The sequence below is a fragment of the Primulina eburnea genome, chromosome 12 (genome assembly GCF_022965805.1).
Source record: "Primulina eburnea isolate SZY01 chromosome 12, ASM2296580v1, whole genome shotgun sequence".
Taxonomy (NCBI): Eukaryota; Viridiplantae; Streptophyta; class Magnoliopsida; order Lamiales; family Gesneriaceae; genus Primulina; species Primulina eburnea.
In genome coordinates this window covers 33150485-33294663 of record NC_133112.1, presented here as the reverse complement: position 1 = coordinate 33294663, position 144179 = coordinate 33150485, and the positions used below count along the sequence as shown (strand labels likewise).

General features: G+C 33.3%; 12 protein-coding genes and 3 pseudogenes across 25 annotated transcripts; 9 read left to right on the top strand and 6 right to left on the bottom strand.

Annotated features, from left to right (window-relative positions):
- Positions 1–7836: 7836 nt before the first annotated feature.
- LOC140807982 (ultraviolet-B receptor UVR8-like) lies at positions 7837–11774 on the top strand. 12 transcript variants are annotated; one of them, XM_073164968.1, is made up of 8 exons: positions 7837–8117; positions 8195–8336; positions 8911–8949; positions 9109–9345; positions 9438–9787; positions 9873–10274; positions 10640–11027; positions 11280–11774. In XM_073164968.1, exons 4-8 carry the CDS (start codon positions 9124–9126, stop codon positions 11520–11522), a joined length of 1605 nt encoding a protein of 534 aa, XP_073021069.1. In that variant the 5' UTR covers positions 7837–8117; positions 8195–8336; positions 8911–8949; positions 9109–9123; the 3' UTR covers positions 11523–11774. The 12 variants fall into 12 exon arrangements, with proteins under 12 accessions (XP_073021069.1, XP_073021062.1, XP_073021067.1 ...); XM_073164961.1 differs by having other exon boundaries at positions 9053–9345; XM_073164966.1 differs by having other exon boundaries at positions 9032–9345.
- A 3895-nt stretch (positions 11775–15669) lies between these two features.
- LOC140807984 (probable pectate lyase 5) lies at positions 15670–17518 on the top strand. Its single transcript, XM_073164971.1, has 4 exons — positions 15670–15855; positions 15967–16704; positions 16805–16943; positions 17026–17518. The coding sequence occupies exons 1-4, from the start codon at positions 15674–15676 to the stop codon at positions 17245–17247; spliced, it is 1281 nt and encodes a 426-aa protein (XP_073021072.1). The 5' UTR covers positions 15670–15673; the 3' UTR covers positions 17248–17518.
- Positions 17519–24670: 7152 nt separating this feature from the next.
- On the bottom strand, positions 24671–28746 carry LOC140807334 (T-complex protein 1 subunit epsilon). Of its 2 annotated transcripts, XR_012112657.1 has the most exons (10): positions 28471–28746; positions 27395–27713; positions 26445–26793; positions 26058–26190; positions 25917–25969; positions 25694–25796; positions 25355–25521; positions 25155–25268; positions 24802–25040; positions 24671–24767 (listed from the first exon to the last, which is right to left on the bottom strand). XR_012112657.1 is itself a non-coding variant. In XM_073164144.1 (9 exons), exons 1-9 carry the CDS (start codon positions 28667–28669, stop codon positions 24870–24872), a joined length of 1608 nt encoding a protein of 535 aa, XP_073020245.1. In that variant the 5' UTR covers positions 28670–28746; the 3' UTR covers positions 24671–24869. The 2 variants fall into 2 exon arrangements, 1 of the variants encoding a protein (XP_073020245.1); XM_073164144.1 differs by having other exon boundaries at positions 24671–25040.
- Positions 28747–30767: 2021 nt separating this feature from the next.
- LOC140807102 (actin-related protein 3-like) lies at positions 30768–38974 on the bottom strand. Of its 2 annotated transcripts, XM_073163792.1 has the most exons (8): positions 35204–35715; positions 34566–35031; positions 33073–33219; positions 32443–32535; positions 32087–32206; positions 31782–31892; positions 31452–31676; positions 30768–31332 (listed from the first exon to the last, which is right to left on the bottom strand). In XM_073163792.1, exons 1-8 carry the CDS (start codon positions 35260–35262, stop codon positions 31252–31254), a joined length of 1302 nt encoding a protein of 433 aa, XP_073019893.1. In that variant the 5' UTR covers positions 35263–35715; the 3' UTR covers positions 30768–31251. The 2 variants fall into 2 exon arrangements, with proteins under 2 accessions (XP_073019893.1, XP_073019895.1); XM_073163794.1 differs by lacking the exons at positions 34566–35031; positions 35204–35715 and adding an exon at positions 38496–38974.
- Positions 38975–49706: 10732 nt separating this feature from the next.
- LOC140807633 (protein terminal ear1 homolog) lies at positions 49707–52798 on the top strand. Its single transcript, XM_073164577.1, has 5 exons — positions 49707–50613; positions 51001–51652; positions 51809–51928; positions 52048–52189; positions 52321–52798. Exons 1-5 carry the CDS (start codon positions 49938–49940, stop codon positions 52621–52623), a joined length of 1893 nt encoding a protein of 630 aa, XP_073020678.1. The 5' UTR covers positions 49707–49937; the 3' UTR covers positions 52624–52798.
- Positions 52799–59129: 6331 nt separating this feature from the next.
- On the bottom strand, positions 59130–62029 carry LOC140806833 (vignain-like; annotated as a pseudogene).
- A 4022-nt stretch (positions 62030–66051) lies between these two features.
- Positions 66052–70225, top strand: LOC140808045 (protein DETOXIFICATION 29-like). The gene is made up of 8 exons (XM_073165046.1): positions 66052–66526; positions 66715–67256; positions 68391–68477; positions 69049–69105; positions 69180–69418; positions 69504–69622; positions 69735–69821; positions 69934–70225. The coding sequence occupies exons 1-8, from the start codon at positions 66176–66178 to the stop codon at positions 70000–70002; spliced, it is 1551 nt and encodes a 516-aa protein (XP_073021147.1). The 5' UTR covers positions 66052–66175; the 3' UTR covers positions 70003–70225.
- A 415-nt stretch (positions 70226–70640) lies between these two features.
- On the bottom strand, positions 70641–81303 carry LOC140806832 (uncharacterized; annotated as a pseudogene).
- A 4045-nt stretch (positions 81304–85348) lies between these two features.
- LOC140807172 (beta-arabinofuranosyltransferase RAY1-like) lies at positions 85349–89309 on the top strand. The gene is given in 7 exon segments (XM_073163904.1): positions 85349–85554; positions 85645–85949; positions 86245–86272; positions 86274–86498; positions 86577–87320; positions 87478–87724; positions 87806–89309. Coding segments are annotated over 7 exon segments (2043 nt in total). The 5' UTR covers positions 85349–85506; the 3' UTR covers positions 88252–89309.
- On the bottom strand, positions 89283–90713 carry LOC140806831 (inorganic phosphate transporter 2-1, chloroplastic-like; annotated as a pseudogene).
- Positions 90714–94183: 3470 nt separating this feature from the next.
- LOC140808025 (histidine--tRNA ligase, cytoplasmic-like) lies at positions 94184–98994 on the top strand. The gene is made up of 7 exons (XM_073165023.1): positions 94184–95559; positions 95742–95921; positions 96553–96810; positions 96994–97128; positions 97334–97615; positions 98106–98246; positions 98524–98994. The coding sequence occupies exons 1-7, from the start codon at positions 94231–94233 to the stop codon at positions 98830–98832; spliced, it is 2634 nt and encodes an 877-aa protein (XP_073021124.1). The 5' UTR covers positions 94184–94230; the 3' UTR covers positions 98833–98994.
- Positions 98995–99539: 545 nt separating this feature from the next.
- On the top strand, positions 99540–102019 carry LOC140808026 (plant intracellular Ras-group-related LRR protein 1). The gene is made up of 3 exons (XM_073165024.1): positions 99540–99960; positions 100947–101113; positions 101201–102019. Exons 1-3 carry the CDS (start codon positions 99721–99723, stop codon positions 101841–101843), a joined length of 1050 nt encoding a protein of 349 aa, XP_073021125.1. The 5' UTR covers positions 99540–99720; the 3' UTR covers positions 101844–102019.
- A 2983-nt stretch (positions 102020–105002) lies between these two features.
- Positions 105003–106371, top strand: LOC140807830 (deoxymugineic acid synthase 1-A-like). Its single transcript, XM_073164794.1, has 3 exons — positions 105003–105545; positions 105639–105849; positions 105954–106371. Exons 1-3 carry the CDS (start codon positions 105202–105204, stop codon positions 106227–106229), a joined length of 831 nt encoding a protein of 276 aa, XP_073020895.1. The 5' UTR covers positions 105003–105201; the 3' UTR covers positions 106230–106371.
- Positions 106372–135682: 29311 nt separating this feature from the next.
- LOC140806830 (uncharacterized) lies at positions 135683–136539 on the bottom strand. Its single transcript, XM_073163357.1, has 2 exons — positions 136448–136539; positions 135683–136403 (listed from the first exon to the last, which is right to left on the bottom strand). The coding sequence occupies exons 1-2, from the start codon at positions 136537–136539 to the stop codon at positions 135683–135685; spliced, it is 813 nt and encodes a 270-aa protein (XP_073019458.1).
- Positions 136540–138213: 1674 nt separating this feature from the next.
- Positions 138214–139752, top strand: LOC140807801 (ethylene-responsive transcription factor ESR2-like). The gene has a single exon (XM_073164764.1). It carries the CDS (start codon positions 138327–138329, stop codon positions 139554–139556), a length of 1230 nt encoding a protein of 409 aa, XP_073020865.1. The 5' UTR covers positions 138214–138326; the 3' UTR covers positions 139557–139752.
- Positions 139753–144179: the final 4427 nt, after the last annotated feature.

The following is a 144179-nucleotide window of genomic DNA, read 5'->3' as shown; positions in this document are numbered from 1 at the left end:
AAAAATTTCGATAAATGTTGTTTGATACATTTGATTTTGTGGTGCACTGTTATGATTCGAGTGGGATATGGAACGACGATTGTAAATTATATATGGCCCCCATCAGTAGATATAAAACTGTGTTTCGGCCCCCATCAGTAGGTATAAAACTGTGTTTCGGCCCTCATCAGTGGGTATAAAACTGTGTTTCGGCCCCATCAGTGGGTATAAAACTGTGTTTTGGCCTCACCCCTTAGAGGACTAACATATTGGGGACAATTTGACCATGGATAACGAGATGAATAACAGTGTTTTCATTTGTTCTGATTCGTTCTGTTCTGAATTGTTTGATAATCTCTGTTTCACATTTCAATTCCGATTTTGATCTGATATGAGATACTACGTTTTGAAAAAAATCAGTTGCAATATGGGTTTTAAATTATATTTATATGTATTTGTGGTAATCGATCGGCCCCCACTTACTGAGTGTTTCCCAAACACTCACCCCTTACATTTCTCCCCAGATGAGAATGAAGATCAAGTAGACAAGGATGAATAAGACGTGTTTTGGAGTTGGAGATGAAGTTTCGAGATATGAAGATTTCTCACTTATGTTCTTCTAAGTTTCGATTCAAGTTGTATATCGCTTCCGCACATTTTATTTCGTTTTGGAATTTATCACTGTAAGACAAGATTATTTTGAGTTAATTATGAAATAGACTGGTTTTGGTTTATACTGAACTACGAGGCTTGTTGTTTGGCAATTATGTGATTGTTGAACAACGCCGGTGTCGACTAACCCCGGTCTCGGGCCGTGACATTTAAGTGGTATCAGAGCCGCCAGGTTCATAATCCGACTGGGGATCTCGATATATGAAATTTTGACGAAGTTAGATTTTAGTAAAAACTTAGTCATTCATATCCACCCCAATTTTGATTTGAAAATTGTGACTTCCCATAGGAAACTCAAGATTTCGATTCCATTAATTATTTCTCTCGACGTATAATCTTCAAACCATACGTCAATTATCGAATTTTCCATCTTTGAACCCTTTCTGAATTAAAACTCGAACGAGATGACTCTGAAAATTACTGTTTGATGACCTTATCATTTTGTAAGCCTTCCAGTGTTTTTTAGGAAATGGCTTCGTACGCCCATCGTAACCACGCTCAGTTTTTGCCATTTTGGGAAATTCTCGTAGAACTTATAATTCCGCATAGGAGAATCGAAATCCAATCGTTCCTTGATCCTCATGAATTATTTTAAATTCATATGAGAATATTCTGACTTTTCTTTTTGAATATTTCATTGATTCTGCACCGAAATTTGCTATCCATATGCATAAGTATGTTTAAAAAAAAAATTAAGATATGATTTTTGAGATTTATATGGAATCGATTTTTGGAGTAGTCTTTATATTAATTAATCAATAGAAAATTTGAGATTTTTATTTTCGGATTTAAGTTAGATTAATTTTGGGACTAGTATCTGTATTAAATCATCGATAGAAAGTCTTAAGTCCTGATTTTTCGGGTTTAAGTTATATCGAAAGTTAAGTGAGAAGATGATACTCATGATTAATTATATTTAGGATTTTAAGAAAATATATGTACACATATAAATATATGTTCTTGATTTGAAATATCATTCCCAATTCTATGTCAAATAATAAATTTTCATTTGGCTTAATATGGTCTTAAACTATTACTAATTTCTTGCTTAATCGAATTGATTGCAATCAAATCATTTAACGTGCATACTAATATATCAAGGTAGTTGATCGAACATATCACCTTTCGGCCTTCATCTCTAATTTAATTCTTCTTGAACAGAAGAACAATTCACATCTCAATTTTTATCCTCATTTGTAAGCTGCCAATTATCTACTAAGAACTAAATATATAATATATTTCTTGTATGGATTATATATTGTGCCTCTTTTCTAAAATTGTAATTGTTCATATACAATTCTACCCATATTTTAGGATTTTCATTCAATGATGCATCTTTTAATCAAGCCTCATCATTTACCTGCCTTCAATTTTTGTAACGTTATTATCAATCTCAAAATTTGGAAAGCTACCTTAAACACTAGAATTTGGCCATCACATTCACCTATATAAAATAATAATAATGATATATAAGAAATAAAAAAAATGAATCCACCGTAGCCTTATTTTCAAAAAAAATCGTGACCTACAATTAACTTGTGATTTAAGGCTTCTTATTGTTTAAATTTAGAAACATTGACCCAAAATTTAGCACTCAATTAGTACAAATTATAACAATTAAATGAATTAATGGCCAAAATTTTTGTTACCATGCATCTCACCGAAAGTAATTATATAAATGAAGGATGTCACTCAAACACACACAAAAATCACAATCCCCTCATACTTTCGTGCCCCCCTTCAAGCAAGATTCTCAATTTCGTGTTCGCAAATGACGACGCAAGCCAAGACCGTTAGGGAACTCGAGCTCGAAATCGAGCAACTTAGGAGTACCATTACGGGTTTACTTTATGACAAAGAGGAGTTGAAGAAAGCTAGGGATCACCTTCAAGTAGAAGTGAGACAACTCACTTTCGACAAGAAATTTGCGGACAAGCAACTCAAAGATTACAAAGAAGAGTTGCAAGAGTCGCAAAAATATGGTCAACAAATGTTTGCCACCTCCGAAGCTTGGTGCAACCACTATCACGCTAAGAAATGGTTTTGTGACCAACTTGAACAAGAGTTCAATGCCTATCGTCAGTAAATGGAAAACTATGTGCAACAACTTGAACTCAACAACCAAAACTTGAGTGCAGAAATCACCAACCAACAAATTGCACTCGAACATGAGCAACATCCACTAAATGCACAAGAAGAAGACGCTAACGAGGAGCTAGGAGACGGAAACGTTACTGATTAGATTAGGCTCTCATAAGTATTTTGGAATAAGGACACTCTTGTCTATATTATTTCTTTTTACATCTCACCATTTGTGTTTTGAAACCTATCATATTCGTATTATAGAATTCAAGTTTAAATTTTTTCTTGAATCAATTGAACTCGAACCATAGATTATTCAAAATGGATTTAAATTTTGAATTTATCAATCATTTCATATCTACATCGAGTTAACTCAAGTTTCGAGGACGAAACTTCTAATAAGGAGGGAGGGATGTGAAGACCCGAAATCTTGCAACGAGAAAATCTATATAAGTCATAGGAAATTTCAACTCATTTTTGGCACGACATTTTTAGTTCCATACAATCATAATCATGAAAATTTGAATAATCATTGTCTCTTCATTATTGACCATTTATCACCATATGGAAGTGCACCAATCTTGGAAGAGATTCATGCAACGGAAATCACTCTCCATTTGCACTTAAGGAAAACCAAAATCACTCATGAATCTCGGGTGTGTATCTTGAATCATGAAGAGGCCACGTTCATTCGGGAGAGAAAAGTGCAATCATCGCGTTGATTAAGCAATCGGCGACATTCTTGGAGTGATACGGGCTTACCTTTATAGTTGATTATTCAAGCCTATATAAGAAGCAAACTCTCTCCCCATAACTTCAAGAATTCGAAATTTAGCATTTGCAGCAGCCTAGTCGAAGCTCTACCGCAACCTTGTTCGAACGAAGTTCTTTTAGCATGTCCTTCTAGCGCCTTAATCCAAACGAAATCATGTAAGTGGGCTTTTGCTATGTATTTCTTTGTAACTTAAACTTGTATAAGTATTTCATGACATGCGTCTATGTGTGTCAAATTATTTTCGGAAAATGCTATTATATATTTTATAAAATCTCGATCGATGTACGATATGTTCTTCTATTTCCGGTGTTCTTTGATTCTGCTGAGTTCATTCAAAAATTCCGATAAATGTTGTTTGATACATCTGATTTTGTGGTGCACTGTTATGATTCGAGTGGGATATGGAACGACGATTGTAAATTATATATGGCCCCCATCAGTGGGTATAAAACTGTGTTTCGACCCCCATCAGTGGGTATAAATCTGTGTTTTGGCCTCACCCCTTAGAGGACTAACATATTGGGGACAATTTGACCATGGATAACGAGATGAATAACAGTGTTTTCATTTGTTCTGATTCGTTCTGTTCTGAATTGTTTGATAATCTCTGTTTCGCATTTCAATTCCGATTCTGATCTGATATGAGATACTACGTTTTGAAAAAAATCAGTTGCAATATGGGTTTTAAATTATATTTATATGTATTTGTGGTAATCGATCGGCCCCCACTTGCTGAGTGTTTCCCAAACACTCACCCCTTACATTTCTCCCCAGATGAGAATGAAGATCAAGTAGACAAGGATGAATAAGACGTGTTTTGGAGTTGGAGATGAAGTTTCGAGATATGAAGATTTCTCACTTATGTTCTTCGTAAGTTTCGATTCAAGTTGTATATCGCTTCCGCACATTTTATTTCGTTTTGGAATTTATCACTGTAAGACAAGATTATTTTGAGTTAATTATGAAATAGACTGGTTTTGGTTTATACTGAACTACGAGGCTTGTTGTTGGACAATTATGTGATTGTGGAACAACGCCGGTGTCGACTAACCCCGGTCTCGGGACGTGACATTTAAAATGTATCAAGCATACACATATCTATAATGTAGATTAACTAAAATTATAGAAAATAATTAAACATCAAATATTATATAATAATTAATAAAAATAAATTTTACTGATTAAAAATAAATATTATTTTCAATTTATGGTTCAATAAAATATTATAATTTTTTATTGTAGTGTAATAAATTTTTATTACACTTTTATTAATCTCTTTCATTTTATTTTTTGAGTTTCAGTAACAAAATCTCGTAAAATTTAAAATTATATTTATTAATTTGGATTTTAAACTATTTTTAGTAATAAAAAATATGTTCTAAAAAGTTCGAATAAAAGAGAAAACATACGGAGGAGAAAGAATGAAAATTTAATGTTTTTATTGATATTATTTTTAATAGAAATGAAAGCGAGTGTAGGACCGAAAATTTGACGCTTTACCAAAAGTTATAGTTAGTGGTAACTATGTAACTCAAATTTTTTAAATCGTACAATAATTCAAGCATCACGTTTCAATTGTTATACCAAACAAGAACAATTATTGCACCCAACAATCTCTCTTTCAATAATTGTTGCACTCATTACAAACATTATGAATCGAACTCATGACCTTGGCTCTGATACCAATTGTAGGACCGAGCGCTTGTCATTTTACCAAAAACTATAGTTATTGGTAAAGGGGCAATTTAAATCTTTTAAATCGTACATCAGCTCAAGTATCATGTTTCAATTGTTATACCCAACATTGACAATTATTGCACCGAACAATGAGTATGTGAGTTTAAGAGATTTCCCAATTAAATGTCAGAACAAAATATTTAAATTGAATCAAATACATTTTTGAAATTTTATAGTTGTACTTTAGGCTTTAATTTTTGTATTTAATATAATTTCATAGAGTCATTAATTATATATTCATATTTTGATTACCTATAGATTTTTATAGAATTTTTAAAAGTCAAATTTGAATATCACATACTTTTTAAAACTCTGTAAAAGGTTTATATTAAATACCACTAAATTTTTATATGATATATAAAAGTATATTATATACTTCTAGACTTTTAAATTACATAAAAATCATTAAGAATTTAGACCCAACACACCCCCTCTAAAGCCCTAAAGTTAATTATCCAGTAATTTGGTATAATTAGAAATAATTATTGAGTTGATTAATTAAAATAATAATTATTCAAATGAATCTAGAAGTGTTTTAAAAATATGTATTTCAAAATATCTTAGATTTAAACTATATATATAGAGTTTAAATAAAATAAATAAAACACAAGTACTAATTAAATATAAAACCGGTATAAATGGGAATGAGTTACTATCATATTAATTGTGTGATTATATTTTTGAATTATGGTTATTTAGTTGATTTTCTGAATTGTTGGAATTGATTTGAGCAATAATTATTTAATAAAATCGCATTGGTTGAAAGTTATAAATTTAAACGAGATGTTGGATATAATATGCAACTTGGTCCAAGATTTAGAATATTATAATGAAGTTTTGACAATTAAATGGATAAGTTGGATTTTAGTAAATAAATTCAATTTTAGTAATTTTTGGGAATTAAGTTTATTATTTTAGTTTTATTGATGAATTGTGAATTTATTACACATGTTATCTTATTTGTTAGACTGAAGTGATCAAAGTTAAGGCTTGTTGTGGTTAAAATCGATTTAGGTATCTTACAGTTCGATAACATACGAAGGTAACATATAAATTATGTTTTAGACATATTTATTGTTTTATAGTTGTTAATGTGTGAAGTTATATGAGTTGTTAAATGCTTTGTTGATTTTATGTTAAATTATTTGACATATTTTATGACATGACATTATGGCATTCATGCAATCATTCTTGTGACTCTTTCATCTTGTTACATTGTATTCTTGGCACATGTGGTTATTTCGAATCAGCTAGCGGGTTTCAAGTCGAGTTATATCTTGATACCGAAAATATTATTGTCTATTTTCTTGATATATTTTCTGTGTGATATGCACTTGAAATATTGACATTATACATTATTCTTTATTGTGCATTCCGGTTGTATCGTTATCAGCTATATGGAGACTGAGTCGTGGGTGTTTGATTAGACACAACACGATATACCTTGCATACTTGACAGTGCAGTTTAGCAGCATGACGTTGCAGCTCCTTATGTGTTGTTGTTCGAGCATTACTCATGTTATTGTCGTACCGTTTATTGGCCATATTCTCATGTTGTTATTGAGTCATGTTTCATATATTGCATTATTCATTTTATATATGTTTTGTACATTATTTATGTTTATTGTTGTTATTATTGCACTGTTTAATAACAAAATCTTAACATCAATATTTTATACAAAGGGGCTGTTGTGGTTGCTGTTGGACACCATGGTAGGTAACCAAAGAAGTTTTGTAGCAACAGGACATGGAGCTCGTGATTGAGATAGGATTTCTCGGTGGCCAGAGTAGAAGTATCCCAGTTAGTCAACTTTTATTATTTGGAGCTTGATCCGTTATATGTCAATTTATATTGAATGGAGAGATGCCCCGTGCTTTTGTATAGTGATTTGCAGTTGTTATGACGCATTTGGATTTATTTTATGTTGTTGTGAACCTTTTCAGCTATATTTGAATTGCTGCTTGTGAACTGTTGATTTGAGTCTGATAGCCATTTGTGTCCTATTGTTTATGAATATCACAGTGTTGACCTTGAGTCATTTTTCTTTTGCACGTATTTTAAAATTTTTGATATGTTTTATTTACGTAAAGGTCATTCCGAAATTTTTCTAGAATCTGAGGTATATTTTTATGTCTTTTAAATCATTTCCGTTGCAGATTTAAATTAACATGTAACAATATTTAGAAAAAAAAAGGAAAATTGGTAATTTTTTACTTAAAAAAGTAATTTTTACATATAAAAAACACACGGATATCCGAGAAAACTCACAAACAGTCTCGGAGGCAAAACGAATTTTTCCCGACGTCGTGTGATCGATTATCCATCAGTCAAATATTGTGGAGTATGTTTTGAGGATTGGTGTTTGATATCTTTTTCTCGTAGAAAGATTTACTTCTAGGCATCTCTCGATTTAACCTTGTGTTTGGATTAAAAAGAACCACCCTCGATAAACCTTTCAAGAAAAAACGAGAGAGAAGACGCAGAAACCACAAAGCAAAATAAGCTGACACCTCATTTTTTTGCGTTCCTTCTAAATTACATTCCATCCGAAGGAGAAAATAAAGGCTTATATAAATAACTTCACATATTCGCTCGCATACTATCTTTTCTCCGCAACTATTTTCTTTTATCTTTTATTTACATCTCTCAACAGAGATTTCTTCAAAGAAAACATCCCATCTATAGAACCATTTTTTTAACCTTTAATCATATCATATCTGAAAATCACCGGAAAATATCACCACAAAAATCCTTTGGCCAGATAGAGACCCAATTCAAGATTCTTCCTTTTGATCGGAATTGTGACTGTTTTTGGTGATTTTTTCAACTGATGTCACACGGGTTTTGAGGAATCATTGGCCGCTTTTGCATGTGAACTACGTTTCTGAGTTTTGTTTCTTGATCTGTTTATATATCCGATGTACAGCAATATGCTCTGTTTATTGCAGTTGTGTAAATTGTCACTTGATCTTTGGTGTTGAATGAAGAATCGGACTTGTTTTTATTGATCATCTGAAGATCCTTTGACACGTGGATTGTTAAAGATTGGGACTTTTGTGGTCAAATTGTGTGTGGAAGTGGTTGATTGTGGTGATCACTCTTGTCTAATTGTTATCCGATCATTATTAATCTTTTAAATTAATTCACCATCTGAATTTGGGTATTGCAAACCTTTGGGATTTTCTTGATGATCAGTGTTCTTTATTTTTACCTTTTCGGTTTGAAAATTCCTTTCTTTTGGTTGTGGAATATGCTATATGGAACTTTTGGTGTGCTTAAAGGCACAGTATTCTTTATTTACAGCAGACGTATAAGTTACAAGTCACCTTTCTTGTGAAGATGCAATTGCTAAGTGTTTGATTGCAAGATACTGTTTGCTTTGATTCTTCTTGTTTGATTGTAAGATACGATATCTTCGATTCCTCAGATGGGCTTGCGACTTTATGATTATTTCAGTTTAATTGTCCACGATGTATTGCTTGCTTGGTGAAAACCTGCATTAGTTCTTTAACAACTTTTTACACCACTGAATAACACCGAGTGACAATGTTGATGTGGGAATTTACATGCAATGATCTGGACTTGTATGAACAATGTAGTTTGGTATTGTATGGTATTGTTCAATCATGGTACGTTTTTTGATGACTTTGTTGTTTTACTGCAGGTTTTGATAAAAATTCTCTGGTCAACTCATAACTCAAAGGTATGTCTCACTCCATTATGATAAGGGCTGGCTTCTTTGGTGAATTGAGCTTGAATTTGAATAATGTGACATAATGGTGAAGGATATATGAAAATCTATGCAGGTGCGATTGGTTTTCCGGAGAATTCAATATTCATTTCCCCTAGTCGGGCACTGCAGGAGTAAGTGGTGCTCATGGATGCCTCTACCGGTGGAACCTCAAGTGTTCAATACCACAACATTGCAGAGCAACCAATTACTTCACTGTCTCCCCCTCCTGTAACATATCAGAGGCAACAACGTCATTGTTTTGGAAATGTGAGCCCTGGGGAGTTTCCATTGTCTGCCAACCCTTCCATTGTTCTTCATGTCCTTACCGGCTGTAATCTGGATGCCCAAGATCTGGCAAAACTTGAGGCAAGTGTGTTTTGACTATATATTCTTATAAGCCCCCTCGAGTTTGGCGTTCGAATTGATGATGCTGCTGATTATCACGATTCTTTTTGCAGGTAACATGTTTCTTCTTTAGGCAGCCAGCATACTTTTCCCCCGACCATGAGCTATCATTATCAGAGCTTGCAGCTCTTGACATGTGCCAGAAGAGAGCTATTTTTAAACCTATGACATTAGAGCAGCGTCAAGATTTGAAACAAAAATGCGGGGGATCTTGGAAACTTGTCTTGAGATACTTGCTGGCTGGAGAAGCATGTTATAGGCGGGAGAAGTCACAAGCAATAGCCGGTCCTGGCCATAGCATTGTCGTGACTTCTAAAGGAGCCGTCTATTCATTTGGTTCAAATAGCTCAGGACAACTTGGACATGGAACCATGAATGAGGATGCGAGACCTCAGCTAATCAGGTTACTAATTTACCGTTATTGAAGTTGACAACTGTAACACAAGGGTTGCTGATATAATAATGTATGTGTTCTTTTTGTGATGCAGATCCTTGCAAGGCATTCGTATTATTCATGCGGCAGCAGGGGCTGATCGTACAATGCTAATTAGTGATACGGGACGGGTATATGCCTCTGGAAAAGATTCATTTGGGGAAGCAGAATATGGGGCTCTAGGAAATACATTAGTAACTACTCCCAAACTTGTCGAATCTCTGAAAGACATCTTTGTCGTGCAAGCTGCTGTTGGAAATTTCTTCACCGCCATATTATCTAGAGAAGGCAGGGTCTACACATTTTCTTGGGGAAATGAAAACAAACTTGGCCATCAAACAGAGCCAAGTGACGTGGAGCCCCGTCTGTTGCTGGGGGCGCTTGAAAATATACCAGTTGTTCAAATTGCAGCTGGATACTGCTACCTTCTTGCTTTGGCTTGTCAACCCTCTGGCATGTTAGTCCCTCATTTTGTTTCTTTGAATTTTGGGGTGGAGGGAAATATAAATTTTAGAAAATTACATGTAAGCTTTCAAATTTCTTATATTTGGTGCAAATGCTTCCCCCTCGTCACGGCTGGATCTACCCCCGTCAATATTGTTTGTGTAAGTGCTTTAAGGAAAGAATATAGATAATCTTGGATAGATTTGGTCGTTGCTATTCGAAACTTTCTGCACGTGCTTTTAAAAAGTTTTGGTCTATTTCGGGTGAGAATCGACTACTATCACTTTGATTTTTTCATAATTTGCCCATTTCCTTTGGTTGGTTTCTATTGTTTTTTACTTCTCTGATACGGCTTGCGCTTCTTGGTTGACATATCAGGTCAGTGTACTCTGTGGGTTGTGGATTGGGTGGGAAACTTGGACACGGCTCTAGAACTGATGAGAAACAGCCGAGATTAATTGAACAGTTCCAAAATTTGAATCTTCAGCCAACAGTAGTTGCAGCCGGTGCCTGGCATGCTGCAGTGGTCGGAAAGGATGGAAGAGTTTGCACATGGGGTTGGGGACGTTATGGTTGCTTGGGCCATGGGAATGAAGATTGTGAATCGATGCCTAAAGTTGTCGTAGCACTAAGTAATGTCAAAGCAGTTCATATCGCGACTGGTGACTATACAACCTTTGTCGTCTCAGATACTGGTGACGTTTATTCCTTTGGATGTGGAGAGTCGTCCAGTCTCGGACATAACACTGCTGCTCCTGATGAACAGGTTCTTTTCCAAAATTCCAATTCATTTGTTGTGATAATATCTTTTAAGTTCATGCTCAAACTGCAGGATAAACGATAGACGAAGACACTCTCTCTATACATATGTATATATATGAATGTAATATTTAACAGTGCATTTTAAACTAGACTTCACAAACTCTATTACAATGATATTAATGCTTAGCCAAATCCAGTTGGAGGGAAACCTCAATATATCCGACTCTAACAAGTGAAGATTTTGTTCTGAACGCAGGGAAACCGGCATTCAAACATACTGAGCCCGGAGCTCGTATCCTCGCTAAAACGAATGGACGAAAGGGTTGTACAGATCAGCCTCACAAATTCCATATACTGGAATGCTCATACTTTTGCACTCACGGAATCTGACAAACTATACGCATTCGGCGCGGGTGACAAAGGACAACTGGGTGTGGAGCTCCTTGCAAACCAAACCGAGAGGTCGAACCCAGAGATGGTCGATATCGATCTCACGTAACAACTCGTCCCCCGTGTTTATTGCTGCACATCTGTGTTTTATTTATCATTATTAATCATGTGGATACCATCACACATTGCTGCATTTACTCTCTGTATTTCTATGTCTATTTCATGTAAATAGAAACAAATGATTGTCAAGAAGGTAGGAAGGATTTAGGAGCTGCGGAATTATTAAAAATGTTAGAAATTCTTTAGCTCTTTGCCTCAGCCAGTAAATATTTTTTTCTAAAAAAAAAGAGTCCTTTGTCAATGTTTTTATGATTCTGATCATGAATGAAAGAATTGCTATAGTTAGTTTTGTTTAAAAAATATTACGACAAAGAAACCGTAGTCGTTATCTTTCGATGCGTACAGACATACTAAATTACTAAAACCATGGTTATGACCTTCAATCTATGAAAGGGGTGCCCTACCGAATTCAAGCATTGATTTTATCTACCACACAAAGTGAATCATGTTGAAGCCTCCAACATTGTTTTTAAATAGCATATTCGAATGTTACATTTACTTCATAGAGTTGTAACATCTATTCTCTACAAGCATTCTGATACAACTTTCCTCCTCTAAACTCATTATCGACGGCCTTACCTCGCGCTGACCCCGATAACCGCGCGAGTTACGTGCAATGCATGTTCTTATTAGCAAAAGAAAGTTTTGAACAAATGATTAATTTCGAGAAATTTCAAGAAATTAGTATGGCATCTTTCTAATATGGATGTGCTTAGCTCTTTGCTATCATGGAGTAACACATGACCCTATCCTCCACATCTCCACATGTGCATTCCCCAACTCAACCAACACAAACAAATTATTGAACATGTGGCTAATGTATAATAATATCCAAAACCTTGGAAAGAGGATAATGAGAAAACAATTCAAATTATCTATAATTGGTCTTTCGTTATAATATTCTAATTCTACGAGGATATACGTTGTTTCTATTTCAAATATTTTAATTGTCGGGGAGTAAGGAGTGCCCATGAAAAAGAGATATAGAAACGTGACTCTTTGATTGTTGTACGGTTTAAAATATTTGAGTTTCACAGTTACCAACAACTATAATTTTTAATAATGTAATATCTAGTGTTTATTGTTGGACTTAGAAGCTTATTGGGCTTGTTCTTTTTGCATGAGAAATTGGACAAGCAAGCAAGGCCTAGTAGATGCTAAGTGGAAAATGTCCCACATTGGAAAATGAACATAACATTGGTGAGTTTATATTGTATTATACTTTATGAAAGTGTAATAATGATTGGTTAAGAGGCTCTCTCTCGCGCACACAGCGGAGGGAGGTGCAATGGAAAAAGAAAGGCTGGACTTGGGTGCAAGCGTACGAGCGCGACCTGGGTGCGTCGAGTGTCGAACCGATCAAAACAAAATTTCCCACCAAGGTTCACCTGGCTTTAGCTATTTTTATTTTCGAAAAATTATATTATGGACTGACCTTTGGTGCTCCAGCTGGATTGACCTTTGGCTTTTCGGATGGCCAGTCGTGACTGTCCATATGGAACCAGAGTGCCTATATTTGTTGTCATCTTTTTGCTATTTTTGTTGTCTCGGTTGCTGCTGCTTCTTCCACCGGCTGTTGTTCCTCTGCCGCTACTCTGTTCTCGTGATAAAGTTCATGTACTTTTCAGTTCGTCATAGTGGTGCCTCGTGCTAGGGTACTGCTGGTTGTTCCATTGTATCCTGAGAAATAGACGTCCAAGTTTATCCTCGAAGCACATACTCGGAAGGAGGGGACGAATCTGTTCCTCGATTTGATTTATTTATGCTTCGTGCTTCTGTTTTGTTCACAATACTGACTCGCTGTTTCGTATACCTTTTTATTTCTTCCATATATTTTGTTCATCAATTATTTTGGAGATTATAAGAATTGTATCTAGTCATATTATTACGCTATCAATTCGACTAAAAGAATATCATTTCTTTAAATTCGAATATAATAATGGTGGCTAAGATTTGTTTTGAAATGAGACATTTGGTGGGCCGCAAGAACAGAGAACTATCCACATGGGTGAACATTGCTCCCCGGCCCAATTAAAAAGTCCACGTCATCAAATTGACCAACATGGATATATGAATTAATTTTTTTTTAATTTATAAATATATACAGTGGCAGGGTTTATCAGTAGCCATACCCCTAAACCATGTGGAATTAATTTTTCCTACCTTGCCATTTAATAAGTGGGGGACCTACAATTCCTATTTAGAAGCCAAACTAAATAATTAAATTTCAAGGTTATATAAATAATTACAGAGTATCAGATATACAAATGAATCGAGGTGAGACGGTCTCACGGATCGTATTTGTGAGATGAATCTCTTATTTGAGTCATCCATAAAAAAATATTACTTTTTATGCTAAGAGTATTACTATTTATTGTGAATATTGGTAGGGTTAACCCGTCTCACAGATTAAGATTCGTGAGACGGTATCACATGATACTCACTCTCGACTGAAAGCCACATTTACTTAAAAATGTTACTGGTTATCTACAAAAATGTCGGCACATGGTATGTCTTAAATGAATCGGTTGAAATTTCCAAAATGTTCCCTAAATGCAGAAGCACAAAATTGATTTTTGTGCTACTTTTGAGCAGGGCGGGAAGTGAAATCATATGTTGAATTTAATTTAATAAAAAAAATACTCATTTATTGATATGGTAGAAATTTTATTTTTATTTTATTTTTTGACAGAAAATTAATCTATTCATAAAACAAATCATGAGAAGCTACATCCTTCAACTAATATGAATAAATATCTTCACTCCAAGTAAACGGTGAGGATAAGATAGAGCAAAATACGCTAAATAAAGAGCGACTTTGTTTGAACCTCCACTAACATTACGAGTTTTCATAAAACAATCAGAATGAATAAGCTCTCAAATGTTTAAGTGGTTAATAATGTCCGTAGGATCTGTCAACGCAATAACAACTTGAACCGAATCTGAAAACACCCATACATTGCGATAATTATCTTGCACGGCGAACTTCAAACCAAATGGAACATCATTGAGTTATGCAGCAACTACTGGACCCGGATGGCGGATACACCGAGCTGAAGCGACACAGATAATTCCAATGTGATCTCTAATTGCTGTTCTCACACTAAAAACACTATTCTGCTCATGGAAACTTGGATCAACATCAAGCCTAAAGTGTCCCAAAAGAGGTTTATTCTATTTCTTCACTCTATCATGATGTTTAGCCACTAGTTCGAAAATTTCTCAAGATAAGAAATAATCCAATTCACCTTAAGCAACTGGTTGATTCTCGTAAGATTATGTTTACAGGTGCAAATATCCTTCCAAACGGCCCAGGATTGCATAACAAATAACTCAAAATCATGTTTTGAGAAAAGTACAAGATATTCTTTCTTGAAGTTTTTGGACTATAAAATAATTATCAGAGGTTATTTTATTTTAAAGGGTACGTCATAATTCTTGCTCAAAATATATTCGCAAGGCAAAAAATTGTGTGATACGGTCTCACGGGTCGTATTTGTGAGACAGATCTCTTATTTGGATCATCCATGAAAAAATATTACTTTTTATGCTTAGAGTATTACTTTTTATTGTGAATATGGATAAAGTTGACCCGTCTCACATATTAAGATCCGTGAGACGGTCTCACATGAGACCCACTAAAAAAAACTTGTGTGAGACGATCTCACGGGTCGCATTTGTGAGACGGATCTCTTATTTGGGTCATTCATGAAAAAATATTATTTTTTTATGCTAAGAGTATTACTTTTTATTTTGAATATGGGTAAGATTGACCCGTCTCACAGATTATTATTCGTGAGATGATCTCACTTGAGACCCGCTCATCTTATATTTGGTATTTTAGTTAAGATTACGTGTTCCATTGTGATAAATTATAAATGGATGCAAGAGAAAGATCTAAACATATCATTTCGATTAGTTCAAAATTTAAAATATTTGAATTAAATCGTTATCTCATATTATATCTTTTCATAAAAGGGAATGTACTGGAGAATTTAATTGATAAACTCGATTCATTATATTTGTAAGTACTGCATCATATCCACATGGAAAGATGCATAATTTCAAATCATACAGAGAAAGTAGGGCCAAATTGCCCATCCATTAAATTCTTCCAACCTATATATAAATAAATAAATCATGGCAACCAACTCTAACCAAACTAGACACATGCTTCCTAATTTTCCAAATTTCCCCCCATTTTCACCAAACATGAAAATCCCACTTTTCTTTGTGGTATTACTTCCTTTATTATTGAATGCAGCTTCCATATTATCTTCACCAGTTCAAGATCCTGAACTAGTAGTCCAAGAAGTCAATGAGTATGGACTCAAAACACATTCTTGAATTCTCGAATTTAGTTAAACATGATGATTTAATATTATTTTATTTCAAAATTTCTGTGTAACAAAGTGCCTGTATGTATTTTGCAGGAAAATCAATGTATCAAGAAGGAACTTGGGATTTCTCTCATGCAGCACGGGTAACCCGATGGACGATTGCTGGCGTTGCGATCCTGACTGGGAAAAGAACCGCCAGAGACTCGCGGACTGCACCATTGGGTTCGGAAAACACGCGATCGGTGGCAGAGATGGCAAGATTTACGTAGTCACGGACTCGGGGGATGATGCAGTGAATCCAAAGCCAGGAACTTTACGTTATGGTGTCATCCAAAACGAGCCATTGTGGATCGTTTTCGCCCGTGACATGGTGATCAAACTCAAACAAGAACTCATGTTAAACTCATTCAAAACCATTGATGGGAGAGGCGCGAGTGTACACATAGCTGGAGGACCGTGCATCACCATACAATTTGTAACAAATATCATCATCCATGGAATAAATATACATGATTGCAAGCAAGGGGGGAATGCGTATGTGAGGGATTCGCCCGAGCATTATGGATATAGGACAGTGTCCGACGGAGACGGGGTGTCGATATTCGGGGGGAGCCATGTTTGGGTCGACCATTGTACGTTGTCTAATTGTCGCGATGGCCTGATCGATGCCATCCACGGCTCCACGGCTATCACGTTGTCGAATAATTACTTGACTCATCATGACAAGGTCATGCTTTTGGGGCATAGCGATAGTTATACACAAGATAAGAACATGCAAGTAACCATTGCCTTCAACCATTTCGGAGAAGGGCTCGTGCAGAGGATGCCAAGGTATTACAGGGCGATGAGACTTATATTTCTTAAAACTCTTAGGGTGTAAGAAATTTGATTTCGGGACTTAAGTTTAGGATTTTGTTGACATGTTTTGCAGATGCAGGCATGGGTATTTTCATGTGGTGAATAATGACTACACACATTGGGAAATGTATGCAATTGGTGGCAGTGCAGATCCTACAATAAACAGCCAAGGCAATAGATTTCTTGCACCAGACAGGGTGGAAAATAAAGAGGTGATGATTTAGAAAAGTCGGCCCTTCGCCTAAATTCCTAAATCGGCACTACTAAAAAACGGACTGAAATTTGCTTTTTCAGGTGACCAAGCACGAGGATGCACCCGAAAGCAAATGGAAGAACTGGAATTGGAGATCAGAAGGAGACCTTATGCTAAACGGGGCATTCTTCACTCCATCTGGTGCCGGTGCCTCGTCTAATTACGCCAAGGCATCTAGCTTGAGTGCGAGACCATCGTCCCTGGTGAGCTCCATGACCTATGGAGCCGGTGCACTCAGCTGCAAGAAAGGTAAACGGTGCTAGCCGCCTTCAGGCCGTGTCCTCAAGAAAGCCCATTAAAACAAATGGGGTTTCAGAATTCGGCCTATTGATTGAATTTTAGAGATGCATCAGTTTCGGTTACTTAACTAGCAATTGTAACAACCTCAGCCTGTCCCTTTCGAAATGACAAACATTTAAGAAAGTATATAATATCTTAAATAAATGTGAGTCAAAAAGTGTAAACAAGGACTGGTGGGTTGATCATGGAAATTTATCCATGAAATATTTTAATATGAGAAATCAAGTTCTTAGAGTTCGTCTTCCGATTCAATATTTTGCAATATGAACTTACTCTCCACCATATGTAGGACATTTTAACAAATCTCACGTCCAGGAATGAACAACCGGAAGTGGAGACATTAACGAGTGACCCAACTATGATAGTCAAACACATAACGATGGTCAGGACTCTGATATCATATTAAGATTTGAATTTGTACATAACTCAACCTCAAAATCTAGCTCAAAGGGAAGGATTGTCCAAGTCCATATATATAACTCCTACGAACTCTACCCAACCAATGTGTGACATCTTAACAATACGGAGGTTTAGTTTTAGCTACTACACCATGTTTATCAGACCTGAGACGACTACAATCACAAGTACAAGGAAATGTGAAATTTAATCGAGTTTAAAACGTTCATTGGGTCGAGCTAAGGGTCGTAACGGGACGCAGTTGTGACAAATCCCTTCCTACTCAAAAAGAGAAGGACGGGCTTCATTGGTCCGTTTATCAAGCATACGACACGTATAATTTCTAATTTCGACACTATGAGGCTATAGCAGAACAAAAATTTTAACAAGCAAAGAACTACATCGTTCTCTGTACTCTGTATGAACTATATCGTTCCAATCTCACATCATTCAAGAAATTAGTAGGTAAAGGGTGTCGTTATTGACCCACGAGGGGGGTTTTCCTCACATGGAGAATGATTGGCTGATAATCAATTTAACAAAAGACAAAAGCTAAAAAGCACTTAGGCCACTTCACTACTTCAGAAAGGACCATGTTTTAATCAGTGGATTGAATTCCCATCAATCAATAAGACAATAACAGCACATTTGATAAAATTTCAATGTACCTCTCAGATCTGGTTCTGAGAACTAGAGAAAGTTAGAAGCCCTTTTGTCTTTACTCCTCAACGATCACTAAATTTAACAGAGTGCCATGTAATTCTCTTTTCACGTGTAATTAGGGGCAGACTCAGGATTCTTACCGTCGAGATGGGTTCCGGCCCCAGGCGAAAACGGTGGTCTTAACATACATTTTCTAATACGGCAAATGGATGCATTAAATGGTGGTACACAGTGGAGATTTCAAACATGTTTTTGCTTTATTTTCATATTATTATCTCAAGTTACCACATATGTTACCCATAATGACATGATTATGGACATATGTTTTATCATAACACATGCGACAAATATCTTATTTCTATACCGGTGATTGGAAGGATGGCTACCATTTGAAAGGGATCCAAGGAGTCATAAATGTAAACCACCAACCCTTTATTTATGACAACATGGAGGTGGCAAAGGCACGGGGTTGCCCACTTAGCCATAGATAGGAAGGATATCAAGATTCAAGAATTCAAGCCTCCGTGGACATTTACTGCAAGTAAATTAATGATGCATACATATGACCCAAGTGTCAGCGTACGCAGACCGTAGTTGCATATGAGATGAATAGTGTGACCCATTATGTCATATAATTTAACAGTAGGGTCAAGAGCAATCCAGCTTCGTATGAATGGAATATCCCGTCCCGCTTTTTAGACTCTAACTAGTATTTAACCCGTGCGATGCACGGGATGATATTATTAAAAATTAGTGAAAATGAATAGATATTTAAATTAAAAAAATAATATAATTATAAAATATCAAAAACTATTTTTCGCTGATTTTAAAAAACTTTCTTAAATACAATGCATGTCGATTAATTTTTTTAGCTAATAATCATTATCATATCTCAAAATTTTGTGACATGTCACGTGTTTGACACATTTGAATGATAACAATAATTGTTTCATCAATATCTTTATCCAAATGGGTTGTGATTTAATTTACAAAATCTATTCATAATATACACAACAGCCTATTATTCTGAAATAAAATGAAACATGTGATCATAAGTAAATTATGTATAAATCAGAAAAGTTATTTAATTCATATTTATTACGTGTATTCCAAAACAATGTCAATAAATTTTATAAGGTGTCGTCTAATAAGATGCTTACTTTTTTTAGAATTGGTTTAATCACTTTTATTACAGAAAATTTTATACTATCATGTATCCGTGAACTTTGTAATATAGAAAAAAATTATCACATTAATAATTAAAATTTTGTATAAATAGATGAATAATATTTTTTACTTCTCGATCATGAAAGATAGACTTTAAAGTATCTTGTTGTTCTCGTTGTTTCCATATGTAGGTAGTTCATAACAACGAACAAATTTAAATTTGAACGAACATTATATCTTGGAAGGATTCAACTCATATATGGTGCTGAAAAGATGGGTCATTTCAGAATGCAATTTTGGAGTAGATAAATTTAGTAAGATAAATAAAATAAAATTTGTTTCTAATATAGTATGCAATACTGCATTATTTATAATTTCAGATTCAAATAAAACATCCCAATGTATAAAAATTATACATTGGATGCTTTTGACATAATTATATCATACATTAACTCTTTCAAATTATGGAAATCTCGAATTGCATGCATTGAGTGTCAAATATTTCTGATTATTGATGGTAATATACGCGTTTGTTGAGAGTAATTTAATGTCCATTTGAAACTTTTTTGAATCTATCTCTTTTAATTTTTTTGTGCTCTCTTATTTTATTTTTAAGAAGACAATTCAAGATATATACAATATACATATGGTTTTGGAAGAAAACTACAACACATTAATTCTTTCAAAATAAGGTAATTTCGAAATAATATGTATTTGAGATAAAAAAATTTATGATTAATAAATGGTAAATTAATGTTATTGGAAAATTTTAGTGATAACTTTTAATACTCAATCAATTTTATTTTTAGAAAAATTAAATAAACTAAATATTGTATTTCTTTTTTATTAAGTGATTTGGGTAGGAAATTACTTAAAATAGAAAAATTTATTTTTGAATGATTTACCTTATGAGTGATACTGAACATTGCAATCATTTGTATTTTAAATTTATTTATACATTTTAAATTGAACTGATTGATATAATCAATGCAAAAGTTTTAATATAGTTTACGTTTTCAATAGAGTTTAGTTTTAATTTGAGTAAAAAACAAAAAAAAAAAACATATAATACATAAATTACATTTGAAATAATATAAAAATTACTTAAATTCAAAATTGAATTAATTGAATTGATATAATCAATACAAACAATAATTGAAGTCATCATTTATTGCAGTCCACACACACACACACACACACACACACACACACACACACATATATATATATATATATATATATATATATATATATATATATAAGTGATGCTGAACATTGCAATCATTTGTATTTGAACTTTATTTATACAGTTTGTAATAAAAATAAAATATATCATAGTAACACAAAATCATATAACAAACTAAATTGATTGATATAATCAATGCAAAAATTTTAATGTAGTTTATGTTTTCAATAGAGATTAGTTTTAATTTAAATTAAAAATAAAAAACATATAATACATAAATTACACTTGAATTAATAAAAAATTATTTAAATTCGAATTTGAATTAAATGAATTGATATAATCAATGCAAACAATAATTGAAATGGTCATTTATTGCAGTACACATATTTCAATATTCATAATATATATTTCTTTTTTTAAAAATGACATTTTGACTGGAAATTACTATTTTTTGCAAAAACTCTGCTTTTATATATATATAGATATAGATATATATATATAGAAAATTTAAATAAACTAATTAAATATTGTATTTTTTTTTAGTAATTAATTTGGGCAGTAAATTACTTAAAATAGCAAAAATTATTTTTGGATGATTTATCTCATGAGTAATACTGAACATTGTAATCATTTTTATTTTAAATTTATTTATACAGTTTTTACTTAAACTGATTGATATAATTAATGCAATTTTTTTTAATATAGTTTACTTTTTCCATATAGTTTAGTTTTAATTTGAGTAAAAAAAATTAAAAAATATATAATACATATATTACATTTGAATTAATATAAAAATTAATGAAATTCGAAATTGAATTAAATGAATTGATATAATCAATGCAGACAATAATTGAAGCGGCCATTTATTGCAGTGCACGTATGTCAATATTGATGATAAATCTTTCCTTTTTTAGAAATGATATTTTGGCAGGAAATTACTATTTTTGGCAAAAACTCTGCTTTTATATATATATATATATATATATATATATATATATATATATATATATATATATATATAGATATATATATATATATATAAATTTTTAGAAAATTTAAATAAACTAATTAAATATTTTATTTCTTTTTAGTAATTAATTTGAGCAGTAAATTACTTAAAATAGCAAAAATTATTTTTAGATGATTTATCTAATGAGTGATACTGAACATTGTAATCATTTTTATTTTAAATTTATTTATACAGTTTATTTAAACTGATTGATATAATTAATGCAAATTTTTTAATATAGTTTACTTTTCCATAGAGTTTAGTTTTAATTTGAGTAAAAAAATAAAAAATATATAATACATATATTACATTTGAATTAATATAAAAATTAATTAAATTCGAAATTGAATTAAATAAATTGATATAATCAATGCAGACAATAATTGAAGCGGCCATTTATTGCAGTGCACGTATGTCAATATTGATGATAAATCTTTCCTTTTTTAAAAATGATATTTTGGCGGGAAATTACTATTTTGGGCAAAAACTCTGCTTATATATATATATATATATATATATATATATATATATATATATATATATATATATATATATATATATATATATATATATATATATATATATATAGATTTTTAAAACTCAACCAATTTTATTTTTAGAAAATTTAAATAAACTAATTAAATATTGTATAATTTTTTAGTAAGTAATTTGGGCAGTAATTACTTAAAATAGCAAAAATTATTTTTGGATGATTTACCTCATGAGTGATACTGAACATCACAATCATTTTTATTTTAAATTTATTTATACAGTTTTTACTTAAACTGATTGATATAATAAATGCAAAATTTTTTAATATATTTTACTTTTTCAATATAGTTTAATTTTAATTTGAGTAAAAAAATTAAAAACATATAATACATAAATTACATTTGAAATAATATAAAAATTTATTAAATTCGAAATTGAATTAAATGAATTGATATAATCAATGCGTACAATAATTGAAGCGGTCATTTATTGCAGTGCACGTATGTCAATATTGGTGATAAAACTTTCCTTTTTTAGAAATGATATTTTGGCGGGAAATTACTATTTTTGGCAAAAACTCTGCTTTTATATATATATATAGATATAGATATATATATATAGAAAATTTAAATAAACTAATTAAATATTGTATTTCTTTTTAGTAATTAATTTGGGCAGTAAATTACTTAAAATAGCAAAAATTATTTTTGGATGATTTATCTCATGAGTAATACTGAACATTGTAATCATTTTTATTTTAAATTTATTTATACAGTTTTTACTTAAACTGATTGATATAATTAATGCAATTTTTTTTAATATAGTTTACTTTTTCCATATAGTTTAGTTTTAATTTGAGTAAAAAAAAATAAAAAATATATAATACATATATTACATTTGAATTAATATAAAAATTAATGAAATTCGAAATTGAATTAAATGAATTGATATAATCAATGCAGACAATAATTGAAGCGGCCATTTATTGCAGTGCACGTATGTCAATATTGATGATAAATCTTTCCTTTTTTAGAAATGATATTTTGGCAGGAAATTACTATTTTTGGCAAAAACTCTGCTTTTATATATATATATATATATATATATATATATAGATATATATATATATATATTTTTAAATTTTTAGAAAATTTAAATAAACTAATTAAATATTTTATTTCTTTTTGAATTAATATAAAAATTAATTAAATTCGAAATTGAATTAAATAAATTGATATAATCAATGCAGACAATAATTGAAGCGGCCATTTATTGCAGTGCACATATGTCAATATTGATGATAAATCTTTCCTTTTTTAAAAATGATATTTTGGCGGGAAATTACTATTTTGGGCAAAAACTCTGCTTATATATATATATATAGATTTTTAAAACTCAACCAATTTTATTTTTAGAAAATTTAAATAAACTAATTAAATATTGTATAATTTTTTAGTAAGTAATTTGGGCAGTAATTACTTAAAATAGCAAAAATTATTTTGGATGATTTACCTCATGAGTGATACTGAACATCACAATCATTTTTATTTTAAATTTATTTATACAGTTTTTACTTAAACTGATTGATATAATAAATGCAAAATTTTTTAATATATTTTACTTTTTCAATATAGTTTAATTTTAATTTGAGTAAAAAAATTAAAAACATATAATACATAAATTACATTTGAAATAATATAAAAATTTATTAAATTCGAAATTGAATTAAATGAATTGATATAATCAATGCGTACAATAATTGAAGCGGTCATTTATTGCAGTGCACGTATGTCAATATTGGTGATAAAACTTTCCTTTTTTAGAAATGATATTTTGGCGGGAAATTACTATTTTTGGCAAAAACTCTGCTTTTATATATATATAGATTCGTTGTCCATTTCAGGAAAAGATCAGTATAATTTTATCTTCCACTGAGTTTTCATGCAAATGGCTGTCGTATTCTTTTAATGTTCTTGAAATGCATTTGCTGAAATTTTAACATACACAAGTTCTATAGTAAGGATCCAGCAACTTACGGGAACATTTCATATGATTTTGGTAAATTAAACCGAAAAGTTCGTCAGAGATATGTGATATAATTAAAAATGATGAAGTGCGGATTTTCAAATTTCAAATGATGTATAGTTTTACTTAATAATAGTTGACAGGAAAGAGTGGAGAATAGCTTCCTAAGCAAACACGGTAGACAGAAAATGACAGCCTCAAAGCATGTACTGGACAGATCCATCGAGTCTGAATTGGTACCACCAATACCTTGTATATAAGTTGACCCACAAAACACGAAGTAACATAAAGGTTGTCGCCCCAAGATAATGTGCTAAAAATGCATTAATGAGTTGCATATTTAGGAAAAAAAACTTGGCAATTTCATAACAATCTTAAGGCAGATTCTCCAAACAGGCAGGCTGAATTTTTAATGGGGGTTGGCCTTCAAATTGCTGACTCAAACAAAAAATTCAATTTAGTGACATAAAGCCTTCCATAGAAGAAACACAAACGATCCATCGAACCTCAGTAAAATTCAATACAAGAGTGATTGAATATTGAATCTAATGATAAATATTCAACCATTTCAGCAAACACCGATATGGCACAGGATGACCAACCATACAGACAGCAAAATTGTCGCATCAAGTACATGACCGATAAAATCAAAAATCAGACGGTGAGATGACATCATCAATTTTTAGGATCATCTTGACAACTTGAGTGGCTAGGAGAATCTGTTGTTGTTTTCCGATGAGAGTCTCAAATACGTTTTGTTCTAGCATATCGTTTGTGCCCACATCGTTGCAATCGATACCACAGCAGTGGTTGTTCTCCTGCAGGAAGTATTTCATAAATTACTTTGCATATAAATGACTATATCGACTAATTAGGGTGTGGGGGTGCTCAATCACCAAGGAAAAACCCCAACAGGCGATGGTCGAGATTACCTTGATTTGCTGAGATTTGACAGCTGATAATGTTTCTATAGGCTGTAGCCCACTGTTCTCCGCCAGTGCCATGGGGATAGCATCTAATGCATCAGCAAATGCTCTAATGGCATACTGGAGAACCCAACACGTAAAAATTCAGCTTAAGAGGTGCAAGTAACGAGAAGCAAATATATCACATGTTAGCTTCTACGCCTCACCTGCTCAACTCCAGGGTATTTGTCAGCAGCGGCTTCCACGGCAATTGAACATGAAATCTCAGCAGATCCGCCACCATACACTATGGAATTGTTGCGAATCAGATTCCGAGCAACACACAATGCATCATGAAGACTGCGTTTTGTTTCCTCTATCATCATCTTGTTACCTAATACAGCATACAGAATCAATACATCGTCTCAATTTCTGAACTAATGCTGATTAAAAGTATCCACACAAAATAAGGTGAAAAACTATAACCAACACAACAGTATTGGCATAACATATATAGAGCGGAAAGCAAAAAGTAAGAATGGATAAAAGAGGAATAAACAACCCACCACCACGGATAAATATGGTTACAGCCCTAGAATTTGCGCAATGCTCAATGTAGATCATCCGATCTTTAGTGGTGCCAAACGCTTTTTCACGAACCAAACCAGCCTGCCATGCATAATCAATTTGAAGACAAGGGTAGAGATGTGAGATGCAATAACTTGCAAACAGAAGAGCTTACAGGTATTTCAAAATATATGCAATAAAGAGACAGGTAGGAGAAATTACTTTGCCTAGTTTCTCTGGTGTCAATTCTTGAAATCTTGGCACAATTCTCCCACCTGCCAAAGTCAAGAAACATTGGCAATCATGAATCAAATAGTATGGCAAAAATCAACTGAGAACTAGAACAGGAAAACTTAAACAAACCTGTTGCTATGGCAATTAGTTCTAACTCTACACCACCAACCCATCTGACAGCAGGCAAATTTCTGTTCATTAATAAGTGGTTTGCCTCATCATCGAAACCCCATTGGCAAATGACCAAGGTAGCTCCAACATCCTGCAATCCAGTGAGTTCCATCAATGTAATACCTGCTTTATTTTAACTGACAAAGTTCAACAAATTAAGGATCGAAGGGAGAGGAAAATCAGGTAGTGTGTCCCCGTTCCTATAGAAGATGCAGGACAGAACCTCATTTAATTCTCTTTACAGACAAACATAGTGAAATCCCAAACTGCAGCTACTTCCCACAACCTCAACTCCAACATATGTCATCAAACAATCTCAAAATCAACTGAAAATGGTCGGGTTACCTTGCATTTTTGAACCATATCATCAAAATACTTTTGCTCTTGCTGACGTAATATTTGGAATTTTTCCACACTGTCAATATCAACCTTATGCTTAGTCTTCGGCTTAGGAGGCTCAAAGGGACAAGTCAAAATGGCAATTTTCGCATCCTCAATTTGTTTTGGCATCTGAGGGTGACTCATATCTTTGTCCACGATAATCCCGTAAATTAGTTCAGTGTCCTCTAACTTTCCACCGACTTTTCCCTCCACTTTAATCAAGTCTAGATTGACATCCTTCCTCTCTAAATCTGCAACAGCGACCACTGCTTTAACAGCAATCTCTGCCAAACTCCGCTTGCACCTATTCACTCTGCAAAGCAAAATAATACAATATACATAATGCAGAAGCATTAGATACTTGCATAGCTACATGAGATAACATAAGTAAATCAAGGGGAAATTTTCAAACATTCTAGACCAGGCCCACCACCCACTTCCAAAAACCCCACAAAATGTTAAGTAAAGACAATAAAGGCAAAAGAAACAAAAAGAAAACACATAAAAAAATGATAAAGTTAACCGTAACAGGTTGCAATGATGAAACGTTGTTGATACTGAAATTGAACGTAATGAAAGATAAACAATAGGGATCAAAGCGGAACACTTAGGTAAATTGTAAGATACATTACAGCTCATAGATAGTAATATTTAATTACTAGAATGAACGTGAACGGAAATAAATCTAGGAACTCAACAAACGATTTGCTTCGTGAATTCAATTGCGATAAGTAAAAGCTCTTGTCATACAAAACTGTAGCAAAGAGTTTGGAATACATGGACAAATAAACACCTGAAAAACAGGGATAGTGTAGGATTGGAGGTCGTGAAGCATGCGCAAAAGACCAAGAACACTACAAGATACACTCGTGAAGAGGTGTGATCTGAGATATGGTATAACAAATGGCACTTACATCTTGGAGGATAAAGTTGTCATACAAGTACGAACAAGAGATTCAACATCTGTTGCACTGAATTCATATTTATGGGCTATATGCTCCAAATGTTCAAAAGCAATCCTGGAAGCCGTTTCATATCCTTCTGCAATTCGTATAGGATGAATTCCGCGCTCCAATAGTTTCTCAGCTTCTTCTAGAAGGGAACCAGCCATGACTACAACTCCAGTTGTTCCATCACCAATCTCATAGTCTTGACTTCGTGACAATTCAACCATCAGCTTAGCAATTTGATTATCAACATCCATCAGCTCCAAGATTGTCGCACCGTCATTTGCTACATCATACAGTAAAAAAGCGAGCAACTTTTATGTGAAAATCGCATGTTGAAAAACTAAACCGTGCAACAATTTCGAAATTTAGCTTTTCCTAATAATAATAAGAGAGTGACATTCCTGTTTTCGTTGTATGTCTCCATTTCACATGGAAGTAGACACCCACACATTCAGTAATTCCAAAGTATCGAGTGAGTCATATAGATATAGGATATTTTCTATCTATAATCTATAACACGGCAAAATCACCAATCCAAGTGCCCAATTAAAATCTGAGATCGCTACTGTGGTATAAAATAAGATTAGTACTTAAATCAATATTCTTAGCACATGGAAAGTATAGAGTACTCCAAGGATCCCCCAAATGCACAGCACAAAATCACAATCGAAAAACCTACCCTTAAACCCTAATCACAGAATGCCGCTCTGACCTTTATTTTTTTATTTCCACCCAACAAATATCAATAAAGCAAGCTAATACATTGCACTTATATTCACATGTGCACATATGAAGCCTAGAAATTTCCCAGATCAAAATTTTCTCATTAAAAATACTCAAGCGACAGAACAGCTCATTATTGAGCTCCACTAATCAACACAACTGGAACACAGATATAAATGGAAAAAAATAAAGTACCGACTACAAACTCAACCTTTGCCAGCAACAAGAAGAAAACCAACTAAAGAAATCTAGCAAGTCCCCACCACCAAACATAGACACAATCAGACCAATTATCCACACGAGAACTGCACACTTACTGATAGTGACGTCACCATCGGGACTCTGAAGTATCTTATCCATGCCTTTGGGTCCGAGCGAGGTTCGTAGTATCCGAGCTACCGCTTTAGCGGAAGCAATGTTCGATTTCTGCGCATCAAGACCTCTCAACCTGGTCTTCTGCTCCTGATCCCTCAGTATGATAAACGGCCGTCCAAATTCGTCGAACGCCAACGCCATACTCGGGCTTGATCTTTGAACTTGGAAATGAAAGAGTGTTGGAGGGAGCAAGTGAACTCGCGAAAGAAATGTACCCTAGTTGGTGGCAGTATTGTAATTTCGTAACTAAGTATGGATTCTCTCAAGTTTCGAAAAATCGCTTCAATATGGGCCTCCAAAGTTTGTTGTTGGCCCGATAGTGAACTTGGGCTTGGTTTGAGTCTAAGGTGACTGGGTTTATCGAGCTTTTTGAGGATTGTTCCAACATCAAAATTTAATCCATATATAGTGGGTATTAGAACTATACATAAAGTAGGTCTGTGAGATGGTCTCATGAATCTTTATTTATGTGATGGGTCAATCTTACCGATATTCATAGTAAAAAGTAATACTCTTTATCATAAAAAGTTATACTTTTTCATGGATGACCCAAATAAGATATACGTCTCACAAAATGCGACCCGTGAGACCGTCTCACACAAGTTTTGTCCTATAAATAATGAAAAATATACTAACCAAACAAACTTGAAGTTTTTTGTCCCAAACCAAAGAATTAAGAATAAGCCACAAAAAGAGTGAAAATTACCTCTTTATTGTGTTGAAATTGTCTTCTACACACTCTTCACGTGTTATCATCAACTTTTTTACTATCTTCAAAATACGAAAACTTTTGACAATCATTCACCGGTCCTGTAAAAGGAGAAGATTCTCATCCGATCTTAGAAAATGTTAATCAAGTTAACACCTAAACCATATATTATAAAACTATTGACAAGTTTTATGCACAAAATCAGATTTCTAGTGGGACATGGAAGCTCACATGTGAAAATCTGCTTGGAGCTACAATTGAGATCAAGATGTTCTATTTTCTTTTCATTAGACACAAATTTAAGTTGTGCGCGGTTACAGAAAGACTAGCTCTTCAATGCTACCGTCTCCAATCTCGGTATTGAGAGAAAGCATGAATTCATCCTCTAAATCATCCATGTATACTTGAAAATTCAGTAGTAACTAATGGTAATTAAGTTAAAACACATACACTCTTATTCATAACTAACAAGCATACAACCTTAACTACTCCACATTTCAAAAATGAACTAAAGTTTTAGATTGTCACTTTCGTCAAAAGTTGCGAAAGAGTGTCGAGAAGTATTTGGAAACTCGAATGATGTCTCTAAATCTTAGCATCCGTGATTCTACTTTGAGGTATTTTTCAAAACATGGTTTTACAGATTTTGTAGCTTGATAACCACAAATCTACTTTGTTGTATTTGGCACTTGCGCAAGTATAAAAATTATAATATGCAAGAGAGGCATGTGTCAAATTCACTAAAAAGTGCATGCAAAAAACCCAAAAAAGTATGGGTGTTTAACTACAATTTAGTTCGGTTTTACATAAAAATTCGAATCAACTTATATTATATGGTTTTACAAAATTTCGAATGAAACCATTAAATTTAAATGACCAAATCAAATCATTAATTTCGGTTTGGTCGGATGGGACTCGGATGAGTAATTTTAAGCTACATCAGAATTGGAAAAAGCGGAATTACACTTGATTAAAGATGAGTAAACATTTTAGTTTATGGTGAATTAGAATAATTATAATTAAAAAATATAAATTAAAGTTAATTTGCATTTTATGAAATTGAGTGAGTCTCATGTGAAGATCCGTGAGACAGTTCAACCCTATCCATATTCACAAGAAAAAGTAGTACTCTTAACATAAAAAATAATACTTTTTCATGGATGATCCAAATAAGAGATCCGTCTCACAAATACGACCGTGAGACCGTCTCACACAAGTATTTGCCTATGAAATTTTACTAATTTACCCAAAAAAATATAAGTTTTAAAGATATAATTATGTTTATTTGAGCTGGAATTTGTAATACATTAATTTGCGATTCGCTAATAATATAATACAAAATAAAATCAAATAAAATATTCATATGTAAAAAAAAAACCATACTAATTTACATGATTTTTTTTATGTTAATGTAACAATTTTATCAAAATTTGAACCAAACAAATTTTTGGGTTTGATTTCCGTAGTTACTTAAAAATCAATCCAAACCATGCCGCTTGGTCTGGTTTTACATTTCTGAACACCCTACAAAAAAATACTTAGATCAGTTGGATTGGAACAGGTAAGGTGAATGGTAACAAGTGTGTAGCAACTAAATCATCGTCTAAAATTGTTTACAGTATCATGATTATTGTACTCCAAGAAGGAAAATTATATACCATTAGACCGCAACAGACTGACCAAAATCAGACAATACAGTGATAGAACTATTGAATTTCAAGGATTTAGAGTCGTTCTTCCCAAATAAAAAACAGAGGCAGGACCACTGGTTCTGGAAAAAAATTTGTTGCTTCCCTTTGAAAAGAATACAAGAAAAATGGAATAGACTGAAAACGTATAGTACATTGGTTCCCGGAACCCAACCTGTGAGAGAGATGAAAATTTAAGCACATTTGGCAGCAGGACTTTAAAGAATCAACTCCGGAACAAGATGGCGTGATACGACCTGTCACGTTCCAATTCCATCCATATTGAAAAATGCCTTTGATATCTTTTAGTTTGGTTTGTCTTGATGTCAATACATTCCTTTGAATACAGGATTTGTTCGGCATATGCTCGCTCCATGCTCTTCGTACTCTGCTTTAGTGTGGCATGCCTGAGTCCGGCAAAACAAGCAATTTTCCGATGTTCATATCAACCAAACACAGAAAATATGTATCAAGTCTTGCTCAACAGTCATTGAGCATTGCACGCCTTATGGAAAATAAATTTTACCGTGAAAAACTCAGAAGTGGAGGCAAGTACCGAGCCTCCAAACCAAACTGCATATCTCTGGATAGGATGGCTGGTGACATTTACTTCCACAGGTTTAGCCTTCAATTCTCCACCAAGCCGAGCATCTGATGCAAGAACTCGAGTGTCGACAATCTTTTTTAGGTCCCGTTGCAACCTTCTGTGGAAGTCTTTAAACATGGTTGATCCACCAGATAATACAACATTCTGCAATATTATGAAAGCAACTCTCAAGAGTCCCCAGAAGTAGTGAATTTGAGAAAGGAAGCACAAAAAAAAAACAATAGAATTTGATCAAATAGTTCTCGGCACCTTGTACAAGGCTCTTCTTGTATCTATTGGTGCTGATTGAATGCATTTGTCTATGACATCTGGTAAAGGGGTAGTGAAATCACTGCTATAAATTTCAGGATTGAAGAAGATCTGCAAACGAAAGCGAAAGGAACCATCGGATGATAGGGCAGCCAAACAATTTGTGGAATTCTAAAAAATGATGTATCGACATGCAAAGTGTGAGCCATCCTTTTCAGAAGCTTTTTGAGGAAATTGCTCCATTATATGACATATCATGGTTGTATCTATGGTAGCCAAGCTTAAAGTGAGTGAATAAAGTAAACCTCAGGGCCAAGGAACCGCTCATAGCCTATATCACAAGAATATGGAGCCCCTGTCTTTGGCTTTGTACCTCTCCACTGCTTAATATATTTTGCCGGCTCTTTGTCATGCTTATTAAACTCCTGAATTTGTCAAAATTAAATACCAGTTAACAACAATTTCGGCATGTCACTGAAAGAAATAAAATTATAGTCAAAACATGCCAGTGTAGGTTAGCTTTTTTCAGTATCATCCATCCATTAACATCCGAATCAGAAATGAATGCATGTGTTTAGTGTAATTTCTTGGCAATTGCAAATAAAGGTATATTACATGAAAATTTTGATCCATTCTGAATACTAACGTAGTACAGACGCACCTTGACAATGTCGGAAGATGTGTAGCAATACATTTCCTTCACCTTCCTGGCTACTTCGAAGGACTCCTCAGGTGGAACATGTTCTCCTCTTTCCTAGATGAAACTACATCAGGAGTAATGACACAAACAGTACCAGAATCGCAAAATGAAAATGGTCCACAACGCTTCACCTCGAGGGTAAGCAATTCATATCTCAAGACTCAACAAAACAGCAAAAAAAATAAAGTATCAAATTTTTGTTTCTTGAAAAATATTTTTCAAGATACAATTTTCAAAGACTCGGGAAAACCAGAATCCCAGATGTTCTTCGGAGACCATGAAAAAGAGCAAACAGAAAAGAGGACAGATTTTAAATCATGATGAGGATTGTTTCCTGCTTGCCATCTGAGATCACTCTTTATAAAGCTTACTAATTACAGGGAAATGAGGCAGTAAAGCAATTATCAGACGAGCATGATAAAAAACAGTTGCTCCAAGGAAAAGTAAAATAGCAAAGCTCAACAATAAAAAATAATGTCCTCTCCTCCAGCCTCCAGGAACTCCAAGGAATCTTATTCAGAAAATCAATGGATATATTATTATCAATAACAATACTACAAGACATAAAAATAATCAAGAAGCCGTACTCACTCGCATGAGCTGCTGCACAAAAAGAGTGACATCTTTCCCTGCAATTGGAATCGACTTGATGCTGCTCCCAACAACATAACCATCGGCAACTGGTACAACATGAGTTGCCCCATCTCCCACATCCACTACAACTCCTGTCATCTCACACTAAGAAAAAATGTTTAAGAAGATTAAGTAGGCGGCAACTATGCATGACATTATTAGGAAAAGCCACAGTTCAATTATATGATAAATAGTTTTTTCTATTGTTTGTTTGTTTCTTATGCTCATCATATTCTATGCAACTGACCATTAGGCGCTGCAACTGAGAGACAGAGGGAAATGTAAATGCACCATGCAGATTAGATATGCGAGCTCTGATTAATGTAAATTTTTTAAGTCCAAAGAAAGAATAAAACTTCAAAATCAGTTAACTGCAGAGCATTTTCAGATAACATTTCCACGCTAGAAATGCTACAGAAAAACACAAATCTCTGGGATATAACACTCTAACGTCCCCACTCAATGGAAAATACATGTTCAGGAGTTGAGGATGTACATAACAAGGAGGACAACCGTCCGATTTGGTTCAGCGCTACAGCCTCATCAATTATTAGAAAGATCATGGATTCAGATCTCATCCTTTCCCCCTTGCTAAAAAACATACGAGGAAGTTGGGCATGCCATTTAAAGATAAATCCCATCATAGAAATATTAAATATCTCCACACAGACTTCAAATTGGACCCTTGTTCCAAACGTGGCACTAGATTTAATTAGTTGAGCAACATGACATTAACAGTATTTTTTTCTAAAGATACGGATCATCCAGAAATTAACCTACAAGTCATGATTAGCTCTCAAATAAATTATGCGATCATCTAGAAATCAACTCACGATTCATAATTTACCCTCAAAAAATTATTTCCTTCAGACAAATGTCTGAAGTTGTGGCAATAGTATTCTTTGACGGTATACTTTCTTCTCTTAAACTTTTTTCCTTCTATGTTCGAGTGATATCTATTTTCTGTAATATCTAGCTTCAATCTTACCAAAATATTAACATGTTATAGGCTTTGTATCACTTCATCTATTCATCACCCAAATGTACAAAAAATAATCTTCCCTGAGTTGAGCTATCTTCAATTCCAATGTGACCATTGTTAATATTTACGTGAATGACAATTTACAGATTATTCATAGCATCCGTATATGATCAGACGTGTAAGTATCCTTTTAGAGAAGGGGCCAGCTCTCAGCCCAAAATGTTCAGTCAGATAGCAAGTACAAGACTCCATTCATATTTACAACTCTGTATATGCATGTTCACGCTATTCGATCCGACACAACTTTTATGACAACTCAGCGAACAAAAACTCCGCATCTCTTTCAACCATTTATAACAATTCCAACGCAAATTCTAGATCTGCGAGTTTTAACACTCAATTCTCCAAAAAATGTAGGGAAAGTAAAGATTGAGTTTATATCACCTAAGCAACTAAAATGAATCCTAACCTTCGATGTTGTGTAGCCAGCAGCCAAAGCAAGCACTGGCTGCACCGCGATATACAGCCCCGGAACATCAAATGTCTCAAACATGATCTCCGCAGTATGCTCTCGACTCTCTGGAGCTGTCAGCGGACTCTCTGTCAACAAGAAATAGTGATCTTCCGGATTGCAGCGCAAATAGTTGAATATACATTGCTGCCAGAATCTCTCCATTGCGTCCCAATTATCCACCTGGCCGTTCTTGATAGGATAGGTCAAGTTATAAATGCTATTAGATTTAGATCTAGAAAAGGCTTCCTCTCCAATATAAAAATCCAGATCCGCCATCACACCAGCACTATGCTGCGCCAACCAATTGCTGCCCTTGGAAGAACTAGCTCGAGGCTGGTTGAGAAATGACTCGTTTACTGCAACTACGGTAGGAAGTATAAAACTTGGCTCTACATTTCCAGCAAAACCCATTTTTGTATACCTGAAACAAAACAAGAAGTAAAAAAAAAGTTCAATCTTAGGTAAACCACCTGAAAATGAACCAAGTACGGCCAATTGCAGAAAAATCAGCTTAATCATCGGGGAATTTCAACGAATACTTCAACTGACATAGCACAAAGATTGAAAGGAACAATAAAACTTTGACTAATTACCCAGTTCCATTATCAATTACTATAGCCGGGCGACTGGTGGCAGGGTCCATGCGGTACATAAAAAAAAAAGATGTTTCCGAGTTCTCTGAAGGGATTTAAGAAAACAGGCGATGATCATGGTCGTTGAGACAACAACGACAGCTTATATCGTCCATTTCATCGGGAAACCATCAAATCACCGTCGCTGGCAAATCATGCAATCATCACCTTCTCCTCCAAATAATCAATCGGATTCGGCAGTATCTGATTATTTGACAGCTTGAAAAATCGATGGAGAAGGATCCCTACTGCGTGAAAACAACCGACGATTCCCGGGACCCTTTTTCTACGAAAAGTCGAGACAACGGAAGAATAATTATGCGAATTTAGGTGGAGGTTATCGAAATCTTTGTCTCTTTTGTAGGACAAGTAAACGGCGGTGGAGTGCAAGAGTGGGGTGTCGGCTCTACGGAAGTTGGAGTTGGGAAATGGAAATGACGTCAAATGGGGTGGACATCAAGTTAACTTAGGTGCAGAATTTTTCTCATTAATGGGTGCACGAGGTTGTATGAACTCCCAAAAATTAAAATATAGACAAATAAAAAAATCATGTGTTTATTTTAAAATATTTTAATAAAAAATATAAACATTCTCGGACGAATTTGCCATACATAGTTTGTCCGTTTTGATTTATTTTGATTAACGTGATTTGCAAACTATTACATTAATACAAGAGTTTATCTGATATCTATCGAAGAGAAGCGACCGTAGATTCTCACATCATAAAAAAAACAAACTCTACTTATTTAAAGTATATATAAAAGAATATGATGAAATTAAAATCCAAATTTTGGGTGTCTTGATTTTTGGAAGAGTGCATTTGGCAGGAATAATGAAGGGTGAAAATGATCTTTTGGGTAGGTAGTGATAGATAAGTAATGGATACCTTTTTTTCTGAAAAACAAATATAAAATGAATTTATAAATTGGTTGTGTAGAATAAATCCAGGAATCATAGTCCAGCTATTGGATGGGCTGGACATGGGCCCACGACTACCATCTATGGACCTGTATGCTAAAGCCAGTTTGGAACTAAATCCAAACATAAAAGGGCAAGTTCTTATCCTGGGCCAGCTTCCTGAGGGGTTAGGCCCAAAGGTAATAGGATATTTTCATTTAAAAGTAAAAAAAAAACAAATTCAAGCTCTGTACGGTGAGACTTACTTCTAAAATAAAATTTTATGCATAATTTTTATTAATTTTCAAGTGGATTCTTTTACACGCACAGATGGTTTGACTGTGGGATTGAATGGTATTTTTGTCAATGAAAACCCACCCGACCTCTGTAATTGATTCTCGTCGTTTATGTCCTAAATTTATGCCGCCATTGACCCATTTAGTCCGACAAAGCCCCGCCACTACTTCTCTTTCCACGTTCAAACGCCGCCGCCACCCAAGATTCCTCCGCCTCGCCTCCTCCTCCCTATCCCTTAACCTTCAGAAGATGGCTGATAAATCCACCACCGAAGATAATAATAATATCAAAGAGGAAAAGGAGGAGAATCCAACAATCCCGGTTCCCCCGCCGCCGGAGAAGCCGCTGCCCGGGGATTGCTGCGGCAGCGGATGTGTGAGGTGCGTGTGGGACATTTATTATGAGGAGCTTGATGAATATCAGAGACTTTATAACAAAACTCATCCTAAATCTTCTTGAAATTAAGAATGAGATTCTGTAAAATTGTTCGTAGCAGAACATATTTCTGTCTTTGTACGAGGATGCAATCGATTTTCGGGATAATTTGTTTACATATTGTACTCTTATCATTGGTTTGATAATATCAAAGGCTTGATTTCAATACTCATCGTAAAGCTGCTTGAAATTTAGAATAAGATTATGCAAGATCATTAGCAGAATGTATGACTGTGTTTGTCTGTTAGGCTGGTTCTTCTATTTTTATCCAGTGGGGGATGGAATGGATACGTTCTTGTTGGAGTGTAGGCTCCATTGGTTTGATGAATATCAAAGACTTCATAACCATACTCATCCTAAATCTTCTTGAATTATAAGATTATACAAAATCATCTGTGGCAGAACATAGTTATGTATTTCTATACATGTTGCGTTGTTTTTACTTCTATTGACTGGGTTGGTTTTCGAGATAGTTTATTTGTTTACTTTAGCATTACCAAATCTCTGTAGAAAGGTAGGATCCATGGTGGTAAGTGACCGGTTTTCGGCTAACTTTGCTTGAGTTTCAGTCATCTTTTGGAACTTTTAATCAACTTAATCAACTCAAGTATTCATTAATTGTTTATCACATCGGTTTTATTTTATAGATTTTGGATAAGATTATGATAACTATCTGTTGTCTGTGTGTTACATTGCTTCTCATTTTGTCCATTGGAGGATGCAATCGATTTTTAGTGTTACAACGTTCATGCAGAAGGTAGGATCTTTTGTTGGTAATCAGTTTTTGGCTTATTTTGCTTGAGCTTCAGTCATCTTTAGGCACTTTCAATCATCTTAAACAACTCGAATATCAATCATATAGTTTAACACATCAGTGTTGTTTTCTAGATTAAGGATAAGATTATTCAAAATTGTTTATGGTAAAAGATATTTCCGTGTTCGTACGTTACATAGCTTCTGCTTCTATCCAATGGAGGATGCAATCGATTTTCAAGATTGTTTATCAATGTATTTTAGTGTTACTACATTCGTGTTGAAGGGTAGGATACGTTGGTGGTAATTGGTTTTGGTTTATTTTGCTTTAGTTTGTCATCTTTAAGCATTTTCAGGCACATAAACAAGTCAAAGGTGTAACACTTTGTATTTAATAGTCACTACATCAAGATGTAGAGTTTTAATAAGATGACAACAGATCTGATCGAGCCCAAGACGAACTACTGTAGAGAGTTTATTAAAACCATTGAATCCGGAATAAGGTAAAGTAGCTCCGGATGGGGAACGACTCCTTTGATGGGTCTTCCCTGAGTTGAGCTATCTTCAATTCCAATGTGACCGTCGTTAATATTTACGTGAATGACAATTTACAGATTATTCATAGCATCCGTATATGATCAGACGTGTAAGTATCTTTTAGAGAAGGGGCCAGCTCTCAGCCCAAAATGTTCAGTGAGATAGCAAGTACAAGACTCCATTCATATTTACAACTCTGTATATGCGTGTTCACGCTATTCGATCCGACAACGGAAATTCTAGATCTGCAAGTTTTAACACTCAATTCTCCAAACAATGTAGGGAAAGTAAAGATTGAGTTTATGTCACCTAAGCAACTAAAATGAATCCTAACCTTCGATGTTGTGTAGCCAGCAGCCAAAGCAAGCACAGGCTGCACCGCGATATACAGCACCGGAACATCAAATGTCTCAAACATGATCTCCGCAGTATGCTCTCGACTCTCCGGAGCTGTCAGCGGACTCCCTGTCAACAAGAAATAGTGATCTTCCGGATTGCAGCGCAAATAGTTGAATATACATTGCTGCCAGAATCTCTCCATTGCGTCCCAATTATCCACCTGACCGTTCTTGATAGGATAGCTCAAGTTATAAATGCTATTAGATTTAGATCTAGAAAAGGCTTCCTCTCCAATATAAAAATCCAGATCCGCCATCACACCAGCACTATGCTGCGCCAACCAATTGCTGCCCTTGGAAGAACTAGCTCGAGGCTGGTTGAGAAATGACTCGTTTACTGCAACTACGGTAGGAAGTATAAAACTTGGCTCTACATTTCCAGCAAACCCCATTTTTGTATACCTGAAACAAAACAAGAAGGCGGAAAAAAAGTTCAATCTTTAGGCAAACCACCTGAAAATGAACCGAGTACGGCCAATTGCAGAAAATCAGCTTAATCATCGGGACAGTTCCACGAATACTTCAACTGACATAGCATAAAGATTGAGAGTGAGTCTTATGTGAGACCGTCTCACGGATCATAATCTGTGAGACGGGTCAACCCTACCCATAATCACAATAAAAAGTAATATTCTTAGCATAAAAAGTAATACTTTTTAATAAGTGACACAAATAAGAGATCTGTCTCACAAATACGACCCGTGAGACCGTCTCACACAAGTTTTTGCCAAAGATTGAAAGGTGAAAGGAATATTTTATTCTTTTATTATTTTGTCAAATTGATATCATCAATTTAATATTTTGTCTTTTTAAATTATGAAATATTGATTGATTTATTTCTAAATGATAAGATCTTGGTTGCTTTATATCTAGATATTATAGGATTTGTTTTTTAATATGATTTTTATCTTTGTTTGAAAGTGTTTTATAACTAATGAAAATATTGTTTACATATTTTCTAGGATTCTTTTTCTAGGTCAAGCAAGAGATATAAATAAGTGAGCTTCACAACCGTACAAGTGTGGTGCAGAGAGAGAAAATATTTTCGTACTTTCAGATACTTTTCAAAGAGTTGGTGGGAGAGGGCTTTTAGGTAGAGAGCTGTACAAGAGAGCTTTTCATAGAGAGAAAATCACAAGAGTCCAACATATATTTTGCTCTACAATTTTTATGTGATCGGTGATCACTTTTGTAGAAGCTTTTCGTCTGAGCCTTTTGGTGTGACTATTTCGTGAGGCCGGCAGAGGAGCGCATACATTGAAGAAAAATACAAGAGCCGAGCCTATTTTGATGAGACGTTTTGGTGTAATACAAAAGGGCAAGTTCTTATCCTGGGCCACCTTCCTGAGAGGTTAGGCCCAAAGGTAATAGGATATTTTTATTTAAAACTAAAAAAAATAAAAAAAATTCAAGCTCTGTATGGTGCAGACTTACTTCTAAGCTCTAATTAGAAAAAATAAAATTTTATGCATAATTTTTTTAAAAAAATTTAGTGTCATCTCCCGAATTTCTGTAAAATGATCGTCCCTTAGAAGTAATTTGGGTTCCATATCTAATTCTAACGATGGAGTCGTGTCATGGAACCAATTCATTCTTGAAAAATATTCTATTTATTTCATGACGATGGAATCTGCAGCCGCTATTCTTTATTTTGCTCTAGTACTTAAACTTTGATATCAACGTAATAGTTTACAAACTACGCTATATGACATGTTCGTAAAGTGTTGAAAGTGTAGTTTGAAAAGTTAAACTCTGATACTAATGCAATAGTTTGCAAACTACGCTACGTGACATACTCGTAAAGTGTTGAAAGTGTGATTTGAGATACAATAACTTTCTATTCTTGATTATTTTTAGATTATGCATAACATGAAAAGAAAAAAAAAAAAAGTAAATGTAATATATAAAGATTGGAATTTAAATATGTTATTAATGATGTTGAAATGTTCCATCAGATAATATTCTAGGTACAAACGTCTAGGAAGAAGTTTGAAAAGTTTCTAAGTTTTGTCCAAATGTGAAACTGTCAAAATAAAAAAGCAATGAGTTAAATAGTGAAATACAAACATAATTAAAGTTGCGGGGTTTGGCACTGAGGCTACATTCCCAGGCAAGATTCCACGAGCACTAGTTCTACGATAATATATTATTTGATTGTCTAACTTGTAAATAAATATTTTATTTATATATATATATATATATATATATATATATAATAATAATAATGCATTGAAAACTTGAAATGAGAGTGGGCTAAGAGTTACGTTGTCTCCATTTTATCTACGATTATCTATAAATATCACAAGTATGGAGACAATTTCAGGACAAGAGTCTCAAGATTCCCCATGCATGACCGGCTTGTCTAGTGGAGTACCACCGGCTCCGCCGTGGTGGCCGCTGCCGCTCGTTGCCGCAGCAATTAGTTATGAAACTGGCTGACTCGGCCGACGGTGAAAAGGGGTTGAAATATAAAAAATTTACCATGAAGAGGATAATAAAAAATTATATTTTTATTTTATTTATCTAAACATATATATGGATTTTTTTATTTTTATTTTTGGTTCTTAACCCTCCAATTAGAGGAAGAGATGGTGGAAGCATTCCTAATAACAAGGGAGGCAAACATGGAAGGTCTTTTGGAGCTTTTTTGTCTATGTTTTGTAATTTTTTAATGTTTTATTTATTTGTTTAAGGTAATTTCTTGACCATAGTACACGTGCGTTAGTGAGTTATGGAGCAAACTGAGACCATTTTATGTTAAAAGAAGAGTTCTTGGTTGCTTTTTAACTGTCCTTTTCGACTACTTTATCGATGGTAAATTAATAATGATAATTGTTTTTATTATATAAATAATAATGTAGGACGATAACAAAAAAAAAAGTGTTGACATGCTTAATTCCTACAAAAGAATTATAAATTTAAATAATAATTTTTCTCAATTTTATGACGTTGTTTGGAACACGAGGATATTGGGTTTTGTGGAATGTTTTTTAAAATTTAAATTTTCTCGCCAAACTATTTGATTTCCATATAAATAGTTGAGCCACATATAAATTTTTTTTTCCGTAGGAAACAATTAGTAGTGGGTTTTTGAAAGGTCGTTTTGCTATGTTTTCTTGTTGGAATATGAATTCGGCAATTGCTTCTTTTAAAAAATGTCAAGGAATATTAATTACTTCGACTCCATTTTGTGTCACGACTGTTAATTGTCCCACGTTAGTTGGATAAATAACCTTTGAGTGGTCTATATAGGATTGGACAATCCTCCCCCCTTGAGCTAGCTTTTGGGGTTGAGTTAGGTCCAAGTTCCAATTTTAATATGGTATCAGAGACCGGGTTATCTGTTGGACTGCCTATAATTAGGCCACCCGTTCTGCCCATAATTGGGTCATTTGTAAACTCCACGCTTCAGATGTTCATTCCTGGAGGGGTGTGTTAATTGTCCTACATTGGTTGGATAAATAACCTTTGAGTGGTATATATGGGATTGGACAATCCTCCTCCTTGAGCTAGCTTTTGGGGTTGAATTAGGTCCAAGTTCCAATCTTAGTAATGACCACACTTTGTTTTATACAAATGGAATTCTTAGTATGTTTTAATATAAAATAAAGTACAAATAACATCGATAAAACGAGTAATACTAGCACACAAATCAAAGTTGTGGGTACAACTTGTTTTTACTACTTGTATTTTAAACATTTTGCAGGAATGCCAGATAAAATTTGTGTTGAAGAATGTTGGGAGAGTGTTAGTTGACTTAAATTGGTTCGATAAAATCTCTTCGAGTTGTATGTATGGATTTGGACAATTCTCTCCTTTTGATATATTTTTTGGGGTTGAGTTAAGCTCAATTCTCAATATTAACATGGTATCACAGCTTAGTTTTCATCGTTAATTGTTGGATCGCCTATAGTTGGGTTATTTGTAAACTTCATCTCCAAATGTTCATTTAGGGCGTGATGGAGTGTATTAATTGTCCTACGTTGGTTTGATAAAAAAAATCCCTGAGAGTTGTATAATTAGATTTTGACAATTTTCCGTTCTGAACTAGTTTTTGGGATTGAATTAAGTTCAAATTTCCATTTTAAGAGTAAGAGTGTTGTCAAAAATATTTTTGGAGAAATATTTCTCACCATTTTAAGACTTATGTTTGATTATTATTATTTTGAAAAGGGAGAATAATTGTACGTTTAAATGAAGTGAAATAACATCCTATGTAATAATAATTAAAAGAACGCGTTTCACATAACATATATATACACATATTTTAAATTAAGAGAATGAAATTAAATAAATATAAAAATAAAAAAAATCAAAATGAGAAGAAACGTTGTTTTATCTTGTGATTAAACTCTAACATTGTTTTTTATTTTATTTTTAAAAAAAATAAAATTAAAAACTCTAACATGGGAACCACCTTAATGGAGAGAGAAGAAATGGAACTAGACATCCTCTTAAATAAATATTTCGAGACAAATGAGACAACCAATGGATTCACAATTAACTGATTCACAAAATGTACGTATAAATTATTAAACAATGTATATATACTTTTTTAAAAAAATTTTAACAAATGTACGTATATACAATAGGAAAAGAAAAATAAAAATGCATGTATACACCCATATTTGTGTATATAATATAAGGCCGTGATTGGTATGCATGAATATCGGTCGAGTTATAAAGTCGAGATTATTCAGATCGAAGTATCAGTCATCCATCTCAATCGATACTTAACGATTTAATTAAAATTTTGTGGAGGCTGTGGTGAGTGAATCTATATAGTATTTACCATCGCAAATGAATAAAATTTTAAATCGTTCGATAAGTTCTCGAATTATAATATTTTATAGGGGAAATTTTTTTTAATACATCGATCTGTATGGTTAACAGAAGCGTAATTTATCTGCTGAGATTTGAACAGTAAGGTAAAATACTACTGAAAAGAAATTCAAAGCAGCGAAAGAATTTGATTTTGAATATCATGTATTGTCCTGTCATTGCCAGCAAAACCCTGAACCCCATTTGTACGTGTATGCATGAGCTCCATACATACAGATATAAAAGAAAATTTAATTACTCTTTTAAAAAAATAATTAATAAATATATATAATGTTAAAGATTTTTGAGACGAGTCAATCATATCTATATTTACAATAAATTAATATTTTCGACATAAAAAATAGTTATAAACAAATTTTATATTTAGTTCTGAATTTAAATTTTAATGATTTTTTTAAAGTTAATACTCGAATTCAAGTTTGTTTGTGAAATTTGTCTGTTGGCCTTACCTCAAGAAATTACGAGTAAAAATAATATTATTAGTTTAATTATATTTATATATGTATATGATTAATTTCATAAAAACAAAACCACAAATCTATATTTGTAGAATAAATCAATTTGTTAAATATTTATAGTGAAATTTTTTTTTTGGCATAGAGAGTAATATTTTTAACTAAGATAATCATATATTTCACAATTTATTTTTAACATACAAATTCATATTTTTACTCAAATCAATATATATTACACAATATTTTTTTCATAACAGCAATAACAAAAAGTAATATTTTAATATGTCGGATATTTTTTACTCGGATCAACGTATATTACACAATGAGTAGGATTTTTTTAATAATAATATCACCTATCTATATCTATGAGCTAGATCGATCCGATCGATACATACAATGAAAAATTATTTTTTGACATTAAACTCAATAGCCCAACTTAGTACCGATATTAATTTATGATCGTATAAACTATAGCTATTAAATATTTTTCTTAAATAAATTAAAATTCATTAAGATGAAATAAATTTTTTTCTTTCAAAAAAAAATTGTTTAAAACAAATAAATCTAAATTGTCCAACAATTTTATTAAAAAAACGATAAAACTTTTCATAATCCATTATAGCTCCATGTGATACGTGTAATAGGATAAGTAAATGATTAATAATTAGACTGATTAAAAAATAAGATATATGGATTAATAGTATGGTGGGATAAATAACATGATGTTTGGTATGATTTTAAAATGATGGATTAATTTTGTAAAGACCAAATGCCCCAAATACTAATTAAATATATATTCTTAAAATAATTGGATAGATAATTAAATATTTATAATTATAATTTACATTTAATAAAATTAATTTAAATATATTTATTAGAAATAAATTTGTAAATATGTATTTACTTTAATAATTAAAATAACAATAATATTTTGAATGTTAATGTTAAATAAATTTTTAATAATACTTACAATATTATTGTTTTTTCTTAAAATAATTATAAATATTTTTAAAATAATTTGATAGATAAATAAATATTTATAATTAATAATTAAAATAATAGTAATATTTTGAATATAAATTTTAATGTTAAATAATGTTTAGTGATATTATAATATTATTGTTTTTTAAATAATTATAAATATTCTTAAAATAATTAAATAGATAATTAAATATTTATAATTATAATTTATGTTTATTAAAAATAAATATATTTATTAGAAATATATTTGAAAATATTATGGTAATTATTAAATAAAATAAATTATAATTTAATAAATATTTATTTTCATAAGAGATAAGAGGATAAAAATGTAATTTGTGATGTGTTGATAACTTATCTCACTTAATTTGTTAGATTAATAATCAAATAATTAATCATAAAATTAGGTCTTAAACCGGGTCAAAATGATTATTAATATATCTTAAAATTTTAACCAAACATTAGATAAATATGTGATTATTCATCTACCCTTATTTATTCATATCAACCAAACACACCCTATATGTATATATGTTAGTTATCCCACGTCGATTGAATAAAATCGATATGAGTTTATGGACTTGAAAAATCATCCCCCTTTGAACTAGCTTTTAGGTTGAGTTGGCATAAATCAATCTTAATCTGGTACAAGAGCTAAGGTTCTACTGTTACATGTGTTGGTCTGTCAATAGTTGAGTCATTTATAAACTTCACTCTCCAAATTTCATGCATGAGAGTGGAACGTGAAGTGGATGTGTTATTTGTCCTACATTCGTTGGATAACTTTTTAAGAGTTACATATATGGACTTGAACAATTATTCTTCTTGAGCTAGCATTTGGAATTAAGTTAGATAGAATATCAATCTTAACTATTTGTATATTTATTTATACATATCCAAGGAGGATGCTTAAGCGTAGGTGGAGAAATTTAATTACAAATTATGTTTTATCAGTTCACAACAAGAAAAAAGGCAACGGAGAAAAACCGTTGTTGTAGACATAAAAGACAACGGTGAAAAATTGTTGTCGTAGATCTTGTAAAACCGTTGTTAAAGACATTGTGGTTAAAAGGGTGCGCTCAAAGACAACGGTGAAAAACCGTGGTCGTAGACGTCTAAAGACGACGGTGAAAAACCGTTGTCGTAGCATTGAAAAATCGTTGCAAACAAATATTTTGCGACAGTTTTTCTAAACAATTCTGTCGCTAATAGCGACGGTTTTGGTTGTCCATCGCTCATGAACGACGGTTTGTATAATGATCACCATCGCTAATTAGCTACGGTTGTTTTATAATTTCCGTCGCTATTTTTTTCGTAAAATAAAAAAAAATACGGTTATAATTTGATAAACCTAACAAAATAAACTTACAATATTACTAAATTAATATATTTATAATCTTTAACTTAAAATTTAAGTTTAAGAAAAATCGTAGACAAAACGTGGAAGAAAAAAAATATTTGAGAAGTGAAACTAACTAAGGAAATGACTTAGGTGTGTGAAGAAAATTACTAAGGATGCAGATATTTATAGACACTTGTGCGACCGTATTTTAGTAAAGCGTCGCTAGTAGCGACGGTTTTTGCGTAAACGGTCGCTAAATTAAATCGGCGACGGTTTGCTTAAAACTGTAGCTAAATGCGACGAACATGTCGGAAATGTCGCTAAAGTTAGCGACGGGTTTTTAAAACCATCGCTAAAATAAATTTAGCGACGGTATTTTATAAAACTGTCGTTAAATATTAACAAATTTTTTTAAAAAATTCGAAACTACGACAACGTTTTTTCAAAAACCGTTGTCTTTAACCAAATAAAACACTGAGAAACGACAACGTTTTAAAAAACCGTTGTCGTAGTTAAAAAAACATCCGAAAAACAACGGTTTACACAAACCGTTGTCTTTGACTCTTTACAGAATTTTATATAGACAACAGTTTTTGAAAAAACGTTGTTGTAGCCTAAAAACCCATCCAAAAGACTATGGTTTTTAAAAACCGTTGTTGTAGTATAAAAAAAACCGCTCATAGACAACGGTTGTTAAAATCGTTGAAGGCAAAAAAAAAGCTCTTAAACAACAATTTTTAAAAACCGTTGTTGTAACAAAAAAAACGCTCATAGACAACGGTTTTTAAAAAACCGTTGTCGTAGACACGCAAAGACAACGGGTTTTAAAAACCGTTGACGTAGACACATAAAAGACAACGGTTTTTAAAAAACCGTTGTCTATAAGCGGGGTTTCTTAGGCTACGACAACGATTTTTGTTAAAACCGTTGTTAAAAGAAAAAAGACAACGATTTTAATAAAAACCGTTCTCATATGAGTGTTGTTGATTGAAACTTTTCGTTGTATTGGTTCAATTATGCGAAAACCGTGTCTGAACCAAATTGACAACATTTGATTTTGTAATTTTCCCAACCTTAATATTTGTAAGGACAATATAAAACAAAAACAAAAAACTAAATTCAATGCACAGAGAAAAAAGAGAAACCAGGCAAAAAATGTTAATTTGCACCAAATAAAGCATGAACATAGTACTATTCAAGTACGTATGTGATTATGATTTTCCATACTTTTGACAAAATATACGTATTTGGCGTACCTTATGCAGATTTGGACACGCGTACGGTCAGGGATCTCTGGGGTCCTCCAAGGAACAAGTCAATGGAAAAAGTATATTTTATTTTTATTTGGGTATTAATTATTATGCAAATAGCATTTACACGGTTACACCTCATAAAAATGGTAAAAATCATAAAATTAATTTATAAAATTCATAGGTTTTTTTTTTACACAATTACACTCATGTATTTTTTTTAAAAAAACAAAGAACATTTAATCATATGATTTTAAAAGGTAAACACATATACCACATTTGCAAGAGTTTTTATTTTCGATTTTTTCAAAATAGAATTTTAAATGCAATTGATTTTACACAGTTTTTTTCCCAATTTTTACATAGGTATAATTTATCCTTAATTATATTTGTATATAAAAAACCTTGTCGTGATTTGAAAAATCCAAATACTATCTAATTTTAGGGTAGGTCTCATGTGAGACCGTCTCACGGATCTTAATCCGTGAGACGGGTCAACCCTACCCATATTCACAATAAAGATCCGTGAGACGGGTCAACCCTACCCATATTCACAATAAAAAGTAATACTCTTAGCATAAAAAGTAATACTTATTCGTGGATGACCCAAATAAAAGATCCGTCTCACAAATATGACCCGTGAGACCGTCAAACACAAGTTTTTGCCCTAATTTTATTGATTTCGTGTTTGTGTTTATCTTGAAGTTTCATTGTTTATTTTGTGTTTTATTTGTAGATTTGAACAATAGAGAAAAATGTATAATTTTGGATATAAATAATTGTATAAGACTTTAAAGGAAATATTTTCTCTTTTTATTTATTTTGTATAGTTTATTTAAGTGATAAAATTATAATAATTGAATATCAGTATATGTGTGATCGATATTTGGACTCATCATACGTTTTCTATAGATCCATATTTGTGATATGTATCAATCTGATTTATATATACAATGAAAAATAATATTTTTAACATAAAAAAAATATTTTTTCACGATTAGATCAAATCAGATATTCGTCTCAAATTGATCTATAAAATAATCTCACCAAATTTTTTGTGACATTTTTTAAAAATCAAAGGTTTAGACAAACAAAGAGATTGAACAACCTCGTGTATTATCTAATTTGATTAATTCAAGTAATTTAATGAACCTTCTTCTATGTTTGGAACCAAAATTTACAAACATATTAGTTGACATTTAATTTTTGTAGGGACAATTAAAATATCATGTATGGGAACGTCTTGATATATGTTATCTATATTGATAGTTTTATCATTCACTCAATATATGTGTAAAAACTTGTGTGATACGGTCTCTTATTTGGGTCATCCATTAAATATTAGGCAAAAACTTGTGTGAGACGGTCTCACGGGTCGTATTTGTGAGACGTATCTCTTATTTGGGTCACCCATGAAAAAGTATTACTTTTTATGCTAAGAGTATTACTTTTTATTGTGAATATGGGTAGGGTTGACCCGTTTCACAGATTATAATCCGTGAGACGGTCTCACATGAGACTCACTCTAAATATTATTACTTTTTATGCTAAGAATATTACTTTTTATTTTGAATATGAGTAGGATTGACACGTCTCACAGATTAAGATCCGTGAGACGGTCTCACATGAGACTCACTCCAATACATGACACGTGTGATGAAAAATGAATTACGACAATTCATCCGTATATCATGATAGAATAAGTTATCATAATATATCTACTCAGCACTGTACTGAGTGACACGAACAAAACTCGTCGGAACTTATCTGTCATACATTTGTAACGAAATTTATCAATCATTTCAAATTTAAATTTATCGTTGTGCTAGTGACATGAACAAAACTCGCCAGAACTTATTTGTCATACATTTATAGTGAAATTTATCAATCATTTCAAATTTAAATTTAAATTTGTCGTCTTACTTATTGCTTTAACGAATCTCGTCGGAAATTATCTGTCGTTCATTTGTAATGAAATTTATCAATTATTTTTATTGTCTCACTAATTATTTTAACGAAACTCGTCGGAAATTATCTGTCATACATTAATAACGAAATTTATCAATCATTTCAAATTTAAATTTAAATCTATCGTTTTACTAATTACTTTATATTGCAATTGTGATTTCCATAAATACTATTATCAAGTTTAAAAATTTATTAGTGGAGTGTAGAGACCCTAATTACTCATGAAATAAACAAAAATATCAATTTTTTTTTAAAAAAAATTATTTACCATAGAGTCTAGAGAGAGAGAGACTGATAGACTGAGAAAAGAAGGATTATTCACTATAGAGTCTAGAGAGAAAGAGAGAAGCTGATAGATACACAGTTATATGTTTATATACATGAAAGATTGTTTACAGAGGGACAAGGAAAGAACCATAGGATATTTGCTGAATCTACACAACACAAGATTCTGAAGACAACTATATATCCAACGTTTCTTTTTGCAGTAAAAAAACTCATCGGAAAGTCTAATTTTTGGGTCAAACCGGTTTCCCGACGATGGACGAAGCCGGTTTCGGGGGTTTTACGGCGCACCACCTGGACCCCGGTGCTCAAGAGTTTTTCCCGGCCATCGGGGTACGTTCTTTTCCACCCCAAGTTTACTGCCCTTACCCGCCTCCGGTGTACGAAACCATGGGATACGTGCCGTTACCGTTTTCTGCGGCACCGGCGTATGTTAGCGTGCCTTCCTATCCACCACCGCCGGTTTCTTTGCCTCCTTCCTTAGCCACGCCGTCCAGAACTCTGCTCCTGAGCTTGGTGCCCCCTTGCGTGACTGAATCAACGGTACGGCGTGAACTAGAAGTCTTCGGCGACGTGAGGTCGGTGGAGATGGAGCGACGGCGTGAGGGCTTGGTGACCGTCCATTTCTACGATGTGAGAGATGCGCAGGCGGCTTTGGTGGCGATTCATGATCAGCACATGCAGCAACAATGTAGGCTGGGACGCCACTACGAGGCCGTGCTGAACAATCCTATGGGTTTTGTGGCGGTTCCGCCGCCGTTGCCACCTCCGGCTGCGCGTGGCCTAATTTCAGGACAAGTCGTGTGGGCCCAGTTTTCCACTCCAGTAACTTCGTCTCTTCCCGATGGAAACAATCAAGGCACACTTGTTATATTCAATGTCGATCCCGTCGTTTCGCCTACTTATCTCCGACATATTTTCGAAGCCTTTGGTATGATAATACGTGATTCATCTCCATTTTAGTTTACTACCACCTTGATATTTTTCTGCAAGATTCTTGATTGGGGAGATTATTTTTCGTGTTAGTTTGTCTGTACAAGTGTTCATTGGATGTGTTACAGATGTTAATTTTCAGGTTGTAATACTCAAAGATTCATGAGATCTCCTCAGATTTTTGTGGGGCAAATTCTTGTTTTAAGTGTTCTCCCTTGTTTGATGGGTCGTTTTCTTGACTGCATTTATGTGGAAAAAGAAATGTCTTTTGTGGCATTCTAAGTTGACCCAAGATAATTAAACCGATTGTACGACGAAACTTGATTTTCTTTTATCATTTAAATTTTCAATGCATTATGGTATTTTGTTATGACTTCCCTTGAAGGGCCCATCAAGGAACTGAGAGAGACGCCAAGGAATAGGAACCAAAGGTTCGTGGAGTTCTATGATGTTCGAAATGCCGCAAAAGCAATGGCAACTATGAATGGAAAAGAAATTTGTGGCCAACAAATTGTTATCGAATCAAGTCGGCAAGGTGGCCAGATCAAGAAATTTTCCAAGTGCCGTCCTCAAAGTGGATTGCTCAATTCTTCAACCGATAACCACACGTCATCAAGAAACTTGCTGCCACCGTCGTCCCCGTCAACTCCCCCTCCGCCGCCCACACAGCGGAGATTCTCCGCCCGGTTTGCACCACCGCGTAATTACCAGTCTAAAGTAACCCCGGGCGGGAGCAAGAGTTCCCGTGGATCATCACTTCATGGATCAATGGCCACCATTTGCATTGGTGAATGTGATCCGGAGAGTTCAAGCATAAAATCTAAGTACAAGAAAAATATATCCTGTGGTGGTGGTGGAAAGAGTTCTAAGCCGGAAAAGGGCGGCTGCAAGCCGTGGAAGGGTAGCGAAGGCGGCGGCTGGAAACAGGGAAAAGATTACGATCCTCGTTTCCTGATAAAGGAGGAAGCAATAACTGAATCGAACTATAGTGATTCTAGAACTACGGTCATGATCAAAAACATCCCCAACAAGTACAGGTAATCATCGTCTTGTCTTTCATGCCCTTAGTCTAGTTTGCTTGCTTGTTTAGCCAAAATATTCTGATTTTACCATTCCCATATCCAATAATATATATATATATAATATTATATTGTATGATTTGAGTTCATACATATTTTTTTAATAATTTTCAGTCAAAAGCTGCTGCTGAACATGCTGGACAATCACTGCATTCACTGTAATGAGCAGATTGCCGACGGCGATGATCAGCCCTTGTCCTCGTACGATTTCGTCTATCTGCCTATCGATTTCATGTAATCTACTCTCTTTTCGATTTTGAATACTTTTTGAAAGGAACTGTATTATTTGAAATTATTTTTTTATTTATTAGCGTAATCTTTTCCTGAATTCCATGATCCATCTGGTTTTTAAGCAACAAATGCAATGTGGGATATGGGTTCGTGAACATGACTTCACCGGAGGCGGCACTGAGACTGTACAAGGCATTTCATCATCAAAGCTGGGAAGTATTCAATTCCAGGAAAATTTGCGATGTCACCTACGCAAGATTACAGGTATATATAATTGTTTGTGATTAAGTTAAATTATTAATTATTATGTCAGTAGTTAAATGATTATTTGCAGCATATATTTGTAAGATTCTTGATTTTGTGTGGGCATGGATGTAAAATAACTACATTGAAAGGGGTTGGAAGCATTAAGAGAACACTTCAAGAATTCAAAGTTCCCCCAAGATGCGGAGGATTACATGCCGGTGGTGTTCATGCCGCCTAGGGACGGGGAGAGACTGACAGAACCGGTGCCAATAATTGTACATACCGCCGGAGACCCAACAACAGCTCCTCCCTCTACACCGTCTACTTCCCTCAGCAGTTCAAAGCATGATGAGTCAGAAGAACCATCCACTGGATGGAATGGCTACGGAAGCTCCTACGAGGACGAGGACGAGGACGAGGGCGGCAGCAGCAATCGCGGTGGAGAACAATGAATAACAGCAAGGCCAAGTGAACGGAGATGGTCGATATGCATGAATGTGAACCACCCCCGGCTTATGTTCTTGTACACTATTTACTTAGATTAATGTTTTTGTATTAGTTAGAGTCGTATATCTTCCTGCTTGACTACTTTGTTGCTACCCCGTTAATTATTTTACAAAAAAACTGGAAAATATCGAGTTTTAAGGTTTTTGTTGGTATTTTTTTTAAATTATTTGTAAAGCTTGAAAAGGGTGTGTTCATTTTGGGAAAATCTGCAGGGTAAGAAGAATGCATGCAACTAGAAAATTACATATGAATTCCTATTTGTCCGTAAGCAAAATAAATTGGAATAAAAAAATAATAATGAAATTAATATTATCGATACGTTGGATAGAAACTGGAGCCCAGGCCGATGGCTTCTGCTCCAGTTTCATGAAATAGTAAATCAAAGCTGAAACAATGTCAAATCATAAATATATGTATTTTATGATATTTGAGAATGTGGTGTGGTGTTAATATCTTATATATGGGTATATATTGATTTATACATGGTACAAAAATACGATTTTTAGTATAAAATTAAAATAATTTTATTAATATCAACATTATGTCAGTATTTTATATGGGATAATTATTATTAACAAATATTCAATATTTTGTAATAATTTTCGACCGAAAAAGACTTGTCATTAATAACAATATACATGTTTTTATACTTAAAAAATTAGATATTAGTATCAGATCTGAAATAATTGATACTCAAATATCATATATTATTACATATCTTTTCATATTTTGTATCGATTTCATTTTAAAAAGAACACGTGTGCACAAAGAATACCAAATTGAAGAGCTACTTTTGGACATTGTATTTCAAATTGTAAAGTCATAAAGTGTATTGTAATTATATATGTTCTACTCATCTACTCTCATTGTTTATTTTATATGTGTCGCATCCATCAAGCATCAAGGGATGCATAATTTTATTTCTTAACAAAATATTATAAAACCGTATACAATCGACCATATAAACAGAACCTATTATAAAAAATCGGGCTGAACCGTAATAAAATGGTTTGGTTTTGGACCAGAATTATTCAAAACCGAAAACTGAAAAATCGAACCGCTATTGAGAAAAATCGGACCTAATCAACCGACTCCCACCCTTACGTGAAACTGTCTCACAAGACACCTAAACCTACTCTTTATTAAATTAAAAAAAAAATCTCTGAACACAATGCTCTTTGTTTTTTTTCCAGTAGAAAAATAAAAGAAAACGAAAATGAATAATAATTATTTTATAAAACGATCTCACGTATCTATATTAATTAAACAGTCAACTCTATATATATATATAAAATAAAAATAATGTTTTTAAAATATAAAAATAATGTTTTTAAAATATAAAAATAATGTTTTTAAAATAAAATCTAATTATTTTTAATAAGTTAATTTAATAAAGTTTTGGATACGGAGAGAGACAAAGCCACAAAGACTTCCACTAATGGGAGCGGCGGGGTTGTCTTTACTAGTACCGTGAAAGGAAACGAACTCCCCAAAAATGTAGTATAAATCAATAAAATATTTAATTATAATTAATAAATATAAATATTATGTAAAGAAACAGACTCATCATCAAACTTTGATTTTGACGGCTGCTCACGGACAATTACTTACCTACTTTGCGTGACAAGAAATCAACACCAGCCTATATTTCTTTTCCGGACAAACTATGTTGTCCGGACATCCAAAACAAAATTTTGAAACATCGAATACGTATATGACACATGAATATGATCTACGAATACGTATATCAGATATGATAAAAATACATGTCGTTGATTTTTTGTAAGGATCGATTAGTCGGACACATTGAGAACACATTTTTCGGACTTTTTGTATTTTTCTTTTAAATCACTACTTTGAAAGTGTACATTGTATATGTTTACATATATATATATATATATATATAAATATATATATATATATATATATATATATATATATATTTATATAATATATTTTAATAATTATCGTATCCTAATAGTATCATATTATCGTGTCTTATATTTTCAAAATTTACCGTATTATCCTATCCATATTGTATTTGATATAATACCTGTATCTGTATCTATGCAACATTGTGGACAAATATTTTTTTTTAATTATTCTCACATAGCTAATTATGATTATTATTATACTTACTGTTATTTGTTTTAAAAACAAAATTGTAAAGATAATTTTCAAAAAATTTGATACAAGAAAGGTGTTCATCAACCATTGAATATATATAAACGAAAAGTTGATTTTTCGTGAGACGGATCAATTTAATCTATGATTATAAAAAAAAATTAATGTTTTTGACATAAAAAGAAGATTTTTTAATGATGAGTTGAGTGAAATACATATGAGACATTCTCACAATAAGTTTTTCTGATAATTTATGTTTGATAACAATATTATATATTTTTTGTTAATGCGTTGGCAAATTGGAATTTGTAAAATTGAGAAGAACGAGGTTTCGAATAAATTTAATGTAAAATATGATGATTTTGTCATAAAAAAATAAATAAATAAAATTGACCAGTACTGTATATACGTAAAAGGAAGGGTCAAACGAAGTAATGGAAACTGTGGGAATCGGCATGGCGTGCTCTACCTTCTGGGGATCAATGCCACACGGTTGCCAATTTTATATCATTCAATTAAATAAAATACTGAGGCCAACTTATTTAATAATAATCACTTATTAATCCAAATTTCTGCTTATAATTATGCTCAATTTAATTCAAATCCAAAAATAGGTCTTATTTTAATCCTTATTTTTTTAAAACTATATTGTTATTTTGATAAATAAATGAAATTTTTTAGATACTTTTACCTCATTCATTTTGTCTGAAACAAAACTATCATTTACAGTTCATAAATACATCATAAAACACTATATTTAATAAACAGTCTAATAAAAATATTTTGATATTTTATTTTAAAAAAACAAGTATAAAAAAGAATTATTTATCAAATTTTATTTCTTTTTTTTTAAAAAAAAAATCAATTTTCATTTATATTTTTTAACAATATACACTGATATTGTCAGTCACTTCCTCGAAATCATTAAATTAGTCACTTTCTTTACAAAGTATTAGCGGTCAGAATCTTTATAATATATATATATGGAACAACTCATATGCTATACATGTATAAATAATATTTATTATGTATATAAATCACGATCATAAAGATCAAGTTTATTCTAAAATTTTGTTGTAATTTTTAATTATTATTTTCATAACGATAATGTAATTATATTATATAGATACTAATTATAATATAATAATAGATATATACAGACGGGTATATAGTTTTAAGTTTGATTAAATCTCAATTTTAGATTAGATATATGAGGTATATATTTTTAGCTTTGTATCTTTTATTGAATCAACCAGAGTCCTATAATTATTTTTTAGTAATCAATTTGTTCTTATAAGCGTCTAACTAAGGCAAAAACTTGTGTGAGACGGTATCACGAATCGTATTTGTGAGACGGATATCTTATTTGGGTCACCCATAAAAATGTATTATTTTTTATGCTAAAAGTATTACTTTTTATTGTGAATATGTGTAGGGTTGACCCGTCTCACAGATTATGATCCGTGAGACGGTCTCACATGAGATCCACTCCTAACTAAAGAGTATGTCTCTTGTGAGGCAGTCTCACAAATCTTTATCTTTGAGACGGATCAATTCTACCGATATTCATAATAAAAAATAATACTCTTAGCATAAAAAGTAATACTTTTTCATGGATGACCCAAATAAGATATTTGTCTTATAAAATACAACTCGTCAGACCGTCTCATATAAGTTTTTGCCTTAACTAAATTGCTAATAGCATTGTTAAATTTTAATAATAACATTACTAAACATACGTGAATGTCGCAAGGAATTTTTTTAACCATATAATTATAAAATTTTAAAAATAACATTAGTCATTTAATTACATGATTTTAAACAAATGACTAAAATTGATTATTAAAACATAATTAAAAAACTATTATTAATTCAATAAAAAATACAAGACTAAAAACTCACGCCTCAATACATACATATTAGATTTGATATTTTTGCCTTTTTAGGTTTTTACAAGCATATTTTAATTTGGGCTTCAATTGAATAATGGACCCGACCTAGTGATCTTAGGCCCATCAATCTGTCCTGCTCTGTTTTAAGGACACAGAAAAGAACTCCATATTTTTTTTTAATGAATAATTCATTAATTTAGGTAAAAGTTAAAAAAGAAATAAATATACTGGACATCCCCAAGAACGGGTACAACCTACACGATCAATTGACAATAAGAAAAAACTAACGTATGTCGAAAATCAAATTACATCAATTGCATTCGGAACACCACGTAGCACGTGAATTTTTAATTGGAGTCGGTGTATATTATTAAAACTAGGGTTTGAATACAAATATTTATGCGGATATTTTTTTGAGTATGTATCTTGTGAGACAGTCTCACGAATCTTTATCTGTGAGACGGGTCAACTCTACCGAGATTCACAATAAAAAGTAATATTCTTAGCATAAAAAGTAATATTTTTTCATGTATGAACCAAATAAGAGATCTGTCTCACAAAATACGATCCGTGAGATCATCTCATACAAGTTTTTGCATAATTTTTTTTATACAACGAGACCAATATATATTAGGTTATATAGTTGAAATATTTATCTAAATATAATAATTTTATTAATTTTAAATTTATTGTTATTTTCGTATTTTTCTAATTGAGAATGATATAGTTATCTAAAAATTTTAAAATATAGATAAAGAGAAATAAATACAAAATATGTTAATTATATATAAGTTAAAAATGTACTAATATAGGGTTTTTCATATATTTTTATCAATTAAAAATTAAGTATTTTTGTAATTTGGTAAGGGTATTATTTATACATAAAAAAATGTTACACCAAGACACAAATATTTACTCTAAGACCTCATGTTTTATAACATAATAATAAAAATACATATAAACTATTATTTATTTATAATTTTTATCATCTCAAAGATTTGGAAAAAAAAAAAAGGAATATAGAACATATATAAGAAAATATTGGCATGATGGATGTGTCGAGTACTACGTATGTGGCAGAATTCAATATATGATTTTCGGGTTCTTCCATGGCAATCCCCCACAGGCACAGCCCTTCTTTAGCATCGCGCATCCTTACGTATTCGTGCTCGCCCCATTCCGGACCCAAAGAATTCCTCACTATCCAGTATTTTTAGTCCCATCAAGAGTCGTCCCATATCAACCTACGGCCCTCCCCGTGGTCAAGCTCCGTGCCACAGTCAGGGCCGATCCTATTCAGAGTCATAAGAGGCCAAGGCCTCAGGCCCATATTTTTTTGGGGCCCTAAAATTTTTTTAAAAAAATTAATATATATATAAAAAATGAATAAAAGCCTTTGATGTAGTGAATTATTTGAAGAAACATTGTTGAGGTCTTGCAAGAATCTTGAAAATTCTTTGACTCATAAGGGTTGTTCTGATATTAATGGGGATGATCTATTTTCAGAGTTGACATTCTTGAGGTGCTCATTACCAAGAGAAGCAAAATCGGCCATTGATGTAGTGAATTACTTGAAGAAAAAGGATGGGTGTTTCCCAAATGCTCATATTGCTTATAAAATCTTGTTGACTGTCCGGTCACAGTAGCAAGTGCAGAGCGAAGTTTCTCAAAGTTAAAGCTCATCAAAACTTTTCTCCGATCAACCATGTCACAAGAAAGATTGAATTGATTGGCTATGTTATCGATTGAGAAAGAAATTACTGAACAACTTGATTATACAGACTTGATTAGTATTTTTAGCTCTAAAACTGTTAGGCAGGTTGTTTTTTAGTGATCATTTTGGACATGTTTGATATTTTTATTCATTTAATTTTTTGTATTGTCTTTAACGTATTGATTTAATTTGAAAAATTGCTATGAAATTAAAAAAAATATGAACACACATTATGATTCATAGGCCTTTTTTTAAAAGTTCGACTCAGGCCTAAATATTGTTAGGATCGGCCCTGGCCACAGTTTCCGGTAAAAACGCCCTATAATTATCGGATGATACACACTTTTATAAGATTTTTGGTCCTATTGTTGATAGGTAGCGAAATGTTTTATTAGTCATATATCTGAGTAGAACAGCATATCAGTGCCACCAGCATTGATTGCAACATGATACCCCATGGGCTCACTAGGCCCGGATTACATCTTGGAGGCCCAGACCACAATTGAGTGGGAAGTCTATCATGGCCCAATTATTCTCCTATAAATACCAAGTTTGATCGTCACTATATTGTTTTCAGCCGCGCCTTTATCTGCTCTTCACTCGTATCCTCAGTCACTGACTTGAGCGTGGACACCCTCCTGACCACCTTCTAAAGATCTTATTTATTATTTCAGGTCCACCTTCTAAAGATCTTATTTATTATTTCAGGATCAGGATAATTTCAAAACCTGCGTATCACAACAGATGTGGGCTGGTTTGCAGCTGCTTTCATCAGTGTTTTCGTCGTTGGATGGTAAGTTTTCTTGCCCATCGATCTTCACCTCGGGTGCATTCATCTACAGAGCAATAAGATGGAAATCCCAGTTGATTTCTCAATATTTCTAAGAATTTTCAAGAAGAAAAAATGTATTTACTTTGGCTGCATCAGAGTTCTCATTTCTAGCTTTGTAAGGGTATATATATGTTTTCTGCAGTGAGACCACCGTGTCTTGATGAACTCGTATGCGTCCTCCATGAACCCTTCGCCGCAGCCCGTGTTATCCTTTTACCGATCACAATCAACCAGTTCTTGTTCAGACAAAGATACTAATCAACCTGTTTTAATCGTGTTTATCCCTTCAACTCCAACCACAGTGGAAAATGCCCAACAACTACCAACCAAATTGAAACAAAAAGCTCAATTTCAATCGTTAGGCCGAAAAAAAGTGATGAAAACGTAGGAAAACATACCGCATCGTCCTTGATTCTTGACATCAGTGACAGCACCTAGCTTTCTCCAATCAACTGATGCAGGCAGGTTTTGGGTCTTCCCATGCACGAAGCCGGTGCTGGGCCGACTCCCGCGAATCTCCATGTGGTGATTGACATTCGAACTGTAGGAGTTTCTGAATTGGTGGTTTGTTATATCAGCAAACATGTTGAGTTTCAGCTTGTAAGGCTTATCCATCTGATTCACTGAGTGAATGTGGTGCACATTCGATTTGAACACGTTGAAACGCTTCGGCTTCTCGCTCAGGTTGCGCAAAATGTTGTAGTGGCTCTTGTTGGAAATTTGAATAAAAATTATATGTCATGAATGTGGGAGTACATTTTGGCTCTCCATATTTTTGAGTTGGTTGTGGCTCATTATTGGGGGAAAAAAAATCTTTATGTACTGTACCATTTGATATATTGTGCAACAACTCCGCCATTTGTCGTACAAGTCCCAAAAGCCCTCATCGAAAGCCATGTCTTTTTCTGTGAATTCTATTATTTTTGCTAGTCCAACAACCACAACCAAGGAAAGGAAAACCAAGAAAAGCTCCCCCAGTTGCCATTATCACTATCTTTTATACATAATATATCAAAGTTTGAGCGCAAGAATGGAGACTTTGATTTAATTTAAATAATGATTTAATTTTTTAAAATAAAAATATTCATCTTAATTTTTTATTAGTCATGCTCTCTCCACTTATACCAAACAATGATTTATTATCAAAAAAATATATAAAATAATTTAAATATATTAATATATAATGATAACAAATATTAAAAAATTAATTTAAAAAAGCCACCCGAGCGACGACGAGACGCTAGCGTTAGACAATAGACAGTCGTCCGTTAATAAAAAAGAAATAGAAGTGTACACAACAAGTCCGCACGGGATTTTCAAAGGCCGAGGTTCTTTACACTAACCGGGCCGAACTAATTTTGACATGGATCTTAGCCCAGCTATCCGTTTCACAACCGGATCTCTAAATTCCACTCATCAAAGATGAGGGTTGGAGGCTTTAACCACTAAAATTCGATCATATAATTATAAAAATTTCACAATAATATTAGTCATTTGATTGCATGATTCTGATGAGTGGCTTACCAGGGCTTCTCCAACCCCTGCACCAAAATGGAGTTTCACGTCATTTTTTGCGCAAAGATCTTCTCCAACGAGAGTTGCGCTATCTAGGGGTGAGCATTCAGTTAATTCAGTTACCGACCGAACGGAATTAGCTATAACTGAATCGAAACGAAATATTTAATCATAACCGAACCGACCGAATAAATTTTCATAATGATAAAAACGAACCAAATAAAAATCGGTTAAACCGATTAGTTTTAAAAAAATTGCGATTTAACTTTAATTATATATGTAATTTTGTTTTAACACTACACTGTATACAAATGCATAAAAATATATAATCACACACATCACAAATGTATAAGTTTTATTTGAACACAATTAATACATATTATATCGATTTTAAAATTAAAAATTAATTTTATAAAAATTGATAAATAAAAAAATTTATTAAATAATAATATTTATTATATCGGTTAATTCGGTTAACCGATTTCAAAATTTTGAAAACCGTAATCGAACCGATATAACCGAATTTTTTTAATTTGAAAACCGAATTTCCGAAATAACCGAACCGAATTTCCGAATTGACTCGGTTCGGTCGGTTAATTCGATTTAATCAAAATCTTGCTCATTCCTAGCGCTATCCCTATGCGCCAAATTGACATAGGGGACTCTTTTTATTTTTATGAATATTTATATTAAAAATTATAAATATTATTTATATAATAATATAGTATTATTATATTAATTTAATAATTATATATATATAAATAATTGTATAATATTATTTTAATAAATAGACATTTAATCATTAAATGAGAATATTTATTTTAGAGTAAGATTTGAAGTAGATGTGTTGTAGATGAATATTATATTTGGTGCATGAACTACACTATTTTAAAATAGAGTTTTGGATTGAAAATGACGATTCAATCAAATATACAAAACTAAAAAAGATAAATCACATTCATATATTTTCATGACTGAAATTGTAATTTTTTCGTTCATTCGTCGGATTAATATTTTCTTTATTGAAAACTTCATAAGATAATAATATATCATAAAAATTCTGTTAGATTTGACGTTCATGTTCTTTCAAACGTAAATATACGTCAAGTCCGAATTCTCCCAATAAATAAGTGGATGAAGAGTATAGAAATGCATAATCTTGTACGATATAATATTTTATTGATTTTGTCGTGTAATAGAAAAAAAGATTCTAAACGATCACAACCTCCGACAACCTTGAAAGCTACATGGGGAACATCAAACACGAGATACATGTTATATCCTAGGAATTTAACAAGTTGGTGTACTTTGAGTTATGCAATAGTATAACCGAAAATTGGTCTTCAGTCCTCAGCTGTCGATTTTTTTTTTGTGTTTAGTCTTTAGATATTTTTTTAGCATCATATTTCACATGAAGTGTACTACATCTCCAAATGAAGTGTACCACATTTTGTATGACATAGTACCACAATTTTGTGGGTAGAGAGTGAACCCAAAGAAATGTTTTGATCGGGAGATTTTTCACCAACTTCCCCGTAATATAATTATTCTATTTTCAAAAAATTATTTTATTAAACCTTTTTTTAAATAATATTTTCCCATATTAAAACAATTTTTTGAAAGAGTTCTTGAAAATTGAAATATCGTGTAAGAGACCAAGTTGTATTCTTGTTACGGATGCAAATCCAAACATATTTCAAAACCAAATTGAATTCTTTCCAAGAACACAAAGAAAAACTTGCTTCTTAAAAAAAGTAAATGTGTAGGTCATTTGTGAGATAATCTCACGAATCTTTATCTGCGAGATATGTCAATCATATCGATATTCACAATAAAAAATAATACTCTTTGCATAAAACGTAATACTTTATATAGATGACTCAAATAAAAAATTCGTCTCACAAAATATAATCAGCGAGAAAATAAATTGGGTTCAAAAGCTTGATTGAATTAGTTCTGGTAACGTATCGACAATTAGGGGTATGTGGCCTCGTGTCGGATTTTGTCGGATTCGAGTAATTATAATCGGGTAGTGGAAAAAATATCTGATTATGACCTGACAAAATGGGGTACGGACATGGGACACATGATGAACCCTTTTTTTTCTAAAAAAAAAAATAGTATATAAAATATAATCTACAAAAAAATGTTCTTTATGAATTTTTTTTTTATTAAATGAATAATGATGAATGATTTGATATTAGAGATTATATTTAATTAAAATTATTATATTATGTAGGTGATATATTGCAATATCGATTTTCATACAATGCTATGCTTATTGGCTAAAAATTAAAAAATAATGTTTCAAAATATTTAAAAAGCGATCACAAGTCTTTGGTTTGATTAAATATTAGAATTTAAAATAAAAATATTTGAATTGGTATAATTTCTCTAATTTGGTTGGCATAATGTTATAGTTTGATTATCTTCATATGATGTTATGTATGAAACTTGTATTTATCAACTTAATTAATTGATTTATATTGTAATAAATATTAATTTTGAAACACTGTCGTCTTTTTTCTTTGATTTGGACTTTTTTTTTTTAACTGGTCGTTGAGACAAAGTTATACTTAAATTTTCATCAATGCCAACTTCATATTGGAGTCCCTGGTATCTGAGTATTTGACTGTGATGAATCCAAATTTGTGACATGTATTTGAGCTGTCGTTATCGATGGATTGATGTCACTTGCGAAATTCTCAATATCTTTCATAATAGATAATATATGAACAAATTAGAATTCTTTAAGAAATTTTGGATATTGCATGAAAAGATCGTTCCATCGATTCAACTGCTCGAAAATACCCAAAGCTCATAAGAAATTAGAGTTGTAATCGATATTTTTATAACATGATCGACGATCAAACCAATCTACTTCAAAAAACGATCCAATTGATCGGACCAGTTTAGTGACGTTGTTAGCTTCTTTGATAGGATTCCAAAACTGATAGTTGGATTGACTGATATATATAATGGAAATAATATATTTATAATATATAACCCACTCACCCATTGACGTGTTGATTCACTACAAGAAAAAAAAACCTTAAGACAACGGTGAAAATCGTTGTCGTAAGTCCTGAAGAACCGTTGTTAAAACCCCTATTGTTAAACGGTTCGCTCAAAGACAACGGTTTAAATCTGTCGTATATTTAGCAAATTTAAAACCGTCGCTAATTCCATCAAGTCTTTAACGACTTTGTTTTATCTTGATCAGCTTATTCTCACAAGGCATGTCTCAAGTTGGACGAGCCGGGTCGAGATGACAATAGCTAGACAATGTCTCGTTTCTAGGAGGTTTCATCGATTGCTAGTTAGACTTTTGTTCAAGTCGTTCGATATGGTTGTAAATTAAGTTATTTGCTATTTAGTAATCTGGTAAGATTTATGTTGGATGTTGTTTTTTCCTATGTCCGATGGATTTTGTCAATTTGATGATTATGATTTCAGTAATATTTTATTATGCATGCATTTCTATATATATAAAAAAGTTGGTCTTGGGTAAAATGCTACAAATAATCTTTTATTTTAAAAATTATCATTCATCCAGTCTATATGCTTTTCATTTTCATAGTCCTGTAATAAAGATGAGCTAAATGATGATGTGGTGAAATTATAAAATTACTGCCGTAGAAAATTAGGATAATTCGACAACATTAATACTTCGTATATGATATATAATAAGACATACGTGCATATTATAAAATTCATAAATATTTTAATACCACGTGTCACGTGGACGGATCTTAGCCTACAACATATATATTCAATATCTGATCCTAATCATATCGTACCATATTATACATATATATATATATATATATATATATATATATATATATATATATATATATATATATATATATATATATATATATATAGGGCTGTTGGAACATTATGCTAGGAAACAAATATTTATTATATAATAAAAATAAAAATAAAAATGTGGCGGATACTTTAATGTCGGATCTTAGAGAAAAAGTTGAAAAAAATCTCTAACCACGGTTCATGAATAAATAATAAAATTGTTTATTACTCTACAATGAATTTAAAAGTTTATAGATAATGAATTTAATATTGTGGAATAACTAGGATTTTATTTACGTCCGTTTACAAATTTTTAAGAATAATATTATTCGAAATTGTTTGGATATGAGCAAAGCTCGAACAGATATAGATATATCTTAAGCCGATTTCTTATAATTCCGTTATTTAAGAGAAAACAAAATATACAAATTTGAAATTCAAACATTAATTTTGAATAAAAAAATTACTCCAACGTTATAATAATATTTACCCATAAATTCACTAGATTGGAAATTATATTTTATATAGAAATTCAAAATAATCCACCCACTACGTATTAAATAGATTTTTAATGATACATGTAGCGACAATAAGTGTCGACTGCTCTCTCTCCTATGGGATAATGTACCAAAATTAATTACTACAGCTTGCACTTTTTATATGCAATGTATATTATTTATTACAAGAGATGGAGGTTTATTTGGGTAAATGTGTTATGTCAAACCTTATTTACCAAAAGAAAAACAATCGGGCAATGCACCAAGACAAAGTCAAAATTAGAGAGAAAACATAACAACATATATATCTATATAAAGTATGTCTTTATGAGACGATCTTAGGAACCTTTATTTGCGAGACAAGTCAATCTTACCGAAATTCACAATAAAAGTAATACTTTTAACATAAAAAGTAATATTTTTTCATTGATGACCCAAATAAGAGATCCTTCTCATAAAATACGATCCGTGAGACAGTACACACAAGTTTTTGGCATCTATATATACGTCACTTAGTTTATTGGTGATTGTATAATATCTCTTGTTATAAGGTTTAATATATCTTTATTAGTAAGATAGTCAACTTGTTTCATATTTATATTAAAAAAATAATATTTTTTGATGAATTTGGTCGAATTGAAGATTAGTCTCGTAATTACTGAGATGATTTTAGGGAATATTTTGTCTATCAATATTAATATTAAATATGTAAAAGTATAAATTTTTGTATTTTGTGTGTATATATAGAAGAGTGGGTCTCATGTGAGACCGTCTCACGGATCATAATTTGTGAGTGAGACGGGTCAACCCTACTCAAATTCACAATAAAAAGTAATACTCTTAACATAAAAAGTAATACCTTTTCATGGGTGACTCAAATAAAACATCCGTCTTACAAATATGACCCGTGAGACCGTCTCACACAAGTTCGTGCCTATATAGAAATGGCATTATCAATTTGAATCTTAAAATTGATCGACTCATCATGCTAATCACGAGATACCTGTCCACTCAGCTGTCATCAATTGAAATGGAATAAGCAACATAAATACACATTCCGACCAACACAAGGAACCCATTAGTACGTACTGCGCAAACGTGGAAGCTTCAATGGAGGAAACAACCCATACAAAGCAGCCGCTCCTCTCTGCAAAAGAAGAAGAGTACGAAGTACTTCCAGTGCTTTCGTCCTACCCGTTGTCCAGCCATTCTTTCGGTTCTTCCTTCGTAGCAGACAGCGATGATATAGCTCCGATCGCCGGAATCCACCACTTCTTCGATGAGTTCCGTACGGAGTCGAGGAAGCTGTGGTATTTGGCTGCTCCCGCTATCTTCACTTGCATTTGCCAGTACTCGCTCGGTGCCATCACGCAAACGTTTGCCGGCCATGTGGGCACACTCGAACTCGCCTCGTTCAGCATCGAGAACTCGGTTATTGCCGGTTTGTCTTTCGGCGTCATGGTATGTATAGATTTCTCACTTTTGTGAATTGTTAAACTTGGTTCCACTCCGTTTTGAGGTTATTGCGAAAATAAATTCTATAATCAATCTTCAGTGTTTCAATCTACAACCTTCAATTTCTAGTTTTTAAGTATGTATGATATAAAATATAGAATTATTATTCAATGTTCGATTGGTAATTTGAACAGCTGGGAATGGGAAGCGCGCTGGAAACGCTTTGTGGGCAGGCGTACGGCGCCGGAAGAATCGACATGCTCGGCGTCTACATGCAGAGATCGTGGGTCATCCTCCTCGCCACAGCGACTATGCTGATGTTTTTGTACATTTTCGCGACTCCGTTCCTGCTACTAATTGGCCAAACGGAGAGCATCTCACTCTACGCCGGGAAGTACGCTCTCTGGATGATTCCTCAGCTCTACGCGTACGCGTTGAATTTTCCGATCGCCAAGTTCTTGCAGTCTCAGAGCAAGATGATGGCGATGGCGTGGATTTCCCTGGTGACCTTAGTCTTGCACATACTATTCAGTTGGCTGCTGATGCTGAAGCTGGGGTACGGGATGGGCGGCGGAGCCATCGTCCTGAACGCGTCGTGGTGGTTCATAGTGGTGGCGCAGATGGTTTATATATTCTACGGGAGTTGCGGCAGAGCTTGGTCTGGCTTTTCATGGCTGGCGTTTCATAATCTACGGGGTTTCGTCAGACTCTCTCTCGAATCTGCCGTCATGTTGTGGTGAGTGAGTTTTCAACTCGTTGACTTGGTCAATATAAAAATTATGCATTTTTTAATGTCAGCAAAATTGTTTTTTCCCAAAAATAAATTAAAAATGTTATATGTATATATATAGATGATAATTACATATACATTTAAAAATAGAAATTACTTCTTTTTAGGATGTAATGGAATTAAAAATTGTTTAACCTTTTCCTTTTTATAAGAAAGTAGCTTTTGGTATTTTTAAATGATTTTCAGACATATTTTAGTAAATGAGCTTTCCCACATCCGATTGCTTGTTGGAACCATTTCACAGATTTATATTCTTTAAATTGATTGACCTAATTTATATTTACAAAAAAATTATTCATTTGATATAAAAATTAATATTTTTTGAAAGTCGAGTTTGGTCAAAAATTCATCTTATAAAATTAATATATAAGATGACGACGCAAGAGTTGTCGGAGTAGAGAACCCCAAGAATTTATATCAAAATTTCTCAAATCGATGGTTTACCAAATTTATTATTTAATTAATGCACTGCTTGATATGGATAATTAATCAACAATAATTGTATAACAAAATGGTGCGTCGTAAATTATGAAAGACACGAGGCAGAATCCTTTAATTTCTAGAAACTGATAATCAATTATTATAGACATTATTATAATAATAAATATTTTGACGTTTCGGCAGACTGACAGCTTATTAATAAAAATAAGACAAAAACTTATGTGAGACGATCTCACGAGTCGTATTTGTGAGACGAATATCTTATTTGGGTTATCCATGAAAAATTATTATTTTTTATGCTAAGTGTATTACTTTTTATTATGAATATAAGTATGGTTGATCCGTCTCATGACAGATTATGATCCGTGAGACGATCTCACATGAGACTCACTCTATTAATAATACCGTCTTCATTATTATTCTTCCCGTAGACGTGGTAAGATAATGTATATCTTCTACGTTAAAATAAATTTTCAACTCATTTTAATTTTAAAAAATCATTTCAAATTTTATATTTTATGCTATGTTCTTAAATATATTTTTTCGAATTTCGTTTATATGGGTTTTTAATATGATTGTGGAGATAAAAAAAATTAAAAATTTAATGAATATTTTATTGATTTGAATGCGGACATGCAGCTTAGAGACGTGGTACTTCATGGCTTTGGTCCTCTTTGCTGGATACTTGAAGAACGCAGAAGTAGCTGTCGATGCTCTGTCAATATGGTAAATATATGTCCCAAAAATCATATACAAATTTTTGTTTTTTTTTAAAGTAGATATTTTATAAGTTCAATATTGCATATATCTTCCTTTTAAAGTTGGAGTAGGTCTCTTGTAACACGGTCTCACGAATTTTTATCTGCGAGACTGGTTAATCCTACCGATATTATAATAAAAAGTAATACACTTAACACATGGATGAGCCAAATAAGAGATCCGTCACACAAAATATGACCCGTGAAATCGTCTCACACAAGTTTTTGCTTTAAGATTGAATGGACGGACCTAACTTGATGGAGTTATTTCGATTTGAGAAAATGATTTGAACTTGTATGTAGTGAAAGTTTAAAATCCATTAAATTAATTTAATTGATATATTGAAAATGGAAGGAAGTAAATTTCAAATTTATAGAATTCAAGAAAACTGCCGCCACATTGAGATATTGAGGTGTTTGATTGAAATATTGTAAGATTTTAACCCAAAAAAAAAAAAAAACAAATACAATTTAAAATGTAAAACAAATAATTATCTGTTACTTCATGTTTTAAGAATAATTTTGACTTTTCGTTGCAGCACAAACATATTGGGGTGGACTGTCATGGTAGCCATTGGCTTCAATGCAGCAATAAGGTATTCCTGTCTTAACATTTCATGTTTAATTCTATGCATTGTCTTGGCTTCATATATACATTGTGTTTTTCCAGCGTAAGGGTGTCCAATGAATTGGGCGCGGCGCATCCAAGAACGGCGAAATTCGCAGTGGTTGTGGTGGTGATATCGTCGTTCTTGATCGGCCTCCTCATCTCGGCGTTCATCCTCATCTTCCAAAAACAGTATCCTTCCTTATTTTCAAACAGTGAAGCTGTCAAACAAGTTGTGTACCACCTCACACCATTGCTTGCATTCAGCATTGTCATCAACAATTTTCAGCCTGCCCTCTCAGGTAGTTTAATTCCAGTTTCATATCAATTTTGTTCTTATTTATATCTATATTGAAGAAAGCATTTTGTGTGTGTGAATGAATGTAGGTGTGGCTATTGGGGCTGGATGGCAAGCATTGGTTGCCTATGTTAACATTGGATGCTACTATCTCTTTGGTATTCCTTTGGGTCTAATATTTGGGTATGCAATTAACATGGGCGTGCAAGTAAGTAATCCATTATTCTCGCGCACGCACGCGCGCACACACAGATATATATAGGTTTTAGGTATTAAAAGTATGCAATTATTGAACACAAGCCCTTATATTGGATTTTCAGGGTATTTGGTATGGAATGATAACAGGAACAACTGTGCAAACAATAATTCTCTTTTTCATTGTTTATAGAACAAATTGGAATAAAGAGGTATGAACAAATTTAGTGCTTCATTGCACTCACTTGCTTTTATTATCCTTATTATCTTTTTTTTATTTTATTTTATATGATATGGTATAATTAATTTATCTGTGTGGTTCAGGCATCAGCTGCTGCTCAAAGGATCAAGACTTGGGGAGGGGAATCAGATCCTAAAGGAAACCATGTCTAAAATAATCTTCATTGAATTATATCTTCAAGATATAATGAATTATGTACTGATTTGTTGTGCATTGTCTAGATCAAAAGTTGTTAATTTTCTATACTGGATCGAGACCAAGATTTATACACGTCCATGGAGTCAATGGCGTGTTGCTACCAACATCGATTCCGGGTACAATTTTGAAATTTTCTTACGCTAGTCGAATGATATCGTACGACGGAGAGTTGAGGAATCTGTGACTTGGTCTCGTTTGAACACGAGCTTTTTGTTGGGCTTTGAACTATGTTCTTATGCCAAGAGGTCATGGGTTCGAGACTTGGGAGATATCACTCCACCAATCTGGTGTGGAGAGTTCTATGAGCAATGACATATATGGAAAACCCGTGAGGGAAAAAGCCACAGTGAAAACCCAAGATGGGAAAAAAACCCCCGAGGAAGCCCAAGATCGGGATAACACATGGTCGTTACAGTTTTGACATGTTGCATACTTATCATGTCTACCAATGAGTTATCACTCATTTATTCGATGTACAATTTAAATATATTTCGTCACATCCAATATATATATATATATATATATATATATATATATATATATATGAGTGACGGATCTGTCGGATCACATCTAATAACTGAATGATATATGAACATATATTTATATATACACATACACGTATTTGTCTATACACGTAAGATGACAAATTGCACAACAATAGCGAGCTGTACCGAAGAAAGAATACAAGATAAAGCATCAGAAATTTACTATACATAACGAGTGGTTCCACTTTGCAGAAAGAGGGCGGCTCCAACCAGACCGATCCACAAAGCTAACAACACCCAGAAGGCCCTGCTTTTCTTGAAACCAATTGGCGGTTTCCACACCAAAAAGTCGGCTAAATAGTCTTTGGTTGATGGAAGTTGATTTGTCGTGGAGCCACTCATTCTTCGGTCTTGGTCCTTGTACTTGTCAGACCAAGTCGCCGCATAACTGATACAATGAACAGAGAGAGAGAGAGAGACAAAGTTAAACTTCATTATATAAGTTACATGTTGAAACCGTTGTTTCACTTGAGCTCATTGGATGTGATCGAGATATTGTTGAGAAGTTTTAACAAAACTTTCTCGTGTGTATATGTGAAGCATCCATCCGGAAACGTACAACGATTCGCAAAAATAAGCTCAGCTCACCTGTCATAACTCGAACCTATTATTGGAATAGTAACCATCTCTTCTTGAGTGATCTTAAGCTTGGGTGCTTGCAGTATGTAGCGTAAATTTGCAGCTTGTCATCGAATGCTGACACTGGGATGAGTCTTTTCTAGCTGCTGATACAAAGAAATGCAGTCGGCATGGCGATTCTTGGCCTCGTAAGCCATGGCAAGCCATATTTGTATCTGTACAAATGAATACCACTCAGCTCAGATGATGAAATACCAAAAAATATAATTTTGAATAATATAACGAATCTCCAACCTCCCCGCCAAACAAGGTCGACCTAGATATGATCGTGAGTACGCCTTCAAGAAACTCGATTGCACGTCTATACATGCCCTTTTCATAAGCTTTTTGACCCAATTGGAACATCAGCTGAGCTGTTTGTCTTCGTTCTGCTCGCTCCCTTGCTACCTATACACCGCATGCCAAAATATTTTATGCTTCCTCAACTAATAGTTTCATCGAGCAAGTGAGAAATGAGCCTTCGTCACCACTGAACTTCCTTTTTGTAGAAAGGAAAATATTTCATTTGATGAATAACAAGATTCAAGGGTCCTTCCCATCAACAGCAAACTTCGTGGATATCTATACACAATACGATCTTCAGGACAAGAAGCCGTCTAGCCACCAGTTACAACCTTCATATTTACTCTTATCTGATATTTCAGAAAAAGCTTTGAAGAGAGATTTGAGATGACACTAGTACTGGATGCATTTGTAATTCATTATCATTATTACATCCACAGTATAAATTCGTCGGAGTTAAATTTGGAAATTCCCATAGTGAAAATCAACCAAACAAATTCATAATTACAACCGACTCAATCCAAATACATCCTAAATAAACAAATCAAATGGAAGGAAGTATTGAGATTAATTAACAAACACTCAACAAAAAATTAACTTATGGACATTATTTTGTGGAGGTAATTGGCATGTTACACCCCTAAGCACACACTTGCACCCAAAAATTAAATTTTGGCACATTACACCCCATAAACACATACAATTGACACAATGCACTTTAAAGGTGGAATTTTCATCTTAAACTACAAATTAATATGACTTAATTTAAAAAATGAATAAATTTGAATTATCAATCTTATTGTCTACAAACTAAGCAAATTTAACTTAAAATTTAATGAAATAATATTTTCTTGATTAAATTTATTATCGAATGCGTATCATATTCACTTTCTTTTTCTATTAATTATTTTTATGTCATCAATTAAAAATATTAAGTTAAAAAATAAGAAATTAAAAAATTTATTCAACTCTAACGTCACTCGGAGTAGATTTTTTTCCATACTAAACAAAGAAAAGCATAATCTAAAACAAATTAGTTGAAGCAACATGATTCTAATAAGTATAAAATAATTAAATCTTCTGCTAAATCTGGTTTTCTTTGGTACCACCGGATGGAACATAGATGTATTTATTTTCTCATAAATGTTAAGAATGAGACTTGGACTTGACCCGACCAAAAAGCTAGCTTAAGGGGATGACTGTCTAAGTCCATATGTACAACTTCCAAAGACTTAATCCAATCGATGTGATACATCTAACAATAATTAATTTTATAAATGATAACCCTTACATTTCTAGCGACTCCTTTTGCAAGTCCAGCGAGATTGTTTAGTAAAAAGTTTCATATTTAAAAACAGCACAGCAAGACAAAGGAGAGGAATTATATAGTAAACTACGATGAAAGAACAAATCAAGAGAAGCCAATGGCATAACCATTTCTCTGATTTCTACATGGAGACAATAAACAATTAATTCATGCAACTGACAAAGACCTCATCATAAAAGTTCCCAAAGCTCATCGAAAACGCCCCTAGACAGAAGATTAGTGATATATATTTGGTCAAAACAAGGATCTTTTATCCCACAATCTAGTACATCTTTAAATAACAAGATAAAATAATTTCAAGTCTTTTTTAAAAAATAAAATAAAATTCAGAACAAGTTGGAAAACAATGTTATAAACTACTCATTTTTGTCCTCACATTCTTAAATTAAAAACTCAGTAAAATGACATCAAACAGTTTCTTCCCAAAAATTAGAAAAATTTAGCATTACCGTTTACATGTGAGCTACACATGCAACTATCATGAAAAACCACTTTCAATCCATCACAAGGAAATCAACTTAATACCATTACTTTTAGCTTCTGGATCGTGCCAATTTTCAACCCATCATATTCAAAATTTCCGTGATCCAGTATACTCAAAGTTCTCTGTTGATCTCCCTCTACTGGTTCGAACTTGATGATACCAAATCTTTCCTGGGTTCGGTCTGGTGAGCTTGAACTTTAGATCAACAATGTTTGGACCGGGGCGGATGGAACACTACCGGCTTGTATGAAACTAGTAGGTATTGGGAGGTGCCGAGAATTTTTCCGGCATGATCACTCCGATTTTTCGATTGTGTTTTGGAAAAAGGAATGGGAGAATGCAATATCTGAAATAATTCTCAAGAAAGTCTTATATCCTGAATGCCCTTCACTATGAAAATGTACATGATATTAATAGTGGTTGAGGGGACTTCTTACCATATTGAGCCGAAGTCTATTTTAGGTAAATTTCCTTATAAAATTAAACTCTTCTCCAATCACTGCAAGTTAGGGCCGGATCTCTCGCCACCTCTAATCACATGGCGAAATTCCGGCCTGATCCCTTGTCGCCTCTAATCACACGGCGAGATTCTGGCATATTCAAGGCTCATTTACGCCTTTTATTTTTGACAAAGTTATTAAGATATAGGCAGAGTACATGGGCTTGAGATTCGTAATATAAGCATCTGTGTTTGACAAGAGCTCGCTCCGGATTAATTGGACATGATACCAATGGTTTGGCTCGGCCACCGGGGCTCGGCCGAACACTATCCCGGGCTCGGCCGAGCACCAGCTCGGCCGAGCACAGGGCTCGGCCGACATAGCCGAGCACTACCCAGCTAGCCGAGCATTACCCTGGGCTCGGCCAAGGTTCTCAAGGAGACGAGAGATGATCGACCGGGCATAGGACTCGAGCACGGTCAAATATTGAGGGCATCAGTAGTAACCCCCCCTATGTGGTCTAAAAGAAGTATTGAATTTTAGACCAGTGAATTGCTAGGATTGAGCCTTAAGCCCTTGAGTTCAACATTGGTCGCGGGAAGATCTAGACCGTTCGAGTTTTTTGTAAAATTTTGGTCGGATAAGATCGGATGGGGGTATGAATCCCAAGGCCCTGAATAGGCATGATCCTAGTCGTCCATTCTTGAGTTAATCGGACGGCTCTCTTTCGTCTGACCTTCCTATAAATATGGCTTTTCTTCATTCATAAATCTTACCATTCTTCCATTTCTCTCTCAAAGCACAAAGCATCTCCCATCCTTTCGACGCTCTCGGTTCGGCCAACTGTCTTGGGTTCGGTAACCTCTCACTCCCAACTCTGCTCTTCTTGACCACTTCGGTAAGTTCTTCTTCCCGTGTTAATTGCAATAGTTTGATTAAGGAATGGATGAAGCTATAGGCACTTCTTCCCCCTCCCCTTCGAAGACTTCGGCGGAGCTTCCCTGGTACGAAGTCAAGGCTTCGGCCCTAGGATATGACGATGTCTCTAGGATTAGAGAGTTATCGGGCTTGTCTCAGAAAATTGATATTTTGATCCCCGAGATTACGGATAGGGCTCATCTCCCCCCAAACGGATACCACACCTTTTATTTGGATCAACTAGAGATGGGTCTTCGGTTTCCCATCCCCAAAGCTGTTCAGTATCTTTGCGAGCACTATCTTATATGTCCCAGTCAATTAGCTCCTAATTCCTTTAGCACGCTGTTAGCCTTAGGAGTCTTACTTAAGTATTTTAGCACGTTTCCTTGGTCTTCGGTTTCCCATCCCCAAAGCTGTTTAATGGGAGCATCGCTCAGCTACGAGCCAACGGGTATTCTAATTGTTCGGCCCAAGTCATATCGCAATACCAAGGAAACGGCTCGGACTCCACATAAAAATAACGGTTCATCCATTCCTTAATCAAACTATTGCAATTAACACGGGAAGAAGAACTTACCGAAGTGGTCAAGAAGAGCAGAGTTGGGAGCGAGAGGTTACCGAACCCAAGACAGTTGGCCGAACCGAGAGCGTCGAAAGGATGGGAGATGCTTTGTGCTTTGGGAGAGAAATGGAAGAATGGTAAGATTTATGAATGAAGAAAAGCCATATTTATATGAAGGTCAGACGAAGGAGAGCCGTCCGATTAACTCAAGAATGGACGACTAGGATCATGCCTATTCAGGGCCTTGGGATTCATACCCCCATCCGATCTTATCCGACCAAAATTTTACAAAAAACTCGAACGGTCTAGATCTTCCCGCGACCAATGTTGAACTCAAGGGCTTAAGGCTCAATCCTAGCGATTCACTGGTCTAAAATTCAATACTTCTTTTAGACCACATAGGGGGGGTTACTACTGATGCCCTCAATATTTGACCGTGCTCGAGTCCTATGCCCGGTCGATCATCTCTCGTCTCCTTGAGAACCTTGGCCGAGCCCAGGCAGGGGCGGAGCTAGAATAAAGATTCAGTGTAGGCTATGATATGCTATGATTAATAAAACAAAAAAAATCTTTTAATCATAAAAACATCACAAAATAACTACCTTACAATTGTTCTTTTCGGGTCTTCATATTTTGAAATCTTTGTACAATAGATTCATTATCAACGGTCAGAAATATATCTTTCTCTACATAGACAATGAGACTATCATTCATCCAATCATCATTCATTCGATTGCGCAACCTGTCTTTCACAATTCTCATGGCAGAAAACACCCTCTCTACTGTCGCCGTTGCAACCGGTAGAATTAATGCCAATGTCAAAAGCTTATAAACCAATGGGTACACCATATTTTTCTTTGACATAACTAACTTCTCTGAAAGATCACCAAGTCCTTTCAATCCTTGAAATACTTTGTTAGAACGCATATCACATATATAAGTTTCAAGTTGATCATCAAGTGTGAGGAGATCAAATCTTGAAAAATCTTGTGGATAAAATTCAGCTAGTTGCATCAATTTTTTCTTGTCAAAAGCATAAAACAAGTTTTGTGGACACAAACAAGCTACACAAAGGAGTAACTCTGTACCTGCCTCTGAGAAACGATCATTTAACTCTTGAAGTTGCATGTCGATAACACCATAGAATAAATCCACACGATAATGATGCAAATTTGTCACTTTTGGTGGATTACGATGGGGACGACCACGTGGTGCCCAACGTGTGAACATATCATCCATTTTGAGAACATCAATGTAATGTTGCTCACAAAACCGGTGAACTTTTTCTAAAAATGAATCCCAACCATCAACTCTCATTTTTTGGAGTCGCTGTTTGCATATTTGTACCAAATCCATTGCATTCACAATATCCTGATCTTTTTTTTGCAATGCTGTCGACAATTCACTCGAAATTCCTAAGACATGTTTCATCAAGTGTAGATTGAATGCAAAATCAAATAAAAGTATTGACTCCAATAAATTAAATGCTTCAGTTTTTTGATCAGGAGAACTGGAATCATCTTCTGAAATTATTTCAAGCACATCAATGACAGCAGAGAACATGGAAATCAAGCTTATCAAAGAATTGTAATGTGACCCCCAACGTGTATCCCCAGCACGTTGAAGGGTAGTTTCTTGATTAAGTCCCCGACCACTTGAAATCTCACCCCTCTCCAATGCCTCGACAATAAAATCTGAATGTTTCTCCCGAAGAAGATCAGAACGTTTGCAAGATGCTCCAACAACATTTAACACATCACCAACAACACGAAAGAAATTAGAAATCGGAAGATTTTTCTTGGCCACAGCTATAAGAGCTAGTTGAAGCTGATGGGCAAAACAATGTATGTAAAATGCACATGGGTTCTCCTTTAAAATGAGTGCTTTTAAACCATTAAATTTACCCTGCATATTACTTGCTCCATCAAAACCTTGTCCTCTCAACTTAGACATGCTCAAATTATGTCTAGAAAACATCTTATCAATAGCAGCTTTAAGTGAGAGTGATGTAGTACTGGTAAGATGTTCAATCCCGATAAAACGTTCATTTACATGTCCACTACTATCCACATAACGGATAACAACTGACATTTGCTCCTTTGTTGACACATCACGAGATTCATCAACTAAAATAGAGAACAAGGAATCACCAATATCTCTGATAATAACATTAATCGTTTCAGTGGCACAAGCACTCACTATGTCCTTCTGAATATCAGGTGATGTCAACTTGCAATTTTTAGGAGCATTTTTCAATATCACATCATTAATCTCTTTATTATGAGCACCTAAAATTCCAATTGGATAAGAAAGTTACCTGGATTAAGAGAACTTTCAGTTTCATCGTGACCTCGAAATGAATGCCCTTGTCGCAACAAAACTCTAATACAATCAATTGAAGCATTGAGACGGATACGATAATCATTCCGCATTTGATTTGACTGTTTGTGCAAAACTGATTGAATGTGCTCATCTTGATTCATCAAAGTTTCACAATTCATTCGAGCTTTATGATGTTCGCTGTCATGCTGGCCAACATGAATATTTAACCTATCTTTACACTTCCAATTTGTGAATCCTTCATTAACAAAAGTCTCCCCTCCCGCTTGTTTTCCCTTAGTTGTCTTGAAGAGATAACAATACAAACAATATGCTGCATCTTTTTCTACACTATACTCCAACCAATCACCAAATTCATTAAACCATGAAGGATTGAACCGTCTACATTGGCTTACTCCAAATTTTCTTTTTGGAAATTCATAGCCTGAAGGTTGACATGGACCTTTTTGCAAATATGCCCTTCGAACTTGATCCCTAATATTAACATTATATTCACAAATTGGAGTCCTAAGTCCAGGATCTGCCGGTAGTTGTGAGAAATCAAATTCTTCAACCCTAACATCTCTGATGCTTTGTACTTCTGGTTCTGGATCTTTTCTTTTAAAAAATCTATGCATTGTAAATATTAATTTCCTGATAAAATAAAAAAATATAAATGTTTAGCTTTATTTATATATATTTATAAAACAACTCGCATTGATTTTTTTTTATGGACCAATATATAGAATACATTGAATATACATAAATTGCCCCAAAAAATCATACGACGCTAGCTTACATCACCATGTCTAGTAGCATATAATACAAAGCACTCAAAACCTCACAATTGTGAACAAGGATTTTAATTAGCGGAACTTGCGTGTACATTTCTCCAGGTTCCAGCTCAAACAACATAATTAGATACAAAAATCGGTCAATGTAGGAAAAGAAGTTTAGCAATATATAGTGCAAAATCAAACCTTGAGATACCCCACAAATCAAAATAAATCGCAGAAAAAAATCCATAACCCTAAACTTAAAGGCAGGAAAAATTCCAACACGTCTCTATGAGCATATCAAATTTCGCAATACCCTAACACGACGTCTCTATGAGCATATCACATGTACAGTGGGGCAAAATCATTCAAACGCTTTAAATGAACAACAAAGGAACGGAACCTTGTACAAAATTTTCTTAACCTTTTTTTACATGTAATACAATAAACAATACATAGAAAGAAGTAGAAGAAGTGTGGAATTCTACCTCGGGAGTCGGGCCAGAGAGTTCTATAGCCTCAACCACAAGTGCTGATGCCTCGATGAAATCAGAATATCTTTGAGAAAGGGCTACTTGAACAATTTCGTGCAACTCCATTCTGTCAAAAGGGTTTTCTAAATCGATGTCCAGTGTGGGCTGGGCTTTTAAAATTGAACCACTTACTATTAAATTTTTTTTTGCCCAAATTTATAATTAGTATTAATTTTTTTTGGCCCAGTGTAGGCAGCAGCCCACACTGGGCCTTAATAAGCTTCGCCTCTGAGCCCAGGGTAATGCTCGGCTAGCTGGGTAGTGCTCGGCTATGTCGGCCGAGCCCTGTGCTCGGCCGAGCTCGGGGTAGTGCTCGGCCGAGCCCCGGTGGCCGAGCCAAACCATTGGTATCATGTCCAATTAATCCGGAGCGAGCTCTTGTCAAACACAGATGCTTATATTACGAATCTCAAGCCCATGTACTCTGCCTATATCTTAATAACTTTGTCAAAAATAAAAGGCGTAAATGAGCCTTGAATATGCCAGAATCTCGCCGTGTGATTAGAGGCGACAAGGGATCAGGCCGGAATTTCGCCATGTGATTAGAGGTGGCGAGAGATCCGGCCCTAACTTGCAGTGATTGGAGAAGAGTTTAATTTTATAAGGAAATTTACCTAAAATAGACTTCGGCTCAATATGGTAAGAAGTCCCCTCAACCACTATTAATATCATGTACATTTTCATAGTGAAGGGCATTCAGGATATAAGACTTTCTTGAGAATTATTTCAGATATTGCATTCTCTCATTCCTTTTTCCAAAACACAATCGAAAAATCGGAGTGATCATGCCGGAAAAATTCTCGGCACCTCCCAATACCTACTAGTTTCATACAAGCCGGTAGTGTTCCATCCGCCCCGGTCCAAACATTGTTGATCTAAAGTTCAAGCTCACCAGACCGAACCCAGGAAAGATTTGGTATCATCAAAACTGCTCTATACTGAGTATGGATTTTCATAGCTGAGTTTCTATATTCAAAGTTGAGGCCTAGTTTAGAGAGCTCTAAACTACAAATATTTAGAGACATTCCCCCGATTGCTGTGTGTAGGCGAAAGCTTCCATTATCCTTTCATACATACCAAGCCAGATCCAAAGATTCAATAACATATTACGAGAACCAGAGCAAGCAGTCATGCCTTAGCCAAAAAATAGAACCAAGAGCTAAATTCGGTAACTGTAACGAAAAAAATGTAAAGAACCAACCTTTTCCAGTTCTTTCTTTACTTCTTCAGTCTCTTCCCCACCATTTCTATCGCCGTATTCTACAGCAACCTTGTTCTGCAACTCCTCAGCTTTCTTCTCCAGCTCCTTCATCTCCTCAATGTCCTTCACCCTCTTCCTCATCTCCTTCTCCCAATCGAACCCATCATCCTCTCCCAGCTCCTCATCAAGCCCATTCCCGTTGCCATTCTCATCGTCGCTGGAATTCTCGTACTCTACTCCGTTCACCCTCGACTGGTTCGATGTCCTCTTGGTCAAGTGTCGCTCTTTATGATCGAAAACAGATTCGAAGTGGGTTGTGGTGAAGTATATGTATATATCCTTCTTGAAGATGCTCAAAACGGCGTCGGAGGGAAGGAGGCGAGGTTTGAGTTCGGGGACTCGAGGAGGGAATGCGGAGATTTCTAGGAAAGGCCAAAGGGGATATGTTGCTGACTACCACGGCAATGGGACGGCGCCGTATTGGTTGAAAGAAACTAAGACGTTTGCCAGAACTGGATATGGAGTCGTGTCGTCGGGAGAGATGATATGATGGAAAATAGGAGTGGGGTCGGATAATCGTGAAAGTTGCGGATAATTGTATAATTGAAAATTTTATGGAATAAATAAGTTAAATAATTGTGATAAATATTTTATTTCTTCCATATTTGTGTGTATGAATGAACAAGTTTTGTTTTATGTAAATGAGTATTTTGTAAATTGTGAATGAACGAGAAAATGAGTTTTGCATTGAAGTTGTTAATGAGAATTCTGAAAATAAATTTACAATCCATAAAGATGACATAGATTGTGTAAATGACAACAGAAAATTACACCAAAGATAGCAATAATTCAACTTGTAATCCATTAAGAAAAAATGCATTATCATCACATTACATTTGCATTCACAAAACAATACAAACCAAATCTCATGCCCAAAAACTAGAATCTTAAAATATATTGAATAACATACTGCCTAATATCAACAACACCAAAAGATTCACCAAAAGACATCACCAAGCAAGTTCATTGAGTAATAAAATGACTTGACTTTGCAAATGCACTAGCTATTGCACTAGAACATGCATTTGTTCATCCAACATCAACTCTTGCACTAGAATTTGGATTTGTTCCTTGAGTTGAACCACGAATAGCAGCGGTTGCACTTGCTCTAAAGCGTCTCTCACTAATTGCACTTGAACTTGCTCGAGATCCTGCACTGCCACTGCCATTTTCACTTGGATAGTTTTTCTAGCATAATGGACCATATGCACCCTTTTTTTAGCTTCTACATGTCGTACCAAGAATAAAATGATTATTTGTTTATGGAGACCTTGAAAGTTTTTTAAGAAAGAAAAATTGGTAGAAACAAGAGTTTGCTTGTAAACTTTGAATTGATTGTTACCTTATACAATTTTTATTTTGGACGAATTGGATTTTTACATGTTGTTATGTTGTGGTCAAGTTCCAAGGGTTTTTTTAATTATTAATTTAAAAATAAAAAAATATTTCAAAAATAATTCAAAATAAAATAATTTTGTAAAATTACTTTAATCCTTGCTTCGTAAGCACATATTAGACTGAGATGGAGCATTATCCGTGTTTTGTAAGCACGGATGCTCGTCCACGTGGGAGAATTCGTGCTTACAAAGCACAGATGCTCCACCTCACTCCAATATATAATATTAATATTATTAATATTGTATTTTTATATTAATATTGTATTTTTATGTTGTGATTGAAATTCAATTAATAATAATAGCTTAAATATAAAATAAACAATATAATGTAAATTTAGGAATAGAATGAAAAATATTATAATTCAGCGTACGTTTTATCAATATTATGCTAAAGTTAAATCTCTTATTGGTGTGTGAAAGATTACTATTTTTACTCTCTTTAATTTCTCCCTTCAATCCTCTCATATATCTAATTTTTCAACCACCCAACCAAATAATACAAAATATTTAATAATTACCATATATTATAAATATTTATATTTTTTATATTTTGCATTCGAATTAAATTAATTAATTAATTAAAAAATAATAATAATAATAATAATAATAATATATTTATAAATATACTTTCACGTTGTGTGAGTTTTTATGTTGTGATTGAAACTCAATTAATAATTATTTCTTAAATATAAAATAAACAATGTAAATTTAAGAATAAAATAAAAATATTATAATTCAGCGTAAGTTTTATCGATACTCTATGCTAAACTTAAACCTCTTATTGATGTATTAATAAAAGACTATTATTTTTATTCTCTTTCATTTTCTTCCTCCAATCCTCTATATCTCTAATTTTTCAATCACCCAACCAAATAATACAAAATATTTAATAATTACCATATATTATAAATATTTATATTTTTCATTTGACTTAAATTAATTATTAAAGATAATAATAATAATAATAATAATAATAATAATAATAATATTTTCCACGTGGAACATCCGTGCTTACAAAGCTCAGATAATGCTCCATCTCACTCTAATCCATGTTTACGAAACACGGATTAAACTAATTTTGAAAATTATTTTATTTTGAATTATTTTTGAAATATTTTTTTATTTTTAAATTAATAATAAAAAGAACCCCAAGTTCCAAGAACTTTGAACATGTATGTGTCAGTCCCTTTCTTGTAAAGATGTTGCTAATTTCTTCATCTTCTTTTCTCATTCTCAATTTTTAAGGTTTTCCTTTATTTTTCTTAAAAACTGGTGCATTCAATGTAGCTACTTGCAATAGTAAGTTTTTCCAGCCCGTATGGGCTTAGCTCAGTTGGTCAGCATCAGTGAATCTTGGAGCAATGACCAGGGATCGAGTCTCGCAAAGCGGCAGTGTGTGAGTTAAATTCCTTCCAATGAGGGAGAGCTCCTTGTGCGCGGCGTGGCATAAGGTCTAGCTGCTGTTGGTTGGCTGAGTCACCATGATTTACCTCCTCTCACAATCCTGTCGGGCCGGGGGTGAGGGGCGCTTAAGGTGAGCGATTTCACCTTTTGGAGCAATAGTAAGTTTTTCCAGGCACAACATATATCATGTGTGAATAAATTCTCAAATATTCACCCTTGCTATAGCATTTGTGAATATAATTCTCCAACCTCTGCCTCTTGTTACCAATGGCAGTGCATGAATGAGAGCAAGGATACCCACAAAGTTTGAACATGATACATGTACATATTTTCTTCTTCAAATCCACCACATACTGGGCAAATATCCCTTGAGCAGACAAGCATTGAATCTGGTACTCATGTTCCCCTGAGTAGATTTCCAAGAAGTTTCTGGAGAATTTTTTGTCCTTGTTGATCTTTCTCATTATATTAGGACAAATCTCACCTTTATATTTCTCCATTCCATCTTTCTTCAGTTAAATTTTCTTCATCAATTTCGTTTGTATACACTGCAACATTGTTGTAATCGGCTTTTCCTATCCATGGATAGCAGTCGAATGATTCACAAAAGTTATTTACTACAACACCGGACAAACAATCTATGGGGAAGTGACTTCTATCCCAATTAACTAGTGGGATATTTTTGAGCCATTCAGAAGCTGTCTCATAGGTAGAATTTAATTTGGGATATACTTGGGCTATCCTCCGCATGTGACCATCAAAATCAATTTTTTGATGTATTACCAGCCTTCGAGGTAATTTTTTTTTTTTTTTTTTTGAAGTTTTGATACATGTGTCTTACTTAAGCAAAATCTTTGCTCAGAATCAGGTACCAAATCCTTCAAAGCTTCAACAAGACCCGTCTGACTATCTGAGATGGAAGTCCATTTACGCTATCTCACTCCTCCTATATTTTCTAAAAATCCCCTAAGAAACCATCTCCAGTTCTCCATGTTCTCAACTTGTACAACAACCAATGCAATGTGAACCATGTTATCATTCTCTTCCCTACAAATAGAACTAAAAGTTTCCCACCATGTATTGTTTTAAGAGAACAACCATCCAGACCAATAACTGGTCTACAACCTAACAAGAAGCTAGCTGCTATTGCCTGCAATCTGAAATGCAATTTATCAAGGATTGGGGGGCTCAAATTGTTCCTTCATCGTGATTACAATCTTGTTGTCTTGATTAAATTTCAACACTGTCTCACAATAATCCCTAAGCAGCTGATACTAGATATTATCGACCCATCTGATATTCTGAATAACAACCCTCTTTGCCCTTAAAACTTCCAGTAGCTCACGTCTGCTGCACATTTCCTGAAAATTATATTCTTGAGCTGATCAATATTGATGTTTGGGTCATCTCTCACAATGATTTCAATAATACTTGCCAAGTATTTGTAGTAAGCTAATATGTTGCAATGCGATCTTGCACATGTGTTATCCCTTAATTGTTTTGATTTGGAACATTAACACACCTTGAACCAAGGAGGCATGAACCTCCAATCACAACTCTTATCCTAATACTCTAATTCTTTTTCAACAACAAATCATAACTCATTCTAACAATATAATTTCTCAACATCTCCCTAAATTCTTGTGCACTTTTGAATTTCATACCAACAAGAAGTTTGAATTGTTTCATATCTTGCCTCTCTTTATAAATTGGATGTCTAGGGCCTTCCTCATCTGATCCATCAAGGCTTATGAGGTCATCTTCCTCACCACCATCAATGCATCACTCAACTTCACTCTTTTTATCTTCGTTTCTCTTTCTCTTCCCAACAACCTCACCAACTTTACTATATTCAATATAACATAAAATCTCCTCAGGATCGATAGTGATTTCATCTAGGTCCAAAACCATATCAGGGAGTGACACAATCTCCTCCATCCAAATAGTTATTAAGTCTAAGTTCTTATATTTTTCATACATATCTGCAACGCCCTGATCTCCTCTAATATATATCAGACCTTGTTCTATTACTATCCCAGAAATCCTATAATAAAAATCGAAAATTCACCAAATTACCATATATAAATCTGTCATATTAGGCCTGTCAAATTTCATTTCATGTTTAACTTATTGATATTTTAACTAATTTATTTTATATAAGGGTTTTGTGACAATTAGAATTTTTCGTGAAAACTTTGATTTAATATTGTTTTGAAGCAGCGGATACGTGCGCCTGCTCAAATCTGGATTTGGAGTCAACGGTAGTCGAAGCATGATAGAAAATAAACATTAAAAATAATATATATATATATATATATATATATATATATATATATATATACTTAATAATTAATAATTAAATTAAATTGTTTTGACTTTGAAAAAACTGTGATCCCCACATAGGGATGATAGGTCGCATGCTTTGAGCGGCATTTTTGGTGGCTAAAGGTGGAGGCTGTGGCGTTTCCACTCTCCCCTATTACCCATTTTCCGTTGAATAAACACGTAAAAGCTGTGTTTGGAATAGCAATCTCGCTTCACTTCATTCATACATTTCTAAAGAGTAACGTAATGGAAGCTCGCTTTTCTATACTCTTCTCCAGTTTCTACTACAAGAAGGTGAAAAAGACTCAAACTTTACAGCTCCCTTGGTTTTGATTAAGTTCACGTTGTGTGGTGCTCAAATGTTGAGTTTTTCTGATATCGCAGGCTTTGAAAAGTGGGCTGTGGCTTGTTTGGATTTGTGGGATTTTCTTGATCTGTGTATCCTTCTATGCCACCCTGTTGTTGCCCAAGAAACAGAAGGTTTTTTACGACGGCCCCAAGATTACTCTTTTTACTGCACCGCGGCCTTTCACTGGTTTAATAGGTGAAAGGCAGGCTCTTGCTGTGAGATCATGGCTTGGTTTATCTGAACATATTGATGTTGTTCTTTTCGGCCAAGATCCTTCTGTTTTCTCCCTGGCGGAATCATTGGGATCCAGGGTCTTAGTTGAGCCTAATATTGACTTCACGTGAGTCTTCTCGTTTTTTTTTCCAGAGTTGAGATATTGATTTAAGGTTCTTGTGATATGGTTTGGAGTTGTTAATTTGTTTTTTTTTTCTTTAAATAACTTGAATTCTTGTGGGTCAGTCACATTTCGGAATGTCTGATTGTTTTAACCTTAACGAAATCTTGTTTTGATGATAGTAATTCGGGCTAGAAGTATGATGCGTAATATGCTGCACCAAGATTATAATTCTGATATGGACTGATTTTCCTAAGATAATGGTGCAATTTGCTCAAAACTAGTCCTTTATTCTGTACAGGTTCCTGGGTACACCATTTTTTCATTCCAGTGGTTGCGAGATCCCTGGCATCATCATCAGATGTTTCTGTACTGGTAGATCCTGATGCAATTATCTTATCGGACTTTGTTTCCACTTTGAATTATGCCCACAAGCTCGACGAAGACTGGCTCCTCATTGCCGCAACACAAAATATTTCCCATTTCCCTTTTCATTTGGATTCCGATGGGAGAAGGTGGCTGACAGATGATGGTAAACATATTGGAATAAAAGAAGTATGAGGAAATTGGGTTCATTTTTGGTCTTGATCAGGCGTGGGGGATTTATACTAATGTTTTATCCTCATTCATCAGTTGCAGGAGTTTCTTTCTCAGAGATCGTGTGGAAAGCTATTTGGAGAAAGAATGATCATCGCATGGAATAACGGGGATTTGCCTCTTCATAAGGGCATCCTTCCACCGTTTTTGTATGGCAAAGGACTCCACAATCAATGGCTCATTACCGAGGCCATGAACTCTGATTTTAGGCTTGTAATCGATGCTAGTCCGACTATTTCAAGTTTTTACCTCAACGACCTTCACCAAGAAAGTTACATATCGAGTAGAAGTTGGGAACTACATGGCAATTCCCTTCTGGGAATGCTTTATGGATCATTTTCTTTTCGCAAAGCTAACTATTCAAGTGTGCTCATGCTATTTGAGTACGGAGGACACTATCTTTTTGTTAATAAAAACCAACACATTGCTTATAAACCGGGTTATAAAAGATCATTGAACTTGTGGAAAAAAGGCGTATCTCTGTCTCCAATGGAAGAGGAAATACAGGGTTGTCTTGATTCAATAAAATCACTCGAAGAAACTGAAGGACGCCTAGTGAATGAGCAGTCAAGATTGTGGAACTCAATGACACTGTCATTCTCTCTTGAGAATCTTCTGTCAATTCGTGCTGATCAGAACAAGACAATTGTACTAGGTGTTGCTGGATATAGTTACAAAGATATGCTAATGAGCTGGGTGTGCAGGCTTCGCCACCTCCAATTGTCAAATTTCTTGGTCTGTGCTCTGGACACTGAAATATACGAGTTCTCCATCATGCAGGTGATACCTCGAAAGAAAGTTATATGCTCAGGAATATTAGAAATCCAATTAACTTCTTGGGCTTTAGTTGTCTTGAACTTTTACGCGACTCATTTTCCAACATTTCCATGAGAGTAGACATTGTTATATTGACATTTTCTTATGCATACAATGCTAGGGCCTCCCAGTGATCAAGTTTTCAAATCCTCCAACCAACATCAGCTTCGATGACTGCCATTTTGGGACCGAATGTTTTCGGAAAGTAACAAAAGTCAAGTCAAGAATGGTTTTACAGATACTAAAGCTTGGTTATAATGTACTTTTAAGTGATGTGGATGTGTACTGGTTTGAGAATCCATTGCCCTATCTTAGGTCTTTTGGTCCCGCTGTTCTTGTGGTCCAGTCCGATGAATATAACACTGCAGGTAACGGAATAATGGAAAAATGAACTTGAGAGATCCGAATCTTATGTTTCTTAGCCACTCAAACATGTTATCTTCTTGCAGGGCCAATAAACTTACCTCGACGCCTTAACTCTGGTTTCTATTATGCTCATTCGGACACTATTACCATCAAGGCATTGGAGAAGGTAGTGAAGCATGCAGCTAACTCCAATTTCTCTGAACAACCGAGTTTCTACGACACATTATGTGGTGAAGGTGGGTCCAACAGATTAGATGATAACCAATGCGTGGAGCCTGAAACAAATTTGTTGGTTCATTTCTTGAACAGAGACCTCTTTCCAAATGGTGCATATGGAGGCCTCTGGGAGGAAAAAGACATAAAGAATATATGCACGGATAAAGGTTGTCTCATCCTTCATAACAACTGGATTAGTGGAAGAAAGAAGAAGCTGGAACGGCAGGTATTATCAGGGCTTTGGGAGTACGATATCAACACTCGAATGTGTTTGCAAGCCTGGCAAAGAAGCGACATCCCAGGTTATTTTTAGCAACATGGTGGATGCTTTTATAAGTTTGATTCCTTATTTTTGTTATCAACGTAGGAGGAGAAACCGAGAAACTACTTTCTTGTCTGATATTCTTTGTCAGCTCTGAGATTTGGACTTGTCATTGGACCCTTCGATAAAATTCTGAATATGCATAGCCCTTCAAGACAAAAAAGGATTTTTGCCATCAACAAAGCTTTACTACTTTTGAGATCCTAGAGGCCCAAGAAAGTTGCCGACTTTAATTATTATAAGCATGCACTATGCACAAAATTCTGCAAGGACCTTAGTGATGCCGAAAAGATGTTCTCGTGTTTATGGGCTAGTTCCAGCAAAGCAAACAATTCCAAAAGAGTGGAGCTGCAAGATGAAACTATTTCATTCAGTGCAAGCACACAACTCAAAGCTCTTTCCGTTCGAATAGTTCATGCTGGTGGTCGAATAGAAATGTATCAAAGTGCAGTCTCTGCCTCGACCGTGATTCGGAAATATCCAGGTATGTGTATTACTAGGCCTAACGTCTTCAAGCGTCCCTATGAATCCCTTTTATCAGCTGATGATATGCTGTTACCCGGGCATAAATACTATGTGATTCGGTCTACTACCGTGGAGAAATTGAAGCGTAGATCCTCACAAAAAGGGAGAACTAATGAAACTGATGAGAGTAGCGTGTCAATCTTGAAATGGAAAGAGGTTGAAGATGTTGGAGATGATTGGTTAGATGAATCAGTAGGTTCTGCTAGGGACTTTTATATCTGTAAAGACACTTGGTCAAGTAGTGTCGTCAAACAAAATGTGAGAAAGAGGAGACCATTTGTACCACCAATCCAAAGGCCGAAATGGAAGGAGCCTGAATGGGAGCCAAGTCTAAATTCTATACAAGAGATATCTCCATAAATCTCTTTTGCTGGCTTGATACTCAGAACAAGAAGCACTGCAGTATTTGTGGAATGATCCGTTCGGTATTTCTTCTGTAATAGTTTCCTTCAAACTTGTATTGGATGCATCTGTAAAAGAACTGGAATTAAACAAGATGAAAATAAGGGAAATTTTAGATTGAACATCAAAGGAATGATATAGTCAGTGGTGACGACATAATTCAAATCTTTTAATTTTCCAGCTTACAATAAACCCAAAATGTTTAAAATCTTCTAATATACAGTTAAAGTACAAAAGACCTTGGCCAAGATCCAAGTGTAAATGACGGCAAATGTTGCACCAGCGGGAATTGTCACAACCCAAGAAGTGACAATCTCTCTCAGTCACCTCTCAGCTCGTACACTCTTAAGCCCTCTAGCAAATCCTACCCCCATCACTGCCCCCACCAGAGTATGAGTAGCAGAAATAGGGAGCCCCAGTTTCGTTTCCCCTAAAACCACGGATGCTGCGGCAAATTCAGCAGCAAATCCTCGAGTTGGAGTTAGTTCTGCAATTTTCTTCCCAATAGTAGTGTTAACTCGGTATCCACAAATCATGAGCCCAGCAACAATCCCAAATCCTACCCCATGATAGAATATCATTAGGAATCACAATCTCAGTCCCACTGAAGCCACCTTGGAGAATGGACATAGCTGCGGCCAAAGCGCCAATGGCATTGGACACGTCATTTCCTCCATGTGCAAATGACATGAAGCTGGCTGATAAAATCTGCATGTAGCCAAATACTTCATAAACTAGTTCTAATTGGGTGGCTGTAGGGCCAGCTATATCGGATAGAAAGCCAATATTTTTACTGAGATGGGTTTCCTCCTTTGGCTCTGAATCTGCTTTAGCAGACTTGGCAAGGAGGTGGCCTAATTGCTTTCTTGTGATTCTGTCGACTAAAAATGCAGCTGCAGCACCACAGGCTAAGGCCTGAGCAAAAGCTATGTAAAGGGTCTTGCCGGGAGGGAATGCTGCAAAAGAAATGCCGGTCACTCCTAAAAAGACAGCAATTGGTGCAGCTGCAGCGGCTGCTTGTCCTGGATTTGAGCACTGTAAACAAACTAGAAATATTAAGGAGACTTAGAGTTTCAGAAAAAAATTATGTAGCAATGCTACTTTGTGATCAAGATTTGTGCAACAGATGAACATACCCTTCGAATGCATTTATAGAAAAGGAATGACATCAATGCTCCGACTACAGGTAAAATGACCCATGACAAAGTTACTCTTGCCAGTGAACTCCAAAAGATAGCATTGGTTCCTCCATAAGCAAAACCAAATCCAGCCATGGATCCAACATACAATGTGTAGTCGAGACTCGAGAAGGTCCAGCCATAGTACGCATGCTACCTGGTTGAAAAGTCGACCTATATAACTCACAACCCATTACTCACTTACTCAAAAAGTATTTTAGTTTCTTTCAGCCGTGTTAATATTGATATTATTGCTTATCTCAGGATAGTATAAAACCATATGGCAAATGTTCCGGCCAAAAGCATTTTATAAAATACATAATTATAAAAACTGCAAGAAACCACCATAATTCATTGATATACCCAAAAATTGAAATGAATAAGATCTGTTATTAAATGTATTATGTATAAATTTTTTATTTATTTACTCAAATTGTAAACTATATTTAAAATGTAAACTATATTAAAATTTTTTGCATTAATTATATCAATCAGTTTAACTAAAAACTATATAAATAAATTTAAAATAAAAATGATTACAATGTTCAGTATCACTCATGAAGTAAATCATCCAAAAATAAATTTTGCTATTTTAATTAATTTATTTCTCAAAATACTTACTAAAAAAATTCTATATTGAATTAGTTTATTTAAATTTTCTAAAAATAAAATTGGTTGAGTGTTAAAAATTATCATTACAACAAAGTATTCCAATGGACATTAATGTACTATTTAATAATCATAAATTTTTTATCTCAAATACATATTATTTCGAAATTACCTTAATTTTAAAGAATTATTGCATTGTAGTTTTCTTCCAAAATCATATGTATATTGTATATCTTGATTTGTCTTCTTAAAAATTCAAATAAGATAGCACAAGAAAATTAAAAGAGATAGATTCAAAAGAATTTCAAATGGACATTAAATTACTTTCGATACACATGTATATTCCTAAATAATCAGACTTTTTTGTACACTCATGCACTCATTTTCACCCTTTCCGATCGAAAAGAGGATACGGCGCAAAGGCTCTCAAAACGTTTGAAGGAATTTTAATCTTGATCATATTGATGCTTAAGAACAAGAAAATCCTTCTGGGGCACTGAGCTTTCCAATTGATAAAAATAAGATCTTGTGCCTCGACATAAAGTCGAGTGTGAACTAATAATGTCTTGTAATTTGATTTTTCTGTTCCATGACAAACCTTAGGAAGAAGTCCTGATACATTAAGTTTTCTACAAAGGATAAAAAACATAGATTTATACCGAATATTTTTATTCATGTTTAATTCTTTTATTTCCGCATGGAAATGTAGAGACGACTGTGAATGCCGGATACTACATTCTCTTGATTTTTCTGGTTTAACTTGATTACATCAATGTAATTATATATAAATATCCATAAACATCATTGTGAGAATCACATATTCAAATGGAAAAATGGTAATAAAAAAATTCAACTTTCTCCGCCTACTCCGTAATGTAGTTTTTTCTCCCACTAAACTTAGATCTTACCACAGGTCGGGCCTGGATTGGACTCAGTGGATTAGGGTCTACAAAATCCTAACCCTTAACTGTAATTGTGTAGGACGATTACGATCCAGGTTTTGAACCCGGGGGTTCGAGTCCAGGTACAAGTACGGGTCAACCCATATGTTTTTTTAATTAAATTTAAAGAATAACAAAATGATGTTGGAATTTGTAGGTTTAATGAATAGAAATTAAGCAAAGAGATTAAGGAAAACTCGAAACAATAACACCGCGGTTCTAATCCGAACTCAAAGCGAGCAAAGGAGCTACCTGGAAAATCCAAGCAATGTAGCGTTGAGTACACTACCTGGATTTTTCTAGCTAGTGAAGGGTACGCGTTTAGTACACAACCCGTCGCACTATTTCATGAACCAATATTCAAGTTTTCAAGGTATCACATACAACAAAAAAATATAAAAAAGAGGGCTTGCACTTATATAGTTATAACTATATAGTATAGCTATATAAGTTGCATACATATAATCTTTTGATGTAGAACAATCAAAGCCGCGTAGTTTGCTTACCTTTACGTACTTATATATAGGAGTAGCATTGCTCAATCACTCATAGTTCCTCCTGTCGTCGTTCCAGATGTTCATTCAATTTTGTCTTGATCTTTTTCATCACTTTTAACATCTTGTATTCGTGTAGTGGCTTTTGACTAATCATTGAAGAAGCAACGGGCTTCCAAAATTTTCAGTTTTAAGCTATAACGTCTATCATCTAATGTATTTTTTCTGATATTAAAATCTCGTTCCTATGCAACTATTGAAATCAACATTGCAATATGTCGAAATTGTCCTCATATGCATCACTAAAATCAAAATTGCAAAATAATTTTCAAGTTCATGACTGAAACTTTAGGATCTTCGTGGAAGTTTCGCATGTTCTCTTAATAAAAGTTGTGTTTTAGTAAGTTTAGAAGTGATATTATTAGTGAATTGTAGTTAATGTGGAACAATATGTTCACTATATTTGGTGCTATATTCATTATAAATATCATATAAATGAGTTCTAATATTAAAAAAGTAATTGGGGTAGATGGAATCGTTTCCGTAATATAGTCCAAAGAATCGTAAAAAAAAAGGTCAATGGTCAATCCAAATATCCAAACACAAAGAAACTTTATTGTTTAAAAAACTAATAAATTCTTTAATTAGTCACCAGAGGAAAGCACCACATTTTCAAAATATTTGATGAAGACATTAGATGTGTGGTGAAACACCGCTTGAGTTTCATCGTTGGATTGTTCAAACTTTCTTGACTTTGATGATGATATGTTTGTTTGGCCACCTCTTATTCTTGTTGATTCTCATCGAAAAAATCAAGATTGTAATCGTCCACATTGAATAAAGAAAAATCACGATCCTCAAACTCGGGCATGATGTTCTTTCCTTTGTCCCTTACCACTATGACTTCAACCGACTTAACCACTATGACTCTGACAGATTATTTTTATAAAAATAAAATTGAAGTAATTAGAAAAATAAATGAACAATAATTGATATTTTGATAATAGAGAAATAAAGTTTGAATTAAAAATTAGAGATTGAGAAATGTGTGGAAAAAATGAAAGTGGTGAGATGTATTTATAAGGACTAATATTGATTGTCGGGTTTAACGTTGTACAACAGTCACATCATTTTAATCAGACCGTGTTTGATCTGTTATGGTCATGGTTCTGAGTCAAACTCGTTGACCAAGGGCTGAGTCCATGTCCAGGTATAACCAGGCCCGTGACTAGGTCTAACTAAACTCCCTCAACTTTTATTTTCCACGTTTTGTTTTCATTTTCTTAGTTTTCATCTTTTGAACTGATTTTGAAAATGTTAGAGTAAGTGCAAAAAATTAATTAGGCAATTTTGAATTTTTTTTAAAAATATAATTTAACGTAAAATCTTTATATTGTGTGCCACTATTATTAGTTTAGGTAAATGCAAAAAATTGTGTGAGACGGTCTCACGGGTCGTATTTTTCGAAATGATTCTCTTATTTGGGTCATCAATGAAAAATATTACTTTTTATGCTAAAACTATTACTTTTTATTGTGAATATCGGTAAAGTTGACCCGTCTTACGGATAAAGATTCATGAAACCGTATCAGAAGAGGCCTACTCTTAGATAAAATATGAAATTATTACGACGGTTGGTGTAGTATACAATCTGTTGGTTGCATCAATTAACTAAAATATAATCAAATTAATAATTAATTTGTGGATTTTAATCATTAATTTAACCATTTTCAGTAAACCCGGTTAGTACTGGGCTCAGCAGCCCATGAAGTCTTTAACTTCTTTTTTGTTTTTTAAACAAAATTCCTAATTTTAGCAGCCATGGCGGCTGCGGCGGGTACACGACTGGTGTCGCTCGGCGGCAAGGGTTCGTCTCTCACATCCTCCGCAGTGTTCGAGGTTGCGAGCGGCATCGCACGTGTAGCAATCGACTCCTCCGCCCTATCTGGAAGCTCCTCCAAATCCAGTTCCACCTTTAACTTTTCTGTTTCGATTCCACCTTACTTTACTCCCGAGGAATCTAGGGCTTCCTTAATTCTTCTCCTGAACAAGGTGCTACATTCTTTTTCGTCATCATCACCTGTCGAAGCTCAGCTACTTCAACTTATCGAACAAGATGTCATCAGTTCCGATTTTAAACTGGAAGGAGTCGTTTCTGAAAACGCGTCTCTATTTGATTACTCCATAGCCGCTGTCGATGGCGTTTCTGCGTTGATCGACCATCTCTCTTCTGCTTTATTGGCCGTCGCTGACGCCGTTGCTGCCATTTCATGCGAGGCCCTGAGAGCTGACGTTTCACCGTTTAATTTGATTGATTCCGGTGACGGATCTTCCGCCAAGGATGACGTTGCTGTGGCCGCATATTTCAAAGTATTCTTTAACGGCTCCAAGTTGGTTAATTCCGCAAAGAAACCCGTGGAGTCTGCGGTGGCAGAGATTCCTTCAGTGCATAGAAATTTTAGGGAAATTGCTCGATTATTACATTCAAAAACTAGAGTCCAATTAAACTCGGGTTTTAGAGCTGGCTCATCGAAGGCCATGGCAACTGCATTGTCTTCGTTGGCTTTGTCTCTCTGGAATTTGGGGGATATTAGTTTTCACCGTGTGGAGCTTATTGTTGCAAACTCGATATTTGATAAAGATTTGACGTCCCGTTTGTCTAAGATGTTGGATACTAAATGCCCACGTGCTGATTCTTTGGAAGAGTTGTGTTCATCGTCACAGGCTGCACTTAGAAAGAAAGATTACCTTATGTTCTTGCATAAAGTTTATGAATTGTTGGATATGGTGAGAAAGGTCGTAGCTTGGGAGGGGGTTTCTGCATTTATTGCTCTTGAAGCAAGTGAGTTTGTTGAGAAAAATCTAGGAGAAAATGGGAGCATAAATGTTTCTTCGAGTGCGGATGGAACCAAAATCGACAAGAAGAGTGAAAAAAAGAAGAAGCTGCAGCTGGGGAAAGGAACCAATGCTCTCGTGCAGTTCTTTAAGGAGCGGTTTCTCGGGGGAAATACAAAGTATGACTTGGATAAATTTGCTGAGGATTTCCATTTGCTGTTGAACCCAATAGATTCTGGTTTTGGCGAACTTTTGAAGAAAGTCAGAGAAATTGTGGAGAGCAATGAAAGTCGAAGAGTTCCCAAAATTCCGAAGGTATTAATGCTGCAGCTAATTTATCTTATCTTTGTATTAACCAACATATACTTTATGCACATGTAGTTTGTTCGTCTCGTACTAATGCCTTCTTGTTGGATTCATATGTTTATATATGTTCCCTTTTTAAGAGAATTGTAGTTTTGAATGAATTTACAAAGTTTTCTCGTGATTTTACTTAGGGCACTCGTGATTTTGCAAAAGAGCAGATGTCTCTCAGAGAGAAAGCCTTCTCAATTATAGGCGAGGTTTTCAAAAGGCACGGTGCCACGGCCTTAGACACTCCTGCATTTGAGTTGAGAGAGACACTTATGGGAAAGTACGGGGAAGACTCAAAGTTGATCTATGACCTTGCTGATCAGGTATGCTGCTTGTCTCTGCTGGTCATCTTGCAAACAAAATCACTACCACAAATTTATTGTTGTGCATTTTATGCTAAAACCAGTTTTCCACAATTTTGTCGAAATTTAAAATCAAACTCTCCTGGACCTTGATTTAATTTTTTTGATAGAAGCAACAAAATTTGTACCTTCATGCATTTTGTCCGGGAAAAATAAATTATTGAAAAATATTGTTTTGGTTCAGTCTCTCCTAACCTGTGAGCCTGCAATTTGCTGATTAGAAATTATTCAACAGGTGTGCTTGTAACAGCCCCTCCCCAAGTTTGCCTGCCTGTTGTCAACTTGAGGCGCTCAAACCGCATCTATTTATACCTTTTTTTCTGTCCAATGAATTGTAAAACAACGGGAAAAAACTTGCCAAGTACTTGAGAGTTTCCTACCTTATGTGGCTCAAACCCTAAAGTAGTTCGTAGGTTGAAAAATAATGGTCATTACTCCAGATTTCTCCTGCTACAGTTGTTTAGGAACAGATCAGCCTTACTGATTTATGGAGAATTGGTAACAATTTCTTAATGTTTTTTTCGGGAATACATCGTCAAACTTACTTTATTTACAAATGGATTGCTTCAGTGTTTTTCTCACATGTTTGCAGGGTGGAGAACTCTGTTCACTTCGTTATGATCTGACAGTTCCATTTGCTCGGTTTGTTGCTATGAATGGTTTAACATCATTCAAGAGATATCAAATAGCAAAGGTATATCGTAGGGACAATCCTTCTAGGGGACGATACCGTGAATTCTATCAGTGCGATTTTGATATTGCTGGCCAATTTGAAAAAATGGGGCCAGATTTTGAGGTCATAAAAATATTGATGGAGTTGCTAAATGAGCTAGATATTGGGGATTATGAGGTTAGTTTTGATGTGTTTGCAAGCTTTTCCCACTAATATATGTAGGTTTTGAGAAATAGTTTTACTTCTTATGCACCTAATCCTTGACACGCTAAATTCCCTGGTAATTGTACAAATGAAATTAAAATTCGTGTAAGATATATGTCATGTCATGTTTAGCATCACTTATAATCGACTTTTCAGGTGAAGCTGAACCACCGGAAATTACTTGATGGAATGTTGGCCATATGCGGGGTGCCCCAAGTAAAATTTAGAACCATTTGTTCAAGTATTGACAAGTTAGACAAGCAGACATTTGAGCAGATAAAGAAAGAAATGGTGAGCACGAGGATCTGGTTCTGATTTAAGGTTTTGTGGTTCCTTCCAGTGGTGCAAACCTGAACTTTTATTTATCCTGGTGTTTTGGTTGGTCTCTCATGGCTGGTCTGAGAAGAACTTCAAAGCAAGTTGTCTAGGAACTGATAGGAAAGTCGAACGTTTATGATATTTAACTGTATCACTTTGGTTTGTGTCACTTATGTAGGTAGAAGAAAAAGGTTTAACCGAGGAGACTGCAGATAAAATTGGAACTTTTGTTAAACAAAGAGGATCACCTATGGATTTATTTTATGAGCTAAAACAGGAAGGCAGTGAGTTGTTGAAGAACAGTGATGCCGTGCTTGCATTGAATGAATTGGAGATTTTGTTCAAAGCTTTGGAGAAGTCCAAGTGCGATGACAAAGTCATTTTTGACTTGAGTCTTGCAAGAGGCCTTGATTACTATACTGGAGTCATATTTGAAGCTGTTTTTAAAGGCACTACACAGGTATTTTTATTATTACGTGAAGAAATACTTTACATGTTTGTCATGTTTGGTTAGAAATATTACACCGCAGGGAAATAAAGTATTCAACAGTTTAATTCAATAATAATTGAGTTTTAACTAGGTGATAAATGAAAATCGTTGCAATGACATCTAGTTTATGTGGCGAATCACGAATGAGATATCTTAACTTGTTAAATTGGTAGAGCTTTTGGTTAGTGGATATATCATTCTTCCCTGTTTCAGACAGTTTAACCAGGGACATCCTCACTACTTATTTAATTGACAGAGACATGAAAACTTAATGGTGCTGTGTCCTGCCTAAAGGGTTTTAGCTGCTGGTCTGGATGTTCCAGTGTCAATAAAAAGAAATATATCTGCTTTATTTCTGTGCTTAGCACCCTCTCCTCCCAACCACCTTCATCTTTATTATGGTTGCATTTTCTTAAGGTACGATTCCCTCAATATTTTTGCTGAAGAAGTTGTCATGCAGGTGGGTTCGATTGCTGCTGGTGGACGTTATGACAATCTCATTGGGATGTTTGGGACAAAACAAGTTCCTGCGGTTGGAATCAGCTTAGGAATAGAGAGAGTGTTTACTATAATGGAGCAGCTACAAAAGGATAAAAATCAGGTATTATCTCTTCATATCAATTTGAAATTCAAAACATGTTAGCTTTGGAGTATACATTTATTCGGAATAATAGAAAAATCGCATTTCTAAGTTCTTTGAAATCTTCCTTAAACATGAATGCACCAACTTTTCCATTCCAGTCCCCTATTTTCGGTGCTGCATTCTGCTTAGATTTCACAATTTTTTGTAGCTTCTTCTCTTCTTTTTTTCTTTTTCGGGATAGAGAAAAATGTGCCATTTGTGTGGCATTTGACATTTCTGTCTTTCCACTAATCAGGAAATTCGTGCGACTGAAACTCAAATCCTAGTAAGCATTCTAGGTGATGACTTGTCCTTGGGTGCTGAGCTGGTGAGCCAACTGTGGGACGCGAAGCTGAAAGCCGAGTTCATGATCAATAAAAGAGTGATGAAACACATCGACCGTGCTATAGAGTCCAGGATACCGTTCATGGTAATAGTAGGAGAACGTGAAATGAATGAAGGAATAGTGAAACTGAAAGATGTAGCCGCTGCTACTGAGCATGAGGTTCCCCGAAGTGGACTCGTGGAAGAACTTCAGAGACGGTTAAACAGCGTATCTACTTAAAATTTTCCAGTTTACCTGATGTAATGTTCTTGAACATGGCTAATCACTTGCATTATAGAGATATACATGTGTGCATATTTCCCCAATGGGGAAAACTAACGTCTTACTCACTTTAAATTCTGGATAATTTTTTTATATATATTTTATTTTGTTTTGTATTCATTTCCTGCATACTCATCGTTTTGCAAGGTATTTGTTTTGTTTTATTATTTAAACAAAGGAGTCGAGCATATTTTTGGAAGCTAACATCTGTTTTAACGTCGAGTCTAAGCTGTGCCAAATTAAAATTAACCTTAGTTAGTATAAATTGTAGGAAATTAAAAATAAAAATAAACATCAGTAAAAAAATGTTTGGAGTTCTCATCAAGCAGGTACTATTAAGGTGAATGTAGATGCTCCAATGGTTGATTCTTTGGACTTTTTTGCAATTGGAACTGTGGGACATGATCATCGGAGAAATGTTTTATTGCGAACTTAATTGTTGAATCTAATGCATTGTGAGTGATCAAATTTATTCGTCCATCCTAATATGTGAGTTTTAATTTTTCACTTTGATATATATATATTTAATAATATTTTTTATACAACTGAAATTCATAATAATAATAATAATAATATTATTATTATTATTATTAAAAAAACTTGAAACGGGTATAAATTTGAAACAAAAATAAATAAGAAAAATAACAATAAAATAAGGACCTTGTGTTACTAGTACATTGTATACATCGTTGCGAAGACTATTGATCCGGGAATCCGTCAAACTCCCATAATCTATACTTCAGTCTACTCTTCTGCATTAACTCCTATTTATTTGCCTATATTTCTTTCTCTCTGACTTTATCCGATGATTTTATGCATGGTTGAATAGATTTTTGTCCCTGAAATATGGATAGGAATCTTGGGAATGAGTTTATGGAGGTTAGATTGATTGATGATGATTTCAGCAGTAAAAAAGATACTGAATCTGTGGATGAAGAGGTGATAAGGGTTTTAAAAGAAGCTTTGAATCAAGAAAATTTGGTGGAAAGAATTGACCTTTCTGGGCGCCAGCTGAAATTTCTCCCTGAGCCCTTCGGCAAGATTCATGCTTTGGTGGTTCTTAATCTTTCACATAATAATCTCGAGGTTTGTATTATGATAATTTCTTTATTTTTGTGGGTATATTTGCTGAGGTGGTTTGTGAAGCTTGAGGATTTTTTACCCCTTTTGGTTGAAAAAGTTTGTTGCTCTCTTGATCGGTTGCTGGAGATAGCGAGAAATGAGAAAGGACGGTGAAACTAGATAGAATTTGATGGTCTAGATTTTGTTTGATTTAAATTTTGGCCCAAACAAGAACAAGAAATTGGAAATTAGTTTATACCTTTTGGCTGATTATGTATGGTAGTGATTGATCTGAAGCTTTGTTACAGATGATGGATTAAACAAGGATTTCTTTTTCTTTTTTTAAAAAAGAACTTTGTCTGATTGCTGAGTCGTTGTTCAAAATTGATTTCACACAAGGAAACAAGAACGTGGAAGTTGAGATGCAATCGTGAGTTAAACCCCTGAAGTGATCACGGCACTTGGCCTCCCAAAACCTTTTTAAGAAAATCTCGAAGTTCAAATCATAGTTTTGTTGATTGCATCATGACTGATACGAATTCGTGATGCCGTTTCGGTATGATATTGTTACTTGTAATGACCTATTGCTTGTATGCATTGAACTCAAGATGTCTTTCAGAAAAAAATCTATCTGGGCTTATCTCATATCTCCAAAAGAAATGGTCCATTTTTTAATGCTTGAAAATGGATTATCTGTAAAGCCACAGTCACTTCTAACAATCTGGAACTTTAGGCTTTGGAGTTATAATGCAAGTTTCATTAATTTTAGTTGACTGAATTGTGTAAACTATCACTAAAATGAACAAGCTTGACATGGTTTTGCTTAGGGAGTCTACTTCTAAAACTTGCACTGTATAATAGAATACTATGAAGAAAATGGCGACTGAAATTACTAGTCCTAGTTTGATTCATAGCCAAGATAGTGATTCTGTTTACCTGCCCGACCGTTTGTTAGTACAAAGAGGTAGATCTCCCAAATTATCATTGACGAGATTTTTGTTTTGTTCCAGGTTATTCCTGATTCGATTTCAGGACTACAGAAATTGGAGGAGCTCAATGTCTCATCCAACCTTCTTGAAACATTACCCGATTCCATAGGCTTGCTGATAAATCTTAAAGTCTTGGATGTGTCAGGAAATAAGTTAAAAAAGCTCCCGGAAAGTATTGCTGGTTGCAGGTAAGCTGCTGAAACCTATAAAAATTTGTGAGGTACTAAATTGGACATTTTATTGTCTGCCTACTTATACCCATTTTTGTTCAACAGGTCTTTAATTGAGTTGGATGCGAGCTTCAATAACTTGATGTTTTTGCCTACAAATATTTGTTACGGATTGGTGAATCTTCAGAAGCTCTCCGTACCCTTTAACAAATTAAGAGCCTTTCCAAACTCCATCTGTGAAATGAAATCATTGAGACATTTGGATGCTCATTTCAATGCAATTCATGGTCTACCAAGCACTATTGGAAGGCTTACAAATCTTGAAATACTGAATGTCAGTAGTAATTTCAATGATATAACCGAAGTACCTGAAACAATCGGTGATCTGACAAATCTTATAGAACTTGATCTTAGTAACAACCAAATTCGAGCCCTGCCTGAGTCAATATATCAGCTGCAGAAATTAACCAAGCTTATCGTGGACCAGAATCCACTTGTGATCCCTCCATTGGAGATCGTGAACAAAGGGCTTAAAGCTATCATGGAATACATGATGAAGAGGCGACTTGATATGTTAGAGGCTGAACAACAAAGAAGTTTGCTTGAACAAAACAGTGAAACGGAGATGGGATGGATAGCATGGGGAACATCCACGTTAGGTAACGTTTACACAGGTGTTTCTCAGACTGTTTCAGGATATCTTGGAGGAAACGCCCGGAGGGATTCATTTCTGGATCAGCAATTGTGAGACGTGAGTTGTTGCAAAAATAGGTCCATATTTGTGTCTGTGACTTGAAGTCTGTATTGCTCACGAATCTATGTGTTTGCCTTTCAAATAAACTTACTGAATGAAGAGTTTGTGGTTAGACAGCAGATCAGTGGAACTTAGTCTTTTCAGGATTTCAAATTATTGAATGTTCTTTTATCATTTCTTTACAGGGAAAATTTGGTTCATAACTTTCCACAAATATCACCCCCTTATTTAGTTTTTAGAGGAAATTATGACCAATCGACTCACTGTGTTTTATCAACAAGAAGATTATGAACAAAAATCAATGCAAAAACTGATAACAATACTTGATCTTGATCCCACACATAAACTCAATGCATGTAAGACGATAATATTTGAAATGATGTGTAGTTAATGTTCTCAGGATACGGTAATGAAATTATCTTTAAAAGCATGCAAACACTGTAATAAATTTCAAGATTTTGACAACATAATCACATCAAGTTTAACATGTTAAATAGGCCAAGTTGTCCGTAAAAGAGTAAAATACTTGACAAACATAAACTTACTTGCAAGAAAAAAATATCAAGTGGTATTTATAATGCTTGAAAATTCTAAGCAGTATTTCAATATTTTGTCTTTTCTAAAACAAGGGCAGACATACATGGGAAACTCTCTCGACTTAATTTTTTTTATAAATATTTTGTATTTCGTTCCCATTTACCAGCTTAATTCTGGTCAAATTTCAGTGTTCAAAATAGTATATTTTATTGGATAAAATACAGATTAGACAAGCTAGTTGGTGGTTTCCAGGTCAACATAGGAAAAAGTCGTCTGGTTTGTTGGTTATTTTCAGTTGAATAAAGATTATAATGATATATAAAATATGACAAAAACTTGTATGAGACGGTCTCACGGGTCGTATTTGTGAGACGGATCTCTTATTTGGGTCATCCATGAAAAAAGATTATTTTTTATGCTTAGAGTATTACTTTTTATTGTGAATATGTGTAGGGTTGAGCCATCTCACAGATTATGATCCGTGAGACGGTCTCACATGAGATTCACTCATAAAATATACAATATCAGTTTTTTTTTTAATTCAACTACTCAAATGATAAATAAAAAATGGATAATTGGTACCATATGTTTACTATCTCTTTTTAGTTGTTCAGGCTTAACTGTTGATGACGTGCTGTGAAAAATCATTTTTCTTGTAGTGATATAATTGTATCAACGAAAAGTTCTCAAATTTTTATGAAGAACAAGGATGAACTTTTGACGGACGAATTAAATTAATGTAATAACATGTTACAATAGAAAAATATTTATTTAAATTAAACCACTTGTACATTTTTTAAATCGGTTCGATTTGTTTGGGTCTATTCATAATCAATTAAACAGGTCGAGTCCAACAAAGTGTTCTGAATTTAAGCAAAGTGGCAATTAATTTCTTCTTTTCTTTGGACAATTCAATACAAGATTTGATATTGTTGGGATGCAACCAAAGTCCCACATTGGAAGATTTAGAGAAAGATCATGGGTTAATAAAGATGAAATGATATCTCCATTGATATGAGGTCTTTTGGGTGGTTCCAAAAGCAAAACCATGAGGGTTAAACCCAAAGTGGACAATATCATACATGTGTGGAGATATTCGGATTCCATTGGTCCTAACAAGTGGCATCAGAGTCATGGTCTAGATCGAGCCGTGTGGGTAGACTCTTCGATACCTAAACGAAGGAGGTGAGAGCTCCTGGTAAAAATCCTTGATTAAACTCTCGGGGTGGTTTATGCTCCCAGTATTCATGTAAGGCATGCGCTCCAACACAGTGAAGTGGAGTAACCTCGATTGGAGGACGAATAAGGCTTGAGGGGAGGCTCGGACTATGAGAATAATAGTGTAACTTCGTTTGAGGGGAGGATTGTTGGGATGCAACCAAAGTCCCACATTGGAAGATCTAGAGAAAGATCATGGGTTAATGAAAATGGAATGATATCTCCATTGGTATGAGGCATTTTCGGTGGTTTCAAAAGCAAAATCATGAGGGTTAAAACCCAAAGTGGACAATATTATACCTGTATGGAGATAGCCGGATTCTATTGGTCCTAACAGATATGAATAACTTCATGCATAAATATTCCCAACTTACTCCACATTTAGTTACGAATTTATGATCATAGCATCCATAAATTTCGTTCATGAGAGGGAAGAAGATGATGCTAGGGAATAATTAGAGGGTTGAATTTTTTATATACTCATAAATAAATTTTTTTTTTATCAAGAAAAGTGACTTGTGAAATTCAACGTCTAACTTTTTTTTTTATGTTATCTAAATAATAGCTAAAAGAAAATGAGAATGTATTTTCAATAATCGATATATTAATTATACATACGTAAGTGTATCGGACCAAGTCTTTCAATTTTTCCTCGTAAATATCAAAACTCTTTCGAAACGAGGGTACACGGACAACGGATGATTTATTGAAATAATATTCTATGAAAAATTACACAATATTTAAACTTTAATACAGTCGATTATTTTTTTCTTTAAAAGTCGGTCTTCTCATAAATAGAATTAAAATACAAGTGTTTCCGAAAACAAAAACAAAAAAATAAACACAAGTTGCATGGATTTCTTTCATCTCCACGTCTGAATTCAACGTTCCAAGTTCGTGTCATTCAATTTCCCACTATGCTATTTATCTTTTTGCCAAAAGCCGAAACAAGACTCTGCAACTTGAAAATATATAAATGTAGATTTATACATTTATGTAATTTTGGTCTGTTTCGTCATCAAATTTTAATCATAATCTGTTTTGTTTTCTGCAATTTTAATATTATTTCCAACGCAACACCAATTCAATACCAGAAGTGATACACCCCGAGCCCAAACCCGCGCCTACACAATAGGCTCCTACAGCAACTACTCGTATTCGTCCTTGTTTTACGAAAATGATTAACTCAAGTTATTATAAAAGTCTATTGTAGCCCATTATAAACTCATTTTAAATATTTAATTTTTAAGATGTAGGACAAAAGTATCACAAGAAGTGATACCTTTGTTTTAAACTCATTTTAAATATTTAATTTTTAAGATATGGGACAACTTGTCAAATGTTAAAAAATATTATTCTTTGCGCAGTAGCCACCGCTAGCTCCGTTGAAGGCGCCGGTCTTGGTCAGAGTTCAACTCATAATGTCTAAGTAGACATCCCGAGGTGTGAACAATGTTTTAACAAATGCACATGTTCACCTAATCTTCAGTACCAGCCATACTATAAAACTTGCTAGAAACCCATTCATAATAATCATTCAACTTCTCGAAAAAACAATCATCAATCGTTCATATTTTTTTAAAAAGTTAGATAAAATATGACGGATGCTTCGCAAGGACCTTTTGCCATTCCCAAAATCAAGAGAGAAAATCGTACTGCAGCGATAAACTTGCCAGCACTCGGGATTGGAACATCTTCTGCTCCAGAAAAACTCGATCCATCTGCTGCGAAAGCTGTGATTCTTTACGCCATTGGCCTTGGCTACACCCATTTTCAGATTGAAATTTCTTCATATCTGGAGCAGATCGTTGGAGAAGCCATAGCTGAAGCTCTTCAAAATGGGACTGTACAATCCAGAGATGACTTCTTCATCACTTCCAAGATTCGGTTCCATGACGCTGCTTCTGATTCCATCGTCCCGAATCTGAAGAAATCACTTCAGTAAGTGTAGTTTTTTACACAACTCCAACTCCTCACGGTTTTTAATTTATGTCCAGGAATTTAAACACGGTCAGCTCCTTTCATTTTCGACAGGACACTGAACCTGAAATCGGTGGACATCTTTCTGATTGAATGGCCTGAGAACGGCAACATATTTTCAGTCAATGAATTCATGCTAGCATGGAAAGCCATGGAAGAATGCCACTCACTTGGATTAGCGAGCGTGATTGGAGTCGGCAACTTCTCCACCACAATGCTGGAAAGTTTACTCCAATTTGCAAAAACGGCTCCGGAGGCGAATCAGGTCTGAAAATGGATTCAGATTCAATACTATGGTAGATTACAGGAAATCAAGAAAGTGGTAGTTTATATATTACAGAATTGATTTATTATATTTTTGTTTGGTAGATTGGGATGGAACGCATGTGGAGAGACAAGAAACTTAGAGAATACTGCGCAGAGAACGACATTACCATCGTTGTTTCCTCTTCTGTCGAAGGGGAAGATAAAGATTTTGATTACACTCAGTTTATGGAATCAGAAGGTTTAAAGATAGAGAAAGATAGTATTTTGAAGACACCTGCGCAGGTTTACTTTAGATGGGCATACGAGCAAGGGGTGGCTGTCTTGTTGGAGAGCTTAAGTGAGCAGCTAATGAAGGAAATGCTCAACATATTTCAATGATCAGCGTATAATAATATTTTTGTTCAGGTGTTTTTTTTTTTCAGTTGTTACTTTCAGTGATTTGTTTGCATACAGGGCCAGTTTGATTCACTGACGTTGTTTGTCTCGATGATAGTGGAATCTTGTTCAAACCCGAAGGCATCCCTCCGCAATAAAACTTGTGAATGAATACTCGAGTTTTATAGTGTTATTTTATGTGATTGATTTAGTAAGTATTAGATCAGTTTGAAAATTTATTAAAATTATTGACTGGGCCGTCTTCAGAAATTTGGAGGCCCTAGGCTATTTTTGTAGGTGAATGTTTTATATAATTTTTTTAAAATTAAATATACAAATATCACATAAAACTGATAATTAAAAGCCCAAAACTAAAGCCTTAATTATATTAGAGGCCCTAACAAAAAGAGAGGCCCTAGGCGGCTGCCTAGGGCGCCTACCCCTAGAGCCGGCCCTGATTATTGATATAATATAATGAATATATTTAAATTTTAAATAATATTATAAAAAATTATTATATCATTTGAGATAATGTTTAAACGAAGATAATAATATTTATTCGTTAATTAATTTGAATTTTTTTTATTTTTGTTGAGTGAAACAATGATAATAAAAAAAATAAAAAATATTTATAAAAACAATATATTATTTTGTGTATCAAAATTTTAAACAATAAATAAATATTTTTTAAAAATCAAAATTTGTCATTTATTAGAAGAGTAAATTTATAATAAAAACTTTAATTATTTTTTATAAAATATAGAAAAATAATTATATTAAAATTCAAATTAAGATTAATAATAATAATATTATTATTATTATTATTAACAATTTATGGATAGTCAATACTGAGATTCACGACGACGCTATTTTAAAAGGTTGAAAAACGTAATATTATATATAAAAAATTATATTTTATTCACAAAAATAAACCGTAACTAAAATTAAATGGAATGATATAACTAATATAAAAATTTAAATATAATTTATATTTCCAATACACATCAAATTCAAATTAAAATTTAAAAACAAAATTTAAAAATTAAAATTTAACTACGCATTTATTTCCAATTTGTTTTCAAATATTAATGTGGTAGTGAAAGTATTAATAATAAATATTTCTTTTTATAATAATTTTTTAACGAAATTTTTTCAAATATGGCAATATATATATATATATATATATATATATATATATATATATATATATATATATATTTTTATGAATATGTTAATAATTTATTTTTATAATTTCCTTTGTAATTGCTAACACGTCATTGGGTGCTTTTGTCATTGTAGCATAATGGACAAATTTAATCCATAATTTTAAAACCATATCAATCATAATATATAATTCATCACAATATACTATTTATCCCCACTTTCATTTTTTAACGACGTGCAAAACTGCCTCTATCTTCGGTGCGTATTGATAAGCTTTCAGACTAACACAATAACTTACAAATCACGTTAGTCAGGTAAACCGTACTGAACAAGCTTTGTGTGACAAAATCGTATGAGAATATGTTGGTAGGAATATAAAACTCTTAATCATTGACGAAACGTTTACATACTCCACTAACTCGGACACACATTTGAGAGCGTCGACTTTTATTTTCTTATCACTCTTATTATCAATCATTCACTTACCTAATCACACGAACCAAACAATACTTAAACATGTTAATTAATTATCACATAAATTTGGTGTGGTTATAATGCCATATCTAGCTAAATACTCTCAAAATATGAAGTCCCCGATTCAATCCTAAGGGAGAAATGGGAAAGAACTACACTAGTTGTGGTTTAGCCAGCCACACCCCTCTGATTTTTTTGGTAAATAATTTCTTCCACGAATTATGTTGAGCCAACTCAAATTTTTTTCTTTATCACCTAATGTTCCGAAAACAATCACTCAATATTACTAGGGTGTTTAAGTAAAACTATTTAAAATAAAAGCTTATTTTAAATATAAATTGTGAAAATATTTGGATAAAATAAGACAATAAATCTTAAAAATGTTGATGTATATGGTATTATAAAATATTTTTAAATAAAAATTACAAAACAAGATATAATATTATAAAACCAAGACAATAATTATTTTTAACATATAAATTATTTTTGAGACTCAAAATTGTGATGATCCACAACTTTTATTGGGCTCAAGCCCATCCAAAACAAATATTAAAAAACCAAGGTTTGAAGGGTGTAAAATTTGGGTTCTTAATCTTTAATTCAAGGCCAGATTAGCTATTGTGGATTATATAATTGATTAAAAATTCGTATATAAATTTTTTATTCTATTATGGAAGTTGGACTTCAATAATTGTGTCTATGCATAATTTTGCCCCAAAACAAAATAATGAGTCCTTTCCCAATTATCAAGAGGAAATTTTAATTTATGTCTTTCTACAATTTTGGTACTCTAAATTATTAAAATTAGATCTTGATTATGTATTTCTTGATTATTTTTTTTTGTAATTTTAATATATTTCATTAGGGATGATTATGTGATACTCCTCATGCAAGCATCACGTCATCATCATGTCAAAAGTCGACAAAATTACAAAAAAAAATATAAATTTAGATGAAGAAAAAAACTGAATTTTGAAAATATAGATAAATAAAATTGTAAAGACACGTACATATTGTCAAATTTCAACTTTAATCATATATTTTCATTTTTATTGGTTGCAATAATTTTCATCAAAAACATTGATATAAAATCAAATACATCATATCGATAGCATACCAACGTCATCTCGTTTCTACATTGGAAAAACGTCGAAAAAAGTATAATACAAACAAAAATAGTAATCTTAAGCTTAAATTTAATACCATAAGAAACCCAAAAGCGTACGATATTCAATTCCCTCGACAACCTGTGCGCGTACACGCTTATTGTGACGCCGATTAATTATAGAAATGACACATATGAACCAGCCTGTCATTAGATTGAAATGATATATGTCAAATAAAATCATATTTGGCTATTTGGCTCCATCGAAAGAACAGTTTCCCCTAATTACTCGATGCGAAAGGCGATCAAATCCAAAGAAAGAATTGCCCCCTCGCATTTCAGACTTTAATAATTTTTTCTATATTATACGAAATCAATATTTGAAATAAAAATTATGGAATTTGGCCACAGGTTGGGACCTGATAAAATTTAGGACAGGTTATGATCTTGTCTATATATTGTGTAGATTAAAGTTAAGACAAGTAAGTAGGTGAGTCATTGCACTGCACGCCTAACACTCCCATATCATATCATTGGTTGACCATTAATCATTGTGTAGGATATGCTTCTATTTTTATCCCAACTTCACCATTAATTTTATTTCGATCAAATTTAGTTTTTATATGCTAAAACTGAAAATCAGAAAGTCAACTCATGCATTTCAGGAATCATGAGCCACAATCTGATAGTCAGTACCCCTATTCACGGGCGGAGCCATATGTTGCTTCACCTAGCATGCATTGTAAGATGAATGTGAAGAAGTAGGTCATAATCTCGACAATAATTAGTCAAGCTAGTATTTACAGTCAATCCTCCTGTTAAGTAATCAGGCATTATGATAGGAACTCCCACTTCTCTAACAAATATAGCCATTTTCATCACTCCAAGGGTGTCCTAAAGTTCCTCCACCGAACTGTAGTACCAAATCATCCCCAAAGATCTCGGTCAGAGCAGGCATATGCCAAACGTGAATACCACCTGAAGATACGGGAATAAATCCCGGTAGAGAGACCCAATTTTGAGTGAAATAAATACCGCGATTTCGATCTTTAGTCAGGATGATTTGGTATTTGTATTTTTACTTTTCATACATAAAATTTATCCAATTTTTCAGTTTAGAAATTAAAACTCGAGTAGAAATGAAAACTTGTCTCCGCAACTACCCCTGCCTACGACCACTGCAGTAGTAAATCGTGAGAGATTAAGGTTTATATATATTTTTGTGTGCACATATAATTTACACTGTTACGTTGCACGTATGAATACAAATAGGATCTGGCCTTGTATTATTATAAAAAATCACGCTTAAAAGCAGAAGCGAAGCTACAAAGTTTTGTGTAGGAAGTCGAAGAAAATTTGTGTGTGTACGTACGTACTTGTACATCGAAAAGGGATACGCGCGTAAGTTTGGATGATTGTATTTTTGTTATACGTTTGCTGTATGTCATATAGTTTATAAACAAATTCAAGAATGCTGAGGCAGACGGCTCTGCCTAGCTATACCCCTCGAGTGCAGAATTGATTAGAACAAGATCTGTTTACCGCCACCGGTCGAACGGCGTTGTGCGCTAAGATAAGTGGAAACGAGATTAATCTTATTTCATGCGATTCAGAAATTAACCTAATTAGTCGATCAAATGTGTATGTGCTGACAATATAGTACATGTACATGAATTTAAAACATTATGTATACTTCTCCATGGACTAATTAATTTAAATCGTTCGCACGTAAGGTTAGTAAAGAAAATGATTTATGGAAGGCAAAAACTTTGTGTGAGACGGTCTCACGGGTCGTATTTGTGAGACGGATCTCTTATTTGGGTCACTTATGCAAAAGTATTACTTTTTATGCTAAGAGTATTACTTTTTATTGTGAATATGGGTAGGGTTGACCCGTCTCACAGATTATGATCCGTGAGACGGTCTCACATGAGACTCACTCTTTATGGAATAATAATATGTTGCGGTGGTAGGAGAGACAAAACTGACGAGAAAAAGGATAGAAAGAGTGCACAAAATAGGATAATTTTAGAGCGCATGCATGCATGCATGCATGCATTAAGTTTTAGTGTTTCAGCTATATATATTGTTGTACAGGCTTTATATATGTATACATACGTACAGGTTTCAGCGTAAATAAAGAAGGATTTATTTAATTTTATTATTACGAGACAAAATTTTCAGGAATACCTGCGAGCGTTTCAGAACTGTCAGTCGCTGATGTTTCGGAAAATTTGGCTTCAGTCCCCAGCCGCCTTTTTTCTTTGTTTTCAGTCCCTAAGTACTTTTTTAGTACCACATTTCCACATGAAGTGTACCACATTTCCACATGAAGTGTACCACATTTTGTATGAAATAGTACCACAATTTTGTGGGTAGGGAGTGAATGCAAACAAATATTATGATTGGGGATTTTTAAATAACTTCCCCTGATGTTTTTATCTTCTAAAATAAATTTTCTCTATGTTGGCAAACTCTATGTATGAGAAGAAGGTTTTTTTTTTATCTTGGCAAAGGTAAATCCATGGATGTATACGAATAAACAGAAACTCGAAAGAGATGATAATACACTGATCTCAGAACATATTTTCATAATATTTCAGCGAGAAATATGCTACATACGAGAATCAATCATACGACGCCGAGTATATAAACCTTTGTAACCCAAAATCTGACTACCTCGCATATGTTCCTGGAGCGGAGATGTTTTTTTTTTTATTTCATGTCAAGTGTCAATACCCAAATTTTAATTCAAAATTATCTAATTAAACATATAATTTAGAAGTTATGCGAAGGTAAAAAAAATTGGCAAAAACTTGTGTGAGACGGTCTCACGGGTCAAATTTTGTGAGACGGATCTTTATTTAGGTAATCCATGAAATTGTATTGTTTTTATGCTAAGAGTACTACTTTTTATAGTGAATATGGGTAGGATTGACCCGTCTCACAGATTAAGATCCGTGAGACGGTCTTACATGAGACCTACTCCTAAAAATTATTCGAAAGAAGATTATTAGAGCCTACCCGAGATCTCTTCCTTGATCAGTAGTTAAAACTGAGAACATTAAATCTTTTAGATTATATTTATAAAAAAAAAAAACAATGGGGGTTGGGAAAAATCTCAAACTCTAAACCAAATCAGGAAACAAGGAATCTCGATTTGTAGCTTTGATTTTTATCATTCAAGCTTGTTATTTATTATTTTATTATATTTTATGGAGGTCTTGGCTTGGTCAATCTTCCCCGATCTGTTTTTTTTAAAACAGTCTTAAATAAAAGGTTAATCCCCCAAACATTTAAGGAAAATCGAGAACTTCTAATATTTTTTCCATCGACATTTTAGATTGAAAAAAGATATTTTAAACAATTCAAATATTTTTCTTAAAAAAGATAAGTGTAAAAGTACTAAAGTAATGCCTCCGAATTCAATTTTATACACGCAATTTTGGGCGTGTAAATCCAGCGGCATCGAACGATATATATATATATATATATATATATATATATATATATATATATATATATATATATATATATATAGTAGATTTTAAACTGATATGTTCTTCTAATTTTTTAATTAATATTTTTTGTCAGATTCGTCTCCGAATAAATGTTTATTAATATGTAAAATAATGTTTATAAAAAAATATATACGGGGATGTCTCTTTCAATGAAGTGATAATTATCTTTCAATTATCGAAATTTCATTATTTGTTTTAGTTTAAATGGCCCTTAATGATGCACGTGGTGTAGGTAACCAGCTCCTACATTATCGTCCCTTTTTTTAGCCCTAAAACCTGAAGTAAACCAAATTAATTAAGAAGAAATACATTTTTTGTCTACAGCAAATATTAAATAATTTCGGCTGGAGATTTGATTTAGTTGATTGATTTTTTTTATTTTTTTAAAGAAAATTTGGTTAGTTTTTTATATTTTACGTTGTAAAATAAATGTGTTGGATAAGGCTGTCAATTCTTCCATTTTATTACTTACTTTATGATAATTTCTTATCAAGTTAAATACTTGTACAGAATTTCAATCTGGTACTTGTGAAATATTTTTTTATTTCTAACGAGTTGAAAATAGAGATATATAGCTATTAGACGCATGCAGTACTAATAATTTATCTTTTTTCTTTAAAAAAAAAATACAAAAATGTTTTGAATATTTAATTTGTCTTCCAAATTATGCTATAGTACTATATTAATAGAGTGTGATTCAAAAAGGAAATCGGCTTTAGGGTTTAGGCGTTGAAGAGAATATTGCAGTTCCTCATAATGTGATTAATTTGTAGGTTAATTGCATGTCTTAGCATTTGACATCATGGACGTACACAACTTAATTTTGGTTCCATGGTTCATTCCTTGACGATATATTGTATTTCTTTTTTGCGGGTAAATCAAAATTTTATTTCTTTTCAGTTCAGGGTAGTGGGCGCCGCAGCTAAACTCGAGCAAAAAATATTTGGTCCGTTTTGTATAATTTTTTAAGTTTTATCGCGGGGTTTTCTGGAAGCAGGACACACTTCATGTGATTATCGAAACAGAAATGGTAGTAAAAAACGATACATTGCAACATGTATGCATGTTCATAACGGCATTCGACGTTGTAAACCCTAGCTTTAGTACCATTGTTCACCCAACATATTAGGGTTTGAATAATCAGCTAGAACAAGGGTTTTATATAGTATTAGGGAGGATTATAGATGATCTTATCCAATCGGATTTTAGAAATTATCTAAAAATTAATTATACTTATTCCATAAAAATTCATTATTACTAAATATCCGAAGCATAAAAATTTATGAAATAAAAATGTGTTAGAAAAACAATTTGTTATACTTTTTTCCAAAAACAAATTTTTACATAGGTAAAAAAATCTCAAATATCCATATATATATTCATTGTAATAGTACTATTTATTGAGTAAAAACAAAAATCTTTTTTTACATATCTGTATTTCTTATATATAATTATGAAACTTCTTCTGAATTAAATTACCATTTCCGATTAATAGCATTATATTAAATTTTGTGGAAAAAAACATTTAATTATTTAAAAAATTGATTCAAATTATCTGTAGCGGTGTACTTATGGGATTGCTCCAAAAAATGTGTAAAGTGGAAAAAGCTGGAAAAAAATTCCATTGATTTTACAGATTTCTGAATCTGACAGTATCTTCCTCTTGTCGTTAAAATCTAGTTGAGAACTTTATTGTTCCCTCTGCCTATGCCTATTCCTTCCCCTACATCTAATGCATCATTTATTATCTCCTCTTTTATTTTTATATTTTAATTTTCACTTTTTTTTTATCTCGTCATATTATAATTTGGGTAATTTGTAGAAAAATACCTCTGTCCAAGATTTCTTTAAGATTCAGTACCCAACAGATTTTTTTTGTATTTTAGTACCTGACAAAACATCAACTTAGGTTTTACTACATATTTCATGTATTTTTACATTTTTACCCTTTTAATTAATAAAAAAATATATAAATACTTATTTTTGTTGGACATCTACTATATCCACTCATCAATCCCAATGCATTTGGATGACATGTATATTTAATTTAAATATTTTTTATTAAAAAAACAAATTCACAACTAATTGAATTTTTTGAAATACTTAATTTCAATTTTAAAATACTTGATTCAGTAAATGAAATACTCAGAATGTTTATTAAAAACTGGATATTCGAAGATGCATTTAAAAAAAACAAATTCGCAACTAATTGAATTTTTTGAAATACTTAGTTTTACTTGTAAAATAGTTAATTTCAATTTTAAAATACTTGATTTAGTAAATGAAATACTCAGAATGTGTATTAAAAACCTGGATATTCGAGTATGCATTAAAAAAAAAAAAAACAAATTCGCAACTAATTAATTTTTTTGAAATACTTAGTTTTACTTGTGAAATATTTAATTTAAATTTTAAAATACTTGATTTAGTAAATGAAATACTCAGAATGTGTATTAAAAAGCTAGATATTCGAATATGCATTCGTAACTAACTGAATTTTTTGAAATATTTAGTTTTACTTGTGAAATACTTAATTTTAATTTTAAAACTACTTGATTTAGTAAATGAAATACTCAGAATGTGTATTAAAAACTGGATATTTGAATATGCATTTAAAAAAAAAAACAAATTCGCAACTAATTGAATTTTTGAAATACTTAGTTTTACTTGTGAAATACTTTATTTTAATTTTAAAATACTTGATTTAGTAAATGAAATAATCAGAATGAGTATTAAAAAGCTGGATATTCGAATATGCATTTAAAAAAAACAAATTCGCAACTAATTGAATTATTTGAAATACTTAGTTTTACTTGTGAAATACTTAATTTTAATTTTAAAATACTTGATTTATTAAATGAAATACTGAGAATGTGTATTAAAAAACTGGATATTCGAATATGCATTTAAAAAAAATCGCAAATAATTGAATTTTTTGAAATACTTAGTTTTACTTGTGAAATACTTAAATTTAATTTTAAAATACTTGATTTAGTAAATGCAATACTCAAAATTTGTATTAAAAATTTGATATTCGAATATGCATTTAAAAAAAAAAAAAAACAAATTTGCAACTAATTGAATTTTTTAAAATATTTAGTTTTACTTGTGAAATAATTAATTTCAATTTTAAAATACTTGATTTTGTAAATGAAATACTCAGAATGTGTATTAAAAAACTGGATATTCGAATATGCATTTAAAAAAAATTACAACTAATTGAATTTTTTAAAATACATTAGGTTTACTTATGAAATACTTAATTTTAATTTTAAAATATTTGATTTAGTAAATGAAATACTTAGAATGTTGTATTAAAATAATGGATATTCGAATATGTAACGTAATTTCATCAAATGCTCGCATTTTCTTCCAAGATGCATTTAAATAACATGTTCATTTCATTTTAAAATACTTGATTTGGTAAATGAGATACTCAGAATGTGTATTAAAATACTGGATAAGTACCTAATTTTAGTTTCAAAATACTTGATTTCATAAATGAGATACTTAAAATAGATAATAAAATACTGGATATTCGAATATGATTATGATGCAATTTCAATGCAAATGAAATTTTAACAAATATATTGCTCATCACTTCTCATTAAATAAAAATAACAATTTATTTCGGTATACAAATAAAGAACTTACTTTTACTCCGGGACAAGTATGCTACTATATTTTTGTTAAAAGTAAGTGATATCTTCAAGAACACGTGATCGCCAACATCAAAATTCAACGGCCTATGTCTCACATCAGCATAACTCTTCTGTCTCGACTGTGATGTCTTCATCCTCTCTCGAATATCAGCAACAACATCAGCTGTCTGTTGGACCAACTCTGGACCCAACATCTTTCTCTCACCAATCTCGTCCCAATATAAGGGTGATCTACATTTCTTGCCATAAAGTGCTTCATATGGCGCCATGCCAATCGTCGCTTGATAGCTGTTATTGTACGTGAACTCAACAAGAGGAAATTTGGAATCCCAGCTACCAGGATAATCGATAGTACAAGCTCTGAGCATATCCTCTAAAATCTGAATAACTTTCTCTGATTGACCGTCGCTCTGGGGATGATATATTGTACTGAATGCTAACCGTGTACCCAAGGCTCTGTGCAAACTCTTCCAAAACTCTGAAGTAAATGAAATACTCAGAATGCGAGCATTTGGTGAACTTACGTTGCATATTCGAATTTCCAGTATTTTAATACTCATTCTGAGTATCTCATTTAAGAAATCAAGTATTTTAAAATTGAAATTAGGTATTTCGCAAGTAAAACTAAGTACTTGAAAAAGTTCAATGCTTAGTTGCGAATTTGTTTTTTTAACAATAAAAAAAATAATTAAATGAAATGAACATGTCATCCAAATGAATCTTGGATGGAAATACGAGCATTTGGTGAACTTGCGTTGTATATTCGAATATCCAGTTTTTTTATACACATTCTGAATATTTCATTTACTAAATCAAGTATTTTAAAATTTAAATTAAGTATTTCATAAGTAAAACTAAGTATTTCAAAAAATTCAATTAGTTGCGATTTTTTTTAAATGATTATTCGAATATCCAGTTTTTAATACACATTATGAGTATTTCATTTACTAAATCAAGTATTTCAAAATTAAAATTAAGTATTTCACAAGTAAAACTAAGTATTTCAAAAAATTCAATTAGTTGCGAATTTGTTTTTTTTAATGCATATTCGAATATCCAGTTTTTAATACACATTCTGAGTATTTCATTTACAAAATCAAGTATTTTAAAATTGAAATTAAGTATTTCACAAGTAAAACTAAGTATTTCAAAAAATTCAATTAGTTGCGAATTTGTTTTTTTTTTAAATGCATATTCGAATATCCAGTTTTTAATACACATTATGAGTATTTCATTTACTAAATCAAGTATTTTAAAATTAAAGTTAAGTATTTCACAAGTAAAACTATGTATTTCAAAAAATTCAATTAGTTGCGAATTTGTTTTTTTTTTTTTAAATGCATATTCGAATATCCAGTTTTTAATACATATTATTAGTATTTCATTTACTAAATCAAGTATTTTAAAATTAAAATTAAGTATTTCACAAGTAAAACTAAGTATTTCAAAAAATTCAATTAGTTGCGAATTTGTTTTTTTAAATGCATATTCGAATATCCAGTTTTTAATACACATTATGAGTATTTAATTTACTAAATCAAGTATTTTAAAATTTAAATTAAGTATTTCACAAGTTAAACTAAGTATTTCAAAAAATTCAATTAGTTGTGAATTTGTTTTTTTTTTTAAATGCATATTCGAATATCCAGTTTTTTAATACACATTCTGAGTATTTCATTTACTAAATCAAGTATTTTAAAATGAAATAAACATGTCATCTAAATGCATCTTGGAAGTAAATGCGAGCATTTAGTGAACTTAAGTTACATATTCGAATATATAGTATTTTAATACAACATTCTAAGTATTTCATTTACCCCTCGCTAATATACTTAATTCGTTCGACAATGATCTATGATTTCCACGAGATTTCATATCCAATTGAACACGCCCTCTCAAGCTATACCAAACTAATTCAACTCAGTGAAGTAATTAAATCTCTTTAATTATTTATCAAGGGTGAATTGCATGTCGTTTTATTAAATCCACTAGCTTTCGACCTACTGAACTATGACCATCGAAGTATATCCGACTTCATATTTATCTGTAAATTTTAAATCCACGGATTAAATTACTTGTTCCTATCACGAGATATTATCTCGAAGAACATTGTCCAGAAATCTTCAAATTTTCGCGCTAAGCCTTTTTTCTTTTTCAAAGTTTTGTGGCTGCTGAAAAGTTCTTGAACATGTCATCCAAATGTATCTTGGATGGAAACGTGAACACTTGGTGAACTTATGCTACATATTCGAATATCCAGTATTTTAATACTCATTACAAGTATCTCATTTACCTTAAACTGAAATTAATTATTTCGCAAGTAAAACTAAGTACTTAAAAAAGTTCAATGCTTAATTGCAAATTTTTTTTTAAAAAATAAAGAAAATATCTAAATAAAATGAACATGTCATCCAAATGCATCTTGGATAAAATTCAATTAGTTGCGAATTTATTTTTTTTAATGCATATTCGAATATCCAGTTTTTTAATACACATTCTGAGTATTTCATTTACAAAATCAAGTATTTTAAAATTGAAATTAATTATTTCACTAAGTAAAACTAAGTATTTCAAAAAATTCAATTAGTTGCGAATTTGTTTTTTTTTTAATGCATATTCGAATATCCAGTTTTTAATACACATTCTGAGTATTTCATTTACTAAATCAAGTATTTTAAAATTAAAATTAAGTATTTCACAAGTAAAACAAAGTATTTCAAAAAATTCAATTAGTTGTGATTTTTTTTAAAAATACATATTCGAATATCCAGTTTTTTATTACACATTCTGAGTATTTCATTTACTAAATCAAGTATGTTAAAATTAAAATTAAGTATTTCACAAGTAAAACTAAGTATTTCAATAAATTCAATTAGTTGCGAATTTTTTTTTAAATGCATATTCGAATATCCAGCTTTTTAATACACATTCTGAGTATTTCATTTACTAAATCAAGTATTTTAAAATTAAAATTAAGTATTTCACAAATAAAACTAAGTATTTCAAAAATTCAATTAGTTGCAAATTTTTTTTTTTCAATGCATATTCGAATATCCAGTTTTTAATACACATTCCGAGTATTTCATTTACTAAATCAAGTAGTTTTAAAATTAAAATTAAGTATTTCACAAGTAAAACTAAATATTTCAAAAAATTGAGTTAGTTACGAATTTTTTTTTTAATGTATATTCGAATATCCATCTTTTTAATACACATTATGAGTATTTTATTTACTAAATCAAGTATTTTAAAATTTAAATTAAGTATTTCATAAGTAAAACTAAGTATTTCAAAAAATTCAATTAGTTAAGAATTTTTTTTAAAATGCATATTCGAATATCCAGTTTTTTAATACACGTTCTTAGTATTTCATTTACTAAATCAAGTATTTTAAAATTAAAATTAAATATTTCACATGTAAAACTAAGTATTTCAAAAAATCAATTAGTTGCGAATTTATTTTTTTTAAATTTTTATTCGAATATCCAGCTTTTAAATACACATTCTGAGTATTTCATTTACTAAATCAAGTATTTTAAATTTAAAATTAAGTATTTTACAAGTAAAACTAAGTATTTCAAAAAATTCAATTAGTTGCGAATTTGTTTTTTTAATGCATATTCGAATATCCAGTTTTTAATACACATTCTGAGTATTTCATTTACTAAATCAAGTAGTTTTAAAATTAAAATTAAGTATTTCACAAGTAAAACTAAATATTTCAAAAAATTCAGTTAGTTACGAATTTGTTTTTTTTTTAAAATGCATATTTGAATATCCAGCTTTTTAATACACATTTTGAGTATTTCATTTACTAAATCAAGTATTTTAAAATTTAAATTAAGTATTTCAAAAGTAAAACTACGTATTTCAAAAAATTCAATTAGTTGCGAATTTTTTTTTTAAAATGCATACTCTAATATCCAGTTTTTTAATACACATTCTGAGTATTTCATTTACTAAATCAAGTATTTTAAAATTTAAATTAAGTATTTTACAAGTAAAACTAAGTATTTCAAAAAATTCAATTAGTTGCGAATTTATTTTTTAAATGCATATTCGAATATCCAGTTTTTAATAAATATTCTAAGTATTTCATTTACTGAATCAAGTATTTTAAAATTGAAATTAAGTATTTCACAAGTAAAACTAAGTATTTCAAAAAATTCAATTAATTGTGAATTTGTTTTTTTTAATAAAAAAATATTTAAATTAAATATACATGTCATCCAAATACATTGGGATTGATGAGTGGATATAGTAGATGTCCAACAAAAATAAGTATTTATATACTTTTTTATTAATTAAAAGGGTAAAAATGTAAAAATACATGAAATATGTAGTAAAACCTAAGTTGATGTTTTGTCAGGTACTAAAATACAAAAAAAATCTGTTGGGTACTGAATCTTAAAGAAATCTTGGACAGAGGTATTTTTCTACAAATTACCCTTATAATTTTACATGAGTCAACTTATTATTTAAACTAAATAATCACATTTCTCTTCAATTTTATAGGACCGAACGCTTGTCGCTTTGTCAAAAGTTATAGCTGATGGTAATGATCCAACTCAAATCTTTTAAACCGTACTGCAGTTCAAGCACTACGGTTCGATCGCTCTATCAAGCCGGAAAAATTATTGCATCCGACAATCTCCCTCTCAATAATTGCAATCCTTCCAATCAATGAGAATCAAATCCGTGACCTTGGCTCTGATACCAATTTTAGGACATAGTGTTTGCCGCTTTACCAAAAGCTATAGCTGATGGTAATGGTGCAACTCAAATCTTTTAAACCGCATTGCAGCTCAAGCATCACGGTTCGATCGCTCTACCAAGCCGGGACAATTATTGCACTCAAAAAATCTTACGGATATTATTAGGGACGATACACTCTATCATATCAAAAAATTTATATCGTACATTATATTAAAATTTATGATATTAAAAATATTTATATCGGTGCTGTTTCAAAATTTCGTTATACCGAGACTCTATGTACTGAAATTTTTGTTATATATAATTAATGTATCGATTATATCTAAATATTACAATATACCGAAATTTTGGTATAGCTATGATATATACCGATTTTATATAAATATAGACGTAAAACCGTACATGAGATCGTCTCACAGGAAATACAATTAAACATCGACTTCATTGCCTAATGATACGTAAGAGCACATGGATGATAAATAATTACAATTAATTATTCAATAATTTTCCCAAACGTTTCTGTCAGAGACATTAGTGCTGATAATTAAATGATGGATAATTTCCCATTACTCCAACCCTGAATTTTGGCATAATTTGTTAATTTTTTCACTATTGCATAAATTTTTTTACATTTTTTCACTTCACTTTTCATGACCGTTCAGTTATTTAAATTTTAAATGAGCTCGACTTTATATGAAACTCGATTGATAGGTAAATTATTTGATTATCTTAACTTCGAAAAAGACTTAATTAAGACAATATACTTTTTCACTTGTGAAAATTATAATCCGTGTTATCGATTTTTGAATTTGGATCACTTCATAAAATTACGTATATATGATTATTGATTTATTTATTGATTATAAATACAATTTTTGTCACACGATTTTCGATTCTTAAGCTTAAAATTAAAAGTTAACAAACCAAGCATTATTTTGAATGCTGAATTAGTGGATTATTTTGTAATTGGGAATAAAATATTGTTACAACATATATATATATTTATGTTGACCAGGCAAATCGGGTTAACTTAGTAGGTGTTTTTACTGGGTCGAGTGAATTCTTCTTATGAACGTGGGAGATCGGGCTAGTAGTTCTTAGCTAGGCTGAACAATATGAAGAGTCACGGAACAATGAACGTTAGTGGAGTGCCGGAAGATTTTTCGGCGTGATCATTTCAACGCTCAAGTCAGTCAAGTGTTTCTCGCAAGGAAAAATACAGTACATATATATTGAGTACTTGTGGAAAATAGTATAAGCCATGCATAATTCTAGATTATAGAGTCCTGTACTCGAAAACTCTCTATTTGGGAAACCAGTGGTTTCTCAATGCCTTGGAGGATAGGTGTAGAACCCGTAAAAATCAGTAGACGTATAAGCCATCCATAATTCTAGATTTTTAAATTTAATTAACTTCATTGCATGATTATTTTTTTTATGCATTTATTTGAAGTTAATTATTTATTTATTCAGTTCAGTAGTTGATTTTCAGCATTTCAGTTATTTCAGTGTGGCCGGACCGGAGTTGGAGTTTAGAGATAAATTTAAGATTTCAGAATATATTTCCAGAATTTATTTTAGCTAGCAAGTAAGTTAATTTAAGTTAAAAAGGAGTTTAAGGGATTAATTAAGTTGCTTGAGGTGAGTAGAAAAATAAGCTCATTTAAGCTAAATAATTAAGGGATTTAATTACTAAATTAATTAAAGAATAAGTGAGGCTTTAAAGGCTTAAAACTTAGCAACTAGAAAACTTTTTCCCATCATTTTAATACCAATTTTCGGCCACCCCTTGGAGATGCACTAACTCAATTGCCAACTCAACACCTTTGACCCTTTCTTGGTTAATTAATTAGTAGGATAATCTTTTATTTTTGGGAGCACCATTTAATTATTATTTAGAGCTTATCCTAGCCTTTAAACCAAGGTATATTTCGGTCACTTGCATTCTAGATCCATCCAACAATTTGTTGCTAGCAACAACATTTCAAATTTGAAAGGAGGGGGAGACTTGGTCTTGCTTTCCTATCCCTTTTATTGTGGATCTCCCCTCAATATCTAGAACCACCCTCTTCCCTCTCCATCACCGAAAACAGCAGCTCATTTTCAGATCTAGAACCGTGAGTTTTCAGTAGAGCTTTAGGGTGGAAAATCGTGTGCATCAAGAGAGAAAAGAAGGAAGGAAAAGCGCTCCACTCCTCCGCGTCGTAACGTCTCGTTCTTTTCGTTTTCTTTCAAACGAAAAATCCAGGCATGTACATATGTTTTTCTAAACCTCAATCAAGTCATATTAACATTATTTTCATGATTCATGATCACCCTTCCATGCCAAAAACGAAATACAGCACAGAATTTTTAAGGAAACACATGCAGATTTTTTTTGAGTTCTTGAGCAGCTTTACGGTTTCACTTGTTGTGATGTTTCAGGTGGATGGCTCGACTCCAGGCTCCCAAGGCGATATCTAGACATGTTCTAGGATGGATTAGGATCACTTTAGTCCATTATTTCAGTCCACATGCTTGCTGGAATTCGGTTTTGGACAGCAACCTTCCACAGGTGCTGAAATGTGGTTCGAAAATTCTGCTATGCTGTCAAGGAGAAGGGATCTGATCTTGGCTGCCCCAAGGGCATATAGCCATGGTTAGATTGCTTCCCTAGCATGTCTAAGACGTGACTAAGTCGCCCTTTTGGTGGCTTGGTCCATGGCTCATCGGTTTTGACACAAAATGCAAGAACAGCCCCCTTTCCCCACTCGGCTTTCGGTTGGTACAGCATGTATGGTTCGGTTTGTGGTGATTGTGTGGATCTTGGTTGGCTTGTTAGCCATTAGCCACGGTTCACACCATGCCTCATAAAGTCTAGATCGTGCCATGGTCAATTAAATGATCACCGGAACGATCCATGACAATAAACGAAGCAAGACACCACACGCATGTATGAGTGCTCACGGTTGGAGTTTCTGATGTTTGCTTGAATGGTTCGAATTGTGGCTGGCCCTGTGCCCTTAGCCATGGTTTGGGTCATTCCTTGGGATGCTGGTAAGGGTCTCCGGTCGGTGGTTCACGCCCCAATGGCCGATAGACTCGAAACCAACCCAAGACGAGCAAGTGCGCAGCTGCTGGATTTTGACAGCAAGTTGCTATGTCGTTCAGAGGCGTCGTTTGAGTTTTCGGTTGGCTTTTAGCCCATGGCCTTGGACTGGACAGTGCCTCATTGAGTTAGGAAGGTCATGATTTCGACCGTTCGTCATTCGGATCATTTTTGAGGTCGTACGAGAATTTACGGTGCGACGTGCCATATTGATTCTCGAAAGAGCGTTTCACGTTTTGGCCTCCGTTGCACATGGATTCGACCCTCATCACTTTAGGAGCATAATTTCAGTATGTTTAGCGTATTTTAATCATGACGTCACGTTGGTTCAGTGTTGGTTCGGGTTGGTTTAAAGTCATGATTAAAATACGGAGTCGTTAAGCGTAATTGTCAAAATTTTCAAACTTTAGTGCATCATTCATCCAAGAAAAATCTATTGCATATTTTATGGCATATTTAGGTCGCAGCGAGCCTGGGGACGATCCAATCCATTCCGGTTGGTAAAATTTCAGGATATTTTCATTATCGCCAGTTAATTATTTTACGTGCATGAAAACAGAAAATGATTATTTTTGAGATTTATGCGATATGGCTTGTGGTGCATTTACTATGTGGGAGTATTATTTATACGGTCGCCAGTGACCGCTCAGTTCAGGTTGGTACCATCGGGTCTTCAGTGACCGCTCAGTTCAGGTTGGTACCATCGGGTCTTCAGTGACCGCCAGCTCAGTTTCAGGCTCCCTGGTAGTCAGTTACCGATCAGTTCAGCTTAGTGCAGTGGCCACAGGCGTAAAACATAATCTCAACAGAAAATTATATCAGTTATTTCAGTACAGGCTCCAAGGAGCAATTATTTTTACTCTGATTATCAGTTCCGCATGCACGTATTATAATTGCTCAGTACCGATTATTTTCAGCATGTCTCATGGCATGATATTTTATCCCATGCATATTTTACCTCAGATGTTTACTCGTTACCTGCGACATATGCATGCTGAGTCTTTAGACTCACTAGACTTGATTGTTGTAGGTACTGATGAGGTCAGGGCCGAGGGCGGGGACCAGTGAGCTAGCTTGGGTCGGCAGTAGTGGCACCCGAGGACCTCAGTGCAGCAGTGTTTATTTTATTCCGCAAACTAATTTTTATCAGTCATCGAACATTTTGAATTGTTGTTGTTGGAAAACAATTAATTTCTTCCGCTGTTTTTATTTTAAACATTGAACTCGATTCATCAGTGGATTTTATGAGTAAGGCCAATTAAGTTCATTTAAAAAGAAAATTTTTAATTTTCCGCAAAATTTTAAACCGAGAAGTTTTAGGGCCTTTACAATAGGCCTTTGCATTACAGACCATAACTGAGTATATGCCTGTAAACAACCTGTAATTCGATCAGAGACAATTCTCTTATCAGCCTGTTGTAGCCTTCCCGCAACTTCTGCGTTAACGGCCAACTTGTTAAACTCGGTTTGAAGCATTTCAAGGTGTTCCCTCAAATGCCACTGCATCTTGATAATAGCATCAATGTCAATGATGTCCATCTCTTGTTAAAAAATCTGCAAGAATATTTTCATGAGATTTAATTATCATGATATCAAAAATATAATTTTGACATAGTGTTTGCCATCTTAATAATCTAGCCTTCTCAGGTTTAGACTCAATTCTATTCCTTAAGAAAGCTTTAACTTGTGTATTATCAACTTTCAAAGTGAATTTCTTTGCTAGTAGAAATAATGGTCATTTTTCAAAAGCCCTCTTTACTGCATAAAATTCCTTTTCGTTGATATGCCATCTTATGGCTTCTGCGTCTGAGAATAACCCACTACAATATCTGCATGGTTGTTCTCCCTCTGGGTGAGCTTAGTAAGAACTGCTGCCCACCAATGATCACTGGCATCAGTATAAAATATCATCATCTTCATCTTGAGGGATAGCCATTTTCGGAAGATTCTTGCAAACCTCCTTTAAATGGATAAGTCATTTTGTGTGTTCGTCTGTCCATATAAATCTAGCATCTTTTTTCAACAATGGGCTGAACACTTTCCTGTGTTTTGATAGGTTTTTTATAAACATCCCAGCAAAATTAACAACTCCTAAAAAACTTTGAAGTTGTTTCTTGTCTTTGAGACTTTCTGGAAAATTCTGCACCTTTTCAACTATGTGGTCTTGCAGAATTATTCCTTACTCATCGATTTCTATTCCGAGGAATTCAATCTTTCTTGTAGCAATGACTGCTTTCTTTTCAGATAAAACCAATCCTTCTTTCTTGCAAACATTAGAGAAAATCTCCAAATGTTTAACATGTTCATTCATATCTTTAGATGCTATTAAAACATCATCAATATAAACAAACATAAACTTAAAATAATCTTTAAAAAGATTATCCATTTTCCTTTGAAATATCTGTGGTGAATTAGCCAATCCCATTGGTAATACCTCCCAAATATAATGTCCTTGAGGTGTGGAGAAAGCTGTGAATTTCTTGCTTCCTTCCTCCATCCGAATCTGATAAAATCTGGACTTACAATCAAATTTAGAGAATATCTTTGCATTGCGTATGCAACTGATTAGAGGTTCTCTGCTTGGTATAAAATACCCATCAAACTCCAGAATTTTATTAATTTCTTGATAATTAATAACTAATCTGGGTTTACCTCGTTTAATCTCACCATGATTTCTTACCAGAAAACCTGGACTGTTATATGGTGACATACCTGCTTTGATCAAACCAAGTTCCAAATGTTCCTTGATTATAATCTGCATATCCCTTTGATCAATGATGTTCATTAGGATGGGTTTACAACGGACAAATTCATACTATTTGCCTTCCTTGATCTTAAGGCAAGCCCTGAGTTGATTTCTGTCCCACCATGCCAAGGGATCTTCGTTATAATTTTCTTTGATCCTCTTCTTGACATCTTCCAGTGATACCTTGGATTCAAACTCTACTTCATTTGTCTGTAGAGTTATTTTAAGGAATTCTATATCTTCTAGTTGGAGTTCCTTATCTGCTCTTAACTGGAGCATTGTTTCCCCAAACCTTCTAGAATCCTTCATTTTTGGGTTCAGAAGTTTTCCTGAATCACCACGCTTGCTGCGAAACTGAATTGGCAATTTTCTGTAAAATGCCTCTCTAAGTCTCTGGACTATGATTTTGTGAGCATATGGTGTTGTGAACACTAATCTTCTAGTCTCATTTTCTTGTGTATAGGCCTTGAACATCTGTAGGAAATTATTTCCTAACAATATGTCAGCTCCTGTATCATGAAAATAAATTGGTGGTGTCTTTACCTTGTACCAAGGTGTTTGACCAGCACCGCCAATCATGATTTCAGTCATCTTAATCCCTTTACATAGAATTAAGATTCTTCTGGAAAAATCTCTTCCAGCAATCTTTGGTAACTCTTCTTCCAAATTATTTGGAAAAATCCCTCTTTTTGCTGTGCAGATTCCAGCCCCTGAATCAATATAAGCAGCAAAGTATTCTGCCTTATATTGTTCATATAACATTCCTACTGGAATGTATATGGAGAATGGACTTGTGGTCATTGGATTTTCCACACTTTATCTTCTGCCATAAACTCCATTCCATACTCTAGACGTTTCCAAGGTTTGTGTTTCTCGAGAAACTCTAATCCAAGAATCAGTCGATCTGATTCTTTACCTGGAATCCCTTGGATATTGACTTCCAATTCTCTGATATTAATCAGTCCTTGGTAAGTTCCTATCATAGGTTGTTCCAAATAGTATATTGAATTACAAGGAAATTGATTCCTTTGTTTTGTAATATCAAATACTATTTCTACCTCATTCCAACCTTCTGGACATCTGAGCTTTCCTATTGTAGAAAAACTTTTCAGCTCCTGTTGAGTTTCTATGACAGGCTTTTTATCCCATCTGTAACTTGTAATTCTATCTCCTTGAAAAGATAGTCTTCTTGATTCCAGTCTAAGACTTTGATTCCTTTGTAGAATCGGTTTGTCTTGGATCTGGATATCTGTTTCCTGTATTAAAGGAAACTCGACTCTTTCTGGATAAATTACCTGAGCAACTTTTCCAAATATCTCAGGGATTTCAATAAACTCATTTCTAATAAACAATTCAGAATGATGTGTATTAGATAGAGCATATGAAATTTGATAGGTAATAGAATATGGCCTATTACCTTATTTCATCAGCCTTTTTTCCTTGAAGTTTTGATGCAATGTCAAGGCTCGGCTGAAATCTCGATCTGCCAGGTTGTAGGCTATCCTTGGATAGATTACTCCTACAATATTTCCCGCACAGATATTTCCTGAGATTGTTCCCAGTACTGAATCTTGTAGATTCCCCATTCTTTTATCGCAAATAGCAATATCAATAGGCGAATCTATCCCTTCTTTGAAAGTAGCCTTTATCATAATTTGGATTGCTCCAATATGAATCCAAGACATAGTCCTTGCTACTTCTATCTTGAGTTTTTGTAATTCCTCCTTGATTTCTTCTTAAGGAATTAACTGCATCTCCATTCTATTTCCTGTATGTTCCATCGGGATTGCCATTTCCCTTCTAGAAACTTTATAGATTAGATGATGCTTTCTGTTTCTTAGGCCAAGACTTCCTAAAAACTTTTCTACCTGTCCTGCAGAGAAACCTTGATATCTCTGTAGACTCGGATTTTCTCTCATGATTCTTTGAACCATGTTATGAGATATTGTTGTCTGGCTGAAAAATCTAGACAGATCTTCACGTGTTTCGTGTCGAAACACCTCATCTTCAGTCAGATTCTGATTCTGTTCCATCAGATTCTTCCTGACTTAAGACTTCTTCTTCTTCATATATACTCTCATCTGAGGCGATGTCCTCAAACCGGTATACTTGAATAAGATCTTGGTAGTAAACTGCTTCTTCAATATCCGGGGTAGGATCAAAGCGTTTAATACCTCTTTTTTCATTTTCTGGACAATTGGTCGAAATATGACCTCTTGCTCCACATGTCCAGCAATTACAGTCCTTGAAAATTTCATTAGCCCGAGTATGAGCTCATCTGAAAGTTTTCTTGGTAGGTGTTCTTCCTCGAGATGTACTCGAGGCTTGTGATGATATCCTACTCCTTGATGGTCCGCTTCTTTGTCCAGATTTATAAGATCTGGCTTTCTGTCTAGACCATACAGTTCTTGGTTTCCAAGAACTCCTTCCACTTCGTGCATAAGGATGAGTTCTAAAACTTTTCCTTTTATGCTTCTGTGGTTTACTTCCAATAATAGTTGGAAGATCATTTTCCTTACAACACAAAGGAGTTCTTTTGTTGATACCCCTTAGGCGTTTGTAATTCTTTTGTAATGCTGCCATATGACACCATTCTGCCAATTTTCTTTTAAGGAAAGAGGCTCTTCTCGCCAACATATCTGGATTACCAGGTACGTATTCCCTTATGAGCATTTCTCTCCAAGGGCTTGGCATTTTTGCGAAGAAAAGCTGCATAGCTATTTCTTCTTCGACTCCTGAACTCCATCTATATTTAGTGAATAACATAATGTATTCATCCACCAAACATATGTCATGTAGTTCAAGAATATACAGAGCTTGAGTGTATTTCTTCTTCTTCTCTGTATCTTGACTGTTAAAATAGTCTACCCCTATAAAATGTGCTTTAAATAGGGTAGCCATTTTTCCAGCAATCTCACTAAGAGATTCACCAGCTAGGACTGACTCCTTCATGTCTAATGAAGTCATTTCCCAAGCAATTTTCACTGATCCCATGAGACTCATTTCCAACAGTTTAATGAATCCTTCTTTGTTGAGATCGAGTGTCCCTGCTGCAATTCTCATAGCAGATGTCCAATCATCTATGAGATCTTCTCTGTTTTTGAAGTCTAATACATCAAGGTTAAGCATAACCCCGTAAGGATGTATAGGATCTAAAACAGTTTTCCCATAGGGTGTTTGGTGCAAAGGAATTTGATTTCTCCTTGCCCTTGTCCCGACTGGGTGTGATCCTCCACCAGTATGGAAATCAGATTGAGCTTCTCTCATGTTTACATTCTGAGATCCCACACTTTCCTTGGGTGGTTCCTGAGAAGATGACCAGGTTATCGCAGGTGGTGTTTCACCTACTGCTGTGTTCATCTTTAGATCTACTACTTTGAGATTTGCGAAAGATTCCGCAAGCTCTTGTAGATCCTCTAAACCAATCCTTTCTAAAGTTGTCATCAGATTAGTTTCTTTTCTGAGACAGACTTGATTAGATTGATCATCTTTTCTTCTTCAGTCAAAGATTTTAAAACCACTCTGGCCTTCCCTTGTTGATGTAACAAAGGTTCAGTACCAAAAGATGGTGGTAACCAACCTCCTGAAGTTCGTTTGCTGGAACTTGGTTGTTGTTCCAGTTTCTGAATTCTTGTTTGAATATCCTTTAAGGTTACAAGAATTTCTTCTTGTTTCTCTAGGACTTTCTCAATTCGTTGAGGTACATAATATAGCAAAGTGACATAACTTTGTACCGTTTTCTGGATCTCTCTAAGATCTGAAGAGAGCTTAGAGGAATCTGGAACTATCTCCAGAAACTTATTATTTTGAATCATAAGTTTACCTGAGATTTTACCTGAGGGTGCAGTAGCTTCCCTTTCTGTTTCTGATATCTAACAATAGTTAGATGACCTTGTTTATATTCCAAAATATTGGAATATTCCTTGTAAATTATTTTCCTTGAACCGAAGTTCAGATTCATAATTTTTTCAAAATTCTCCTTCTCATACAATTAGTTACTATTAATAATAAAATCTGTGTTTGAAATAAATCAACCTTAAGCTCTGATACCATTTTCGAAAGCGCGGGATCAATTAACATTTAAATAGGGATAGGGGTATTTTTGGGTTTTAAAATTTGCTTTTATCTCTCCAGGGAGCTAGGACCAAACTTAGTTTGGTTTGGGGACTGTCCACCAATTCTCCCTCAGAACAAAGGTGACTGACTTAAAACTAGTAACAAAGTCGCACTTCCAATATTTTCTTGCCCGAAAATCGTGACCATGTTCGATTTAGACATCTTATCACGACGATTTTTTGTTTTTCTGCACCAATACCAGGTGAAGATAATATTAATTGAATTCAATTTCTTCTTAAATACGATTTCACATTTCAATTTTATAAACATGTCAGAAACAATGGAATAAAATAAACACAAAAACTTCCATGTGAGACTATCTCACATATTAATTTTTTAAGAATGATATTTTATTTGAATCACTCATAAAAAAATATTAATTTTTATGTCAAAAATATTATTTTTGTTGTAAATATGAGACAAGATTGATCCGTTTCACGAAAAAATATCGAGAAGTCTGTCTCACAAAAGATTGTCAGACCTACTAAGAAGAAAGAAAAACACAAATATAGTTTAACATTTTAGAATAAAACTTTTAAAGGCTCAAATTTAATTATTTGATTTGATTTGATATAACAGGGTTATGTGTTGGAAAAAAAAATCACAAATTTCAGAAAGAAACAAATAGGTGAGATTTGTTCAATAAGGTGCACCAAATTTGCTAACGTAAGAAATAATATAATGAAAGGGAAGTTGGTGAAAAATCCTTAATCAAAACATTTATTCGAGTTCATTTTCTATCCACAAAATTGTGGTATTATGTCATACAAAATATGGTACATTTCATGTGGAAATTTGGTATACTTCATGTGTAAATATGGTACTAAAAAAATACCCAAGAACTGAACATAAAAAAAACGACGGCTGGAATGAAAACCAATTTCCGTATAATGAAGGGGAACGACATCATTTATATATATAATTAATATGTAACTCGCTTTTCTTGGAAATAGACGAAGCAATTACTGTGAACGACAGAGGCTTTTAAAGACGTCACACATGTCGATTATTTTATGGAAAGAGATACTTGATGTAACATTTAAAAATATGAAAAAAATTATGTGAGAGGATCGCATAAGTCATATTTTATGAGATATGTTTTTTATTTACGTCATCCGTGAAAAATTATTATTTTTTATATTAAAATTATTTTTTTATTGTGAATATATGTAGGATTGACCCGTTTCACAAAAGACTCATTTTAAAAATAATAATAATTATGCGTTTCATTTATTATGAGATTATCCGAAAAATAAATAAATGGCTTTTCAGTTATCTTATCAACATGATTTGAGATTTGACATCACTTTGAAAAATTACCTCAGGCCACGCTTGGATCTTATAAGTATATTAATAAAATATTTAAATTTGACTCATTAGTCATCAAACTTTCTCCATTCAAAAATTTGAGCTGCTCAAATCTGAAATAATAAAAAGAATTAAGTTTCGATTTAAAAAGTTGTAAATATATCCTACAAATTCCATTTAGATGCGTTCCTTAAACAGGTGTTTAATTTTATGCATATTTTGATCACTTAATTATAATTACTTAAATTCGAAAAGCATTCTACCATTAGGATTGATGGATGAAATATTTGTTTCTAGGTAAACTTGAGTGAGACGGTCTCATGGGTCGTATTTGTGAGACGGATCTCTTATTTGAGTCATCTAGGGATGTAATCGAGCCGAGCCGAGCCGAACTCTTGAATGTTTGAGCTTGGTTCGTTTATAATCGAGCCAAGCTCGAACTTTATTTAACGAATATATGCATGGCTCACGAGCTTATTCAAGTCTTTATCGAACCTAAACAAGCTTAATAAATATAAATTATACATTTAAATTTTCATTCAATTAATTAAAAATAAATTATATATTTAAAGAAAAATATATTATTCTTATTAAAATTTGTAAATTTATTATGATAAATAAATTTAATATATTTTTCTATATTGATAAGTGCAAGAATTGCACTTAATTTTACTGTTAATACATTTGATCTATGCTGGTTTCGAGCAGATTTATGCTTGGTTTTTGTTGTTTTTGTTGTTTTTATGTAGTGCAAAGAATATATAATTTTGGGATGTTGGAGAGCAATCAGGGATGTTTTTTAGCGTAAATTTGCGAAAGACTAGCGCTGCAGCGTTACAAAATCAGCGCCGCAGCGCCAGCATGCCGAGAGACAAGCGCCTAGGCGCTGCCCAAGCAGTGCCGCGGCGCCTCAATGCCGAAGAACAAGTGTCGCGGCGCTAACGCTCACGAACGACGGGCGCTTAGGCGCCACTTACTAAGCGCCGCGGCGCTAATGGCGGCGAAACAAGACTAAATGGGCTTCGACTTACGGCCCGGAAGAGGGATATAAAAAGAGAAACGAGGGTTCAGAGAGAGGGGGACGCCGTTTTTGGACGAAAATACAGGGAGAAGGCGAGACGAAGGCAAGACACGCGAAGATCAACTACAAAGACGAAGAGCGACGAATCTGGGGACAGAGACGACACTTCGGATTTGTTATCTGTCTTTCGTGTTTATCATTTCTCGTATTTCAATATCTAAAACTTTGAACATGCGTTGTTTTTATTTCAATTTCGTCATGAACTAACTTTCTAGTCTAGAGAATGACGTAGCTTTGTGGAAACGATAATTTGACTCGGTTATTTATATGATTGAATTCTTTTCTGTTTAATTGTGTTTCTTTGTATTGAGTTGACTGCATTTTACTGGCCATAAATTGTATGCTGTCTGATTAGTTCTACAACTCGGGAGAGGGACTAGGATTATAGATCATTAGAGACACATCGTTGAATGTTTATATCGTTCGGAAGGCGTATAACTTTAGCGAGGCTATATAAGAACATTGTTTGCCTTTACCAATTAAACGTAGATTTTATTAGGAATAATTGAATCGAAGTTTAATTGGTACAATTTATTCGTCATTTGAGAAAATGTGAATAAAATACGTAAGTGTTCTTGGCTATTAAATAATAGGAATTCAGGAATTTAAATTCAACCAGGAAGAATTATTGTAGAAACTTAGTGAAATCATTTCTCTAGATACTTTTTCTCCTTGATATTTTCTTCTATCTGGTATTAGATTAATTATTTGTTTTCAATCTATTTGTTTAAGTAAATAAACCATTCTATCGAATTGTCTAGATAAATTTTGGACTATTTTAATTACAAGCACTGATATACATTTATACATACACTCCTCGTGGGATCGATATCTGTACTCTAACCAGTACTAAAACTTGACATCGTACACTTGCGGTAGTGAAAACGCGCAACATATATATTTCATAAATAATATGAAAAATCGATATCAAAACTATTATTTTTTCATCTAAAAGATTACTCATGAACTTACGAACGAACATGTTCACGAGCTAACGAGCCGAATACTGTAAAGCTTGAGTTTGGTTTGTTTATCTTAACGAGCCTCATTAAACGAGCTCCAACGAGCTTTTGTCGAATCGAGCTTCGAATAACTCACAAACGGTTTGGTTCGTTTACATCCTTAGACTCATCAATGGAAAAATATTATTTTTTATGCTAAGAGTATTACTTTTTAATGTGAATATAGGTAGGGTTGACCCGTCTTACAGATTAAGATTCATGAGACGGTCTCACATGAGACCCACTTTTGTTTCTATTGGGCAGACGATTGAAACGTGAGCTTAAACTGTTTTTCAATTTAAAAACCTGAAAACATTATCATTAATTTTAATTTTTAGTAGAACAGTAAGCATTCATCAATTAACTTATTTTTTTAAAACATAATACTCCACATATATTTATTTATATATATTGATTTTGAAATATTATTAAACAAAAATATATAAATATATTTATATATTAATTTAATTAAAATTTTACATTAAAATATAAGAGTAAAAATATTTATTATTTTACTAAAAAAAGTATTCGATTACTTAAATGTACAATGACACATATAATAACTACGAATTCTACGAATATTTATAATTTTGTTAGTAATTTATTAAATTAATAAATAAATAATATTAAAAAAAGTAAAAATAATTATTGAAAAATAAGAATAATCTTAAAATTCGTTACAATATATTTTTGAAAAAAAATACTAACAACGTTATTATTTTCTAAAAATGTGTTACGGCACTTTAAAAATGTTATAAATCAATATTTTAATTAAACTATTTGTCAATATTTTTACAAAAAATTACTCAATGTAGAAAAATGAAGAAAAATAATGAAAATTAACAGCATTATTATTTAAATGTCCATATTTACTAATTTTAATAGTCTTTGCATCGCACGGACAAAATGTTTGTGAAGAAAATAAAGAAAGAAGGAGAAAGAAATTTCGGCCCCAAACATAGCAAGCGTTAGTGAATATGAGGGGCAATTAATGAATGGCAAAGCAATATTTATCTATCAGGTTATGGCTCGGAACACGAGAGACAGATGTGTAAATAAATATTTAAAAATATAGTTGTTGAAATTTAATTATTTCATAATTGGAGAATGTTGCCTCGATAATGATGGAATAATTGGATTGACACCACAATTAAATCATTACCATTGGATACCCGCTGCAAAATTATGTGTGTGTAATTACGACTCAAAAATATTTTAAATTATATTTTTTGAGGGGTAAAAACTTGAATGAGACGGTTTTACAATTGTATTCTGTGAGACATATATCTTGTTTGGGTCATCCATGAAAAATATTATTTTTTATTGTGAAATATCGGTATGGTTCATCCGTCTCATAGATAAAGATTCGTGAGACCGTCACTACTTTATTGTGATATTGAATGTCAACTTATATTAGGTAATCGAACGTATTGACGATAATTTAATTGTTTTTTTTTTTGAATCAGGAAAAGGTCTATGCATTTGATAAATCAAGAGAAGCTACATCCATCAACCAAGATGGGTAAGCATCCTCACCCCAAGTAAATGGTGAAGGATAAGACAAAGCAAAATGCGCTAAACAATGAGCGACTTTGTTCGAACATCTACTAACATTACGAATTCTCAAAAAACACCCAAACTGGAGAAGCTCTTGAATGTTCGAGATAAGAAAACCGTCATGGTTTATAATTTCCGTAGTCTCTGTCAGTGCATTAACCGCTTGAACCGAATCTGAAAACACCCAAACATTGCGATAATTACTATGCAACGCGAGCTTCAAACCAAAAAGAATAGCATTGAGCTCTGCAGCAACCACTGAACCCGGATGACGAATACCCCGGCCTGACGCCACACAAATAAAACCACGGTGGTCTCTCATAACTGCTCCCACACTAAGAACATCTTTTTGATCATTGAAACCTGCATCAACATCCAGCCGGAAATGTCCCAAAAAAGGTTTAGTCCATTTCAACACTCTATCATGGTGATTAGCCACTGGATCTGGGATCCACAGTCTCTTTGCTTTCTGAAATTTCTCAAGATAAGAAGGAATCCAATTTACCTTAAGCGAGTAGTTAGATCTCACAAGATTATGTTTCCAGATGCAAATTTCCTTCCAAATGGCCCATGATTGCATGACAAAAAGCTCGAAATCATTTTTTGAAGAATGATCATTCAAATACAAGCTGCATAACCTAAAAGACATATGTTTGCAATTCTTTAACCATGGTCAAAATACAGAACATTTCCATACTTCTCTAACTTTCGGACAAAAAATAAGACAATGGCTAGTGGAACCCATCCTCGCACCACAAAAGGAACAACTCCCATTCCTATGGATACAACGCTTAAAAAAGTTCAATTCAGTTGGTATAAAATCATTGCATGCTTTCCAAAAAAAAAAGATACGAACCTTTTGGGGAATGCGGTTCATATCTGACATGACTTCCATGACTAAATAATCCACAAAATATGACCATTTAATCCTAAATGATTGGGGTGTAAAATCCAACTATTTAACTTTTTACAATTTTAATGAAATAAAATTTATGCCTCATGACTAAGGATGATAATTTTCTCCTAAATCTTGAAATTTGGTAATTGTATTAAATCTTAGTATATGAACAAATATATTGGAATTAATTTTTCCATACATGACAATAAAACGATTTTCATTTTCCAAGTTTAAAGCAGCGATCGAAAGATTAAGAAAAGGATGGAAAAAAATTCAAAAACAAAGGAAAACAATTTCATTATGTTTATAAAATCGTTTTGAACATTTGGCAACTTTATTTAATTTCTGCATGTTTAATGTGACAAGATATGTATTTTCCAAATTTATGGTGAGATAGTTGTGAAACAAAATTAAGTAACTCTATATCATATTAATAAGTGCAATTTATATCACAATCTACGGATACTTATTAGGCAAAAACTTGTGTGAGACGGTTTCACGGGTCATCTTTGTGAGACAGATCTCTTATTTGGGTCACCCATTAAAAGTATTACTTTTTATGCTAAGAGTATTACTTTTTATTGTGAATATGGGTAGGGTTGACCCGTCTCACAGATTATGATCCGTGAGACGGTCTCACAGATCCACTCTACTTATTAACTAATAACCTCAGTAACTTTAGATTAATTTAAAATATGTAATTTTTGTGGTCGTTTTTCCTCTATAAATTTAATGTCATATAACATGTTGATGGTCCACGCTATATTTCAGTTAATGAATTTGTTTTCATATATATAAATAGACCCAATTTAATATAAATTCGAACATAGCTTTGTTTTTCAATAAAAAATAATAAATAAAGACGCATTATAATTTTGGAAATTTATATTTTTCTTTTTTCTATTTAACTCATCAATATCATCAAATTGAGCGTTATACATGTATCTTTTAATTTTTAACAATTTTATCTATTTATTTTGTAATTAGAATAATTTTTATGCGATAAAAGAGGTACTATTGCATATTATCATCACAAAAACTCTTGTGATACAGTCTTACATATCAATTTCGTAGGTTGAATATCTTATTTAGGTCATCTCTGAAATTTTTTTACTTTTTATACTAAGAATATTACTTTTTATTGTGAACATCGATAAGGTTGACCCGTCTCACAGATAAAAATTCGTGAGACCATTTCACAAAAGACTTACTCTATCATCATTATATATGTTGATGTCATTGAAATATCATACGAAAAAAATTTAAACAGCTAAACAAACTACCAAAAAAAAAAAACAGACTTACTGAAATTCGACAATCTTAATATGAAAATCGTACACAGACAAATATATATGACGAGATTTGGAAATTAACTCAAATTATTAAAAATTTAGAAAGTAAGAAAAATATCAAAATACCAATATTTTTTTAAAGAGAAACATTTTAAAATTTATGAATCATTGGTCATGCAATAACTCTATGATCTCCCAAGTCTTGATTATAAATATATCATTGTTCCCCAAGCTTTCTCCACACGGTTGCAGGTGCAGACTTTTCTCCTACCCGACTCAACAGATACACTGCATCAAAAAACTCATTCTCTAACTAAATACACAGAAAACATTCCTCCCAAGATTCTCGCTTCTTACATACTCAATCAGCCATGGAAGAAGCCTTGAGGAGACTCGATGGTACTCTCACCTCAGAATCTGACATCCTCTTCCCACCCACCTCAGCCGTCCCCAAGCGTTGCACTCCAAACAAGAGGTCTCTGAAGGACAGCTCCGCCGTCTCTGCTGGCAACACCATGAGGTACCGTGGCGTCCGCCGCCGCCCGTGGGGACGTTACGCGGCTGAGATAAGAGATCCCCAGTCGAAAGAGAGGCGGTGGCTCGGAACTTTCGACACGGCGGAGGAGGCGGCGTGTGCTTATGATTGTGCAGCTCGGACCATGCGTGGCGTTAAGGCCAGAACCAACTTTGTTTACCCTACTTACCCCACGCACCCGGCTGCAGAAAACCGCATTCCTTCGTTTAATTATCAGAAGTCATCCCATCCCGGCCTGTTTGGCTCTCGTCCGACTGTTTCATCGACGTCATGTGAAAACCCTGATTTCGATTTCGATGGATCTTCATTTAAAACCAGTAACTATAGAAATAGTTCAATCAACATGTTAATGCTTCGAGACTATTTCAAGCCCTCCTATTCCAAGTACTCCGATTATTCTTCTTCTTCCTTCAACTTGCCTCTGCAAGAACAGATGCCTTCAAACTTTCTAAGCAGTTCTTGTTCCTCTCAAAATGCTTTCATGGGATCTTCCTCCTTGATGAATCTGTCATGTGATACAACTTCTCAAGCTACCTGTGTGAACAAAACAATTGCTTCTAATTCCCCCTTCAAAGGTTATTCTTTGAACTCCGCCAAATTTGACGGTCATGAAAATATTATCCCTGGTGCAGGTTTAACAAGCTCGGATCCAACTGACGTCATAGATTTTTTCCCTTCCGAGAGGTCTGATTCGGGCTTATTACAGGAAGTTATACACGGGTTTTTCCCGAAACCCAAGCCGGATGCGAAGGCCGAGCCACCGCAAATTTCTTTCAATACGTTTACACCTTCGCCGATGGCTAGAATTCCCACGAAATTCGAGTTCGCAGTCAAGAATACAAACGGTCACAATAACAATTGTTTAGGTCTTCCCATTGATAATAAGCTAAGAATTTCTCCGCACCCCGAAAATTTCTTCGGCGTCGAATCCAACCCTACTGCTTCCTTCGGCAGTGATTTCCATCCTTCAAGCATTCAGATGAATGCATCTAATGGAATCCTCGGAGACATTTTTCATTATCAGGAAGCTTTGAATTTGTTAGCAGCCGAAGTGCAGAATGCTTGAAGCATGCATGACGATCAAGAACCTTTATACATTGTCTCTTGAGCTTCTTTTATTAAGCGAAAATGCATTATTTATTACTGTATTTAGGTTTTATTATCAGGAGATTGAAATGTTAGTTTATTACACAAGTTTGCGTCTCTCCCCTCCCATTACGAATTAATTTAATAATTTGTACTGTGCTTCAAGCTTTTCTTTGTACTCGATCGCCTCATTTGTTGCTTTATCAATAATTTCTGTTTCTCTTTTTAATGCAATTTGAGTATTTGATTCTCTGAAACGCATGCAGATTGACTAGTTAATATTATTTCTTCATTTATTGATTTTTTTTTTTAAATTCTTGATAGCCATTTGCATTCCTGTGGATTTGATTTGAAGATCCTTCCAAGTTCCATGGCCGAAAAAAGTTGGCACTTGGCATGCTTTTTACCACTTTGGGGCCCTTTCTTGAGTTGACCTTCGATATGCTGAAGGCTGCCAATTTTTATCTGGCTTTTTGTGCTATGTTAATTATTTTGAACTAGCAAGAAAAAAATTTGGTCTTAATGAAAAAAATACTTAAAATATAAAATTAAATAGTTATGCTAATATATGTATTTGTCATCAGAAAAGTAAAACTATATATGTAATTGGATATTAATATTCTATATAATAAAATGCATTTGCTTTAAAAGAGTTACATGTGTTGTACGTATAAAAGGTTCTCCACAAGAAAGACAAAGGAGTCTCCAAGTATAAGAATTGATTCCGAGTAAATATTATTGTTATGTTTACAGAGTATGAGCGGTTATATAATAAACATGAGTAGATTCTATGACAATTTCATATAGTTTTATCTGTAAAACTAATTGATTTATTTGGCATATATTTATATGATAAATAATAGTTTTGGCATAAAATAATAATTTCTCAAGGATTGGGTAGTGTAGGAGATTCGTATAACAAATTTACTTGTAAAATCGACTCATATGAGACAGTTTCAGATGTCAATTTTGTTAGAAAAATCTTCGATCTGACTCGACTTGACTAATAAAAAAATTAATGGAAAACTTTTTTTTTAATTGGAAATATGAACTGGATCAACCGTCTCACAGATATAGATTGTGAGAACATATGACAAAATACTTATTCTAATTTTAGAAGATATAATTTTATTTGTAGTAATTACACCTCATATATAACAAATAACATATTATTTTTATCACTAATTTTTATGAAATGAATATAATTAGATAAAGAACATTTTTAAATTTTGATGATTAAACAAAATTTCTGATCTAACGGATAATTACATAACCTAACCGAACTGAATTCAATGATGAAAATTGAATTTTCACAAGAAGAAATTTCTTAAGAAGCTTAACTTATTACAAATACAAAATGATAAAATATGAGAATGATATTGGTAATCAAACTGATTCAAGGTTGATAGATGAAGTTCAACTGACAGTCTATCTAATTGATCAGTCAGTCCAAATCTCTAGATTCTTTGAAGAATTAGTATAATAACTGGTTAAGTATCACAGTCCCATACATTCTTGAAGAATTAGTATAATAACTAATTAAGTATCATAGCCCAGCTGAAATAAAACATTATGTACTAACAATCTCTCGACCTTAACGATAATATGACAACAACGACATCTGCATTTGTAAGCGGATACATTTTGAAAAAAATACCAATGCAGATTAAGCTACAAATAAATCAGTTGAACAAATTCTTAAGGTTACACAGTTGCACAATCTATCTTTGGATTATTAAAAAAAACTGAACTTCTCTGAAAAAGGTTTTGTGAGCCCAACTGAAATAGTCAGCACACACAGATAAGCCATTTGTTCTTCAAGTTTCAGTAAGCCTACTTCCGCACAGTTCATACTGATTGACTTACTGAGAACCCAACCGAGAGCAAAATTTTAATGTTGTTAATACAATCGAAATATTTTTTGATATAAAATTATTCATTCTATAAATTTATTTTCGATCTTAACACGATAAAACACATAACATCAACTTAAAATAGATTTTTATATTGTGTTTTTAATTATTGACTGATCATTGATATAATCTTATCGTTATGAATAATAAATAGTTTGGTTGGGATATTTTCTTGGACACATTTATGTAAGGCAAAAAATAGCATCCAACTGGAAAATTATATTACGAGTTCCTTTAAATTCGTGAAAGGATTTCCATGTTTCTTTAAAGAGGCAGGTTATTATTTTATTCATCGTGTCGTTATGTTCCTTTCAAGGGTGATTCCGAACTATAATGTAATCCAAAAACTAGTTGCTGGTGGGAAAAATATTAAAAGAAAGCCTTTCTCAACTTTATTAATGAATTAAATGATTTCCCTCTCCATTACATGTATGTTACTTTATTTTTAGGTAGCTCGTGTCATAAAATCTTGCAACCGAAGTTGTAATTTTGATTCTTTATTATGTTACATTTCAGTATTAGTGTGTTAGCTTTGTGTTTTTCAACTTTCATTCTTTTTCTAACTTGACGTTACGTGTGTAGTATCACAACAACGCTCCTTACTCAATTTTAACAACTTAAAATATCAAAATTGTCCTGATTACTTATCGCACATTGGTTGAAGTCGAAATTTTAAATTATTTATAAGTGATTATAATCACTTCTGACCGATTAATTCGAATTGACTTATGTAAGAACTCGTTGTGCAGTCAAGCTAGAAAAACAAAAATTGCCATTTTCACTATTAATTGTCACAACATGGATGCATGGCTAATAACCATTTCATCACTTTTATTTAATATGTATTCGATATCATATATATCTACAAGATCAAAGAAGTGACCCCAGAATTTGTTTCACTTTACGTGATTTTGGGATTCGATGGAGGGATAATCGACCCCTTTGCATATGTTTTAATTTTAAGTAACTTAAGTAATCTCAATTCCTTATGCCACGATGGACTAACTTAAGTGATTAACAATAATTAAGTGTTGATGGGACATTTAATTAAGTTAAGTAATTGAATAGATCATAAATATGTGGATGCCCCTATTAGTTAATTAGCTAGTCTCGCCCTTGGACATTCAAATATTTAGAATTAATTTTAATTTGACGCTCAATCTTTAAGTATTATTTGAATAACGTGGTTAAACTTTGATAAATGTGATTAATCTAGAATAATGTGTAGCAAACATGGAGTAATAGCGTCGAAACAAGAATAAATCTTTTATCAGCAAGACGAAATTGTACATATAACAATTCTTTACATTGACGACAATCATCTCTAAGATACAACCGACTTCGAATAATAAGAATTCAGCACAACAACGAACCAAATATGCAGAAGTTTCCAGCAGAAAGTGACCTGAAATCATCTCACCGGGCCATGCCGAGCCTGAGCCATCCGCGCACGCGTGTTTAACTGAGATCCAGCCTATCAGCATAACTCTTTTCAAAAACTTCTGCTGTCTCGTGGGGCCAAACTCTTAGCTCAAACTTGAAGCTAATAAAAATATTATACTTGACATGTTTTTCAATATGCAACAACTCCCACTTTCTTTAATTCAGTGTTTATCGAACAAAATGTTCATACATAAAATCTAAAATACTTTTCAGATTTGGGTGAGACTTTAGTTGTACTTTAATACTTTATCCAAACTTACATATTATATACAAATAAATTAATATTAAGTGTCTCATATTTTTAATAGCACCATTTTTTAAATGTGGGTGATCGGTGGCGCAGTATATATTTTCATGTATTAGACATTTATACTAGATAGCTACCATACATTATATTATTATAATAATATTGGAAGTTGGGCTAGTCTAAATCACCTAAAACCTAGAAGTAGTTACATAAATGCATTGATTCCGATTTCCCAAACGTAAGCATTGGGTCATAATATATATAAATATATATATATATATATATATATATATAATATTTTAAGTTGTGACATCGTGTGACGTAGTATTCCAATGATACGGCTAAAGGAATAAATAACAAAGGCAAACCACCTATGACATAATTCACACACGATCATTGCATTATATGTATACACAAACACGTAAGTGCACCAACACACGTGTTTACGTGATTTTACAGTCTTTTTTTCAATAATAAAAAAACTGATTTATGTTCAAATGAGAATAATATTATAACATAAAATTAATGAGTGATCATACTATAATTTAAAATAAAAATAATGAAAAATAAAAATGAAAAAAACCCCATATTTTTTTCTTTATTATCCATATTCTTAATAAGAGAAAATATATATTGTTTTAAGGCAAAAACTATGTGAGACGGTCTCACGGGTCCTATTTTGTGAGACATATATCTTATTTGGATCATCCATGAAAAATTATTACTTTTTATTCTAAGTGTATTACCTTTTATTGTGAATATCGGTAGGATTGACCCGTATCACAGATAAAGATTCGTGAGACCGTCTCACAAAAGACCTACTATTATTTTAAATAGATGAAATGGTTAATTAATTTTGAAATACCAATGCAATGCAAGAGGTCTCTGAAATCAGGTTGTTTCCGAGGGTGAAAAGAGCTTTTATCTCATGTGAAATTTCAATTTATGCAAACCCGAAATCTCGGTAATCTTAGAAGACAAGTGTCGAACGTGTCGAACA

Excerpts from the sequence above, each read along its gene's own strand:
- LOC140808026 (XM_073165024.1), top strand. The coding sequence starts at position 99,721 with ATGGATAGGAATCTTGGGAATGAGTTTATGGAGGTTAGATTGATTGAT. Across the intron at positions 99,961-100,946 it reads TTTCACATAATAATCTCGAG|GTTATTCCTGATTCGATTTC; the intron begins GTTTGTATTATG and ends GTTTTGTTCCAG. Across the intron at positions 101,114-101,200 it reads GAAAGTATTGCTGGTTGCAG|GTCTTTAATTGAGTTGGATG; the intron begins GTAAGCTGCTGA and ends TTTGTTCAACAG.
- LOC140807984 (XM_073164971.1), top strand. The coding sequence starts at position 15,674 with ATGGCAACCAACTCTAACCAAACTAGACACATGCTTCCTAATTTTCCA. Across the intron at positions 16,705-16,804 it reads CTCGTGCAGAGGATGCCAAG|ATGCAGGCATGGGTATTTTC; the intron begins GTATTACAGGGC and ends CATGTTTTGCAG. Across the intron at positions 16,944-17,025 it reads ACAGGGTGGAAAATAAAGAG|GTGACCAAGCACGAGGATGC; the intron begins GTGATGATTTAG and ends TTGCTTTTTCAG.
- LOC140807102 (XM_073163792.1), bottom strand. The coding sequence starts at position 35,262 with ATGTACCGCATGGACCCTGCCACCAGTCGCCCGGCTATAGTAATTGAT. Across the intron at positions 33,220-34,565 it reads CTGGCTACACAACATCGAAG|TGTGAGATGACAGGAGTTGT; the intron begins GTTAGGATTCAT and ends ATTTTTTCTTAG. Across the intron at positions 31,893-32,086 it reads AGCGGTTCCTTGGCCCTGAG|ATCTTCTTCAATCCTGAAAT; the intron begins GTTTACTTTATT and ends TTTCGTTTGCAG.
- LOC140808025 (XM_073165023.1), top strand. The coding sequence starts at position 94,231 with ATGGCGGCTGCGGCGGGTACACGACTGGTGTCGCTCGGCGGCAAGGGT. Across the intron at positions 95,922-96,552 it reads TCTATGACCTTGCTGATCAG|GGTGGAGAACTCTGTTCACT; the intron begins GTATGCTGCTTG and ends ACATGTTTGCAG. Across the intron at positions 98,247-98,523 it reads TACAAAAGGATAAAAATCAG|GAAATTCGTGCGACTGAAAC; the intron begins GTATTATCTCTT and ends TCCACTAATCAG.
- LOC140806830 (XM_073163357.1), bottom strand. The coding sequence starts at position 136,539 with ATGGGAGTTGTTCCTTTTGTGGTGCGAGGATGGGTTCCACTAGCCATT. Across the intron at positions 136,404-136,447 it reads GAGAAGTATGGAAATGTTCT|GTTATGCAGCTTGTATTTGA; the intron begins GTATTTTGACCA and ends TATGTCTTTTAG.
- LOC140807801 (XM_073164764.1), top strand. The coding sequence starts at position 138,327 with ATGGAAGAAGCCTTGAGGAGACTCGATGGTACTCTCACCTCAGAATCT.
- LOC140807334 (XM_073164144.1), bottom strand. The coding sequence starts at position 28,669 with ATGGCGTTGGCGTTCGACGAATTTGGACGGCCGTTTATCATACTGAGG. Across the intron at positions 27,714-28,470 it reads CGATGGTGACGTCACTATCA|CAAATGACGGTGCGACAATC; the intron begins GTAAGTGTGCAG and ends TGTATGATGTAG. Across the intron at positions 25,522-25,693 it reads AACCATATTTATCCGTGGTG|GTAACAAGATGATGATAGAG; the intron begins GTGGGTTGTTTA and ends ATGCTGTATTAG.
- LOC140807633 (XM_073164577.1), top strand. The coding sequence starts at position 49,938 with ATGGACGAAGCCGGTTTCGGGGGTTTTACGGCGCACCACCTGGACCCC. Across the intron at positions 51,929-52,047 it reads TATCTGCCTATCGATTTCAT|CAACAAATGCAATGTGGGAT; the intron begins GTAATCTACTCT and ends CTGGTTTTTAAG. Across the intron at positions 52,190-52,320 it reads TCACCTACGCAAGATTACAG|GGGTTGGAAGCATTAAGAGA; the intron begins GTATATATAATT and ends CTACATTGAAAG.
- LOC140807982 (XM_073164970.1), top strand. The coding sequence starts at position 9,124 with ATGGATGCCTCTACCGGTGGAACCTCAAGTGTTCAATACCACAACATT. Across the intron at positions 9,346-9,437 it reads AAGATCTGGCAAAACTTGAG|GTAACATGTTTCTTCTTTAG; the intron begins GCAAGTGTGTTT and ends TTCTTTTTGCAG. Across the intron at positions 11,028-11,279 it reads CTGCTGCTCCTGATGAACAG|GGAAACCGGCATTCAAACAT; the intron begins GTTCTTTTCCAA and ends TTCTGAACGCAG.
- LOC140807830 (XM_073164794.1), top strand. The coding sequence starts at position 105,202 with ATGACGGATGCTTCGCAAGGACCTTTTGCCATTCCCAAAATCAAGAGA. Across the intron at positions 105,546-105,638 it reads AATCTGAAGAAATCACTTCA|GACACTGAACCTGAAATCGG; the intron begins GTAAGTGTAGTT and ends CATTTTCGACAG. Across the intron at positions 105,850-105,953 it reads CGGCTCCGGAGGCGAATCAG|ATTGGGATGGAACGCATGTG; the intron begins GTCTGAAAATGG and ends TTTGTTTGGTAG.
- LOC140808045 (XM_073165046.1), top strand. The coding sequence starts at position 66,176 with ATGGAGGAAACAACCCATACAAAGCAGCCGCTCCTCTCTGCAAAAGAA. Across the intron at positions 67,257-68,390 it reads GAATCTGCCGTCATGTTGTG|CTTAGAGACGTGGTACTTCA; the intron begins GTGAGTGAGTTT and ends GCGGACATGCAG. Across the intron at positions 69,106-69,179 it reads GGCTTCAATGCAGCAATAAG|CGTAAGGGTGTCCAATGAAT; the intron begins GTATTCCTGTCT and ends GTGTTTTTCCAG.